At 39.5% G+C, this 144,179-nt stretch overlaps 1 protein-coding gene across 2 annotated transcripts; it reads right to left on the bottom strand.

Annotated features, from left to right (window-relative positions):
• Positions 1-25,170: 25,170 nt before the first annotated feature.
• Positions 25,171-136,382, bottom strand: FMR1 (fragile X messenger ribonucleoprotein 1). Of its 2 annotated transcripts, XM_053699148.1 has the most exons (16): positions 136,084-136,381; positions 132,573-132,625; positions 132,042-132,135; positions 131,893-131,925; positions 130,462-130,533; positions 128,923-129,071; positions 122,880-122,973; positions 120,570-120,686; positions 108,395-108,565; positions 108,240-108,318; positions 89,159-89,268; positions 66,163-66,249; positions 65,381-65,576; positions 55,531-55,710; positions 41,622-41,698; positions 25,171-27,115 (listed from the first exon to the last, which is right to left on the bottom strand). In XM_053699148.1, exons 1-16 carry the CDS (start codon positions 136,132-136,134, stop codon positions 26,951-26,953), a joined length of 1,728 nt encoding a protein of 575 aa, XP_053555123.1. In that variant the 5' UTR covers positions 136,135-136,381; the 3' UTR covers positions 25,171-26,950. The 2 variants fall into 2 exon arrangements, with proteins under 2 accessions (XP_053555123.1, XP_053555124.1); XM_053699149.1 differs by lacking the exon at positions 131,893-131,925 and having other exon boundaries at positions 136,084-136,382.
• Positions 136,383-144,179: the final 7,797 nt, after the last annotated feature.

Genomic DNA, 144,179 nt, shown 5'->3' with positions numbered 1-144,179 from the left:
TTTAGGATAATGCTCATATTGCGATCTGAGTGTGTATAATATTAGAGAGAGTTATTATTATTTTTTGTCATACACTTTTTCTCTATCATAATATCATGTGTTAAATTGATAAACAAGTATTAATTTGATATTCTGTGAGAAGGGTCCTACTACAAAGGCATTATGAATAATCTTGTCATACGCCAAAGGAAATAGATCTCTCATCACTTTCCCATGTGCACCACATCTGATGTTACTACAGCCATTCACATATGACCCTTGCCACACCCCCAGACTCCACATGCTTTCAATCACAGACACTGAAATCAGCTGTGTTAGTTTGTGAGTGGATGAATGATGTATCTGATTGGATATTATATTGTATAAAGTGTAGCAGTGTGTACATGATTTTATACAGCCTGATGAAACCGTGCTGTGACACGGAGAAACGCGTTGCTTTTAAAACTTCATTTTTATTAAACCTTTTATCTTTGTACCTGCTGCTACACTGTGCTCTCTTTTTATGCTATCTTTGGAAGAATATAGCACTATCCAATTTACTATAAACACTCACAGTGGCTCATTTTTTAACACCATTTCCTCAAGCTGAAAGGATATCCTTGGATATCATTTGCTGACTCCCCCTGGTGGGATTGAGCGCACTTTAGGTCACAACCAAGGAACTTGACCTCCTTACAATTATCCTATCCTGGACTCCCCCTGGTGGGACTTCTGGAACTTCGTGATTACCTTTGTGGGACTACCTTATCCTGTTCACTGCCAGAGTGTCTACCGGATGACTTAAGGTTCCGGTCTCCCTTATTGCACAATCTGTGCTTGATACCACGTGAGTAGCTATTTGGCTATTTTGTATTTATTGCATCTTGATCGCCTGATCTGCACCATGTGGCACCCTCTATGCTTTGTTTTTTTTTTCCATTTCCCTTATTAGCTTTGTGGCCCTTCTCTGAACTTTTTCTAGTTCTGCAATATCTTTTTTTTGCGATCGGTCCCCAGAACTGCACTCCATACTCAAGGAGAGGTCTTACCAGGGATTTATATTGTGACAGAATTATGCTTTCCTCCGTTGAATCAATGCCTCTTTTAATACATGTTAGTATTTTATTAGCCTTTGCCCTGCATTGTGCATCCATCTTTAGTTATCTATTACTACTCCCAAATCCCTTTCCTCCTCTGTTTGGCTAAGTCTTGCCCAATTTAAATAATACATTGCCTGCTTATTTTTACTTCCAAAATGTAGAACCTTGCATTTTTCCATATTAAATCTCATTGTCCATTTACCTGCCCATACTTTTAACCTTTGTCCAATTAATCATTTAATGATGGATCTAATGCATAAAAGGCAACTTTAATTTCATATTCCTTTTCACAATGGTAAACTGCGCATCCAAAACAAATGTTTAAATCAAAGAATTCTAAAGGTCTATCTCCAAAGACCTTAGCACCAGTAACGTAACATAATAAAATAGTAGATGAGGTTGGGGGAAAAAGACCGAACCCATTGATTATACAAATCTAATATTCTTACTAAAAAGCTCTAGTTGAGCTTAAATTAATCCCATTAAAAGGTGACCAATTTAACACAAGCAATCAAATCCGTGAATTCTGTTTCTATCCAGAAATGTATCCAACCCATTTTTAAATGTATCTAAGGTATTGGCATTCACTACCTCCTTTGGTAATGAGTTCCACAATTTTATTGCTCTTACAGTAAAAAATGTTTCTGTTGCAGGAGATTAAATCTCCTTTCCAACAGCCTTAAATTAAGATCCCTTGTAACAAACAATTTTCTTGGAATAAACAGAGCTTCTGCCATCTCTGTATATGGGCCTTGATCATGTCACCTCTCAAGCCCCTTTTTTCTTATAGCTTAAAGGGACCGTCAAGTCCAAAAAAACAATTTATGCTTACCTGATAAATTTATTTCTCTTGTAGTGTAGTCAGTCCACGGGTCATCCATTACTTATGGAATATATCTCTTCCTAACAGGAAGCTGCAAGAGGATCACCCAGCAGAGCTGCTACATAGCTCCTCCCCTCACATGTCATATTCAGTCATTCGACCAAAGCAGACGAGAAAGGAGAAACCATAGGGGGCAGTGGTGACTGGAGTTTAATTAAAATTTAGGTCTGCCTTAAAGACAGGGCGGGTCGTGGACTGACTACACTACAAGAGAAATAAATTTATCAGGTAAGCATAAATTATGTTTTCTCTTGTTAAGTGTAGTCAGTCCACGGGTCATCCATTACTTATGGAATACCAATACCAAAGCTAAAGTACACGGATGAAGGGAGGGACAAGGCAGGAACATTAAACAGAAGGAACCACTGCCTGAAGTACCTTTCTCCCAAAAATAGCCTCCGAAGAAGCAAAAGTGTCAAATTTGTAAAATTTTGAAAAGGTGTGAAGCGAAGACCAAGTCGCCACCTTGCAAATCTGTTCAACAGAGGCCTCATTTTTAAAGGCCCAGGTGGAAGCCACAGCTCTAGTAGAATGAGCTGTAATCCTTTCAGGAGGCTGCTGTCCAGCAGTCTCATATGCTAAACGTATTATGCTACGAAGCCAAAAAGAGAGAGAGGTAGCCAAAGCCTTTTGACCTCTTCTCTGTCCAGAGTAAACGACAAACAGGGAAGAAGTTTGACGAAAATCTTTAGTTGCCTGCAAATAGAACTTCAGGGCACGGACTACGTCCAAATTATGCAAAAGTCGTTCCTTCTTTGAAGAAGGGTTAGGACACATTGATGGAACAACAATCTCTTGATTGATATTCCTGTTAGTAACAACCTTAGGTAAGAACCCAGGTTTAGTACGCAGAACTACCTTGTCTGAATGAAAAATCAGATAAGGAGAATCACAATGTAAGGCAGATAACTCAGAGACTCTTCGAGCTGAGGAAATAGCCATCAAAAACAAAACCTTCCAGGATAACAGCTTGATATCAATGGAATGAAGGGGTTCAAATGGAACGCCTTGAAGAACATTAAGAACTAAGTTTAAGCTCCACGGCGGAGCAACAGTCTTAAACACAGGCTTAATCCTAGTTAAAGCCTGAACGTCTGGAACTTCAGCCAGACGTTTGTGTAGAAGAATAGACAGAGCAGAAATCTGTCCCTTTAACGAACTAGCAGATAAGCCCTTTTCTAAACCCTCTTGTAGAAAGGACAATATCCTAGGAATCCTAACCTTACTCCATGAGTAACTCTTGGATTCGCACCAATATAAATATTTACGCCATATCTTATGGTAAATTTTTCTGGTAACAGGCTTCCTAGCCTGTATTAAGGTATCAATAACCGACTCCGAGAAGCCACGCTTTGATAGAATCAAGCGTTCAATCTCCATGCAGTCAGCCTCAGAGAAATTAGATTTGGATGTTTGAAAGGACCCTGAATTAGAAGGTCCTGTCTCAGAGATAGAGACCACGGTGGACAGGACGACATGTCCACTAGGTCTGCATACCAGGTCCTGCGTGGCCACGCAGGCGCTATCAGGATCACCGAAGCTCTCTCCTGTTTGATCTTGGCAATCAAACGAGGAAGCATCGGGAATGGTGGAAACACATAAGCCATGTTGAAGACCCAAGGGGCTGTCAGAGCATCTATCAGCACCGCTCCCGGGTCCCTGGACCTAGATCCGTAACAAGGAAGCTTGGCGTTTTGGCGAGACGCCATGAGATCCAGATCTGGTTTGCCCCAACGAAGAATCAGTTGAGCAAAGACCTCCGGATGAAGTTCCCACTCCCCCGGATGAAAAGTCTGGCGACTTAGAAAATCCGCCTCCCAGTTCTCTACGCCTGGGATGTAAATCGCTGACAGGTGGCAAGAGTGAGACTCTGCCCAGCGAATTATCTTTGAGACTTCCAACATCGCTAGGGAACTTCTGGTTCCCCCTTGATGGTTGATGTAAGCCACAGTCGTGATGTTGTCCGACTGAAATCTGATGAACCTCAGAGTTGCTAACTGAGGCCAAGCTAGGAGAGCATTGAATATTGCTCTTAATTCCAGAATATTTATTGGGAGGAGTTTCTCCTCCTGAGTCCATAATCCCTGAGCTTTCAGGGAGTTCCAGACTGCGCCCCAGCCTAGAAGGCTGGCGTCTGTTGTTACAATCGTCCAATCTGGCCTGCGAAAGGTCATCCCCTTGGACAGATGTGGCCGAGAGAGCCACCATAGAAGAGAATCTCTGGTCTCTTGATCCAGACTTAGTAGGGGGGACAAATCTGAGTAATCCCCGTTCCACTGACTTAGCATGCACAATTGCAGCGGTCTGAGATGCAGGCGCGCAAATGGTACTATGTCCATTGCCGCTACCATTAAGCAGATTACTTCCATGCACTGAGCTACTGACGGGTGTGGAATGGAATGAAGGACACGGCAAGCATTTAGAAGTTTTGATAACCTGGCCTCTGTCAGGTAAATTTTCATCTCTACAGAATCTATAAGAGTCCCTAGAAAGGGAACTCTTGTAAGTGGTAATAGAGAACTCTTTTCCACGTTCACCTTCCACCCATGCGATCTCAGAAATGCCAGAACTATCTCTGTATGAGACTTGGCAGTTTGAAAACTTGACGCTTGTATCAGAATGTCGTCTAGGTACGGAGTCACCGCTATGCCTCGCGGTCTTAGTACCGCCAGAAGTGAGCCCAGAACTTTTGTAAAGATTCTTGGAGCCGTAGCTAATCCGAAGGGAAGAGCTACAAACTGGTAATGCCTGTCTAGGAAAGCAAATCTTAGGTACCGATAATGATCCTTGTGAATCGGTATGTGAAGGTAGGCATCCTTTAAATCCACTGTGGTCATGTACTGACCCTCTTGGATCATGGGAAGGATGGTTCGAATAGTTTCCATCTTGAATGATGGAACTCTTAGAAATTTGTTTAGGATTTTTAAGTCCAAGATTGGTCTGAAGGTTCCCTCTTTCTTGGGAACCACAAATATATTTGAATAGAATCCCTGCCCGTGTTCCGTCCGCGGAACTGGGTGGATCACCCCCATTAGTAAAAGGTATTGTACACAGCGTAGAAACGCCTCTTTCTTTATTTGGTTTGCTGATAACCTTGAAAGATGAAATCTCCCTCGTGGAGGAGAAGTTTTGAAGTCCAGGAGATATCCCTGAGATATGATCTCCAACGCCCAGGGATCCTGGACATCTCTTGCCCAAGCCTGGGCGAAGAGAGAAAGTCTGCCCCCCACTAGATCCGTTTCCGGATAGGGGGCCCTCTCTTCATGCTGTCTTGGGGGCAGCAGCGGGTTTCTTGGCCTGCTTGCCCTTGTTCCAGGACTGGTTAACTTTCCAGCCCTGCCTGTAACGAGCAACAGCTCCTTCCTGTTTTGGAGCGGAGGAAGTTGATGCTGCTCCAGCCTTGAAGTTACGAAAGGCACGAAAATTAGACTGTTTGGCCTTTGATTTGGCCCTGTCCTGAGGTAGAGCATGGCCCTTACCTCCCGTAATGTCAGCTATAATTTCTTTCAAGCCGGGCCCGAATAAGGTCTGCCCTTTGAAAGGAATATTAAGCAATTTAGATTTAGAAGTCACGTCAGCTGACCAGGATTTAAGCCATAGCGCTCTGCGCGCTTGGATGGCGAATCCGGAGTTCTTAGCCGTAAGTTTGGTTAAATGTACGACGGCATCAGAAACAAATGCATTAGCTAGCTTAAGTGCTTTAAGCTTGTTCATAATTTCATCCAATGGAGCTGTGCGAATGGCCTCTTCCAGAGACTCAAACCAGAATGCCGCCGCAGCAGTGACAGGCGCAATGCATGCAAGGGGCTGTAAGATAAAACCTTGTTGAACAAACATTTTCTTAAGGTAACCCTCTAATTTCTTATCCATTGGATCTGAAAAGGCACAACTATCCTCCACCGGGATAGTGGTACGCTTAGCTAAAGTAGAAACTGCTCCCTCCACCTTAGTCTGCCATAAGTCTCGTGTGGTGGCGTCTATAGGAAACATTTTTCTAAATATGGGAGGAGGGGAAAAGGGCACACCAGGTCTATCCCACTCCTTGCTAATAAACTCTGTAAGCCTTTTAGGTATAGGAAACACGTCAGTACACACCGGTACCGCATAGTATCTATCCAACCTACATAATTTTTCTGGAATTGCAACCGTGTTACAATCATTCAGAGCCGCTAATACCTCCCCTAGCAATATGCGGAGGTTCTCAAGCTTAAATTTAAAATTAGAAATCTCTGAATCCAGTCTCCCTTGATCAGATCCGTCACCCACAGAATGAAGCTCTCCGTCTTCACGTTCTGCAAACTGTGACGCAGTATCTGACATGGCTCTCACCTCATCCGCGCGCTCTGTCCTTAACCCAGAGCTATCGCGCTTGCCTCTTAATTCTGGCAATTTAGATAATACTTCTGTCATAACAGTAGCCATGTCTTGCAAAGTGATTTGTAAGGGCCTCCCTGATGTACTTGGCGCCACAAAATCACGCACCTCCTGAGCGGGAGACGAAGGTACTGACACGTGAGGAGAGTTAGTCGGCATAACTTCCCCCTCGTTGTCTGGTGATAATTTCTTTACATGTAAAGATTGACTTTTATTTAAAGTAGCATCAATGCAATTAGTACATAAATTTCTATTGGGCTTCACATTGGCCTTTAAACATAGTAAACAAAGAGATTCATCTGTGTCAGACATGTTTAAACAGACTAGCAATGAGACTAGCAAGCTTGGAAATAATTTTCTAAATAAATTTACAAGCAATATAAAAAAACGCTACTGTGCCTTTAAGAAGCACAAAAAGCTGTCACAGTTGAAATAACAATGAACCAAAATAGTTATAGCAACCAAATTTTCACAGTAAATGTATTAAGTTAGCAAAGGATTGCACCCACCAGCAAATGGATGATTAACCCCTTAATACCCAAAAACGGATTAACAATTTAATAATTAACGTTTTTTTTTCTCACAGTCAAAACACACTGTCACAGGTCTGCTGTGACTGATTACCTCCCTCAAAATGAATTTTGAAGACCCCTGAGCTCTCTAGAGACGATCTGGATCATGGAGGATGAAGTAGACAGATTGTGACTGAATTTTTACTGCGCAAAAAAGCGCTAAAATAGGCCCCTCCCACTCATATTACAACAGTGGGGAAGCTCAGAAAACTGTTTCTATGCAGAAAACAAAGATGGCCATGTGGTAAAAATCATGCCCCAATAAGTTTTATCACCAAGTACCTCACAAAAAACGATTAACATGCCAGTAAACGTTTTAAACATACATTTGAAAAGTTATGAATTGTTATTAATATGCCTGCTACCAGTCGCTTTTACTGCAGTTAAGGCTCATACATTATTTCAGTATTAACAGTATTTTCAGAGTCAATTCCATTCCTTAGAAAAATACATTCAGTGTACACACACTCATCAGCCTAATACCAGTCGCTATCACTGCATTTAAGGCTGAACTTACTTTACATTGGTATCAGCAGTATTTTCTCAGTTCCTCAGAAAAATAAGTACTGCACATACCTCATTTGCAGGGGGGCCCTGCATGCTATTCCCCTTCTCTGAAGTTACCTCACTCCTCAGATGAGAACAGCCAGTGGATCTTAGTTACGTCTGCTAAGATCATAGAAAACGCAGGCAGATTCTTCTTCTAATGCTGCCTGAGAATAAACAGCACACTCCGGTGCCATTTAAAATAACAAACTTTTGATTGTAGAAATAAACTAAGTTAAAAAACACCACAGACCTCTCACAGCGACCTATCTAGTTAGGCTGCAAGAGAATGACTGAATATGACATGTGAGGGGAGGAGCTATGTAGCAGCTCTGCTGGGTGATCCTCTTGCAGCTTCCTGTTAGGAAGAGATATATTCCATAAGTAATGGATGACCCGTGGACTGACTACACTTAACAAGAGAAAAATCTTTCATGATTCAAATAGGGCATGTCTTTTTAAACAACTTTCCAATGTACTTTTATCACCAATTTTGCTTTGTTCTCTTGGTATTCTTAGTTGAAAGCTAAACCTAGGAGGTTTATATGCTAATTTCTTAAGACCTTGAAGGCTGCCTCTAATCTTAATGCATTTTTCACCACTAGAGGGCATTAGTTCATGTGTTTCATATAGATAACATTGAGCTTATGCACATGAATTTACAGAGGAGTGAGCACTGATTGGCTAACATGCAAGTCTGTCAAAACAACTGAAATAAGGGGGCAGTCTGCAAAGGCTTAGATACAAGGTAATTACAGAGGTAAAACGTGTATTATTAAAACAGTTTTGGTTATGCAAAACTGGGGAATGCGTAATTAAGGGATTATCTATTTTTTTTTTTTTTTTTTTAAACAACAAAAATTCTGGCGTTCACTGTGCCTTTAAATTCTCCATTCCCTTTATTAGCTTTGTGGCCTTCTCTCAACTTTTTCAAGGTCTGCAATGTCTTTTTTTTTTTTTTTTTTTAAGATCGGTTCCCAGAACTGCACTCCATACTCAAGACAAGGTCTTACCAGGGATTTATATAGTGATATAATTAAGCTTTCCTTCCTTGCATAAATGCCTCTTTTAATACTTGTTGTTATCTTTTTTGCCTTAGAAGCCGCTGCCCTGCATCTGCAAAACTAGAGATGTTGCTATGTAATCCTTGCTCTAAGTCATTATAAAACATTTAAAAAGAACAGGGCCCATACAAACCAATGTTAATACCATGATGTTTGTCTAACCGATCTGTGAATTGTATCATCACTTTTATCACCAATAAAGCTTGTTTGAAAATTTAAAAAGAACAGGGCCCAGTACTGATTCCTGGAGGACTCCACTGATTACCTTTGTCCAATTGGAGTATGATCCATTTAGTACTACTCGTTGCTCCCTGTCTTTTTTCCAGTTATTTATCCATAAGCTAACATTTTCTGCTTTTCCCAGTCCCTTAATTTTGAACCGATTCACCTTTATCTAAATTTTTACTTACTTACTGATAGAATCTAATTAGATTAATTTGACATGATCTATTTCTCATAAAACCATGGTGATTTGAACTCATAATCTTGTTTACACAAATATACTCATCAATATAATCCCTTCAAGTAGGTTCTCCAATATTGATGTCAGACTAACTGGTCTATAGCTTCCTGGATCAGCCCTGCTTCCCCTTTTTGAAGAGTGGCACCACATAAGCTTTACACCAATCCTGGGGTACTATGCTTGATAAATGTATTTATTTCTAGACACGGTGAGTCCACAGAATCATCAATTACTGTTTATGAATATCACTCCTGGCCAGCAGGAGGTGGCAAAGAGCACCACAGCAAAGCTGTTAAGTATCACTTCCCTTTCCACAACCCCCAGTCATTCGACCAAAGGAAAAGGAGAGAAAGGAAATAACACAAGGTGTAGAGGTACCTGAGGTTTAGATAAAAAAAAAAAACTGTCTGAAAATAAGGGTGGGCCGTGGCTCACCGTGTCTAGAAATAAATAAATTTATCAGGTAAGCATAAATTTTGTTTTCTTTTTTAAGACACGGTGAGTCCACGGAATCATCAATTACTGTTGGGAATCAATACCCAAGCTAGAGGACACCAATGATTAGGGAGGGACAAGACAGGTAACCTAAACAGAAGGCACCACCGCTTGAAGCACCTTTCTCGCAAAAGAAGCCTTAGCTAAGGCAAAAGTATAAAATTTATACAATTTAAAAAAAGTGTGCAAAGAAGACCAATATATGCCAACCTGAAGTTCCAAGGAACTGCCAGAGCATCTATCAGAAAGGCCTGAGAATCGCTCAACCTTGAACCGTACTTTGGGAGCTTGATGTTCTGACGAGAAGCCATCAGGTCCAATTCCGGTAACCCCCAATTTGGTTGTTAACCTGGAGAACACTTTCGGATGGAGTTCCCACTACCCGGGATGGAAAGTCTGCTCAGGAAATACGCTTCCCAATTGTCCACTCCTGGGATGTGCATGGAAGATAGACAGCAATTGTGAGTCTCCGACATTGAATGATTTGCGCCATTGCCTTCATCGCTAAGGAACTCTGAGTTCCACCCCTGGTGGTTGATGTAAGCCACTGAGGTTATGTTGTCTGACTGGAACCTGATAAACCAGGCTAAAGCCAGTTAAGGCCAAGCCATCAAGGCATTGAAAATCGCTCTCAACTCCAATATGTTTATGGGGAGAGCAGATTCCTCCTGACACCAAAGTCCTTGCACCTTCAACGAGTCCCAGACTGTTCCCCAACCCATCAGGATGGCGTCCATTGTCACAGTTACCCATGAGGGTCTCTAAAAGCATGTCCCCTGGGACAGATGTTCTTGAGACAGCCACCATTGCAGAGAGTCTCTAGTTGATTGATCCAGCACTATCCTCTGAGTCAGGTCTGCTTAATCCCCGATCCATTGACCGAGCATGCATAGCTGTAGTGCTCTCAAATGGAATCAAGCAAAGGGAACTAGGTCTATGGATGCCACCATCAAACCAATTACCTGCATACATTTGGCCACTGATGGCCATACAGCAGATTGAAGAGATTGGCAAGAGGAAAGAATCTTGGCTCTTCTGACCTCCGTCAGAAATATTTTCATTGATAGGGAACCTATAATGGTTCCTAAGAAGACCACCCTTGTAGCCGGAATAAGAGAACTTTTCTACAAATTCACCTTCCATCCGTGGGAACGAAGAAAAGACAACAAGATCTCTGTGATGGCACCTGAACCAGAATGTCGTCCAGATAAGGTGCCACTGCAATTCCCTGGGTCCGAATTACTGCCAACAGAGCTCCCAGGACCTTTGAGAAAATTCTGGGAGCTGTGGCAAGGCCAAATAGAAGCACTACAAATTGAAAGTGTTTATCCAGATAGGAAAATCTCAGAAATTTGTGATGATCCCTGTGAATGGGAACATGCAGGTATGCATCCTTCAGGTCTATGGTCGTCATGAATTGACCTTGTTGAACCAGAGGAAGATTGGAACGGATAAGTCTCCATCTTCAATGACGGCACTCATTTGTTGAAAAACTTTAGATCTAGAATAGGCCTGAAAGTTCCCTCTTTTTTTGGACACCACAAACAGGTTGGAGTAGAACTCGAGACCCTATTCCTGTATTGGGACTGGAACTATCACTCCCAGGAGGGAAAGATCCTGTACACATTTCAAGAACGCCTCTATTTTTTTTATCTGGTCTACAGATAATCTTGAGAGGTGGAACCTGCCCCTGGGAGAAAAGGTCTTGAACTCTAAAAAAATACTCTGACGTCCTTTGATTTGTTCTTCTTGTCTTGAGGCAGAAAGGATCCTTTACCACCCGTGATATCGGAAATAATTTCTGCCAACCCTGGCCCAAACAAGGTCTTTCCCTTGTCAGGAATCGCCAAAAGCTTAGATTTGGAAGAAACATCTGCTGACAAAGATTTAAGACATAGCAAACTACACGCTAAATTTGCAAAACCGGATATTTTGGCTCCCAACTTAATGACTTGCAAAGAGGCGTCAGTGATCAAGGAATCGGCCAACTTGAGAGCCTTTATCCTATCCTGTATCTCCTCCAAAGGAGTCTCAGCTTGGAGGGACTCGGACAAAGTGTCAAAGCAATAGGCTGCCGCACTTGTTACTGTAGCAATACACACCGCTTGTTGCCATTGTAAACCCTGATAAATATACATCTTCTTTAAGAAATTCTCCAGCTTCTTATCCATAGGGTCCTGGAAAGAGCAACTATCCTCAATAGGAATAGTAGTCCTCTTGGCCAGTGTAGAAATTGCCCCTTCCACCTTGGGGACTGTCTGCCACGACCCCTTGATGGAGTCAGTCACCGGGAACATTTTCCTAAAGACTGGAGAGGGAGAAAAAGGGAATTTTGGTCTTTCCCATTCCCAGGCAATAATCTCCGTAGCACGGTCTGGCACTGGAAACACCTCCCCAAGGGAGGGAACATCAAAGTATCTATTTAATTTGCTAGATTTCTTAGGGTTGACAACGACAGGAGTATCGGAGTCGTCCAAAGTAGCCAAAAACTCCTTTAATAAAAACACGAAGGTGTTCTTCTGATGTTGAAGTGGTTTCCTTCAGATTTAAGCTTGAAGGAATTACACTATCCGAATCTGAGATTTTACCCTCAAAGGCTACCAAAGTATCATCCTCTTCTGACTTATGGAAAAGAGCAACTTGGTTAGCCTGTACAGGATCTGATACCTTACCATCTGATTCTCTAATTTTCCTCTTACGTCTCCCCTGCAGCATGGGGATATCAGTTAGCACCTCTGATACTGCCAAGGATACCTGGGCAGCAATTTCAGCCTTCAAATACACTCCATCAGGAGATAGAGATGAACTGCAGGGCACTGCATGTGACTTAAATACAGTTTGGGACACTTGAGGAAGAGGCTGTGGCATTGCCTGAACAGAGAGAATGGTGGCTCAGAAACAGTCTGACTTTTTGTAGTTCTTATATTGAAAGAACTCTAATGTACAAAGACAAAGGGGGTTCAACTTGGGTATTCAAACAAAGTTTGGACTCTATAGCAGGCATAGACTCTACGTCCATCTTGCAAATAAATATCACAAACTGTCCCTTTAAGACTGATAGATAAAAACGTTAACGGTAAAAGGACAGTCCTATACAATTAAGCATTAGGGATGTCGAAAATAATCGTCACCCCGATGCATCACAATGCAGCAGTGAACGATTCTGCATCGATGCAGTGAAGATCTGAATCGATTTTGGGTCAGTGACGTCATGGGCAGGGGATTTCAGTTAGTGCGGTTTTCCCTGGCTCCCAACAAAATAACTGGCTCCTCGGGTGGCTTCTGTATGTGAGGAAATGGAACACTCTGGTCTTGTACTGTCAGTTTCCTGTTTTATTCATTGCTCCATTTTTAAACTTGAGTGTTGTACTGGAGCCACAACATAAGCCTTTCCAAGCCGCCTCCTCCCCTGTATGTCAGTTTGTTTATTCTTTTATTGCAAGCAGCCATCCTTGGTGTCTTACATGACCTCCGCGGTATGTGAGGAAATGGAACACTCTGGTTTACTCATCGCTCCGTTTTTAGACTTGACTGTTGTTCTGGAGCCACAACATAAGCCTTTCCAAGCCGCCTCCTCCCCTGTATGTCTATCTATCTCTTGGGTACTTGTAAAGCGCAAACTAATCACCCGTGAGGGTCTCAAGGCGTATTGGGAGGGGGGGAGAGGGGGTCTAAGTGAAGACGATTCAGTCAAGGAGTCAGGTCTTGAGGTCCTTCCTGAAGTTTGTAAGGGAGGTGGATTGTCTGAGGTGCAGCGGGAGGGAGTTCCATGACCTTGCTGCCATATAGGAGAAGTATTTTCCTCCAGCAGTTTTTTTTCTTGATGCGGGAGATGACTGCGAGTGCTTGGTCGGCACAGCAGAGTTGTCTGGAGGGGGTGTAGAAATTGACACAGTGGTTGATGTATTCAGGACCGATTTTGTGGAGGGCCTTGAATGCATGGGTTAGGAGCTTGAAGGTGATTCTCTTGTTGATTGGGAGCCAGTGTAGGTTTCTTAGGTGTTCAGTGATGTGGTTTTGGCGAGGGATGTCGAGGATGAGTCTGGCCGAGGTGTTCTGGATGCATTGGAGTCGTTTCTGGAGCTTGATGGTGGACCCGGCCTAGAGTGCATTGTCGTAGTCCAGTCGACTACTGACAAGGGCGTGGTGGGGATACACTTGAAGATTTTTAGTAGTAGTTGGAGTATGTGAAATCAAATCATCGAAGAGATGGCGTTCACTTGGCGGTCCATGGAAAGTGATGAGTCGAGGATGACGCCTAGATTTCATGTGTGTTGGAGTTGGAGGGTGTCCGAGGGCTGTGGGGCACCAGGAGTCATCCCATGCAGATTTGGTGGGTCCAAGGAGGAGGATTTCGGTCTTGTCAGTGTTGAGTTTGAGACGGTCGTTGTTCATCCAGGTGGCGATTGCTGTATGTCCTTCGTGGACATTTTTCTTGGCGGTGGCAGGGTCTCGTGTGAGTGAGATGATAGGAGACAATGTTGAGGTTGTGTTGTCGGACGATGGCGGCGAGGGGGGCCTTGGGGTACGCCGCAGCTGATTCCTGTGGGATTGGAAAAGGGTGGGAGTCTGACTTTCTGGGTTCTGCCGCTGAGGAAGGAGGTGATCCATTCCAGGGCCTTGTTGCGGATGCCAGCATTGTGTAGGGGCGTCAGGAGGGTGCTGTGGGCTACAGTGTCGAATGCGGCTGAGAGGCCTAGAAGAATGAGTGCAGCAGTCTCTGTGGCAGCGAGGAGGGCGGTCTCGGTGCTGTGATTGCTCCTGAAACCGGATTGGGAGGGGTCCAAGATGTGGTTGGTCTCGAAGTGCATTGATTGCCTTCTCGATTAATTTGGCTGGAAAGGGGAGGAGAGATGGGGCGGTAGTTTTTAGGATCTATGGGGTCAGCTGTGGGTTTCTTTAGCAGGGGTTTCAGCTCTGCATGCTTCCAGTCTTCTGGGCATGTGCCAGTTTTGATGGAGCAGTTTATGGTGAGGCAGAGTTCGTGGGCAAGGGTAAAACCCGCTTTGTTGAATATGTGGAGCGGGCATGGGTCTGAGGGTGCTCCGGAGTGGATAGATTTCATGATTCTGAGTGTGTCCTCCGTGGTGAGGGGGCTCCAGGTAGTGCGTAGAAGGTGGCGGGTGGTGGGTTTGGGTGAGGTGGTGGTAGATGGGTCGGCGGTGAGTGGTGAGTTCTGGAGATCAAGGCTGTCATAGATGTTGATGATCTTGTGGTGGCAGTAAGTAGCGATGTTGTCGCATAGGTCCTGGGAGGGTGGGATGTCATTAGTATCACTGTTGGGTTTGGAGAATTCCTTGATGACTGTGAACAGCTCTTTGCTGTTGTGGGTTTTGGCATGGATTCTGTCTAGGATAGAGGTGGTGGTGGGTGGTGATGGCTTCTTTGTAGGCGGATTTGTCCTTGGGGGACTTGCTGGATCTCCATATTCTCTCTAATCGTCTGCAGTGGCGTTTGGAGTCCTGGAGGGTGGGGGTGAACCAGCTGGCCTTGTTGGTGGGCTGGCGGCAGGACGGTTTCTTGAGGGGGGCGGGGGTATTTGCGCAGTCTGTGATCCAGCGATGTAAGTGGCGGGCGGAGGAGTTGGAGTCAGTGGAGGTCACTGGGGGGGGGGGGACTTGATCAGGGTGGAGTGCAGTTGTTCTTGGGTGATGTTGTTCCAGTTTCTGCGGGGCGGGTGGTGATACCGGAGGTGCGTGGTGGGTGTGTTGAAGGAGAAGTGTATAGAGTGATGGTCAGTCCAGTGGAGTTTGGTTATATCAGTTTGTTTATTTTTTTTATCGCAAGTACTGTAAGCTTGCCCTCCCTTCACTGACTGCTGCTTTATTTAATACTATTGGTAGTACTAGCAGTCAATGCCTATCGCTGTTCTACGTTATCAGCAGCTACTTCAGAGGGATTATATGAATTCCTGTGACACTGGCTACCGAGAGCCTCTCTCTGACGTGCACAATATTGCATTACGTAGAACAGCGATAGGCATTGACTGCTAGTACTACCAATAGTATTAAATAAAGCAGCAGTCAGTGAAGGGAGGGCAAACTTACAGTACTTGCAATAAAAAAATAAACGAACTGACATACAGGGGAGGAGGCGGCTTGGAAAGGCTTATGTTGTGGCTCCAGAACAGTCAAGTTTAAAAACGGAGCAATGAATAAAACAGGAAACTGACAGTACAAGACCAGAGTGTTCCATTTCCTCACATACCGCGGGGGTCAGGTAAGACACCAAGGATGGCTGTTTTGGAGACTTAGCCACCACTCCCATGCTGAGTCCCAGCATATCTGTGGCTCCCTCCGCTACTCCTCTCCCACAGTTATCTACCTTTGAGGTTTTATAAAGTGTCTTGTTTTTCTATGGGGCAGACTGGCACTGTCTGCTATAAGTTCTCTTTTTATAAAGTGCAGTTTAGTTCACCTCTTCTCTGTCTTGGGTGCTCTGTACTGTAAATCAATCGCATACAGTTTTTTATATATATATATATATTATGGACTAGAACAAGTTCATGAAAATCATGGGCAGTAATCGTGATGCATCGCGGAATCGAATCGTTGACAGGATAATCATAATCGAATCGTGAGACCAGTGAAGATGCACACACCTATTAAGCATATGAATTATCCTCTTCCAGAGATACCCTTTTGGGCAATTTTTTCAGACCCCAACAAAAAGGTTTATAAATTTAGAAAATATTTCTTGCGCACTCTCTCCACCTCAGCGCTAAGCTGAGGTGCCTACCTGCTCCTCTCTGCAACAGAACGTTGAATAGTGATATTGAAGGAAAACGGAGCAGTTCCGCAATGAGGGAAAGGACCATAGAAGCTGTTACACAATCAATAAGAGAACGGTGCCAAAAGGAAAAGCGTGCGCTGCACCTGAAGAGAAGTGTCACACCTCCTAGTGACGTCAGACAACTCCGTATACAGACCGCAAAATCTATCCTGTATCTCAGGTGGAAACTGCCCGTTCTCCACAAAAACGGTACATATTGTGCCCCGACTGCATCTATAAGCAGTCTCTCTCTGAACACACTGCTTCTCTAAGACTTTGATGTCCTTTTACCGCCATATAGTGCCCTGAATACTGTCTAGGATATCCTCTCAGGAATAAAACAGTCCCATATATCATGCAGCCTACAAACTGCTGTAGTGCCAGGGCTTTCTATAAGAAATTAAAATGGCACTTACCTACACCATTGACTGTCCGGCAGGTGGACAGCTCACCTGGCATGAGAGGAAGCCACTCCCCACAGAGACCTGTGGATAAGAGAAGGAACAGAGTAAGCCTACTCTGGCATTCTATATGAGGGCAGCAATCTGTCAGGAAAACACAGTGAGGCCCACCCCACAAGTTCCTAACTGCTTGAAAGCTACCACAGCCATACTGAAGGGACTAAAGTAGACCCAGCTTGTCAGGGAAGATCAGAGCAAACCTGCTCAGGCTTTCAAAATAATAAAATCTTAATAGAATTCTTAGACACCTAGACATCACCTCCTCCTTGCACTGAAGGCAAAGAGAATGACTGGGGATTGTGGCCAGGAGTGATATTCCCAACAGTAATTGATTATTCCATGGACTCACTGTGTCTTAAGAAAGAAATTAAGAGTGGAGGTTTGTCTATAACAGTGCTAAGTTCCCGTAAAAACCTTGGGTGTATTCCATCTGGGCCTCGAGTTTTATGTATCTTAATATTATCCAGTTTTTTCCAGATATCCTCTAGACATAACACAGATAATGGTATGGGTTGGCATGTACTAGTTTGTTCCAAAGTATCCTCCATTGGTTCCTGTCTTGTGTATACTGAAGAAAAGAATTGGTTTAGTACTTCAGCCTTCTCCCTGTCACTGTTAATCATGCTACCCTCCACGCATTTAATGCGCCTATATTGTCCTTCTTAATTTTTTTTGCCATTTATGTACTTTAAAAAAACAACAAAAAATAGAATTTATGTTTACCTGATAAATTACTTTCTCCAACGGTGTGTCCGGTCCACGGCGTCATCCTTACTTGTGGGATATTCTCTTCCCCAACAGGAAATGGCAAAGAGCACAGCAAAGCTGGTCACATGATCCCTCCTAGGCTCCGCCTACCCCAGTCATTCGACCGACGTTAAGGAGGAATATTTGCATAGGAGAAACCATATGGTACCGTGGTGACTGTAGTTAAAGAAAATAAATTATCAGACCTGATTAAAAAAACCAGGGCGGGCCGTGGACCGGACACACCGTTGGAGAAAGTAATTTATTAGGTAAACATAAATTCTGTTTTCTCCAACATAGGTGTGTCCGGTCCACGGCGTCATCCTTACTTGTGGGAACCAATACCAAAGCTTTAGGACACGGATGAAGGGAGGGAGCAAATCAGGTCACCTAAATGGAAGGCACCACGGCTTGCAAAACCTTTCTCCCAAAAATAGCCTCAGAAGAAGCAAAAGTATCAAACTTGTAAAATTTGGTAAAAGTATGCAGTGAAGACCAAGTCGCTGCCCTACATATCTGATCAACAGAAGCCTCGTTCTTGAAGGCCCATGTGGAAGCCACAGCCCTAGTGGAATGAGCTGTGAAGCTTTCGGGAGGCTGCCGTCCGGCAGTCTCGTAAGCCAATCTGATGATGCTTTTAATCCAAAAAGAGAGAGAGGTAGAAGTTGCTTTTTGACCTCTCCTTTTACCGGAATAAACAACAAACAAGGAAGATGTTTGTCTAAAATCCTTTGTAGCATCTAAATAGAATTTTAGAGCGCGAACAACATCCAAATTGTGCAACAAACGTTCCTTCTTTGAAACTGGTTTCGGACACAGAGAAGGTACGATAATCTCCTGGTTAATGTTTTTGTTAGAAACAACTTTTGGAAGAAAACCAGGTTTAGTACGTAAAACCACCTTATCTGCATGGAACACCAGATAAGGAGGAGAACACTGCAGAGCAGATAATTCTGAAACTCTTCTAGCAGAAGAAATTGCAACTAAAAACAAAACTTTCCAAGATAATAACTTAATATCAACGGAATGTAAGGGTTCAAACGGAACCCCCTGAAGAACTGAAAGAACTAAATTGAGACTCCAAGGAGGAGTCAAAGGTTTGTAAACAGGCTTAATTCTAACCAGAGCCTGAACAAAGGCTTGAACATCTGGCACAGCTGCCAGCTTTTTGTGAAGTAACACAGACAAGGCAGAAATCTGTCCCTTCAGGGAACTTGCAGATAATCCTTTTTCCAATCCTTCTTGAAGGAAGGATAGAATCTTAGGAATCTTAACCTTGTCCCAAGGGAATCCTTTAGATTCACACCAACAGATATATTTTTTCCAAATTTTGTGGTAAATCTTTCTAGTTACAGGCTTTCTGGCCTGAACAAGAGTATCGATAACAGAATCTGAGAACCCTCGCTTCGATAAGATCAAGCGTTCAATCTCCAAGCAGTCAGCTGGAGTGAAACCAGATTCGGATGTTCGAACGGACCCTGAACAAGAAGGTCTCGTCTCAAAGGTAGCTTCCAAGGTGGAGCCGATGACATATTCACCAGATCTGCATACCAAGTCCTGCGTGGCCACGCAGGAGCTATCAAGATCACCGACGCCCTCTCCTGATTGATCCTGGCTACCAGCCTGGGGATGAGAGGAAACGGCGGGAACACATAAGCTAGTTTGAAGGTCCAAGGTGCTACTAGTGCATCCACTAGAGCCGCCTTGGGATCCCTGGATCTGGACCCGTAGCAAGGAACTTTGAAGTTCTGACGAGAGGCCATCAGATCCATGTCTGGAATGCCCCACAGCTGAGTGACTTGGGCAAAGATTTCCGGATGGAGTTCCCACTCCCCCGGATGCAATGTCTGACGACTCAGAAAATCCGCTTCCCAATTTTCCACTCCTGGGATGTGGATAGCAGACAGGTGGCAGGAGTGAGACTCCGCCCATAGAATGATTTTGGTCACTTCTTCCATCGCTAGGGAACTCCTTGTTCCCCCCTGATGGTTGATGTACGCAACAGTTGTCATGTTGTCTGATTGAAACCGTATGAACTTGGCCCTCGCTAGCTGAGGCCAAGCCTTGAGAGCATTGAATATCGCTCTCAGTTCCAGAATATTTATCGGTAGAAGAGATTCTTCCCGAGACCAAAGACCCTGAGCTTTCAGGGATCCCCAGACCGCGCCCCAGCCCATCAGACTGGCGTCGGTCGTGACAATGACCCACTCTGGTCTGCGGAATGTCATCCCTTGTGACAGGTTGTCCAGGGACAGCCACCAACGGAGTGAGTCTCTGGTCCTCTGATTTACTTGTATCTTCGGAGACAAGTCTGTATAATCCCCATTCCACTGACTGAGCATGCACAGTTGTAATGGTCTTAGATGAATGCGCGCAAAAGGAACTATGTCCATTGCCGCTACCATCAACCCGATCACTTCCATGCACTGAGCTATGGAAGGAAGAGGAACGGAATGAAGTATCCGACAAGAGTCTAGAAGTTTTGTTTTTCTGGCCTCTGTCAGAAATATCCTCATTTCTAAGGAGTCTATTATTGTTCCCAAGAAGGGAACTCTTGTTGACGGAGATAGAGAACTCTTTTCCACGTTCACTTTCCATCCGTGAGATCTGAGAAAGGCCAGGACAATGTCCGTGTGAGCCCTTGCTTGAGGAAGGGACGACGCTTGAATCAGAATGTCGTCCAAGTAAGGTACTACAGCAATGCCCCTTGGTCTTAGCACAGCTAGAAGGGACCCTAGTACCTTTGTGAAAATCCTTGGAGCAGTGGCTAATCCGAAAGGAAGCGCCACGAACTGGTAATGCTTGTCCAGGAATGCGAACCTTAGGAACCGATGATGTTCCTTGTGGATAGGAATATGTAGATACGCATCCTTTAAATCCACCGTGGTCATGAATTGACCTTCCTGGATGGAAGGAAGAATAGTTCGAATGGTTTCCATCTTGAACGATGGAACCTTGAGAAACTTGTTTAAGATCTTGAGATCTAAGATTGGTCTGAACGTTCCCTCTTTTTTGGGAACTATGAACAGATTGGAGTAGAACCCCATCCCTTGTTCTCTTAATGGAACAGGATGAATCACTCCCATTTTTGACAGGTCTTCTACACAATGTAAGAATGCCTGTCTTTTTATGTGGTCTGAAGACAACTGAGACCTGTGGAACCTCCCCCTTGGGGGAAGTCCCTTGAATTCCAGAAGATAACCTTGGGAGACTATTTCTAGCGCCCAAGGATCCAGAACATCTCTTGCCCAAGCCTGAGCGAAGAGAGAGTCTGCCCCCCACCAGATCCGGTCCCGGATCGGGGGCCAACATTTCATGCTGTCTTGGTAGCAGTGGCAGGTTTCTTGGCCTGCTTTCCCTTGTTCCAGCCTTGCATTGGTCTCCAAGCTGGCTTGGCTTGAGAAGTATTACCCTCTTGCTTAGAGGACGTAGCACTTTGGGCTGGTCCGTTTCTACGAAAGGGACGAAAATTAGGTTTATTTTTTGCCTTGAAAGGCCGATCCTGAGGAAGGGCGTGGCCCTTACCCCCAGTGATATCAGAGATAATCTCTTTCAAGTCAGGGCCAAACAGCGTTTTCCCCTTGAAAGGAATGTTAAGTAGCTTGTTCTTGGAAGACGCATCAGCCGACCAAGATTTCAACCAAAGCGCTCTGCGCGCCACAATAGCAAACCCAGAATTCTTAGCCGCTAACCTAGCCAATTGCCATTGATTCTGACCATAATCTCCTCATAAGGAGGAGAATCACTATCGACCGCCTTTATCAGCTCATCGAACCAGAAACATGCGGCTGTAGCGACAGGGACAATGCATGAAATTGGTTGTAGAAGGTAACCCTGCTGAACAAACATCTTTTTAAGCAAACCTTCTAATTTTTTATCCATAGGATCTTTGAAAGCACAACTATCCTCTATGGGTATAGTGGTGCGTTTGTTTAAAGTGGAAACCGCTCCCTCGACCTTGGGGACTGTCTGCCATAAGTCCTTTCTGGGGTCGACCATAGGAAACAATTTTTTAAATATGGGGGGAGGGACGAAAGGAATACCGGGCCTTTCCCATTCTTTATTAACAATGTCCGCCACCCGCTTGGGTATAGGAAAAGCTTCTGGGAGCCCCGGCACCTCTAGGAACTTGTCCATTTTACATAGTTTCTCTGGGATGACCAACTTGTCACAATCATCCAGAGTGGATAATACCTCCTTAAGCAGAATGCGGAGATGTTCCAACTTAAATTTAAATGTAATCACATCAGGTTCAGCTTGTTGAGAAATGTTCCCTGAATCAGTAATTTCTCCCTCAGACAAAACCTCCCTGGCCCCATCAGACTGGGTTAGGGGCCCTTCAGAAACATTATTATCAGCGTCGTCATGCTCTTCAGTATCTAAAACAGAGCAGTCGCGCTTACGCTGATAAGTGTTCATTTTGGCTAAAATGTTTTTGACAGAATTATCCATTACAGCCGTTAATTGTTGCATAGTAAGGAGTATTGGCGCGCTAGATGTACTAGGGGCCTCCTGAGTGGGCAAGACTCGTGTAGACGAAGGAGGGAATGATGCAGTACCATGCTTACTCCCCTCACTTGAGGAATCATCTTGGGCATCATTGTCATTGTCACATAAATCACATTTATTTAAATGAATAGGAATTCTGGCTTCCCCACATTCAGAACACAGTCTGGTAGTTCAGACATGTTAAACAGGCATAAACTTGATAACAAAGTACAAAAAACGTTTTAAAATAAAACCGTTACTGTCACTTTAAATTATAAACTGAACACACTTTATTACTGCAATTGCGAAAAAACATGAAGGAATTGTTCAAAATTCACCAAATTTTCACCACAGTGTCTTAAAGCCTTAAAAGTATTGCACACCAAATTTGGAAGCTTTAACCCTTAAAATAACGGAACCGGAGCCGTTTTGAACTTTAACCCCTTTACAGTCCCTGGTATCTGCTTTGCTGAGACCCAACCAAGCCCAAAGGGGAATACGATACCAAATGACGCCTTCAGAAAGTCTTTTCTAAGTATCAGAGCTCCTCTCACATGCGACTGCATGCCATGCCTCTCAAAAACAAGTGCGCAACACCGGCGCGAAAATGAGGCCCTGCCTATGCTTTGGGAAAGCCCCTAAAGAATAAGGTGTCTAAAACAGTGCCTGCCGATATTATTATATCAAAATACCCAGATAAAATGATTCCTCAAGGCTAAATATGTGTTAATAATGAATCGATTTAGCCCAGAAAAAGTCTACAGTCTAAATAAGCCCTTGTGAAGCCCTTATTTACGATCGTAATAAACATGGCTTACCGGATCCCATAGGGAAAATGACAGCTTCCAGCATTACATCGTCTTGTTAGAATGTGTCATACCTCAAGCAGCAAGAGACTGCTCACTGTTCCCCCAACTGAAGTTAATTGCTCTCAACAGTCCTGTGTGGAACAGCCATGGATTTTAGTGACGGTTGCTAAAATCATTTTCCTCATACAAACAGAAATCTTCATCTCTTTTCTGTTTCTGAGTAAATAGTACATACCAGCACTATTTCAAAATAACAAACTCTTGATTGAATAATAAAAACTACAGTTAAACACTAAAAAACTCTAAGCCATCTCCGTGGAGATGTTGCCTGTACAACGGCAAAGAGAATGACTGGGGTAGGCGGAGCCTAGGAGGGATCATGTGACCAGCTTTGCTGGGCTCTTTGCCATTTCCTGTTGGGGAAGAGAATATCCCACAAGTAAGGATGACGCCGTGGACCGGACACACCTATGTTGGAGAAACTTTTAGGATTTGACTTTGCAATTAATCTTTAAATTTTGACTAATTTGATGGCTTTTTTGCATGCTTTGTTACAATCATTATATAAATATGGTATGTTGAGCCATTTCTATTTTCTTTGAATAATTTAAATGCCCTACGTTTTCTCCTTATCTCTCAACACATTTATTTAGCCACAATGGCTTTGGATTATTTATTTTTTTTTTTTACTTTTATAACCATATGGTATGTGTTATGTTTTTATTTAACAAAGTTTTAAATGTTATCCATTTATCATCTGTACTTTTATTAGAGAATACTTTGTTCCAATTTATGTTATTTGAGGATGTCCTTAAATCATTGAATTTGCTTTCTTAAAATTAAAAGTCTTAGTTAAAACATTAAGACACTGCTTATGAAAAGTGTTTTCAAAATGTGACCATGTTATGATCACGGTTACCCAAATGTTCTTTGATTTCTGTGTTTCAACAGTTCACGTTATTGAAAAGTTTGTTACTTATGAGACTGTCAAGGTAGCCAGAGAAAAATTCAAAGAGAAGTTGTTGAAGGTTACAGTGAATTGCGGAAAAAAAAAATACCACAGAAGATATCCGCTCAACTTACAGCTGGAGCAATCTGGAGTGATGGTTTTAACCCATAACATACATTGCACAATAAACCAAGAAGGGCATTATGGGCCCCACTACTGAAAGAAAAACATAAAAAGAAACCACTCATTTTCTGGAAAAATGTTATACAGACAAATTAAATCAAAGCAGAACTCTCTGGCATGCCAACAAGCAGTTTGACTATAGGTGACAAAATGAAGCTTAAAAGGAAATTAACATCTTACCTCCAATTAATGATGGAGGATCTGCAGTCCCATAGAATGGAATTCTGTTCACTTAAAGGGACACTGAACCCAAACTTTTTCTTTTGCGATTCAGATAGAGCATGAAATTTTACGCAACTTTCTAATTTACTCCTATTATCAAATTTTCTTTATTCTCTTGGTATCTTTTTTGAAATGCAAGAATGTAAGTTTAGATGCCGGCCCATTTTTGGTGAACAACCTGGGTTGTCCTATATTGGTGGATACATTCAACCACCAATAATAAAGTGCTGTCCAGAGGGCTGAACCAAGAAAAAAAGCTTAGATGCCTTTTTCAAATAAAGATAGCAAGAGAACGAAGAAAAATTGATAATAGGAGTAAATTAGAAAGTTGCTAAAAATTGCATGCTCTATCTGAATCACGGAAGAAAAAAAAAATTGGGTTCAGTGTCCTTTTAACATACAGGTAAAGCTTATTAATTTATGAACCAAAATAGCAAGGGGGTATTTAATTGTGATCGTCACTATACTGAACTGTATAAAAAGGAATTTGTGTTGCATATTATATATAAATATATATTATTAAAAAAAGACAAGTTGTGAGATATAAAGAGGTTGGTAGATTACATTGGATTTTATCTGTTTGTACAAACTGAAAGAAAAATATAAAATTTTATAAAATGGTTTCAGTAAGGGGGAAAAAAAATCCCAGGCGCAGACCCTCAAGTGAAAGGCTGGGCAAATCAGGGGGAAAAAAACCCAAAACATTTTATGTTTATTATAAAATGCCCATGTAATTAAAAACTGAATCACTTATATCAAGGGGATGTACAAATGCAATAACTCACAAATGTATTAAATGCAATAAAGCTTGGGCACCAGGTATGCTCCTGTGATGTTTCTGAGCAGGACATGAATGGTGATTGGTGGATAAATATGTATTAAGATCATAATTGGCTATATGGCCTGCAGTCTGCGGTTTATTTGATAGTCTTTGTTTTTAAAAAAAAAATTTGAATGAATCTTTTTTTTTTGTGTTTTTAAAAACCATTTATCATAATATAAGTAATGGGCATCTCACAAATAAAATGAAATCTATTCTTTTAGAGAACAATTATAAAACTCAGTTATTTTAAGAATTTTATTGATATCCCACATCAGTTAGCAGAGGAAGATCAAACTTTATTGAAACTGCTTGCATACAAAATATATTGCACTATAACCAAACAAAATGTCAACGTAAAATCCAATCTGTCGTAGCTAATATGTACAGAGGATATTTTCGAAAGAGCATTACAAGGTTAGTCTACCTTGGTTAAAGTATCTACAGTATTTTAAATCAAAACAGCGTACAGATGATGTGTACAGAGTATCATCAATGTTTGTTTTCCAAATACTATACATTCCCAAAATAAATAAATAACTAGAAATCAACATTAGTGTTTGGCAATACTTTTAAGACATTTTAAATTCATTAATCTGTGTGCAGTTTGTTGCAATTTTATATTTTCATTTGTATGCAACAGCAGAGGGAGGATAAAACAATTAGGTATGAAGCAAAGAAAAATAATTTCACCACGTATGATACGGCGACTCTTTTGTACGGTAATGTACAGCTCAACGATGCCTCTAAGTATAGAGGCTTACATGGAGAGCAAGAGTAGAAGATGGCAAAATTATTTCTGCAGTAAGTAAAATTAATATTTAGAATGAAAACTAGTTTGATTCATAACACCTTCCTCTTTATGTACCACATGAAAATGATCAGACAACAGCTACAGTGTACATGTGTTGTGTAATAAGACTATGTACCTGAAGACATTCTCTTGAATATAACAGAGCCCAGCCTATGCCTGCATGGTGAATGGGCTTGATTTACCTCTGATATTTGAGCTCTCTATTTCTACATTGTTGAGAACTAAACAGAAATTGAGAGGTTAAAATAAAAAATTAGTTTATTTAAAAAAAAGGGAACAGTTGAGGCCAAATATATAAGACTAATTTTATCATCAGTAACATATCAGACAAAATACTCTAATCTCTTGCAAGTGAGAGAAAAAAAAAATCTTCACTAATCATGTCAATGAAGACAACGTGTGTCCATGCCAGGACTATTCATTGTTCAGTGCAAATCCAGAGTTCTACATTTTTCCCTCCTGCAGCTGAGGTTGATGTTTATGTATTTAAAATATTATGAAAGCATGCATTAAAAGTTCTAATTCCAGACAAGATTTGCTACATATTATTTTACATTTAGGATTTTCAACTCTGCCCCAGATTAGTTTTTTTCTAATAATATCCCCTACCTGCCAAGATATAAAAAAGGCACAGATCATACAACTTTTTTGTTTCATTTTTTTTTTTTTTGCCAAAGAAAATGACAGTTTATTACATTACACACATCTTAGGTCACACTAAGATACTGCAAAAAGGGCCAAAATGATTAAAGGACATGAGTCATTTAAGCATTAGATTAAGACAACCTAAAGCCTGGCTGGAATCATTTAGTATTTATATTCTGTAGTCTGAAGTTGAGCAATGACTATGTTAAATCAGCTGCCTGAAAATGGTACAACTGAACACAAGTATACCAAAAACACAAAGCATAGTATTTTTTTTCATTTATTTCCTTTTAAACAAAAAATACTTTTTTTTTTTTTTTTTAAATCAAGTGCAATATGTACTTGAAAGCCTCATACGTTTTGATATTTAAATGCAAATGTTTCCACTGTCTGCCTTTTGAAAACTGCTTAGAGCCAATACTAACAAAATAGGGCTAAACAGGAACTTTTTTGTTTCATGCCCTGTATCATCCTGCCTATTTGTCTTTGGCCTAACAGACTTCTTGAATGTGAAATAAGATTTATTATATTTAGGCTGTGTAAGATTTGTTTTAGAAATGTAAGGTTACGGTACTCCATTAACCACCACTTGTTGCTGGCCATCCACTATATCCAGCTTTTCTTTCTTTTGAACACGGTCCTTTACCGAGCGTAGTCTGTTTCCCTCTCCAGGTGTATTCTGCATGGTTTTATTATGTACACTCCTTTCATTATTGCAGTCAATTCGGATCTACAAATAAAGAAGTAAATCAAGTAAAAAAACATCTGAAAACTAGAGAGATAGGCAATGGAAAAAATTGGCTTCAGACAATTTTCTTTTCGGTAAATTTTACATTTTTGTTTTAGGACATTTACAAACATAGTTGCATTTGTTAGAAAATAATTTAGTTTGAAATGTTCATTTTGAGCAACAGTGCAGATTCTGGCCATTTTTCTTTATCTGAAGCTATTATCAGCTTTCATTTAGTCATTCTATATCATTCATTCTAAAAGAGACAGGAAACCCCAAAAATGTAAATCATGATTAGGATAGAACATTACATTTTAAACAACTTTGAAATGTACTTTTATTATCACATATGCTTCATGCTCGTTATTCTTTGCTGAAGGAACAGCACTGCACTACTGGCAGCTAGATGAACACATCTTAGCCAATCACAAGAGACAAAATGTATGCAGGCACCAATCACCAGCTAGCTTCTACTAGTGTAGGATATATGCATGTTCATCAATGGAAACCAAGATTGATTGCTCTGATTCTTGCAAGTTTTATTTTGACTTTCCTATTCCTTTAAACTTATTATTTAAATTTATACATCTAATTTTTGTGCACTGCATTTTACTATACTGAAAGTGTCTGTTTAAAAAGGGGCATGAAACACTTTTTTTGTCATTCGTGATTCAGATACAACATGCAAATTTAATAACTTTCCAATTTAATTATTTGATTTAATTTGCTTATTTTTCTTGGTACCCTTTGTTGAAAAACATAATTTATGTAAGAACTTACCTGATAAATTCATTTCTTTCATATTAGCAAGAGTCCATGAGCTAGTGATGTATGGGATATACATTCCTACCAGGAGGGGCAAAGTTTCCCAAACCTCAAAATGCCTATAAATACACCCCTCACCACACCCACAAATCAGTTTAACGAATAGCCAAGAAGTGGGGTGATAAAGGAGCAAAAGCATCAACAAGGAATTGGAATAATTGTGCTTTATACAAAAAAAATCATAACCACCACAAAAAGGGTGGGCCTCATGGACTCTTGCCAATATGAAAGAAATGAATTTATCAGGTAAGTTCTTACATAAATTATGTTTTCTTTCATGTAATTGGCAAGAGTCCATGAGCTAGTGACATATGGAATAGCAAATACCCAAGATGTGGAACTCCACGCAAGAGTCACTAGAGAGGGAGGGATAAAAATAAAGACAGCCAATTCCGCTGAAAAAAGAATCCACAACCCAAATCAAAAAGTTTTAATCTTATAATGAAAAAAACCCTGAAATATAAGCAGTAGAATCAAACTGAAACAGCTGCCTGAAGTACTATTCTACCAAAAACTGCTTCTGAAGAAGAGAAAACTTCAAAATCATAGAATTTAGTAAAAGTATGCAAAGAAGACAAAGTTGCTGCTTTGCAAATCTGATCAACAGAAGCTTCATTCTTAAAAGCCCAGGAAGTAGAAACTGACCTGGTAGAATGAGCCGTAATCCTCTGAGGCGGGGAATTACCCGAATCCAAATAAGCATGATGAATCAAAAGCTTTAACCAAGAAGCCAAAGAAATGGCAGAAGCTTTCTGACCTTTCCTAGAACCAGAAAAGATAACAAATAGACTAGAAGTCATTTTGAAATCTTTAGTAGCTTCAATATAATATTTCAAAGTTCTTACCACATCCAAAGAATGCAAAGATCTTTCCAAAGAATTCTTAGGATTAGGACACAACGAAGGGACAACAATTTCTCTACTAATGTTGTTGGAATTCACAACCTTAGGTAAAAATTTAAATGAAGTCCGCAAAACAGCCTTATCCTGATGAAAAATCAGAAAAGGAGACTCACAAGAAAGAGCAGATAATTCAGAAAACCTTCTAGCAGAAGAGATAGCCAAAAGAAACAATACTTTCCAAGAAAGTAATTTAATGTCCAGAGAATGCATAGGCTCAAACGGAGGAGCCTGTAAAGCTCTCAAAACCAAATTAAGACTCCAAGGAGGAGAGATTGACTTAATGACAGGCTTGATACGAACCAAAGCCTGTACAAAACAACGAATGTCAGGAAGATTAGCAATTTTTCTGTGAAACAGAACAGAAAGAGCAGAGATTTGTCCTTTCAAGGAACTTGCAGACAAGCCCTTATCCAAACCAACCTGAAGAAACTGTAAAATTCTAGGAATTCTAAAAGAATACCAAGAGAACTTATGAGAAGAACACCATGAAATGTAAGTCTTCCAAACTCGGCATAGTATTGATCGCCGAGTCAGAGAAACCTCTATGACTAAGCATTCAATCTCCATACCTTCAAATTTAATGATTTGAGATCCTGATGGAAAAACGGGCCTTGAGATAAAAAGGTCTGGCCTTAACGGAAGTGGCCAAGGTTGGCAACTGGACATCCGAACAAGATCCGCATACCAAAACCTGTGTGGCCATGCTGGAGCCACCAGCAGTACAAACAAACGCTCCATTATGATTTTGGAAATCACTCTTGGAAGAAGAACTAGAGGCGGAAAGATATAAGCAGGATGATAATCCCAAGTAAGTGACAACGCATCCACTGCTTCCGCCTGAGGATCCCTGGACCTGGACAGGTACCTGGGAAGTTTCCTGTTTAAATGAGAAGCCATCAGATCTATTTCTGGAAGCCCACATATCTGAACAATCTGAAGAAACACATCTGGGTGACGAGACCATTCTCCTGGATGTAAAGTCTAGCGACTGAGATAATCTGCTTCCCAATTGTCTATACCTGGGATATGGACCGCAGAGATTAGACAGGAGCTGGATTCCGCCCATGCAAGTATCCAAGATACTTCTTTCATAGCTTGAGGACTGAGAGTCCTACCTTGATGATTGACACCACCACATCAGAGATAGTCGAGTATTGGGATTTAAGGATATCAATTGTGATATCTTTGTATAATCCCTGCACCATTGGTTCAGCATACAAAGCTGAAGAGGTCTCATGTGAAAACGAGCAAAGGGGATAGCGTCCGATGCTGCAGTCATGAGACCTAAAACCTCCATGCACATAGCTACTGAAGGGAATGACAGACTGAAGGTTCCGACAAGCTGAAACCAATTTCAGACGTCTTTTGTCTGTTAGAGACAAAGTCATGGATACTGAATCTATTTGGAATCCTAAAAAGATTACCCTTGTCTGAGGAATCAAGGAACTTTTTGGTAAATTGATCCTCCAACCATGTTTCTGAAGAAACAACACAAGTTGATTCGTGTGAGATTCTGCAGAATGTAAAGACTGAGCAAGTACCAAGATATCGTCCAAATAAGGAAACATCGCAATACCCCGCTCTCTGATTACAGAGAGAACGGCACCGAAAACCTTTGAGAAGATCCTTGGAGCTGTTGCTTGGCCAAAAGGAACAAATTGGTAATGCTTGTCTAGAAAAGAGAATATCAGGAACTGATAGTGATCTGGATGAATTGGAATATGAAGATAAGCATCCTGTAATATAATGCCCTTGCAGAACAAAAGGCAGAATAGTCCTTATAGTCACCATTTTGAATGTTGGTATTCTTACATAAACGATTCAAAATTTTTAGATCCAGAACTGGTCTGAAAGAATTCTTTCTTTGATACAATGAACAGATTTGAATAAAACCCCAGACCCCGTTCCAGATATGAAACTGGCACAATTACCCCAGATGACTCCAGGTCTGAAACACACTTCAGGAAAGCCTGAGCCTTTACTGGGTTCACTGGAATGCGTGAGAGAAGAACCTTCTCACAGGCGGTCTTACCTTGAAACCTATTCTGTACCCATGAGAAACAATGTTCTGAATCAAATGATTTTGAATTGAATTGATCCAAACATCTTTGAAAAATCGTAGTCTGTCCCCTACCAGCTGTGCTGGAATGAGGGTCGCACCTTCATGTGGACTTGGGGGCTGGTTTTGATTTTCTTAAAGGCTTGGATTTATTCCAGACTGGAGAAGGCTTCCAATTGGAAACCGTTCCTTTAGGGGAAGGGTCAGGCTTCTGTTCCTTATTCTGACGAAAGGAACGAAAACGGTTAGCAGCCCTAAATTTACCCTTAGATTTTTTATCCTGAGGCAAAAAAGCTCCCTTCCCCCCAGTGACAGTTGAAATTATAGAATCCAACTGAGAACCAAACAATTTATTACCTTGGAAAGAAAGAGATAGCAACGTTGACTTAGAAGTCATATCCACATTCCAAGATTTAAGCCATAAAGCTCTTCTAGCTAAAATAGCTAAAGACATATACCGGACATCAATTCTAATGATATAAAAAATGGCATCACAAATGAAATTATTAGCATGTTGAAGTAGTTTAACAATGCTATACACATTATGATCTGGTACTTGTTGCGCTAAAGTATCCAACCAAAAAGTTGAAGCCGCAGCAACATCAGCCAAAGAAATAGCAGGCCTAAGAAGATGACCTGAACATAAATAAGCCTTCCTTAGATAAGATTCAAGCTTCCTATCTAAAGGATCTTTAAAAGAAGTACTATCTGCCGTAGGAATAGTAGTACGTTTAGCAAGAGTAGAGATAGCCCCATCAACTTTGGGGATTTTTTCTCAAAACTCCAATCTATCAGACGGCAAAGGGTACAGTCTCTTAAACCTTAAAGAAGGAGTAGATGAAGTACCCAAACTATTCCATTCCCTAGAAATTACATCTGAAATAGCATCAGGAACTGGAAAACCTCTGGAATAACTACATGAGGTTTAAAAACCTAATTTAAACGTTTACTGGTTTTAATATCAAGAGGACTAGTCTCCTCCATATCTAATGCAATCAACACCTCTTTTAATAAAGAACGAATAAACTCCATTTTAAATAAATATGAAGATTTGTCACTGCCAATATCTGAGGCAGAATCTTCTGAACCAGATAGATCCTCATCAGAGATAGATGAATTTTTAAATGACCTCCAGCATTCTGATTTATCTAATTTATGAGAAGTTTTAAAAGACTTTTACGTTTATTAGAAGGAGGTATAACAGACAGGGCCTTCTGAATAGAATTAGAAACAAATTCTCACATTAACAGGAATATCCTGAACATTAGATGTTGAAGGAACAACAACAGGTAATGGACTACTACTAATGGAAATATTGTCTGCTTTTGAAAGTTTATCATGACAACTAACACAAACTACAGCTGGAGGAACAATTACCACAAGTTTACAACAAATGCACTTAGCTTTGGTAGAACCGACATCAGGCAGCAGCATTCCAGAAGTAGATTCTGATACAGGGTCAGACAGACATCTTGCAATATGTAATAGAAAAAACAACATAAAGCAAAATTATCAAATTCCTTAAATGACAGTTTCAGGAATGGGAAAAAATGCAAACAGAATAAGCCTCTGGAAACCAGAAGCAAAAAGAAACAAAGACTTAAATAATGTCAAAAAAACTGGCGCCAAGTATGACACCCACAATTGACCAATTTTTTGGCGCCAAAAACGTCTGCAACAAACACGTGCGTCATACATGACGCAACTACGTGAAAACTCTTGGCGCCAACTAAGACGCCGGAAATGACGACATTACGTCAACAAACGTAATTCTCACACCAAAAAAGTCTCGCGCCAAGAATGACGCAATAAATTATAGCAATTTTTGCTCCCGCAAGCCTAACAGCCCACAATTTAGAAAGAAAAGTCAATTGAAAAAAATTTCAGGAAAGAAATTTTTTTATTCCTATGCATTTCCCAAAATGAAACTGGCAGTCTGTAAGAATGAAATATGCTGATTAACCTGAATCATGGCAAATAGAAGTATAAAACATAATTAGAACTTTACATATAAAGTGCCAAACCATAGCTGAGAGTGTCATAAATAAAATAAGACATACTTACCAAAAGACACTCATCTACATATAGCAGATAGCCAAACCAGTACTGAAACGAGAATCAGCAGAGGTAATGGGATATAAGAGTATATCGTCGATCTGAAAAGGGAGGTAGGAGATGAATCTCTACGACCGATAACAGAGAACCTATGAAATAGATCCCCGATAGGATGACCATTGCATTCAATAGGCAATACTCCCTTCACATCCCTCTGTCATTCACTGCACTCTGAGAGGAAACCGGGCTTCAGCATGCTGAGAAGCGCATATCAACGTAGAAATCTAGCACAAACTTACTTCACCACCTCCATAGGAGTCAAAGTTTGTAAAACTGAATTGTGGGTGTGGTGGGGGGTGTATTTATAGGCATTTTGAGGTTTGGGAAACTTTGCCCCTCCTGGTATATCCCATACATCACTAGCTCATGGACTCTTGCCAATTACATGAAAGAAAGCATGCCTAAACGTAGGCCAAGGCTAGGCTCAGAAGCAGGAAGGGCGCTATTGGATGATTGGTGGCTGCATATATATGCCTCTTCTCATTGGCTTAACAATGTGTTCAGCTTTCAAGTAGTGCATCGCTGCACCTTCAGAGAATGAAGCAAAAATGTATCCTCTCCTCTGATTGCATTTCTCATGGCCTTCTCCGCCAGGATGGTCATGTTTTTGATAAATTACTTTCTATTTAGGTTACAAATGATTAAAACAAAAGAACAAATGCAACAGTACACAGTCCTATACATACATAATTACACAAATTTTCCATACCATACATACTTGTGTCAATCATTTTACTGTGTCCACACAATCCCATTATACAACAAATACTTTCCTTTGTGTCATCTAGGACAATGTGTTTTTACTCTTGCAGTGTCAGTAACACCATTGTATTGCGTTAACATACATCCATTTTTATTCACCGCACACACACTCACATTCCCACTTTAATTTTAAAAATTAACCCTTTTGTTGCATAGCTTATTGTACTTTTCCAGTTGTTTATTGAGTCTGTTTGTTCTAAAGCTGCACTCTTTTTTTTGTAATAGTTTTATTATTTAAAAAAAAAAATTCAGAGAAATAATCCCACCAAAAAGGGCCATGCCCCCTCAAAGCTGCAGACCCTTTCCTTACCTAGCTACCACAGGAGACACAACATCAGTGGCTGGCAGTCTGTTAAGATTGTGTAAGCGTTACACAATTAGGTGTGACTGACCCACTTAAAAAAAAAAAAAAAGTTGCAGTACCACCAGCTTTGCTATGATTCTGTGACAAAACCATTAGAAATAATATTTATTTTACTTTTTTCAGTAAAGCAAAGAATAATGAAAATGCCACTTTCGTTTTTTTTTTATTCTTGCGAAAATGAATGCAAATTTCTACCGAATACCTTTAAGAGTGACAGTTGTTGAAAGGTACAGTAATGTTCAAATTAAACATTTATGATTCAGAGTATGAAATTTTAAACAACTTTAGAATTTTCTTTTATTATCGAATATACTTAATTTTCTTGGTATCCTTTGTTGAAATGCATACCTAAATAGGCTCACGAGCAGCAATGCACTACTGGGGGGAGCCAACTACAGATTTGTGGATGCACATATATGCCTCTTATTGTCTCACCTGGTGTCTTCAGCTAGCGCCCAGTAATGCATTCCTGCTCCTTAAAAAAGGATACCAAGAGAATGAAGCAGATTTAATAATAAAAATAAATTGGAAAGATGTTTAAAATTGTATGGTCTATCACAATCATGAAAGAAAAATGTTGGTTTCCATGTCCCTTGTCCTCTAACAGCTTTTAGATTTTCCAATTCTAGGCCGTTCCAGTAGATTTAATAACCTTGAAATAACCTACTTTTAAGAGCTGTTCAAATGCATTTGAAGTAGAATAAGCCCCCCCCCCCCAATACCTTTGCATTTAACACTGTTACGCTAGCTAGAAAATAACATTAGAATGTTCTTATGAGTGCAATAAAGATATAGGACATTTAAATTTACAAAAAAAAAAAAAAAAAAATTACATGAAAACATAATTTATGTAAGAACTTACCTGATAAATTCATTTCTTTCATATTAGCAAGAGTCCATGAGCTAGTGACGTATGGGATATACATTCCTACCAGGAGGGGCAAAGTTTCCCAAACCTTAAAATGCCTATAAATACACCCCTCACCACACCCACAAATCAGTTTAACGAATAGCCAAGAAGTGGGGTGATAAGAAAAAAGTGCGAAAGCATAAAAAATAAGGAATTGGAATAATTGTGCTTTATACAAAAAAATCATAACCACCAAAAAAAGGGTGGGCCTCATGGACTCTTGCTAATATGAAAGAAATGAATTTATCAGGTAAGTTCTTACATAAATTATGTTTTCTTTCATGTAATTAGCAAGAGTCCATGAGCTAGTGACGTATGGGATAATGACTACCCAAGATGTGGATCTTTCCACGCAAGAGTCACTAGAGAGGGAGGGATAAAATAAAGACAGCCAATTCCTGCTGAAAATAATCCACACCCAAAATAAAGTTTAATGAAAACATAAGCAGAAGATTCAAACTGAAACCACTGTCTGAAGTACTTTTCTACCAAAAACTGCTTCAGAAGAAGAAAACACATCAAAAATGGTAGAATTTTAGTAAAAGTATGCAAAGAGGACCAAGTTGCTGCTTTGCAAATCTGATCAACCGAAGCTTCATTCCTAAACGCCCAGGAAGTAGAAACTGACCTAGTAGAATGAGCTGTAATCCTTCGAGGCAGAGTTTTACCCGACTCGACATGATGAAATAAAGATTTCAACCAAGATGCCAAAGAAATGGCAGAAGCTTTCTGGCCTTTTCTAGAACCGGAAAAAATAACAAATAGACTAGAAGTCTTTCGGAAAGACTTAGTAGTTTCAACATAATAATAAAAAGCTCTAACAGCATCCAAAGAATGCAATGATTTCTCCTTAGAATTCATAGGATTAGGACATAATGAAGGAACCACAATTTCTCTACTAATGTTGTTAGAATTCACAACCTTAGGTAAAAAATTCAAAAGAAGTTTGCAGCACCGCCTTATCCTGATGAAAAATCAGAAAAGGAGACTCACAAGAAAGAGCAGATAATTCAGAGACTCTTCTGGCAGAAGAGATGGCCAAAAGAAACAAAACTTTCCAAGAAAGTAATTAAATGACCAAAGAATACATGGGTTCAAAAGGAGGAGCTTGAATAGCCCCCAGAACCAAATTCAAACTCCAAGGAGGAGAAATTGACTGAATGACAGGTTTTATACGAACCAAAGCTTGTACAAAACAATGAATATCAGGAAGATTAGCAATCTTTCTGTGAAAAAGAACAGAAAGAGCAGAGATTTGTCAAGGAACTTGCGGACAAACCTTTATCTAAACCATCCTGAAGAAACTGTAAAATTCTCGTTATTCAAAAAGAATGCCAAGAAAAATGATGAGACAGACACTAAGTAATATAAGTCTTCCAGACTCTATAATATATCTCTCTAGATACAGATTTACAAGCCTGTCACATAGTATCAATCACAGAGTCAGAGAAACCTCTTTGACCAAGAATCAAGCGTTCAAACTCCATACCTTAAAATTTAAGGATTTGAGATCCTAATGGAAGAAAGGACCTTGCGACAGAAAGTCTGGTCTTAACGGAAGAGTCCACAGCTGGCAAGAGGCCATCCGGACAAGATCCGCATACCAAAACCTGTGAGGCCATGCTGGAGCTACCAGCAGGACAAACGAGCATTCCTTTAGAATCTTGGAGAATACTCTTGAAAGAAGAACTAGAGGCGGAAAGATATAGGCAGGATGATACTTCCAAAGAAGTGATAATGCATCCACTGCCTCCGCCCGAGGATCCCGGGATCTGGACAGATACCAGGGAAGTTTCTTGTTTAGATGAGAAGCCATCAGATCTATTTCTGGGAGTTCCCACATTTGAACAATCTGAAGAAATACCTCTGGGTGAAGAGACCATTCGCCCGGATGCAACGTTTGGCGACTGAGATAATCCGCTTCCCAATTGTCTATACCTGGGATATGAACCGCAGAGAGTAGACAGGAGCTGGATTCCGCCCAAACCAAAATTCAAGATACTTCTTTCATAGCCAGAGGACTGTGAGTCCCTCCTTGATGATTGATGTATGCCACAGTTGTGACATTGTCTATCTGAAAACAAATGAACAACTCTCTCTTCAGAAGAGGCCAAGACTGAAGAGCTCTGAAAATTGCACGGAGTTCCAAAATATTGATCGGTAATCTCACCTCCTGAGATTCCCAAACCCCTTGTGCCGTCAGAGACCCCCACACAGCTCCCCAACCTGTAAGACTTGCATCTGTTGAGATTATAGTCCAGGTCGGAAGAACATAGAAGCCCCCTGAACTAAACGATGGTGATCTGTCCACCACGTCAGAGAGTGTCGTATAATCGGTTTAAAGATATTAATTGAAATATCTTTGTGTAATCCCTGCACCATTGGTTCAGCATACAGAGCTGAAGAGGTCGCATGTGAAAACGAGCAAACGAGATCGCATCCGATGCGGCAGTCCTAAGACCTAAAATTTCCATGCATAAGGCTACCAAAGGGAATGATTGTGACTGAAGGTTTTGACAAGCTGATATCAATGTTAAACTTCTCTTGTCTGACAAGGACAGAGTCATAGACACAATCTATCTGGAAACCTAAAAAGGTTACCCTTGTCTGAGGAATCAATGAACTTTTTGGTATATTGATCTTCCAACCATGATCTTGAAGAAACAACACAAGTCGATTCGTATGAGATTCTGCGAAAATGTGAAGACTGAGCAAGTACCAAGATATCGTCCAAATAAGGAAATACCAAAACCCTGTTCTCTGATTACAGACAGAAGAGCACCGAGAACCTTTGAAAAAATTCTTGGAGCTGATGCTAGGCCAAACGGTAGAGCCACAAAACTGGTAATGCTTGTCTAAAAAGAGAATCTCAGAAACTAAAAGTGATCTGGATGAATCGGAATATGCAGATATGCATCCTGTAAATCTATTGTAGACATATAATGCCCTTGCTAAACAAAAGGCAGGATAGTCCTACAGTTACCATCTTGAATGTTGGTATACTTACATAACGATTCAATATTGATAGATCCGGAACTGGTCTGAAGGAATTGACCTTCTTTGGTACAATGAAGAGATAGAATAAAACCCCAGCCCCTGTTCCAGAACTGGAACTGGCATAATTACTCCAGCCAACTCTAGATCTGAAACACATTTCAGAAATGCTGAGCCTTTGCTGTGTTTACTGGGACACGGGAAAGAAAAAAATCTCTTTGCAGGAGGCCTTAACTTGAAGCCAATTCTGTACCTTTCTGAAACAATGTTCTGAAACCAGAGATTGTGAACGGAATTGATCCAAATTTCTTTTAAGAAAACGTAATCTGCCCCATACCAGCTGAGCTGGAATGAGGGCCGCACCTTCATGGGTACTTAGGAGCTGGCTTTAGGTTTCTATAAGGCTTGGATATATTCCAAACTGGAAATGGTTTCCAAACTGATACCGCTCCTGAGGATGAAGGATCAGGCTTTTGTTCCTTGTTGTGAGGAAAGGAACGAAAACGATTATTAGACCTAAATTTACCTTAGATTTTTTATCCTTTGGTAAAAAAGTTCCCTTCCCTCCAGTAACAGTTGAGATAATAGAATCCAACTGAGAACCGAATAATTTATTACCCTGGAAAGAAAGGGAAAGCAAAGTTGACTTAGAAGACATATCAGCATTCCAAGTTTTAAGCCATAAAGCTTTTCTAGCTAAAATAGCTAGAGACATATACCTGACATCAACTAATGATATCAAAAGATGGTATCACAAATAAAATTATTAGCATGTTATAGAATAATAATAATGCTATAAAATTATGATCAGTTACTTGTTGCACTAAAGCTTCTAACCAAAAAGTTGAAGCTGCAGCTGTCGTATACATACCTCTCTAATCTAAGGGCTGTCACTAAATGAGTGTTTAGCAACAGATGTATATGTATGATTCTCGCAAAAGAGGATAAAACTTAGATGCTTGTAAGAATTATTCTTATATGACTTTATATGCCTTCGTTAGACAAAACCCTAACTATAGACAAATATTTAATCTGGGTTATCTAACAGATTAAATTAATAATCATATTTATCAAATATTAGATTTATTCTAATCATGATTTTATAACTCCACAGCAGCAACATCCGCTAAAAATATAGCAGGTCTAAGAAGATTACCTGAACATAAGTAAGCTTTTCTTAGAAAGGATTCAATTTTCCTATCTAAAGGATCCTTAAATGAAGTACTATCTGCCGTAGGAATAGTAGTACGTTTAGCAGGAGTTAGAGACAGCCCCATTAACCTTAGGGATTTTGTCCCAAAATTCTAATCTGTCAGATGGCACAGGATATAATTGCTTAAAACGTTTTAGAAGGAGTAAATGAATTACCCAAATTATTCCATTCCCTGGAAATTACTTCAGAAATAGCATCAGGGAGAGAAAACACTTCTGGAATAACTACAGGAGATTTAAAAACCTTATTTAAACGTTTAGATTTAGTATCAAGAGGACCAGAATCCTCTATTTCTAATGCAATTAATACTTCTTTAAGTAAAGAACGAATAAATTCCATCTTGAACAAATACAAAGATTTATCAGCATCAACCTCTGAGACAGAAACCTCTGAACCAGAAGAACCATTATCAATATCAGAATGATGATGTTCATTTAAAAATTCATCTGAAAAAAGAGAAGTTTTAAAAGACTTTTATGTATACTAGAAGGAGAAATAACAGACATAGCCTTCTTAATGGATTTAAAAATAAAATCTCTTATGTTATCAGGAACACTCTGAAAATTAGATGTTGACGGAACAGCAACAGGTAATGTAACAGTACTAAAGGAAATTTTATCTGCATTAATAAGTTTGTCATGACATGCAATACAAACAACAGCTGGAGAAACAGATACCAAAAGTTTATAGCAGATACACTTAGCTTGGTAGCTCCAGCACCGGGCAGCGATTTTCCTGAAGTATCTTCTGACTCAGTTGCAACGTGGAACATCTTGCAATATGTAATAGAAAAAACAACATATAAAGCAAAATTGATCATGTTTCAGGAATGGGAAAAAAATGCCAGTGAACAAGCTTCTAGCAACCAGAAGCAATAAATAATGAGACTTAAAAAATGTGGAGACAAAAATGACGCCCATATTTTTTAGCGCCAAAATGACGCCACATCCGGAACGCCGACACTTGACGCAAAAAAACGTCAAAAAATGACGCAACTTCCGGCGACACGTATGACGCCGGAAACAGAAAAAAAAATTTGCGCCAAAAAAGTCAGCGCCAAGAATGACGCAATAAAATGAAGCATTTTCAGCCCCCGCGAGCCTAACAGCCCACAGGGAAAAAGTCAAATTTTTTAAGGTAAGAAAAAATGATTGATTCAAATGCATTATCCCAAGTATGAAACTGACTGTCTGAAAATAAGGAATGTTGAACATCCTGAGTCAAGGCAAATAAATTTAGAACTTTATAAAAAAAGTGCCTAACCATAGCTTAGAGTGTCACAGAAAATAAGCTTACTTACTTACCCCAGGACACTCATCTACATGTTGTAGAAAGCCAAACCAGTACTGAAACGAAAATCAGCAGAGGTAATGGTATATATATATATATATAAGAGTATATCGTCGATCTGAAAAGGGAGGTAAGAGATGAATCTCTACGACCGATAACAGAGAACCTATGAAATAGACCCCGTAGAAGGAGATCATTGCATTCAAATCGGCAATACTCTCCTCACATCCCTCTGACATTCACTGCACGCTGAGAGGAAAACCGGGCTCCAACCTGCTGCGGAGCGCATATCAACGTAGAATCTAGCACAAACTTACTTCACCACCTCCATAGGAGGCAAAGTTTGTAAAACTGATTTGTGGGTGTGGTGAGGGGTGTATTTATAGGCATTTTAAGGTTTGGGAAACTTTGCCCCTCCTGGTAGGAATGTATATCCCATACGTCACTAGCTCATGGACTCTTGCTAATTACATGAAAGAAATAGTAAATTGTACAAATCATCAATACTTAGGTGAGATATTAGCCTTGAATTGATTAGCCATTATGGCTTTTGCCTCCATGATGGTATATGAAAATAACAGAAAACCACTCGTAAAAAGCCTCCAAGTATACCCATTTCTAAAAGTTTGTTTTGTTTTTTTTTGTATACAACTAGACTTCCTTCAATAACATTTACTAATTTGATTTTGGTCATATTTTTTATTTTTTTTGTAATGGACTGCGATAGCTTAGAAAAAGAATCCAGAAAAATCGTCAAGCTGCTAAAGCTGCCAAACCTTATCAAATGATATATCTTAAATAGACTAATGATGAATTTTGAAGGAAGAAAACAAAACATTAAATGCTTTACTGATTATAAACACACCTGATTTTTTCACACAGGAATTCTAAATAGACTGGACATAATTAGAAAAAAAAATAGTATTCAGTGCGAATTTTGAGCACTCCTGAGTACAGGAAATGCACTAACATTTTTTAATTATGCTAATTTGGATCACAAGTCCTCAAATATAAATTTAGTCATATTCATTTGTCCTTTTTAAAATAATGATACATGGTAAAGCTTATTAACCTGCAGAGAGCTGTCCGCAGACCTCGCTTTAGTTTCTCTTGAATTGCGCTGTCTGTTGTCTATGCGGTCATCATTTGCTGAAAGAAATTGAAAGATGTTCAATAAATGCAAGAAAATTCTGTTCTTTTTAGGCTATAGATAGGCTGGTGCGTGATCTGATCAGATTTCACATTTAAACTATAGACATTCATGAAAAATAAATTATACTATACAGAGGACATGCATGTGGCTGTAATACAAAAAAAACCGAGATTTGCGGATAAACTGTTCATCATCTATACTATAAATCGCGTCTGTAACGCATCCGTCGCTGTCGCCAGTTGCGCACGCATCCTCAAAGGAATGTTGGCTGCGCATGCAGCGAAAAGAATCCACTTGGATGCATCGTAGGCAAACCTGAAGCCTTAAAAAAAAAAAACACACACAAAAAAAAAACATGCAACCGCCCGCAAGAAATAAAAACACGTTACCCCCCGAACGAAGTATAACAAAAAAAATAACCTCCCGCACATTAAACCTAAACCGCCAACCCCCACGTCGCCAAACAATAAAGTAATTAACCCCTAATCCGCATATAACATAATTAAAAAATTAACCCTTAAACCGCAAAACCCCCACATCACAATAAACCTAATTGACCTATTAACCCCTAAACCACCAAACACCCACATCGCAATCAACCTAATTAACCTATTAACCTCTAAACCACGAAACCCCCACAACACAAATAACTAAATTTAATTACTAAGCCCCTTTACCTAACACACCCTAAATTATCCCAAATTACAAAAGATAAAAAAAAGTATAACATTACAGAAAAAATAAACAAAATTATCAAAAATAAAAAAAAAAGGATACCTAATCCCTATGGGGGGGGGAAAAAAAAACAAAAAAAAAAAACACCCCCTAATCTAAACTACCAATAGCCCTTAAAAGGGCCTTTTGTAGGGCATTGCCACAAGTTTAACAGCTTTTACCTCTAAAAATACTAAGTCCCCCCCTAACAGCAAACCCTCCCACCACACACCCCAAAATAAAAAAAATAAAAAACACTAAAAAAAACCCTAAACTATTCATTGCCCCTAAAGGGCACTATGTATGGGTATTGTCCTTAAAAGGGCATTCAGCTCTTTTACTCTTTTTTTAAAGCCCAGTAAAGCCCTAATCTAAAAAAAAAAAAACAACCAAAAAATTTAAATAAAAAAGCATAAACCTAAGCCCCAAATAGGTACTCACTGTTCCTGAAGTCTGGCGGAGAAGGTCTTCCAGGTGGCTCCACCATCTTCTATCTTCATCCGGCGGAGCGGAGCTGTCTTCCCGATGCCTGGATCCTAAGCAGCGGTCCTCAACGGCGTGGAGGCTCCTCTTCATGCGATCGTCCAAACACACTGAAGATTGAATGCAAGGTACCCCCATATTTATTGGGGTACCTTGCATTCCTATTGGCTGAAATTTTGAAATCAGCCAATAGGATGAGAGCTACTGAAATCTTATTGGCCGATTTGAACAGCCAATAGGATTACAGTAGCTCTAATCCTATTGGCCGATTTAAAAAATTCAGCCAATAGGAATGCAAGGTACCCCAAATTGATTACGGTACCTTGCATTCAATCTTTAGTGTACGACTGACATCGAATGAAGAGGAGCCTTCATGCCGCTGAGGATCCACGCGTCGGGGCTCCGCACCTCCACTCCAGATGAAGATAGAAGATGATGGAGCCGTCTGGAATGGTGAGTACCTAATTGGGGCTTAGTGTTTAAAAAAAAAAAAAAAAAAAAAAAAAAAATCTTAAGATTATGTATTTAATGGGCTAGAAAAAAGAGCTGATTGCCCTTTTTTTATTTTGGGAGGGATTTTTTATTTTTTATAGGGGTATTAGTTTAGGTTTACATTTTTTATTTTGAATAGCTTTGTTTATTTTTTTCTGTATTTTATTTTTTTTTAATTTTAGCTTTGGGGGTTGTAGTTTTTTTTTTTTTAAATAAATAGACTGCCCTCTGGGCAGGCTTATTACTTAGTAACATATGAAGTAGCATGTTTAGTTGTATATGCTGTATAGGTTCAAATCAGATATCCTGCATCAGGAATTAAAATAATTTTCCCTTAAAAGTGATGCAGTATAGCTGTAAAAAAAGTCGACTAGAAAATATCACCTGAACATCTCTATATAAAAAAGAAAGATATTTTACCTCAAAAGTTTCTCAGTAGCCACATCCCATTGTAAAGGACTTCTAAGCAACAAACCAGTATGTCTGTCCCGGGACAGCGGAAGGAGCGAGCTTTCGTGCACACTCATCTTATTTCCCTATTCAGTGTAAGGAAGTTTACAATGAAATCTCATGAGTTAAGTAAGAGTTCATGACCTCAGCACTGTTGACGACGATTGGCTGCTGTTCATTTTTTTTTTTTTTTACCTGCAGCTGGGTATAACTTTTTACAAAGAACTTACTCTGCTGAGCTGAGGAAATTGTGAGGTAAAATATCTTTCTTGTTTACATAGAGATGCTCAGGTGATATTTTCCTGTCAGCTTTTTACAGTTATGCTGCATCAGTTTCAAGTGATTAAGCATATGAGTATTATGTCCCTTTAAGCAAGTACCCGACACTTACTCTGGTACTAGATTGGCGGCACCTTACCAATTTCCAATCCAATGCCATAAACCAAGTAAATATCAAGTGCACTAATACAGATTAAGCACGACAAAGGAGTCAATATTAAAAAAAAGGTACTTACAACTAAAAAGGCATACATTTTATAAGAAATTTAAGTCCATTTAAAGGACTTTAAACAATAATAAAATGCTCTAATGTTCTAGAGCATTTTATTATTGATCTATTGCTTGAACTAAATGAACTAAACATCGCTGCTTGGTGGATACGCATATTTGCCATCCTGGATTGGCTCTGCAGCTCCAGACCAGTAGTATATTGCTGGTCCAGAGATTACTTTATTATTTATTTAAAGGGACAGTCTACAAAAAAATTGTTATTGTTTAAAAAAATAGAGAATGCGTTTACTACACATTCCAGAGATTTGCACAACCAACATTGTTAGATTAATATACTTTGAAACAAGAAGACATTTAGAGGTTTAAATGTTATAAAGGCTCTATTGACAGCCTCTTAATCACATGCTTTTGTATTTGCTTTTCACAACAGGGAGACTGCTAGTTTATCTGGGCCATATAGATAACAATGTGTTCACACCCAGGAAGCTATTTAAAAATTAGCACAACACAGTACTAAAGGCAAGTCAATAGATTACAAAGTTATGTTATCAGGGGGCTGTCAGAAGATGCTTAGATACAAGGTAATCACAGAGGTAAAAAGTATATTAAAAGGGACAGTCTAGTATAAATTAAACTTTAACTATTCAGATAGGACTTGTAATTTTAACCCCTTAAGGACCAGCGACGTACCCTGTATGTCACTGGCCTTTTTTTGGGACTTGATTGTTTTATTGCACAGTCTTGCCACCAGCGTTGAGACTGCTCTATTCCACAAAGCCTGCTGGAGGGAGGGCATTAATAGCGTGTTCTTGCTAGACTTGTGCTATTATGTCCTGAAAAAACCCTTAACGACCAGTGACATACAGGGTACATTGTGGTCATTAAGGGGTTAATCAACTTTCCAATTTACTTTTATCATCAAATTTGCTTTCTTCTCTTGGTATTCTTAGTTGAAACTAAACCTAGGCAGACTCATATGCCAATTTCTAAGCCCTTGAGGGCTGCCTCTTATCAGATGCTTTTTAAATTGCTTTTCAACACAAAGGTACTGAAAGTACACGTGGGGCATATAGATAACACTGTGTTCAGGCATAGAAAGTTACTTAATATTTAGCACAACACAATGCTAAATGCAAGTCAATAGATAATAAACAGTCAGTCATGTGATCAGGGGGCTGGAAGAAGGTTCTTAGATGTAAGGTCATCACAGAGGTAAAAAAAGTATATTAATATAACTGCTGGTTATGCAAAACTGGGGAATGGGTAATAAAGAGATTGATTATCTATTAAAACCATAACAATTCTAATGTAGACTGTCCCTTTAAATGTTCAAATTGTGCGGCCGGCAGGTCTTATTTAATTTTCGCAGCTATTTTTTTTAATTACACAGCTAAATAGCAAGTCACCGCTAGATGTCGCTATTTAGCTGTGAAACGCAAAAGCAGCAAAGTCGGAATATATCTGACATTTGAGCGCATGCGCTAAAACCCTTGGTCGGATATATTTCGACATAGGACCGCAAAAGGGTTAATATAACTGGGTTGGTTGTGCAAAACTGGGGAATGGGTAATAAAAGGATTATCTATCTTTTAAAACAATAATAATTCTATTGTATGACTGTACCTTTAAAGTCATTTTTTTTTTTTAAATGTATGCACCAGATATTAGTCTATGTATTGTGAAAGGTTTGCACACGAAATAATAATTTCAAAAGCATTTAGAAATGTCATTTTGTTAAAAAAAAAAAAATATATATATTTATGCTTACCTGATAAATTTCTCTCTTGTGGTGTATCCACGGGTTCATCCATTACTTGTGGGATATTCTCCTTCCCAACAGGAAGTTGCAAGAGGACACCCACAGCAGAGCTGTCTATATAGCTCCTCCCCTAACTGCCACCCCCAGTCATTCGACCGAAGACAAGCAAGAAAAAGGAGAAACTATAGGGTGCAGTGGTGACTGTAGTTTAAAAATAAAAAACACCTGCCTTAAAGTGACAGGGCGGGCCGTGGACTGGATACACCACAAGAGACAGAAATTTATCAGGTAAGCATAAAACATAATGTATGCTTACCTGATAAATTTATTTCTCTTGTAGTGTATCCAGTCCACGGATCATCCATTACTTATGGGATATTCTCCTTCCCAACAGGAAGTTGCAAGAGGATCACCCACAGCAGAGCTACTATATAGCTCCTCCCCCAACTGCCATATCCAGTCATTCGACCGAAACAAACAGAGAAAGGAGAAACCATAGGGTGCAGTGGTGACTGTAGTTTAATTAAATTTTAGACCTGCCTTAAAATGACAGGGCGGGCCGTGGACTGGATACACTACAAGAGAAATAAATTTATCAGGTAAGCATAAATTATGTTTTCTCTTGTTAAGTGTATCCAGTCCACGGATCATCCATTACTTATGGGATACCAATACCAAAGCTAAAGTACACGGATGATGGGAGGGACAAGGCAGGGATTAAGCGGAAGGAACCACTGCCTGAAGAACCTTTCTCCCAAAAACAGCCTCCGAAGAAGCAAAAGTATCAAATTTGTAAAATTTTGAAAAAGTGTGAAGCGAATACCAAGTTGCGGCCTTGCAAATCTGTTCAACAGAGGCCTCATTTTTAAAGGCCCAGGTGGAAGCCACAGCTCTAGTAGAATGAGCTGTAATTCTTTCAGGGGGCTGCTGTCCAGCAGTCTCATAGGCTAGGCGTATAATACTCCGAAGCCAAAAGGAGAGAGAGGTTGCCGAAGCTTTTTGACCTCTCCTCTGTCCAGAATAAACGACAAACAGGGAAGATGTTTGACGAAAATCTTTAGTAGCTTGTAAGTAAAACTTCAAGGCACGGACTACGTCCAGATTATATAAAAACGTTCCTTCTTTGAAGAAGGATTAGGATACAATGATGGAACAACAATCTCTTGATTGATATTCTTGTTAGAAACCACCTTAGGTAAAAACCCAGGTTTGGTACGCAGAACTACCTTATCTGCATGAAAAATCAGATAAGGAGAATCACATTGTAAGGCAGATAGCTCAGAGACTCTCCAAGCCGAGGAAATAGCCATCAAAAACAGAACTTTCCAAGATAAAAGCTTAATATCCATGGAATGAAGGGGTTCAAACGGAACTCCTTGAAGAACTTTAAGAACCAAGTTTAAGCTCCATGGGGGAGCAACAGGTTTAAACACAGGCTTAATTCTAACCAAAGCCTGACAAAATGCCTGGACGTCTGGAACTTCTGCCAGACGCTTGTGCAAAAGAATAGACAGAGCAGAAATCTGTCCCTTTAAGTAATTAGCTGATAATCCTTTGTCCAAACCCTCTTGGAGAAAGGACAATATCCTAGATATCCTAACCTTACTCCATGAGTAATTCTTGGATTCACACCAGTAAAGATATGTACGCCATATCTTGTGATAGATTTTCCTGGTAACAGGCTTTCGTGCCTGTATTAAGGTATCAATGACTGACTCAGAGAAGCCACGCTTTGATAGAATCAAGCGTTCAATCTCCATGCAATCAGTCTCAGAGAAATTAGATTTGGATGATTGAAAGGACCTTGTATTAGAAGGTCCTGTCTTAGAGGCAGAGTCCATGGTGGAAAGGATGACATGTCCACTAGGTCTGCATACCAGGTCCTGCGTGGCCACGCAGGCGCTATTAGAATCACCAATGCTCTCTCCTGTTTGATTTTGGCAATCAGTCGAGGGAGCAGAGGAAACGGTGGAAACACATAAGCCAGGTTGAAGAACCAAGGCGCTGCTAGAGCATCAATCAGCGTCGCTCCTGGGTCCCTGGACCTGGATCCGTAACAAGGAAGCTTGGCGTTCTGGCGAGACGCCATGAGATCCAACTCTGGTTTGCCCCAACGATGAATCAATTGAGCAAACACCTCCGGATGGAGTTCCCACTCCCCCGGGTGAAAAGTCTGACGACTTAGAAAATCCGCCTCCCAGTTCTCCACGCCTGGGATATGGATTGCTGGCAGGTGGCAAGAGTGAGTCTCTGCCCAGCGAATTATTTTTGAGACTTCTAACATCGCTAGGGAACTCCTGGTTCCCCCTTGATGGTTGATGTAAGCCAGTGTCGTGATATTGTCCGACTGAAATCTGATGAACCTCAGTGTTGCTAACTGAGGCCAAGCCAGAAGAGCATTGAATATTGCTCTTAACTCCAGAATATTTATCGGAAGGAGTTTCTCCTCCTGAGTCCACGATCCCTGTGCCTTCAGGGAGTTCCAGACTGCACCCCAACCTAGAAGGCTGGCATCTGTTGTTACAATTGTCCAATCTGCCTGCGAAAGGTCATACCCTCGGACAGGTGGACCCGAGACAACCACCAGAGAATCTCTGGTCTCTTGATCCAGATTTAGCAGAGGGGACAAATCTGTATAATCCCCATTCCACTGACTTAGCATGCATAATTGCAGCGGTCTGAGATGTAGGCGCGCAAATGGCACTATGTCCATTGCCGCTACCATTAAGCCGATCACCTCCATACACTGAGCCACCGAAGGGCGCGGAATGGAATGAAGAATACGGCAAGCATTTAGAAGCTTTGATAACCTGGACTCCGTCAGGTAACTTTTCATCTCTACAGAATCTATAAGAGTCCCTAAGAAGGAGACTCTTGTGAGTGGGGATAGATAACTCTTTCCTCATTCACTTTCCACCCGTGCAATCTCAGAAATGCCAGAACTATCTCTGTATGAGACTTGGCAATTTGAAAGCTTGACGCCTGTATCAGGATGTCGTCTAGATACGGAGCCACCGCTATGCCTCGCGGTTTTAGAACCGCCAGAAGTGAGCCCAGAACCTTCGTAAAGATTCTCGGGGCTGTAGCCAACCCGAAGGGAAGAGCTACAAATTGGTAATGCCTGTCTAGAAAGGCAAACCTTAGGAACCGATGATGATCTTTGTGAATCGGTATGTGAAGGTAGGCATCCTTTAAGTCCACTGTGGTCATGTACTGACCCTCTTGGATCATGGGTAGGATGGTCCGAATAGTTTCCATTTTGAAAGATGGAACTCTGAGGAATTTGTTTAAGATCTTTAGATCCAAAATTGGTCTGAAGGTTCCCTCTTTTTTTGGGAACCACAAACAGATTTGAATAAAAACCCTGTCCTTGTTCCGTCCGCGGAACTGGATGGATCACTCCCATTACTAGGAGGTCTTGCACACAGCGTAGGAATGCCTCTTTCTTTATCTGATTTGCAGATAACCTTGAAAGATGAAATCTCCCTTGTGGAGGGGAAGCTTTGAAGTCCAGAAGATATCCCTGAGATATGATCTCCAACACCCAGGGATCCTGAACATCTCTTGCCCACGCCTGGGCGAAGAGAAAAAGTCTGCCCCCTACTAGATCCGTTGCCGGATAGGGGGCCGTTCCTTCATGCTGTCTTAGAGGCAGCAGCAGGCTTTCTGGCCTGCTTGCCTTTGTTCCAGGCCTGCTTAGATTGAGCAAAAGTTCCCTCTTGTCTTGAAGCGAAGGAAGTTGATGCTGCACATGCCTTGGAATTTCGAAAGGCACAAAAATTAGACTGTTTGGCCTTTGATTTGGCCCTGTCCTGAGGAAGGGTATGACCCTTACCTCCAGTAATGTCAGCAATAATTTCTTTCAAACCAGTCCCGAATAAGGTCTGCCCCTTGAAAGGAATGTTGAGTAATTTAGACTTTGAAGTCACATCAGCTGACCAGGATTTGAGCCATAGCGCCCTACGCGCCTGGATGGCGAATCCGGAATTCTTATCCATTAGTTTAGTCAAATGAACAATGGCATCAGAAACAAATGAGTTAGCTAGCTTAAGAGTTCTAAGCTTGTCAACAATTTCAGTCAATGGAGCTGTATGGATGGCCTCTTCCAGGGCCTCAAACCAGAATGCCGCCGCAGCAGTGACAGGCGCAATGCATGCAAGGGGCTGTAAAATAAAACCTTGTTGAATAAACATTTTCTTAAGGTAACCCTCTAATTTTTTATCCATTGGATCTGAAAAAGCACAACTGTCCTCAACCGGGATAGTGGTACGCTTTGCTAAAGTAGAAACTGCTCCCTCCACCTTAGGGACAGTCTGCCGTAAGTCCTGTGTAGTGGCATCTATTGGAAACATTTTTCTAAATATAGGAGGTGGGGAAAAGGGCACACTGGGCCTATCCCACTCCTTACTAATAATTTCTGTAAGCCTTTTAGGTATTGGAAAAACATCAGTACTCACCGGCACTGCATAGTATTTATCCAGCCTACACAATTTCTCTGGCACTGCAATTGTGTCACAGTCATTCAGAGCAGCTAATACCTCCCCAAGCAATACACGGAGGTTCTCAAGCTTAAATTTAAAATTAGAAATCTCTGAATCAGGTCTCCCCGAATCAGAGACATCACCCACAGACTGAAGCTCTCCGTCCTCCGGTTCTGCATATTGTGACGCAGTATCAGACATGGCTCTTAAAGCATATACGCGCTCTGTATCTCGTCTAACCCCAGAGCTATCGCGCTTGCCTCTCAATTCAGGCAATCTGGATAATACCTCTGACAGGGTATTATTCATGATTGCAATCATGTCCTGCAAAGTAATCGCTATGGGCGTCCCTGATGTACTTGGCGCCATATTAGCGTGCGTCCCTTGAGCGGGAGGCGACGGGTCCGACACGTGGGGAGAGTTAGTCGGCATAACTTCCCCCTCAACAGACCCCTCTGGTGACAATTCTTTTATAGATAAAGACTGATCTTTACTGTTTAAGGTGAAATCAATACATTTAGTACACATTCTCCTATGGGGCTCCACCATGGCTTTTAAACATAATGAACAAGTATCCTCTGTTTCAGACATGTTTGTACAGACTAGCAATGAGACTAGCAAGCTTGGAAAACACTTTAAAGCAAGTTAACAAGCAATATAAAAAACGTTACTGTGCCTTTAAGAGAAACAAATTTTGACAAAATTTGAAATAACAGTGAAAAAAGGCAGTTACACTAACAGTGCATGTAACAAGTCAGCAGAGCATTGCACCCACTTGCAAATGGATGATTAACCCCTTAATAACAAAAACAGAATAATAAATGACAAAAACGTTTTTTAAACACAGTCACAACAACTGCCATAGTCTACTGTGATTGTTACCCTCCTCAAACACGACTTTGAAGCCTTTTGAGCCCTTCAGAGATGTCCTGTATCATGCAGAGGGAAGCTGAATGTCTGTCAGTATTTTTAGCTGCACAGAAAAGCACTAAAATAGGCCCTTCCCACTCATATTGCAACAGTGGAAAGCTTCAGGAAACTGTCTCTAGGCAGAAATCAAACCAGCCATGTGGAAAAAAACTAGGCCCCAATAAGTTTTGTCACCAAACATATATAAAAACGAATAACATGCCAGCAAACGTTTTATATTACATTTTTATAAGAGTATGCATCTCTATTAATAAGCCTGATACCAGTAGCTATCACTGCATTTAAGCCTTTACTTACATTAATCCGGTATAAGCAGCATTTTCTAGCAAATTCCATCCCTAGAAAAATATTAACTGCACATACCTTATTGCAGTAAAACCTGCACGCCATTCCCTCTCTGAAGTTACCTCACTCCTCAGAATATGTGAGAACAGCAATGGATCTTAGTTACTTCTGCTAAGATCATAGAAAATGCAGGCAGATTCTTCTTCTAAATACTGCCTGAGATAAACAGTACACTCCTGCACCATTTAAAAATAACAAACTTTTGATTGAAGAATAAACTAAGTATAAAACACCACACTCCTCTTACGACCTCCATCTTGGTTGAGGCTTGCAAGAGAATGACTGGATATGGCAGTTGGGGGAGGAGCTATATAGCAGCTCTGCTGTGGGTGATCCTCTTGCAACTTCCTGTTGGGAAGGAGAATATCCCATAAGTAATGGATGATCCGTGGACTGGATACACTTAACAAGAGAAATGTTGTTCTCTCTTGTTAGGTGTATCCAGTCCACGGGTTCATCCATTACTTGTGGGATACCAATACCAAAGCTTTAGGACACGGATGAAGGGAGGGGCAAGGCAGGAACTTAAACGGAAGGCACCACTGCCTGCAAGACCTTTCTCCCAAAAATAGCCTACGAGTAAGCAAAATTATCAAATTTGTAGAATTTAGAAAAAGTATGAAGCGAAGACCAAGTCGTCGCCTTACAAATCTGTTCAACAGAGGCCTCATTTTTAAAAGCCCATGTGGAAGCTACCGCTCTAGTGGAATTAGCTGTAATTCTTTCAGGAGGCTGCTGGCCAGCAGTCTCATAAGCTAAACGGATTATGCTTCTCAGCCAAAAAGAAAGAGAAGATGCCGAAGCCTTTTGGCCTCTCCTCTGTCCAGAGTAGACAACAGACAATGCAGATGTTTGACGAAAATCCTTAGTAGCTTGTAAATAAAACTTTAAAGCACAAACCACGTTAAAATTGTGTAATAGACGTTCCTTCTTTGAAGAAGGATTAGGACACAGTGACGGTCACGGAACAACAATCTCCTGATTGATATTCTTATTAGATACCACCTTAGGAAGAAACCCAGGTTTGGTACGCAAAAGATCAGATAAGGGGAATCACACTGTAAGTCAGATAACTGAAACTCTACGAGCCGAAGAGATAGCTACCAAAAACAGAACTTTCCAAGATAAAAGCTTGATATCTATGGAAAGCAGAGGTTCAAACGGAACCCCTTGAAGAACTTTAAGAACTAAATTTAAACTCCATGGTGGAGCAACAGGTTTAAACACAGGCTTGATTCTAACCAAAGCCTGACAAAACGCCTGGAACATCTGCCAGACACTTGTGTAGAAGAATAGACAGAGCAGAAATCTGTCTCTTTAAGGAACTAGCTGACAATCCCTTCTCCAATCCTTCTTGGAGAAAGGATAATATCCTAGGAATCCTGACTTTACTCCATGAGTAACCCTTGGATTCACACCAATGAAGATATTTACACAATATCTTATGATAGATTTTCCTGGTGACAGGCTTTCGAGCCTGAATTAAGGTATCAATGACCGACTCTGAGAAACCACGTTTTGACAAAATCAAGCGTTCAATCTCCAAGCAGTCAGCCACAGAGAAATTAGATTTGGATGTTTGAATGAACCTTGGAGTAGAAGGTCCTGCCTCAGCGGCAGAGACCATGGTGGAAGGGATGACATGTCCACCAGATCTGCATACCAAGTCCTGCGTGGCCACGCAGGTGCTATCAAAATCACCGAAGCTCTCTCCTGCTTGATCTTGGCAATCAGACGAGGGAGGAGAGGAAATGGTGGGAACACATAAGCCAGGCTGATGGACCAGGGCGCTGCTAGAGCATCTATCAGCGTTGCCTGGGGATTCCTTGACCTGGGCCCGTAACAAGGAAGCTTGGCGTTCTGACGAGACGCCATCAGATCCAGTTCTGGTTTGCCCCATAGTTGAATCAGCTGGGCAAATACCTCCGGATGGAGCTCCCACTCCCCCGGATGAAAAGTCTGCCGACTTAGAAAAAAATCCGCCTCCCAGTTCTCTACTCCTGGGATATGGATAGCTGAGAGATGGCAAGAGTGAACCTCTGCCCATAGAATTATCTTTGAAACCTCCAACATTGCCAGGGGCTTCTTGTTCCCCCATGATGGTTAATATAGGCTACAGTCGTGATATTGTCCGACTGAAATCTGATGAACCTGACCGCAGCTAGTTGAGGCCAAGCCTAAAGAGCATTGAATATCGCTCTCAGTTCCAGAATGTTTATCGGAAGGAGGACTTCCTCCTGAGTCCATGAACCCTGAGCCTTCAGGGAGTTCCAGACCGCGCCCCAGCCCAGAAGGCTGGCATCTGTCGTCACTATAGTCCACTCTGGCCTGCGGAAACTCATTCCCCTGGACAGATGGACCCAAGATAACCACCAGAGAAGAGAATCCCTGGTCTCTTGATCCAGATTTAGCAGAGGGGACAAATCTGTGTAGTCCCCATTCCACTGATTGAGCATGCAAAGTTGCAGTGGTCTGAGATGTAGGCGGGCAAACGGAACTATGTCCATTGCCGCTACCATTAGGCCGATTACTTCCATACACTGAGCCACTGACGGCCGAGAAGTGGAATGAAGAGCACGGCAGGAAGTTAGAAACTTTGATAACCTGACCTCTGTCAGAATTTTTTTTCATTTCTACTGAATCTATCAGTGTTCCTAGGAAGGAAACTCTTGTGAGAGGGGAGAGAGAACTCTTTTCTTCGTTCACCTTCCACCCGTGAGACCTCAGAAAGGCCAGAACAATATCCGTATGGGACTTGGCGATTTGAAAAGTCGACGCCTGTATCAGAATGTCGTCTAGGTAAGGAGCCACTGCTATGCCCCGTGGTCTTATTAACATGAGTATTACCCTGTTTTGTAAGCATGATCCCAGTCGCTGTTAAATCACTGCATCAGGCTTACCTCAAATACACAAGGCTCTGTCAGCATTTTCTAGAACTTATTCATCTCTGTAGAAATAAAAATACTGAACATACCTCAGGTAATCTGCAGACCGTTCCCCCAACTGACGTTTTCCCATATTCTTCAGTTATGTGTGAGAACAGCAATGGACCTTAGTTACAAACCGCTAAGATCATCAAACCTCCAGGCAGAATTCTTCTTCTAATTTCTGCCTGAGAGTAAAACGCCGGTACCGTTTAAAAATAAACTCTTGATTGAAGGTAAAACTACACTAAGTCACCCCATATCTATTGATACTTCCTTTCTTGTCGAGAGTTGCAAGAGAATGACTGGGGGTGGCAGTTAGGGGAGGAGCTATATAGACAGCTCTGCTGTGGGTGTCCTCTTGCAACTCCCTTTTGGAGAAGAATATCCCACAAGTAATGGATGAACCCGTGGACTGGATACACCTTACAAGAGAAATGTGCATTGTTCTGCAGTCATCTTTGTTATTTTGATTAACACTAGCTCGGTTTACATTTGTTAATTTCTTTAACATCAGTTATTTAAGAATTTTCTTGGCATACCATAATATAATTATCACGCACATCAATTTTTCACAACGCAACAAAAATAAAAACGGAGTGTACTGCATGAGTAGGTATACAGAAATTGATCTGCATTTAAGACTACTTTTTATGTTTATTTACACTTCTTTAGAAAGATGTGCGTCTAAGCGAACTTTACTAATCAGTTAAAAATATATTTAAAGAAAAAAAAATTACCTTTGAATCCCCCTCGTCCCCTTAGCCCTTGTCCTCGTGGTCCTCCTCCACGTCTCCGCCCATCTCCTCTTCTAGGGTAATTATCTCGATCCTCTTCTGCTGGAGCCAAGGACCAGTCACTTAGTTCATCTCTGTGGTCAGACTCAGTTTCAGACGCATTTGATGCTTCTGAATTTGTGCCTATCAGATATAGATAAAGGGACATTGTACACTGAAAAAATAAAATTTCCAATATATTGTATTTACAACTTAAGTGTATAAACTGTGTCAAACCTCTTAACAGCTTGTATTATTTTTTTATTGAAAAGTAAAGTATCCGATTTCAAATGCACTTTCACCTTCATTGCTGTATGTATACATTCGTAAGCTTTCAATTTACAGCCCTGCTTGCTCCCTTTGTGACTTGTATAAGTGACGTAAGCGCTATTGTAGAAACGCTTGTTCATGTACAGCATTGGCAGAAAATTTTTAGAGTAGTGCCAGCTGTGGATCGTCTGGTTAGAAGCCTTTACAGCCAGCCACTTATATATATATATATATATATATATATATATATATAACACACATGTATACACACACAATATCAATAATAAAAAAAAATATATATATATATATATATATATATACACACACACACACATTGGCAGATCTATATGCACAGCCCCCTAGGGGCTGTTTATAAGAAGTGCCAGGTAAAGTCTGATATACATATGTACTTGCACTGTTATATAAAGTATATGGAAAGCAGTCCTAACACAGCTGGTTATAGAGTAAGGCTGAGTGCAGAAAGCACTGCCCCACATCAGCTTTTCACCGACACAGAAGAGATGATTGGCCAGCAAGTGGCAGGGGTAGCTTATGGGGGGACAGGTTATAACCATACCGTCATTTTGATCAGCACAGATAACATGGCAGACCGTGAGCCCCCACACACGCACACACACACACATATATTCACTCTGCCTTCCTTTAAGGGTGTGTCACTATTGTGTCCTACAGCACAACACGGAGAATACATTTTTTAGGTACACTATTTTATTGATCAAAAACATAATTTATGCCCTTTAAGGAGTGACAACGACAGGGGTAGTAGCTAAAACCTCCTTTAATACTACATAAAGGTGCTCAGGCTTAAATCTGAAGGATACCACCCCAGTCTCAGAAGAAGGAATTATACTGTTCGAATCTGAGATTTCACCCTCAGAAAGTCCCGATGTATCTTTCTCATCAGACTTATGAGAAAGGGCAACTTGGGAAGCAGAACTGAGGACAGGCACCTTACTTTCTGAATTTCTAGATTTCCTCTTGCGTTTTCCCTGTAATCTGGGAATGGCAGCTAATGCCGCAGATACCGCTGCCAATGCCGCAGATACCGCTGAAGATACCTGGGCAGCAATTTCTGCTTTTAATTAAACTCCACTAGGAGGAACCGCAGGGCACCGCATGTGACGCCATTGAGGCTTGGGACGTAGCAGGAGAAAGCCGAGGTATTATTTTAAAAGCATCATCCTTAGACACAGGCTTAAAAATGTTACCTTTATTTTGCAAGGTTTTCTTGACACATGAAGAACAAAATTGCATAGGAGCTGCAATTTGTGCATCTAAACATAATAAGCATGTAATCATGAGAGCAGGCTCTTGCTCCATATTAGACATGTTGTGAAACGGTAAATAAACTTGTACAGATAAGTTTCAAAGATTTTAATATTCAATTAAAATAAGCCAAGGAAAAAATACACTTTAAAATTTTATCCCAAATTAGGATTGATCCCCAGCTAAAATTATGTGAGAAAAGTTAAGAAAAAACATTTAATAAACATCAAATAAACTTCTAAAATACCCCACAGGCAACCCCACACCTCAATTACTGAGGTGCCTTACCGCTACCAATTAAGACCGGATCACCTAGAAATGGAGAAAAACATAGGCAAACCACATTCCATTATTTGAGCATATGATTTTTTTAAACAATGGTGCTTTGATTTAGGGACATAAATGCTTCAATGGTCTGATGATATAAAGAATTTAACTATTGACTTGAAAAACAAAAATACTAAAGATAATGAACTAGTTGGGGAATGGCTTAAATCTCTTAAAAATCTTTAAAAAAATCCAGAAAAAACAAAATCGAGAGGCAATGGAATATAGGCATGTATAACTTCTACACTGACAAAAATATAATACCTAGAGGCCTACGCCTTAAAGGGACACTGAACCCAAATTTTTTATTTCATGATCCAGATAGAGCATGCAATTTTAAGCAACTTTCTAATTTACTCCTATTATCAAATTTTCTTTGTTCTCTTGCTATCTTTACTTGAAAAAAGGCATCTAAGCTAAGAAGCCAGCAAATTTTTGGTTCAGAACCATGGATAGCATTTGTTTATTGGTGCTGTCTAATCAGCAAGGACAACCCAGATTGTTCACCAAAAATGGGCCGGCATCTAAAAACTTACATTCTTGCTTTTCAAATAAACATTCCAAGAGAATGAAGAAAATTTGATAAAAGGATTAAATTAGAAAGCGGCTTAAAATTGCATGCTCTATCTGAATCACGAAAGAAAAAAAAATTGAGTTCAGTGTCCCTTTAAGTTATTTCCATCCTTCCAAGACTTGAAACCTGAATTAAAAACCAAGTGGGAAGGGGCCCTCTCTGATTGTTCCTTTAAACTCATTGGATATCTTATAGAGCATGAAATGGATAAACTTAAAGTGAATGTAAATTTTGATGCTAAAGTGCCCGGTTTTTAAAACTTTGATTAAAAACAGTGGCACTTTAATTCATAAAAATTTTCATTTCACTCCTGTTGTGAAAAAAAAACTTACCTTTTAATCTTCACAGCAGCTCCAGCTTCCTCCACCTGTTTCAAAGCCTCTTCCTGGGTCTAAAATGAGGCATCGGCTTCCTCCAATCACAGCAGTGAATCAGACACTGAATCCCCCGGGGGGGAAGCTGTGATTGGAGAATGACCTATCAATCATTTCTGACATCAGAAATGGCTTGTGAGACCGGAGAAAGCTGGAGCTGCTGTGAAGTTTAAAAGGTAAGTTTTTTGTCACAACAGGAGTGAAATGTAAATTTTTATGAATTAAAGTGCCCCTGTTTTTAATCAAAGTTTTAAAAACCGGGCACTTTAGAATCAAAATTTACATTCACTTTAATGAAATAACTGATGAAATTACAAAGATCAGTGGGGAATTAAAACAATATGAGTTAAAGGAAGAATTCCAAAAATCCTATATTAAAATCAAAGGAGAAGTAGAGAGGTTTGCTAAGTTTTTTTTCGGATAAAAAAAGAAAAGAGACAGAGATTTAACTGATTATGCTAACAAATCAGTCTATATGTGGAATCTAAAGACAGCAGGCATTGACTGACTTTTCAGACAAAGACTGTGAGACCACAGACGCAGACAACTAAGACGATGACCTGAGACCTAAACCCATTCTAAGAAATAGGATTACACCCCATGGTAATAACGGAAATGTCCCTTTAGGCGGAGAACCCGGAGGGGTAGGGGGAAAACAGGCCCAGAACAGGAAAACAGGTCAAATTCAATCAGAAATCCCTAACCAAAAAGAAACAAGTCACAAAGAATTAAATATAATTAATTTATCAGACAGGATACTCAGACATACAAATTTCTGTCCTGAAAGAAGGTCTCCCTTTTGTACCAACACCTACTCTTGAAAAGGTTCGAGACCATTAAAGATGTCCATCTATTTGCACGCAAAGTACTGCTTAAGAAATATTTTTCCTCTAATACAGAGACTTAAGGTTCCTTCCTAGATCTTGTATGTAAAGATATACTTGCCTTATCTAAAGACAAAGATAAAACCTATGAAAATATGTCTAGTGAAGAAAAACTTGCACTAAAAATTCTGACACAATGGACAGACATTCAGATCAAACAAAGTGATAAGGGGGCAATTTTGTACTATGGCCTACATACATGTATGTGGAAGAAGCTAAAAAAACAGCTTAGCAATCAGAAGAATTATAAAAGTCTCTTTAGTAATCCCACTGATACTTTACTTAAACAAAACATTTTAATTAATTCTGCATTTTCTGAAAGCATTATTGATAAGAAAGAATTCAAATTCCTAGAAGTTAAGCAACCAAAAGTGGCAACTCTGTATTTGCTACCAAAAATCCATAAAAATCAAGATTGCCCACCAGGCAGATTGTCTCGAGCATTGGGTCCCTGACGGAAAAGGCGAGCACATATGTTGATGCTAGACTTCGCTACATTGCAGACTCTTTGCCTTTCCACACTAGAGATACTATGCATGTTTTAAAAAAAGATAGATAAACTTACTTTAACCACAAATTCAATATTAGTCACATGTGACGTTGAGTCCCTATATACCAGCATTGAAAGATGAATCTATGTCCATTGAAACTAAAGAATTTTTTTACTAACTTGTTGAAATTTGAGCTTGGACATGCTACAAAGCATGTAGCAGTAACGATCCCGGAATGGGGGTGTGCCTTTACACTTCACTTTGGATTAGTCACAAATCGATCCCTCTAGCCAATGCCACTTCCTCACTCCTCACCTCAGAGCTTCCACTGGCTTTGGACCGTGATGTCATAGAAAAGGTGTGTCTGCTGCTTCGCACAGCTTGCCTGCAATTGGCCAGACACAGATCTCAACAGCCTGAACCACAATAGAGCCCGTCCTTGCTCCGATATCCAAATTGTGGTATACCACAAGCGGCAGTACTAACTGACAGGCTGGAAATCCCAAACATTCAGATCCGCTTATGTGAAAGTGCACAGTCCAGCATAGGTTAACTTGGCGGGGCAAGCTGATCCCACAACAACAGGTGATCACTCGAGATCCATAAAAGTACCTCCCACCAGTATTCAAGGCTGTACAAACTTTAAACCATCACATATATGTCCCAAATATAATCTCATGCGAACACAAGACTCCAAGAGAGTGTCCACAGAGAGGGTAAATGTATAGTGTCCATTAAAAACACACTTAGTGCACTAAGTGTGTTTTTAATGGACACTATACAGTTACCCTCTCTGTGGACACTCTCTTGGAGTCCAAAGCCTTCATCCGATCGGGGCAGAAGAGGTCCTCCAGACGGCAGAAGGCTTCATCCAGGCTGCATCTTCTATCTTCATCCTTCCGGAGCGGGTCCATCTTCAATCCAGCCGACGCGGAGCATCCTCTTCAAAACGAAGTCCTAACGAAGGATGAAGGTTCCTTTAAATGACGTCATCCAAGATGGCATCCCTTGAATTCCGATTGGCTGATAGAATCCCATCAGCCAATCGGAATTAAGGTAGGAAAAATCCTATTGGCTGAGGTAATCAGTCAATAGGATTGACCTCGCATTCTATTGGCTGTTCCAATCAGCCAATAGAATGCAAGGTCAATCCTATTGGCTGATAGCATCAGCCAATAGGATTTTTCCTACCTTAATTCCGATTGGCTGATAGGATTCTATCAGCCAATCGGAATTCAAGGGACGCCGTCTTGGATGACGTCATTTAAAGGAATCTTCATTCTTCGTTAGGACTTCATTTGAAGAGGATGCTCCGCGTCGGCTGGATTGAAGATGGACCCGCTCCGCAAGGATGAAGATAGAAGATGCAGCCTGGATGAAGTCTTCCGCCCCGATCGGATGAAGACTTCAGACCCTCTGGAGGACCACTTGTGTCCGACTGGGTGAAGACAGCTCAAGGTAGGGTGATCTTCAGAGGGTTAGTGTTAGGTTTTTTTAAGGGGGGATTGGGTGGGTTTTAGAGTAGGGGTGTGTGGGTGGTGGTATTGTATTTTTATTTTACAGGTAAAAGAGCTGATTACTTTGGGGCAATGCCCTGCAAAAGGCCCTTTTAAGGTCTATTTGTAATTTAGTATAGGGTAGGGAAATTTTATTATTTTGGGGGGCTTAGATTAGGTGTAATTAGTTTAAAATTCTTGTAATTCTTTTTTTATTTTCTGTAATTTAGTGGGGGGGTTTTCTCGTAATTTAGTATATTTAATTGTAATTAATTGTAGGTAGTTTAGGTAATTAGTTTAATGATAGTGTAGTGTTAGGTGTAATTGTAACTTAGGTTAGGGTTTATTTTACAGGTAGTTTTGTACTTATTTTAGCCAAGTAGTTATTAAATAGTTATTAACTATTTAGTAACTATTCTACCTAGTTAAAATAAATACAAAGTTGCCTGTAAAATAAATATAAATCCTAAAATAGCTACAATGTAACTGTTATATTGTAGGTATCTTATGGTTTATTTTATCGGTAAGTATTTAGTTTTAAATAGGATTAATTTATTTAATTATGTTAAATTAATTTCGTTTAATTTAAATTATATTTAAGTTAGGGGGGTGTTAGGGTTAGACTTAGGTTTAGGGGTTAATAACTTTATTATAGTGGCGGCGACAGATTAGGAGTTAATAAATATAATTTAGGTGTCAGCGATGTTGGGGGCAGCAGATTAGGGGTTCATAAGTATAATGTAGGTGGCGGCGGAGTCCGGAGCAGCAGATTAGGGGTTAATAGTATAATGCAGGTGGCGACTATGCCGGGGTGGCAGATTAGGGGTTAATAAGTGTAAGATTAGGGGTGTTAAGACTCTGGGTTCATGTTAGGGTGTTAGGTGCAGACATAACTTTTGTTTCCCCATAGGAAACAATGGGGCTGCGTTAGGAGCTGAACGCTGCTTTTTTGCAGGTGTTAGGTTTTTTTTCACCCAGCTCAGCCCCATTGTTTCCTATGGGGAAATTGTGCATGAGCACGTTTTGACAGTTTACCGCTACCGTAAGCAACGCTGGTAGAGGTGAGATGTGGAGCTAAATTTTGCTCAACGCTCACTTTTCTGAGGCTAACGCCGGCTTAAAGAAAACTCATAATACCAGCGATGGCTTAAGGGAGCGGTAAGAAAAAAAAAAAAGAAGCGTTAGCCCCGCAAGCCTTACCGACAAAAACTCGTGATCTAGCCGTTTGTCTTTTTAGCCTGTGTTTTAAAATATAATCTGAAAATTCCATTAAATTGGTCAGTATTGCATCAGACTTGAAAAAAAGGAAGACACTCTTCCGAAAGCTTGTCTTTTTATAAAATGTATAGTTAGTCCAATAAAAAAAAACAAAGAACAAAATTACATTTAAAAAAAAAAAAAAAAAAAAAAGAAGTAATGTAAACAGGATTTTGCAAAATTATTTAAAATGTTTCAAAAATTTAGAAGGCAGACTTTTTTTTTTAAAAAACACATTTTTAGTATGTGTGCATGTGTATATTATTTATTATACAGTGGATATAAAAAGTCTACACACCCCTGTTAAAATGGCAGGTTTCTGTGATGTAAAAAAACGAGACAAAGATAAATCATTTCAGAACTTCTTTCCACCTTTAATGTGACCTATAAACTATGCAACTCAATTGAAAAACAAACAAATCTTTTAGGTGAAGGGAAGTAAAAATAAAATATGGTTGCAAATACTTTTTTGAAGCAACTTTAGATTTTATTACAGCACTCAGTCTTTTGGGGTATGAGTCTATCAACATGGCACATCTTGACTTGGCAAGATTTGCCCACTCTTCTTTGCAAAAACACTCCAAATCTGTCAGATTGCGAGGGCATATCCTGTGCACAGCCCTCTTCAGATCACCCCACAGATTTCCAATCTGATTCAGTTCTGGGCTCTGGCTGGGCCATTCCAAAACAATAATCTTCTTCTGGTGAAGCCATTCCTTTGTTAATTTGGATGTATTCTTTGGGTCGTTGTCATGCTGAAAGATGAAAGTTCCTCTTCATGTTCAGCTTTCTAGCAGAAGCCTGAAGGTTTTGTGCCAATATTGACTGGTATTTGGAACTGTATGTAAAAATACGATGGTATTTGGAACTGTTCATAATTCCCTCTACCTTGAATAAGGCCCCAAGTTCCAGCTGGAGAAAAACAGCCCCAAAGCATGATGCTGCTATCACCATGTTTCACTGTGGGTATGGTGTTCTTTTGGTGATATGCAGTGTTTTTGCGTCAAACATCTTTTGGAATTATTGCCAAAAAGTTCAACCTTGGTTTCAACACAAGCTTTTGGGATACTTCAGATGTGTCTCTGCTAAATTAAGCTGGGCTTGGATGTTTTTCTTCGTAAGAAAAGGCTTCCGTCTTGCCGTCTACCCCAAAGCCCAAACATATGAAGAATACAGGAGATTGTGGTCACATGTACCACACAGCCAGTACTTGCCAGATATTCCTGCAGCTCCTTTAATGTTGCTGTAGGCCTCTTGATAGCCTCCCAGACCAGTTTTCTTCTCGTCTTTTCATCAATTTTGGAGGGATATCCAGTTATTGGTAATGTCATTGTTGTGCCATATGTTCTCCACTTGATGATGACTGTTTTCACTGTGTTCCATGGTATATCTAATGCCTTGGAAATTCTGTTGTACCCTTCTCCTGACGGATACCTTTTAACAACGAGATCCCTCTGATGCTTTGGAAGCTCCCTGCGGACCATGGCTTTTGTGTAGGACGCGACTAAGAAAATGTCAGGAAAGACGTACTAGAACAGCTGAACTTTATTCGGGATTAATCTGAGGCACTTTAAAATATGACAGGTGTGTGATGGCTCTTATTTAACATGGTTTTGAATGTGATTGTTTAATTCTGAACACAGCTACAGCTCCAGTTATAAGAGGGTGTGCACACTTATGCAACCACATTATTTTAGTTTTTTTTGGGGGGGGGTTTGTTTACTTCCCTCCACCTTAAAGATTTCAGTTTGTTTTTCAATTGAGTTGTGTAGTTTATAGGTCACATTAAAGGTGGAAAAAGTTCTGAAATGATTTATCTTTGTCTAATTTTTTTTCATCACAGAAACCTGACATTTTAACAGGGGTGTGTATACTTTTTATATCCACTGTATATCTAAACTGAGGGGGGGGGTTCACTCAATCATGAAAAAACTTGCAATTCCTAGGCTTCAAATTTATATTGGAGTTCAGAAAACCTGGAATTTCCTTTATTATATTGTTTTAACATATAAGACAGAACATTTCCAAAGGTTTTGTACCATCCAGACAAGAAACATACTGAGAGTGCTTTAACACTTTAAGGGACATTAAACTACCTCTTGCTTTTGCATTTACATTGCTTTTTGGCCTCACTAGAGAGGAGTGTGGGAAGAACAAATTCTGTAACCCAACTTCCTTCAAAATGCAGAAAATTGTCTAAAACAAGTCTTGATTTTCTGCATTTTGAATGAAACCTAGGTTAAATCATTTTATTTTTCCAAATCGCTTCGGTACAGGGACAATATTACATAGGTACAGGACCTAGGAACTATCTATCCTGAAATATCAGATCGGTATAAACTGCCAAAATCTCCATAAAAGTTCAAAAATGTGATTGTGCATGTTATCTCAAAAAGGCTTTAAAAAATGCTTAGATTGTAGTGACTGGGACATAGTTAAAGTCAGCTGCCTAATTCCTTAATTTATATATATATATATATATATATATATATATATATATATATATATATATATATATATATATATATATATATATATATACACATACATATATACACACACATATACACACTTATTTACAAATCTCATTTATCGCATGACAAACTAAGTCAATTTAAAGGGATATGAAGGTGCAAAAATTAAATTCTCAAATATGCGAAAGCATTTTATTATTCAACTATTGCTGTGCATATAACTGTCTATGTGCTTAACCTTTTTGCAGAGGTTAAAGTCAGCTCTTGAGCAGCAATACACTACTGGGAGCTAGCTGAACATGTCTAGTGAGCCATAGGCATATGTATGTATGTATGTATGTATGTATGTATCCCAGCATTTCTCTAGCCAATAAACTCACCAGAAGCGTATCCTGTGCCCCGTCGGCTACGTCCTCGGTTGTTGTAAGGCCTACTTCCTCGCCCTAGACCACTGCAATCTTCACTGGAATATCCCTTCTCCTTATCTGAACGATTTGGAGGAGGTCTTGAACTGGCACCTATCTGCCGAAGTTGCTCATCAATTTGCAACCTTTCCAAGCGTAATTGGTCCACTTCCTACACAAGGAAAAAAAAAAATTAAAAAAAAAAAAAAAAAAAAAAAAAAAAAGGTGGTGCCTCATAAAACCTAGCAAAAGCAATTATCTATGAAGCACTACAGATCAACACTTAAAATGTTGTTTAGGATCAATGAATTGGGGAAAAAAACAAAAACAACAGTATTAACAAAATGAAAGAAATAAGTATTAATAACGGTATACACTATAATGATCAACATTGCAATATGTGCATTTATACCTTTCAAAGCAGATATTGGTAGGTAAATATGATTCCTCTTGAGCATCTCCCCCACCATTCTAGCTGTTAAGGCAAACATTTAGTGTATGCCCATTATGTCTTCTCCAGTATCCAAGTTTGAAGCAGACATAGAAAGGGGCTACCAATCTGAATGAAAATGTCTGCTTTGTAAGGTAACATTTCTAACACAAATACATTGTAAGAATGTTTATTATGATGTATACATTTGTTTCTCTAGTTTACTGGTGTTGTCCTTTTAAAAAAGGTACTATTGGATAAGCCATTGTTTAAACTTCTACTAAGCAGACTTGCTACATACTACTGTATAATATTTATAAAACTTTACCTTTAAGTAGTTAAGATGATAATCCAGAAGAACAGTAGCATTAGTGATGCTATCCTTTGTTCCCACAAAAACAAATGGAACCATTCCCTGGAAACACAAAAACTTAAGTAATCATCTTGAAAGTTGTAGATTTAAGAATTATGATACGTGTACATGTTTACTTATAACTTTCATGTTTAACCCCTTAAGTACTGGACATTTCTGACTAAGACTTCCCCAAAAGACCAGAACATTTTTAGCATTTTTTCCAATCATTACATTTAAACAGAAATAGAGCCGCATTTTTTTTTTTTTAATTTACCTATCAAAACAATATTTTTTTTTTTTAGTAGACAACCCAAAGTATTGATATAGGCCTATTTTGGTATATTTCATGCCACCATTTCACCGCCAAATGCGATCAAACAATAAAAAAATAGTTTTCAGAAACTTTGGGTTTCTCACTGAAATTATTTATATACTACTTGTGCAATCATGGCACAAATGGTTATAAAAACTTCTCTGGAATCCACTTTGTTCAGAATTAGCAGACATATATGGCTTTGCCATTGCTTTTTGGTATTAGAAGGCCGCTAATTGCAGCTGCATGCCACACTTCTATTATTCCCGGCAGTGAAGAGGTTAATCAGGTATCTTAAAAGGTTAATTTTAGCTTTAGTGTAGAGATTAGCCTCCTGCCTGTCACTTCCCACCCCCTGATCCCTCTCAAACAGCTCTCTTCCCTCCCCCTTTGGTCACCCCCATCTTAAAGGGACACTAAACCCAAATTTTCTCTTTCGTGATTCAGAGAGAGCATGCAATTTTAAGCAACTTTCTAATTTACTCCTATTATCAAATTTTCTTCATTCTCTTGGAATGCAAGAATTACATTCTTGAATTTAAAATTCAAGAATGTAAGTTTAGATGCCGGACCATTTTTGGTGAACAACCTGGGTTGTTTTTGCAGATTGGTGGATAAATTCATCCACCAATAAAAAAGTGCTGTCCAGAGTTCGGAACCAAAAAAGTTCTTTGATGCCTTTTTCAAATAAAGATATCAAGTGAACGAAGAAAAAATGATAATAGGCGTAAATTAGAAAGTTGCTTAAATTTGCATGCTCTATCTGAATCAAGAGTTTTTATATACACAGGTCACTTTTAATCCCCACTATAGGCGATTTTTCCAGTGAGAAACCCACATATTATATATTTATTTTTTTCAGCAGACCCAACAGATTCAAACTATGTTATTTTATGAATATATCTTGAGGTCAAAACTGTGCAACAAAAAGGGTAAAAAAAAAAAAAAAAAAAATTGTATTTTTTAATTAAAAAAAAATGTTTTTTTTCTAAACTCTATATAGTCAAAAAAGGAAGAAGGGGTTACACTCATTCAAATAAGGGCATTTCAGTATAGTTACGTAACTTTGATTTGCATATAGGGGCTTCAATGAGCCTATATGCAAATAAATGGACATTTATTCACACACCAGGTGGTCACTAGTACCACTGTGATCACCTGGCTATCAAAACTTATATAATGGCTTTATTTTAAAGAGGGGATTCTGGGCCTTTTTGATGCGCTGTTATAATTGCCTAGAGATCCCCTCATTATACAGGTTTATTTCATTTGAATTTATTTTGCTTGTAATTTACACCCCTAGACACAAACTGTTTGAAAGAGCAGGCAATTACCTTTCAAATGGTGGGTCTTGGGGTCTCTAGGACTTAAAGGGACAGTCTACTGAAAATTAAACTTTCATGATTCAAATAGGGAATGTTATTTTAAACAACTTTTTAAATTTACCTTTATCTTCAAAATTGCTTTGATCTCTTGGTATTCTTTGTTGAAAGCTAAACCTAGGAAGGCTCATATGCTAATTTCTAAGCCATTGAAGGCCCCCTTTTATCTCAGTGCATTTTGACAGTTTTTCAGCTATACAGTGCTAGTTCATGTTTGCCACAGATACAATTGTGCTTACTCCTATGGAGTTACCTAAGTGTAAGCACTGATTGGCTAAAATGAATGTCTGTCAAAAGAACTGAAATAAGGGGCCAGTCTGCAGAGGCTTAGATACAAGTTAATCACAGAGGTAAAACATATTAAAATAACGTGAAAAAAAGCAAACCGAGGATAAAACCTTTATCATATCTAACTGGTTACTAAAGTAAAAATAATGTAGAGCTATGCTCACCTCTCGCTACTTAATAATATAACTTGTGATGTTACAATTTCTTTGTCTTTCTTTTTTCTTTTCACCATTACCACCAGTATTGTTATAATATGATGTCACAAGTTTGTGATACATTTGTGATACATTTAATAGCTGCTCTAACAGAATTGATTAAAAGGATTAAAGGGCTCACAATGTATCAAGCAAGGACTTAACAGTATGAGTATCATTCTTATATATGTATTAATCATCCGCTTAGCCTAAAAGGTGGTAAACCAAACTAACAGACCTAAGATTAAAATATTTCTATGATATTTCTAACTATATAACATAGTATATTGTTAAGTTGTACTATCAATCTATATAATTAGATTTAGATTGCTGCTACAGAGTGCCAACTTTCTTCGTTTAACCCCTTAACGACCGACGACGTATGCCATACGTCCTCAAAAAAAAAGCACTTAACGACCGAGGACGTATGGCATACGTCGTCTGTTTAACAGAGCACTGGAAGCGATCGGAATCGCTTCCAGCTGCTCTAACAGTATTGCAGGCTTGCCTTGAGGTCTAGGCATCCTGCAATACTGTTCCCGAGTGCCGGGACCGGATTGATCACTCCCCCACGAGTGATCACTTCCGGTTTCGCTCCACGTGGAGCCCGGCAGTGTTTCAGAGCATCGGAAGCGATCGGACACGCTTCCGATGCTCTGATTGTGTGCTAAGTGCCTCGGTGGGTCGAGGCACTTAGTTAGTTATAAAATAAAAGTAATAATAAAAAAAAAAAAAAACGTATATTAAAAAAAAAGCCCTAAATAGCCCCCCCCCTCCCCCTTCACTAGGCATCCAAGATGGCGATGCCCAGTGCATCATGGGGCCTCTGGGGGTGTCCCTAGCCTGCCTCATCATAGGGGCAAGCTAGGGTCACCCAATCTGAGCCTCCCACCCTAAAAAAAATAATAATAATAATAAAATACCCCATTTGTCTGATCATGTCAATATTTGTAAATATTGACTATGATCAGTGTGGATCTCCCTCCCTCTCCTCACTTGCCATTTTGTTGGAGAGAGAGAGAGAGAGAGACCTGTATTTAGCAGAGAGAGAGATTTATTTCTTTTATTTGTTAAAAAATATAGAACCAAAGGCTCTTTTCAGAGCCATTAACCCCTAGCTTGCCAGTGATCACTATATATCACTGGCAGTAACATAGGTGCACTTTTTTTTGCTGCATTTTGCTGTCTGTGCATTTTTTTAGGGGTTAATTTTGTTGTTATAATTTTTTAAAAACCCAAAGGCTCTTTTCAGAAACATTTAGTTAATTTAATTTAATTTTCAGAGCCATTAACCCCTAGCTTGCCAGTGATCACTATATATCACTGGCAGTAGCATAGGTGCACTTTTTTTTTGCTGCATTTTGCTGTCTGTGCATTTTTTTAGGGGTTAATTTTGTTGTTGTAATTTTTTAAAAACCCAAAGGCTCTTTTCAGAAACATTTAGTTAATTTAATTTTCAGAGCCATTAACCCCTAGCTTGCCAGTGATCGCTATAAATCACTGGCAGTTGCATAGCTGTACTTTTTTGCTGTCTGTGCATTTTTTTTAGGGGTTAATTTTGTTGTTGTAATTTTTTAAAAACCCAAAGGCTCTTTTCAGAAACATTTAGTTAATTTAATTTAATTTTCAGAGCCATTAACCCCTAGCTTGCCAGTGATCGCTATAAATCACTGGCAGTAGCATAGCTGTACTTTTTTGCTAGTTAATTTAGTTAATTAATTTAATTTAATTTTCAGAGCCATTAACCCCTAGCTTGCCAGTGATCGCTATAAATCACTGGCAGTTGCATAGCTGTACTTTTTTGCTGTCTGTGCATTTTTTTAGGGGTTAATTTTGTTGTCATTTTTTAAAAACCCAAAGGCTCTTTTCAGAAACATTTAGTTAATTTAATTTAATTTTCAGAGCCATTAACCTCTAGCTTGCCAGTGATCGCTATAAATCACTGGCAGTAGCATAGCTGTACATTTTTGCTAGTTAATTTAGTTAATTAATTTAGTTAATTTAATTTTTTTTAGTAATTGTTTTCTGTGACAGATACAAAAATGTCACAGAAAAGATATAGTGCTGAGGAGGCGTATGCCATCCTTGCGTCAGAGTCAGATGCCTCTATTTCTGACTCAGACCCCAATTTTGACCCTGCCATGTGCTCAGATACATCACTAGATGCAGTCTCAACTGATAGTGATGTATCTGTGGCTGCTAGCCCCCCTGCCAGCCCCCCTGCTAGCCCCCCTGCCAGAAGGAGGCGTGTTGCTGCCATTGCTGCTGAAGAGTGGGTAACGCCTCATCTCCAGAGGCCAGATATCCCACCCTTCACAGCAAATGCTGGCATAAATATAGATGTGGCAGGTTTTAGCCCCCAGCAGTTTCTGGAAGTGTTTCTGGGCGATGATATATTGGGGAACATTGTCGCCCAAACTAATTTATATGCCCATCAGTTCCGTGCTGCAAAGCCTGGAACATATTTGGCAAAGCAGCAATGGGCCCCCATCAATGTGCCAGAATTCAAAAAATTCTGGGCATTGACTATGCTGATGGGCATCATAAAGAAACCCTCCATTCGCTCCTACTGGAGTACTAGCCCCATCTGCTCTACCCCCATTTTCTCCCAGACTATGTCGAGGAAGAGGTATGAAATGATTCTGCATTTCATGCACTTCAGCGACAACAGCCTGTGCCCCCCTAGGGAGCATCCCCAATTTGACAGGCTGTATAAAATCCGCCCCCTGATAACCCACTTTTCTGCCAGGTTTGCAGAGGCTTATACACCTGGAAGGAATATATGCGTTGATGAATCCCTAATGAAGTATAAGGGAAGGCTGGGATTCAAGCAGTATATTCCTTCCAAACGCTCCAGATATGGGGCAAAGGTGTATAAGCTCTGTGACAGCGAGACTGGGTATACTCAGGCCTTCCGGGTGTATGAGGGAAAGGATAGCCACCTTGACCCTCCAGGTTGCCCAGAACATATGGGAACCCCTGGCAAGATTGTCTGGGACCTGATATTACCCCTAATGAACAAAGGGTATCACTTGTACTTAGACAATTTTTATACAAGTGTCCTTTTGTTCAAGCTACTGTATTGCTTTGATACAGTAGCTTGCGGTACAATTAAAAAGAACCGCGCAGGTTTCCCAGGACAGCTTGTACGCACCCGGCTACGAAGGGGGGAGACCTCAGCTCTGCGCCAAGAGGAGCTGTTGGCACTGAAGTACAGAGACAAGAAGGATGTATACCTTCTTACCACCATCCACACAGAGAGGACGGTGGCGGTTTCTGTACGTGGCAGAGCTGAGATCATAAGGAAGCCAGTGTGCATCAAGTCTTATAACCGGCATATGGGTGGGGTTGATCTGGCTGATCAGCTGCTGCAGCCCTACTTAATTATGCGGAAGACAAGGGCCTGGTACAAAAAGGTTGCAATTTACCTAATGCAGATTGCAACCCACAACGCTTTTTTGTTGTTCAAAAAAAGCAAACCCCAGAGTTAAAAAGACTTTTTTACAGTTTCAGCTCCAGATTATTACGGGGATTTTGTACCATGATGCACCTGCTCCCCGGGCGGTGATGGGAGAGAGCAGAGTTGGGGCTACCCATTTTATTTTTAAAATCCCCCCTACTGCCACAAAGCAGAAACCACAAAAAAAATGCAGAGTCTGTACCAAGAGGGGGAAGAGAAGGGACACCATATATTACTGTCCTGATTGCCCTGGACAGCCTGCACTCTGCATTGGGGACTGCTTCAAGCGGTACCATACAATGGTCAATTTTTAAAAAAATAAATACATTTGCTGTTACATATATATATATATATTTTTTGGTTATGTTTACAGTTAGATGTTTTTTTGTTTTTTTTACTTTTACTGTGCCAGATTTTTACATTTCACTACTCTATTTTTTTCTAAAATTGGGCCTGTTTTTTTTTTTAACCAAAACCCCTGTCAAACCTATGCATGGGAGACATAGGTGTTCTCAGGGTGCCTTGCAGAAAACAACCTGAAGTATGTTTTTGTAATAACTTACAACAGTCTCTCCTAAATTATAGTCAAAAAGCAATGTGTCTGTAAAAATGAAAATTGAAAAATTACCACCATACACTTTCTCCAATTTTTTGGGCTAAAACGGTTGCTTCAAAGGCATCAAAGCACACCATATACAATACCTTGGGGTGTCAACATTTAAAAAATATACACTTTGAATGCAATAAATAAAAGTGGGGTATGCGATAGGCCCCAAACTAAAGATAGGCCTATCAGAAGAAATACTCTCATTTTTAATAACTAAAATCACAAGTCATAAAATTGTAACATAACCTTCCCAAAATCCTGGCAAACCTATGCATGGGGGGCATAGGTGTACTCAGGGTGCCTTGCAGAAAACAACCTGAAGTATTCTTTTGCAATAACTTACAACAGTCTCTCCTAAATCATAGTAAAAAAGCAATGTGTCTGTAACAATGAAAATTGAAAAATTACCACCATATACTTTCTCCAATTTTTTGGGCTAAAACGGTTGCATCAAAGTCATCAAACCACTCCATGTATAATACCTTGGGGGGTCAACTTTTTAAATATAATCACATTTATGGAAAACAAATAAATTGGGGTATGTTAAAAGACCCCCAAAAAAGACAATAGGCAAATAAAATATGTTAAATGTGAAAAAAAATCACAAACACATGTCAGACATTTGGCATTGCACCGCCCAAACAAGCCACCAAACCTATGCATAGGTGGTATCACTGAACTCAGGAGATGTTGGTGACCACATATTGGTGTCTTCTTTGGTAGTAACACATAAAAGGAGCTGTGAATCCATGTCTAAAGTACAATGTATGTGAAAAATAACAAAGAAATGAATGCCCAATAGTTTGACAAAGACTAGTGGTTGAATTAGTGTATGGAAAGTGTTAAAACACCTGCATTTGAAATACCCTAGGATGTCTACTTTTCAAAAATATATGGTTTTATGGGGGTAAATTACATTGGCCGGCTTCAGAAATGTCTTAAATAGAACATGGGTGCATGGGATGTGAAAAGGGGAAGTGTAAAAAATGGAATGCGCTTCCTAAAAATAAGGCCTTCTAGCCCCCAGAGAACCCAACACACCTATACATGGGTGGTATCACTGTGCTCAGGAGATGTTGTTGAACACATATTGAGGTGTTTTTTGGCAGTAACACATAACAGGAACTGGGAATCCATGCCTAAAGTACAATGTGTTTGAAAAATAACACAAAAAAATGACTACCCAAAAGTTTGACAAAGACTGGTGGTTAAATAAGTTCATGGAAAGTGTGAAAATACCAGCATTTCAAATACCCTAGGGGGTCTACTTCTCAAAAATATATGGTTTGATGGGGGTAAATTCCATTGACCAGCTTCAGAAATGTCCCAAATAGGACATGGGTGCATGATGACCGATGTGAAAATTCCAAGTTGAAAAACTGGAATGCGCTACCTAAAAATAAGGCCATTTAGCCCCCAGAGAACCCGACACACCTATACACACACCTATACATGGGTGGTATCACTGTACTCAGGAGATGTTGTTGAACACATATTGAGGTTTTTTTTGGTAGTAACACATAACAGGAACTGAGAATCCATGCCTAAAGTACAATGTGTTTGAAAAATAACACAAAATAATGACTACCCAAAAGTTTGACAAAGACTGGTGGTTGAATTAGTGCATGGAAAGTGTTAAAATGCAAGCATTTGAAATACCCTAGGGTGTCTACTTTTCAAAAATATATGGTTTGATGGGGGTAAATTCCATTGACCAGCTTCAGAAATGTCCCAAAAACGACATGGGTGCATGATGACCGATGTGAAAATTCCAAGTTGAAAAACTGGAATGCGCTTCCTAAAATTAAGGCCTTTTAGCCCCCCGAGAACCCGACACACCTATATATGGGTGGTATCACTGTACTCAGGAGATGCTGCTGAAGACATATGAGGGTGTTATTTGGCAGTAACCCTTAATATTATCAGTAAATGTATTCTTAAATTGCTATTTTGTCAAAAAATCAAATTATTTTTTTTCCCCCCCCAAACTTTGGCATAGATTGGTGGTAAAATGGTTGCATGAAAAAAGTCAAAATACCCCAAGTTTAATACCTTAGGATGTCTTCTTTTAAAAAATAACAGAATTTATGCTTACCTGATAAATTACTTTCTCCAACGGTGTGTCCGGTCCACGGCGTCATCCTTACTTGTGGGATATTCTCTTCCCCAACAGGAAATGGCAAAGAGCCCAGCAAAGCTGGTCACATGATCCCTCCTAGGCTCCGCCTTCCCCAGTCATTCGACCGACGTAAAGGAGGAATATGCATAGGAGAAATCAAATGATACCGTGGTGACTGTAGTTAGAGAAAATAATTCATCAGACCTGATTAAAAAAACCAGGGCGGGCCGTGGACCGGACACACCGTTGGAGAAAGGTCCACGGCGTCATCCTTACTTGTGGGAACCAATACCAAAGCTTTAGGACACGGATGATGGGAGGGAGCAAATCAGGTCACCTAGATGGAAGGCACCACGGCTTGCAAAACCTTTCTCCCAAAAATAGCCTCAGAAGAAGCAAAAGTATCAAATTTGTAAAATTTGGTAAAAGTGTGCAGTGAAGACCAAGTCGCTGCCTTACATATCTGATCAACAGAAGCCTCGTTCTTGAAGGCCCATGTGGAAGCCACGGCCCTAGTGGAATGAGCTGTGATTCTTTCAGGAGGCTGCCGTCCGGCAGTCTCATAAGCCAATCTGATAATGCTTTTAAGCCAAAAAGAGAGAGAGGTAGAAGTTGCCTTTTGACCTCTCCTTTTACCAGAATAAACAACAAACAAGGAAGATGTTTGTCTGAAATCCTTTGTAGCCTCTAAATAGAATTTTAGAGCACGAACTACATCCAAATTGTGTAACAAACGTTCCTTCTTTGAAACTGGATTCGGACACAAAGAAGGCACGACTATCTCCTGGTTAATATTTTTGTTAGAAACAACTTTCGGAAGAAAACCAGGTTTAGTACGCAAAACCACCTTATCTGCATGGAACACCAGATAAGGAGGAGAACACTGCAGAGCAGATAACTCTGAAACTCTTCTAGCAGAAGAAATTGCAACCAAAAACAAAACTTTCCAAGATAATAACTTGATATCAACGGAATGTAGGGGTTCAAACGGAACCCCCTGAAGAACTGAAAGAACTAAATTGAGACTCCAAGGAGGAGTCAAAGGTTTGTAAACAGGCTTGATTCTAACCAGAGCCTGAACAAAAGCTTGAACATCTGGCACAGCCGCCAGCTTTTTGTGAAGTAAAACAGATAAAGCAGAGATCTGTCCCTTCAGAGAACTTGCAGATAATCCTTTCTCCAAACCTTCTTGTAGAAAGGATAGAATCTTAGGAATTTTTATCTTGTTCCATGGGAATCCTTTAGATTCACACCAACAGATATATTTTTTCCATATTTTAAGGTAGATTTTTCTAGTTACAGGCTTTCTAGCCTGAACAAGAGTATCAATGACAGAATCTGAGAACCCTCGCTTTGATAAAATCAAGCGTTCAATCTCCAAGCAGTCAGTTGGAGTGAGGCCAGATTCGGATGTTCGAACGGACCTTGAACAAGAAGGTCCTGTCTCAAAGGTAGCTTCCATGGTGGAGCCGATGACATATTCACCAGATCTGCATACCAAGTCCTGCGTGGCCACGCAGGAGCTATCAAGATCACCGATACCCTCTCCTGTTTGATCCTGGCTACCAGCCTGGGAATGAGAGGAAACGGTGGGAACACATAAGCTAGGTTGAAGCTCCAAGGTGCTACTATAGTGCATCCACTAGAGTCGCCTTGGGATCCCTGGATCTGGACCCGTAGCAAGGAACCTTGAAGTTCTGACGAGACGCCATCAGATCCATGTCTGGAATGCCCCACAATTGAATTATTTGGGCAAAGATTTCCGGATGGAGTTCCCACTCCCCCGGATGAAATGTCTGACGACTCAGAAAATCCGCTTCCCAATTTTCCACTCCTGGGATGTGGATTGCAGACAAGTGGCAGGAGTGAGTCTCCACCCATTGAATTATTTTGGTCACTTCTTCCATCGCCAGGGAACTCCTTGTTCCCCCCTGATGGTTGATATACGCAACAGTCGTCATGTTGTCTGATTGAAACCGTATGAATTTGGCCTTTGCTAGCTGAGGCCAAGCCTTGAGAGCATTGAATATCGCTCTCAGTTCCAGAACATTTATCGGGAGAAGAGATTCTTCCCGAGACCAAAGACCCTGAGCTTTCAGGGGTTCCCAGACCGCGCCCCAGCCCACCAGACTGGCGTCGGTCGTGACAATGACCCACTCTGGTCTGCGGAAGCTCATCCCTTGTGACAGGTTGTCCAGGGACAGCCACCAACGGAGTGAATCTCTGGTCCTCTGATCTACTTGTATCGTCGGAGACAAGTCTGTATAATCCCCATTCCACTGACTGAGCATGCACAGTTGTAATGGTCTTAGATGAATTTGCGCAAAAGGAACTATGTCCATTGCCGCGACCATCAAACCTATTACTTCCATGCACTGCGCTATGGAAGGAAGAAGAACAGAATGAAGTACTTGACAAGAGCTTAGAAGTTTTGATTTTCTGGCCTCTGTCAGAAAAATCCTCATTTCTAAGGAGTCTATTATTGTTCCCAAGAAGGGAACTCTTGTTGACGGAGATAGAGAACTTTTTTCTACGTTCACTTTCCACCCGTGAGATCTGAGAAAGGCCAGGACAATGTCCGTATGAGCCTTTGCTTGTGGTAGAGACGACGCTTGAATCAGTATGTCGTCCAAGTAAGGTACTACTGCAATGCCCCTTGGTCTTAGCACCGCTAGAAGGGACCCTAGTACCTTTGTGAAAATTCTTGGAGCAGTGGCTAATCCGAATGGAAGTGCCACAAACTGGTAATGCTTGTCCAGAAAGGCGAACCTTAGGAACCGATGATGTTCCTTGTGGATAGGAATATGTAGATACGCATCCTTTAAATCCACCGTGGTCATGAATTGACCTTCCTGGATGGTAGGAAGAATTGTCCGAATGGTTTCCATTTTGAACGATGGAACCTTGAGAAATTTGTTTAGGATCTTGAGATCTAAGATTGGTCTGAATGTTCCCTCTTTTTTGGGAACTATGAACAGATTGGAGTAGAATCCCATCCCTTGTTCTCCTAATGGAACAGGATGAATCACTCCCATTTTTAACAGGTCTTCTACACAATGTAAGAATGCCTGTCTTTTTATGTGGTCTGAAGACAATTGAGACCTGTGGAACCTTCCCCTTGGGGGTAGCTCCTTGAATTCCAGGAGATAACCTTGGGAGACTATTTCTAGCACCCAAGGATCCAGAACATCTCTTGCCCAAGCCTGAGCGAAGAGAGAAAGTCTGCCCCCCACCAGATCCGGTCCCGGATCGGGGGCCAACATCTCATGCTGTCTTGGTAGCAGTGGCAGGTTTCTTGGCCTGCTTACCTTTGTTCCAGCCTTGCATTGGCCTCCAGGCTGGCTTGGTTTGAGAAGTATTACCCTCTTGCTTAGAGGATGTAGAACTTGGGGCTGGTCCGTTTCTGCGAAAGGGACGAAAATTTGGTTTATTTTTAGCCTTAAAAGACCTATCCTGAGGAAGGGCGTGGCCCTTACCCCCAGTGATATCTGAAATAATCTCTTTCAAGTCAGGGCCAAACAGCGTTTTCCCCTTGAAAGGTGTGTTAAGCAATTTGTTCTTGGAGGACGCATCCGCTGACCAAGACTTTAGCCAAAGCGCTCTGCGCGCCACAATAGCAAACCCTGAATTTTTCGCCGCTAATCTAGCTAATTGCAAAGTGGCGTCTAAGGTAAAAGAGTTAGCCAACTTAAGTGCTTGAACTCTGCCCATAACCTCCTCATAAGAGAATGCTTGATTGAGCGACTTTTCTAGTTCCTCGAACCAGAAACACGCTGCTGTAGTGACAGGAACAATGCATGAAATTGGTTGTAGAAGGTAACCTTGCTGAACAAACATCTTTTTAAGCAAACCCTCTAATTTTTTGTCCATAGGATCTTTAAAAGCACAACTATCTTCTATAGGGATAGTGGTGCGTTTGTTTAGAGTAGAAACCGCCCCCTCGACCTTGGGGACTGTCTGCCATAAGTCCTTCCTGGGGTCGACCATAGGAAATAATTTCTTAAATATAGGGGGAGGGACAAAAGGTATGCCGGGCCTTTCCCATTCTTTATTTACAATGTCCGCCACCCGCTTGGGTATAGGAAAAGCTTCGGGGGGCACCGGGACCTCTAGGAACCTGTCCATTTTACATAATTTCTCTGGAATGACCAAATTGTCACAATCATCCAGAGTAGATAACACCTCCTTAAGCAGAGCGCGGAGATGTTCCAATTTAAATTTAAATGTAATAACATCAGGTTCAGCTTGTTGAGAAATTTTTCCTGAATCTGAAATTTCTCCCTCAGACAAAACCTCCCTAGCCCCTTCAGACTGGTGTAAGGGCATGTCAGAACCATTATCATCAGCGTCCTCATGCTCTTCAGTATCTAAAACAGAGCTGTCGCGCTTTCGCTGATAAGTGGGCATTTTGGCTAAAATGTTTTTAATAGAATTATCCATTACAGCCGTTAATTGTTGCATAGTAAGGAGGATTGGGGCACTAGATGTACTAGGGGCCTCCTGAGTGGGCAAGACTGGTGTAGACATAGAAGGGGATGATGCAGTACCATGCTTACTCCCCTCACTTAAGGAATCGTTTTGGGCAACATTATTATCAGTGGTATCATTGTCCCTACTTTGTTTGTCACATTTATCACATATATTTAAATGGATAGGAACCTTGGCTTCCGAACATACAGAACATTGTCTATCTGATAGTTCAGACATGTTAATAGACATAAACTTGGTAACAAAGCACAAAAAACGTTTTAAAATAAAACCGTTACTGTCTCTTTAAATTTTAAACTGAACACACTTTTTTACTGAATATACGCAAAAGTATGAAGGAAATGTTCAAAATTCACCAAAATTTCACCACAGTGTCATAAAGCCTTAAAAGTATTGCACACCAAATTTGAAAGCTTTAACTCTAAAAATAACGGAACCGGAGCCGTTTTTACATTTAACCCCTATACAGTCCCTGGTATCTGCTTTGCTGAGACCCAACCAAGCCCAGAGGGGAATACGATACCAAATGACGCCTTCAATAAGCTTTTTCAGTGGATCTGAGCTCCTCACACATGCATCTGCATGCCTTGCTTCTCAAAAACAACTGCGCATTACTGGCGCGAAAATGAGGCTCTGCCTATGACTAGAAAAGGCCCCCAGTGAAAAAGGTGTCCAATACAGTGCCTGTCCGTTTTTTTAACAATTTGCCAAGATTTAAATAACTCTCCTAAGTTATAAACCATTAAACATGCTTATATAGTAATCGTTTTGGCCCAGAAAAATGTCTACCAGTCTTTAAAGCCCTTGTGAAGCCCTTGTATTCTTATATTGAAAATTAAGAAAATGGCTTACCGGATCCCATAGGGAAAATGACAGCTTCCAGCATTACCAAGTCTTGTTAGAAATGTGTCATATCTCAAGCAGCCAAAGTCTGCTCACTGTTTCCCCCAACTGAAGTTAATTCCTCTCAACAGTCCTGTGTGGAAACAGCCATCGATTTTAGTAACGGTTGCTAAAATCATTTTCCTCTTACAAACAGAAATCTTCATCTCTTTTCTGTTTCAGAGTAAATAGTACATACCAGCACTATTTTAAAATAACAAACTCTTGATAGAAGAATAAAAACTACATTTAAACACCAAAAAACTCTGAGCCATCTCCGTGGAGATGTTGCCTGTGCAACGGCAAAGAGAATGACTGGGGAAGGCGGAGCCTATGAGGGATCATGTGACCAGCTTTGCTGGGCTCTTTGCCATTTCCTGTTGGGGAAGAGAATATCCCACAAGTAAGGATGACGCCGTGGACCGGACACACCTATGTTGGAGAAATATACATTTGAAGGGTTATTCAGGGATTCATGACAGATATTGGTGTTACAATGTAACTATCGCCAATTTTGAAAAAACATGGTTTTGAAATAGCAAAGTGCTACTTGTACTTATTGCCCTATAACTTGCAAAAAAAGCAAAGAACATGTAAACATTGGGTATTTATAAACTCAGGACAAAATTTAGAAACTGTTTAGCATTGGTATTTTATGGTGGTTGTAGATGTGTAAGAAATTTTGGGGCTCAAAGTTAGAAAAAGTGCATTTTTTTTCATTTTTTCCTCATATTTTATATTTTTTTTTATAGTAAATTATAAGATATGATGAAAATAATCATATCTTTAGAAAATCCATTTAATGGCGAGAAAAACAGTATATAATATGTGTGGGTACAGTAAATGAGTAAGAGGAAAATTACAGTTAAACACAAACATCGCAGAAATGCAAAAATAGCCTTGGTCCCAGATGGTCAACAAATTGAAAAGTGGTCTGGTCACTAAGGGGTTAAAGGGACACTGTACCCAAATTTTTTCTTTCACGATTCAGATAGAGCATGCAATTTTAAGCAACTTTCTAATTTACTCCTATTATCACATTTTCTTCATTCTCTCTGTATCTTTATTTGAAAATTGCATGCTCTATATGAATCACAAAAGAAAAAATATAATTTATGTAAGAACTTACCTGATAAATTCATTTCTTTCATATTAGCAAGAGTCCATGAGCTAGTGACGTATGGGATATACATTCCTACCAGGAGGGGCAAAGTTTCCCAAACCTCAAAATGCCTATAAATACACCCCTCACCACACCCACAATTCAGTTTAACGAATAGCCAAGAAGTGGGGTGATAAGAAAAAAGTGCGAAAGCATATAAAATAAGGAATTGGAATAATTGTGCTTTATACAAAAATCATAACCACCCCAAAAAAAGGGCGGGCCTCATGGACTCTTGCTAATATGAAAGAAATGAATTTATCAGGTAAGTTCTTACATAAATTATGTTTTCTTTCATGTAATTAGCAAGAGTCCATGAGCTAGTGACGTATGGGATAATAATTACCCAAGATGTGGATCTTTCCACGCAAGAGTCACTAGAGAGGGAGGGATAAAATAAAGACAGCCAATTCCTGCTGAAAATAATCCACACCCAGAATAAAATGTTAATGAAAAAACATAAGCAGAAGATTCAAACTGAAACCACTGCCTGAAATACGTTTCTACCAAAAACTGCTTCAGAAGAAGAAAACACATCAAAATGGTAGAATTTAGTAAAAGTATGCAAAGAGGACCAAGTTGCTGCTTTGCAAATCTGATCAACCGAAGCTTCATTCCTAAACGCCCAGGAAGTAGAAACTGACCTAGTAGAATGAGCTGTAATCCTTTGAGGCGGAGTGTTACCCGACTCAACATAGGCATGATGAAATAAAGATTTCAACCAAGATGCCAAAGAAATGGCAGAAGCTTTCTGGCCTTTTCTAGAACTGGAAAAGATGACAAATAGACTAGAAGTCTTTCGGAAAGACTTAGTAGCTTCAACATAATATTACAAAGCTCTAACAGCATCCAAAGAAAACAATGATTTCTCCTTAGAATTCATAGGATTAGGACATAATGAAGGAACCACAATTTCTCTACTAATGTTGTTAGAATTCACAACCTTAGGTAAAAAATTCAAAAGAAGTTCGCAGCACCGCCTTATCCTGATGCAAAATCAGAAAAGGAGACTCACAAAAAAGAGTAGATAATTCAGAGACTCTTCTGGCAGATGGCCAAAGAAACAAAACTGAATTGTGGGTGTGGTGAGGGGTGTATTTATAGGCATTTTAAGGTTTGGGAAACTTTGCCCCTCCTGGTAGGAATGTATATCCCATACGTCACTAGCTCATGGACTCTTGCTAATTACATGAAAGAAATATAGGAGAAACCATATAGTACCGTGGTGACTGTAGTTAGAGAAAATAATTCATCAGACCTGATTAAAAAACCAGGGCGGGCCGTGGACCGGACACACCGTTGGAGAAAGTAATTTATCAGGTAAGCATAAATTCTGTTTTCTCCAACATTGGTGTGTCCGGTCCACGGCGTCATCCTTACTTGTGGGAACCAAAGCTTTAGGACACGGATGAAGGGAGGGAGCAGGCTACCTAAATGGAAGGCACCACGGCTTGCAAAACCTTTCTCCCAAAAATAGCCTCCGAAGAAGCAAAAGTATCAAATTTGTAAAATTTGGCAAAAGTGTGCAGTGAAGACCAAGTCGCTGCCTTACATATCTGATCAACAGAAGCCTCGTTCTTGAAGGCCCATGAGGAAGCCACAGCCCTAGTGGAGTGAGCTGTGATTCTTTCAGGAGGCTGCCGTCCGGCAGTCTCATAAGCCAATCGGATGATGCTTTTAAGCCAAAAGGAAAGAGAGGTAGAAGTTGCTTTTTGACCTCTCCTTTTACCAGAATAGACGACAAACAAAGAAGATGTTTGTCTGAATTCTTTTGTAGCTTCTAAGTAGAACTTTAGAGCACGGACTACATCTAAATTGTGTAGCAAACGTTCCTTCTTTGAAACTGGTTTCGGACACAAAGAAGGTACAACTATCTCCTGGTTAATATTCTTGTTGGAAACGACCTTAGGAAGAAAACCAGGCTTAGTACGCAAAACAACCTTATCTGAATGGAACACCAGATAGGGCGGAGTACACTGCAGAGCAGATAACTCTGAAACTCTTCTAGCAGAAGAAATAGCAACCAAAAACAAAACTTTCCAAGATAATAACTTAATATCTATGGAATGTAGAGGTTCAAACGGAACCCCTTGAAGAACTGTAAGAACTAGATTTAGACTCCAGGGAGGAGTCAAAGGTCTGTAAACAGGCTTGATCCTAACCAGAGCCTGAACAAATGCTTGAACATCTGGCACAGCTGCCAGTCGTTTGTGTAGTAAGACAGATAAAGCAGAAATCTGTCCCTTTAGAGAACTCGCAGATAATCCTTTATCCAAACCTTCTTGCAGAAAGGAAAGAATCTTAGGAATTTTTATCTTATTCCATGGGAATCCCTTGGATTCACACCAACAGATGTATCTTTTCCATATTTTATGGTAAATCTTTCTAGTTACCGGTTTTCTGGCCTGAACCAGAGTATCTATCACAGAATCTGAAAACCCACGCTTTGATAGAATCAAGCGTTCAATCTCCAAGCTGTCAGCTGGAGGGAGACCAGATTTGGATGTTCGAATGGACCCTGAACAAGAAGGTCCTGTCTCAAAAGGTATCTTCCATGGTGGAACCGATGACATATTCACCAGGTCTGCATACCAAGTCCTGCGTGGCCACGCAGGAGCTATCAAGATCACTGAGGCCCTCTCCTGTTTGATCCTGGCTACCAGCCTGGGAATGAGAGGAAACGGTGGGAACACATAAGCTAGGTTGAAGGTCCAAGGTGCTACTAGTGCATCCACTAGAGTCTCCTTGGGATCCCTGGATCTGGACCCGTAGCAAGGAACCTTGATGTTCTGACGAGACGCCATCAGATCCATGTCTGGAATGCCCCATAATTGAGTCAACTGGGCAAAGCTCTCCGGGTGGAGTTCCCACTCCCCCGGATGGAAAGTCTGACGACTCAGATAATACGCTTCCCAGTTTTCCACAAAACTGAGTGATCCTCCGCCCATTGTATTATTTTGGTCACTTCTTTCATCGCTAGGGAACTCCTTGTTCCCCCCTGATGATTGATATACGTAACAGTCGTCATGTTGTCTGATTGGAATCTTATGAATCTGGCCTTTGCAAGCTGAGGCCAAGCCCTGAGAGCAGTGAATATCGCTGTTAGTTCCAGAATGTTTATCGGGAGAAGAGACTCTTCCCGAGACCATAGTCCCTGAGGTTTCAGGGATTCCCAGACCGCGCCCCAGCCCACTAGACTGGCGTCGGTCGTGACAATGACCCACTCTGGTCTGCGGAAGCTCATTCCCTGGGATAGATGGTCCAGGGTCAGCCACCAACGGAGTGACTCTCTGGTCTTCTGATCTACTTGAATCACTGGAGACAAGTCTGTATAGTCCCCATTCCACTGTTTGAGCATGCACAGTTGTAATGGTCTTAGATGAATTTGTGCAAAAGGAACTATGTCCATTGCTGCAACCATCAACCCTACTACTTCCATGCACTGAGCTATGGAAGGACGTGGAACAGAGTGAAGAACTTGACAAGTGCTTAGAAGTTTTGATTTTCTGACATCTGTCAGAAAAATCCTCATTTCTAAGGAATCTATTATTGTTCCCAAGAAGGGAACTCTTGTTGACGGAGACAGAGAACTCTTTTCTATGTTCACCTTCCATCCGTGAGATCTGAGAAAAGCCAGACCGATGTCTGTATGAGCCTTTGCTTTTGAAAGGGACAACGCTTGTATTAGAATGTCGTCCAAGTACGGTACTACTGCAATGCCCCTCGGTCTTAGAACCGCTAGAAGGGACCCGAGTACCTTTGTGAAAATCCTTGGAGCAGTGGCTAACCCGAATGGGAGGGCCACAAACTGGTAATGTTTGTCCAGAAAGGCGAACCTTAGGAACTGATGATGTTCTTTGTGGATAGGAATATGTAGGTACGCATCCTTTAGATCCACGGTAGTCATAAATTGACCTTCCTGGATAGTGGGTAGAATCGTTCGAATGGTTTCCATTTTGAATGATGGTACCCTGAGAAATTTGTTTAGGATCTTTAAATCCAGAATTGGTCTGAAGGTTCCCTCTTTTTTGGGACCTACGAACAGATTTGAGTAAAATCCCATTCCTTGTTCCGTCATTGGAACAGGGTGTATCACTCCCATCTTTAACAGGTCTTCTACACAATGTAAGAACGCCTGTCTCTTTATTTGGTTTAAGGATAAGTGAAACATGTGGAACCTTCCCCTTGGGGGTAGTTCCTTGAATTCCAGAAGATAACCCTGAGAAACTATTTCTAGTGCCCAGGGATCCTGAACATCTCTTGCCCAAGCCTGAGCAAAGAGAGAGAGTCTGCCCCCTACTAGATCCGGTCCCGGATCGGGGGCTACTCCTTCATGCTGTTTTGTTAGCAGCAGCAGGCTTCTTGGCCTGCTTACCCTTGTTCCAGCCTTGCATAGGTTTCCAGGCTGGTTTGGGCTGTGAGGCATTACCCTCTTGCTTAGAGGATGCAGAATTAGAGGCCGGTCCGTTCCTGAAATTGCGAAAGGAACGAAAATTAGACTTATTCTTGGCCTTGAAAGGCCTATCTTGTGGAAGGGCGTGGCCCTTTCCCCCAGTGATGTCTGAGATAATCTCTTTCAATTCTGGCCCAAAGAGAGTTTTACCTTTGAAAGGGATGTTAAGCAATTTTGTCTTGGATGATACATCCGCTGACCAAGACTTTAGCCAAAGCGCTCTGCGCGCCACAATTGCAAACCCTGAATTTTTCGCCGCTAATCTAGCTAATTGCAAAGCGGCATCTAAAATAAAAGAGTTAGCCAACTTAAGTGCGTGAACTCTGTCCATAACCTCCTCATACGAAGTCTCTACTGAGCGACTTTTCTAGTTCCTCGAACCAGAACCATGCTGCTGTAGTGACAGGAACAATGCACGAAATGGGTTGTAGAAGGTAACCCTGCTGTACAAAAATCTTTTTAAGCAAACCTTCCAATTTTTTATCCATAGGATCTTTGAAAGCACAACTATCCTCGATAGGGATAGTAGTTCGCTTGTTTAGAGTAGAAACTGCCCCCTCGACCTTAGGGACTGTCTGCCATAAGTCCTTTCTGGGGTCGACCATAGGAAATAATTTCTTAAATATAGGTGGGGGAACAAAAGGTATGCCGGGCTTCTCCCACTCCATATTCACTATGTCCGCCACCCGCTTGGGTATAGGAAAAGCGTCGGGGTGCACCGGAACCTCTAGAAACTTGTCCATCTTGCATAATTTCTCTGGAATGACCAAGTTGTCACAATCATCCAGAGTAGATAACACCTCCTTAAGCAGTGCGCGGAGATGTTCTAATTTAAATTTAAATGTCACAACATCAGGTTCAGCTTGTTGAGAAATTTTTCCTGAATCTGAAATTTCCCCATCTGACAAAACCTCCCTCATGGCCACTTCAGATTGGTGTGAGGGTATGACAGAACAATTATCATCAGCGCCCTCCTGCTCTTCAGTGTTTAAAACAGAGCAATCGCGCTTTCTCTGATATGCAGGCATTTTGGATAAAATATTTGCTATGGAGTTATCCATTACAGCCGTCAATTGTTGCATGGTAATAAGCATTGGCGCGCTAGATGTACTAGGGGCCTCCTGCGTGGGCAAAACTGGTGTAGACACAGTAGGGGATGATGTAGTATCATGTCTACTCCCGTCATCTGAGGAATCATCTTGGGCAATTTCATTATCTGTGGCAGTACTGTCCTTACTTTGTTTGGACGCTATGGCACAATTATCACACAATTTTCAGTGGGGAGACACATTGGCTTTCACACATATAGAACATAGCTTATCCGAAGGCACAGACATCTTAAACAGGCTTAAACTTGTCAATAAAGCACAAAAAACGTTTTAGCACAAAAAACGTTTTAAAACAAAACCGTTACTGTCTCTTTAAATTTTAAACAGAGCACACTTTATTACTGAATATGTGAAAAAGTATGAAGGAATTGTTCAAAATTTACCAAAATTTCACCACAGTGTCTTAAAGCCTTAAGAGTATTGCATACCAATTTTCAGAGCTTTAACCCTTAAAATAACGGAACCGGAGCCGTTTACAAATTTAACCCCTATACAGTCCCAGCTACAGCCTTTGCTGTGACTTTACCAAGCCCAGAGGGGAATAGGATACCAAATGACGCCTTCTAGAAACTTTTCCAACTACTTTCTGGTCCTCACACATGCATCTGCATGTCTTGCTCTCAAAAACAACTGCGCAGTAATGGCGCGAAAATGAGGCTCAGCCTACAACTGGGAAGGCCCTCCCTGACTGGAAAAGGTGTCTAACACAGTGCCTGCCGTTAAAAAACGTTCCCCAAGTTTATAAGTGTGAATTATCAGCATAAACATGTATAAAATGTCCAAATAAAGCAATCGATTTAGCCCATAAAAGTGTCTACCAGCTTTATAGCCCATATTAAGCCTGTTATTCTGTTTGAAACTAAGAAAATGGCTTACCGGTCCCCATGAGGGGAAATGACAGCCTTCCAGCATTACACAGTCTTGTTAGAAATATGGCTAGTCATACCTTAAGCAGAAAAGTCTGCTAACTGTTTCCCCCAACTGAAGTTACTTCATCTCAACAGTCCTATGTGGAAACAGCAATCGATTTTAGTTACTGTCTGCTAAAATCATCTTCCTCTCACAAACAGAAATCTTCATCCTTTTCTGTTTCAGAGTAAATAGTACATACCAGCACTATTTTAAAATAACAAACTCTTGATAGTAGAATAAAAAAAAACTACAACTAAACACCACATACTCTTAACCATCTCCGTGGAGATGTTGCCTGTGCAACGGCAAAGAGAATGACTGGGGTGGGCGGAGCCTAGGAGGGACTATATGGCCAGCTTTGCTGGGACTCTTTGCCATTTCCTGTTGGGGAAGAGATATTTCCCACAAGTAAGGATGACGCCGTGGACCGGACACACCAATGTTGGAGAAATTAAGTCATATTATTCTCTTAAACCAATATTTCTCTGGAAAAAAAAAAAAACTTCAAGCATCATAACCGCAAGAAAAAGAGCAAAATCTTCATAAGCAAATTTAAAAAAAAAAAAAAAAAAAAAAAAAAAAAAAAAAAAGCCCTGCACCCAGAACAAAATGCTAAATTACATGCAGATACTGAGCACTACCACTACCGTTAAAATAAGATAACATTTATTTTTAGGATTGCGAAGCGCTACTGTACTTTGTAAAAAAACAAAAAAAAAAAAAACACCAACCTAAACCAGAAAGAATTAAATGAAAGAACTGGGCATTACTTCTAGAAGCAATGTCTCTAACTTAGCCCAATGCTTGCCAGGAACCAGAGAACAAATAATGATTTTAATCTGCAGAGAAACATATAAGGGAAACAGCAAAGTCAAAATTAAACTCCTGATTCAGATAGAGCAATGCAATTTGAAAAAGAAAAAAAAAGTTCTAATTTACTTCAATGATCTAATTTGTTTCTTTTTCTTGGTATCCTTTGTTGAAAAGTACACCTAGGTGTGTTTAGAAGCAGAAATGCACTACCGGAAGGTAGCTGCCGATTGGTGGTTGCACATATATGCTTCTTGTCATTTGCTCGCTATTCAGAGAGCTCCCAGTAGTGCATTGCTGGTCCTTCATCAAAAGAATACCAAGAGACTAAAGCAAATTTGATAACAGAAGTAAATTACAAAGTTGTTTAAAATGTGAGCCACTACTGACTGTGACTCAGGCCAGGATAAAGACAGCCCTGTCACTATCAATAGCAGCCACCACACTCAAACTACACAAAAGTTGAGCAGATAAAGTGGCAGCTCCAAAAAGTAACATAGTGACAATTAGGTATGCGATTTTTTCTAGATTTGTGCAGACATTTGTGTGTTGCACATTTAATCTAATAAATCTGGTTCTGAAATTAGCCGAATGCCGCAGACTGCAGCCATTTTCAGCATGTTTCACTATTGAATGTCAATTTAAAAAACAAAAAAACAACCACATTCCTAGTGATAATAGAGTAGCAATTATCTTCCCATCTGACCACGGATTTGTCACTGTTTAAACGACTAGGACTAATGTACCAACAACCTAGCAAAGATTGATTTAGAAATAAATAAGATGATACCTCTTCTTGGGAAATACTCTTATCATTTTCGGCTTCAATTCTTACTCGGACAACACCGGATTTATCCACTATTTCCTGAATGAGCTTTCCATTCTTCCCAATTACTTTTCCTATGAGAAACAAAACAAAAAAAAAAGTGTATGACAAATTACTTTTAAAGCAAGCCTAACAATCAAAGTTACACACCCACACAAAATAAATTGTTCCACAAAAACAAGATGATTTTTTGTTATTACAACTTACAATTTAGACATTGTAAAAGAAATATGGAATATGATTGGTAGTATGTACTCACTGTATCCCACACTAACTTAAATTTTTTTTTTTTAATCTATAATCAAATATATCTGAGAATCTGGACACTAAATAACAGCAATAAGGTGTACACATCTATAATTCCATATAGGGCACAGATGAAGTATTATTTGTATTTTATGAGGCAAGCAAGAGGCAGAATCATACAATAATAAAATCATGAGTTGTAGTATACAAGGGTATGGATAATTGTTGGACTGGGATGCACTAGGCACCCCATCTAAATTCTTCAAATAAGTGAATTAAAGAGGCAATTGTTCATATTCCAGAACAATAGAGCATTTCAAAAAGATTTGGCATTTAAAGAATGGATGACAAAGTGCAAAATATCCTCACATTTTATGTCAAGCGATTCTGCTTTTGCAGTTTAGCAGGATGACACTCCCATTGTCTTCCCTTAAACACCACATATGCAGTCAGTCTGCTCAGGCAATGTAGACAGCACACTCATGAGAGAATTTTTAAAATAAATATATACTGCTCTCACAGCATCAGGCCACACCAAACTACTTGATACAAGGCACACAGTGTAATATTTCTAAAGCAGAGAATGATTATAGAAGCAAAGGTTGTTCATCAACCTATGGCAAAGTCAGAAACATAAAGATAGAGAGATATACACACACATACACAGTATCCCACAAAAGTGAGTATACCCCTCACATTTTTGTAAATATTTTATATCTTTTTATGTGACAACACTGAAGAAATGACACTTTGCTACAATGTAAAGTACCGAGTGTACAGCCTGTATAACAGTGCAAATTTGCTGTGCTCTCAAAATAACTCAACACACAGCCATTAGTGTCTAAACCGTTGGCAACAAAAGTGAGTACACCCCTAAGTGGAAATGTCTAAATTGGGCCCAAAATGTCAATATTTTGTGAAGCCACCATTATTTCCAGCACTGCCTTAACCCTCTTGGGTATGGAGTTTACCATAGCTTCACAGGTTGCCACTGGATTCCTCTTCCATTCCTCCATGACGATATCATGGAGCTGGTGGATGTTATGGACCTTGCTCTCCCCCACCTTCCGTTTGAGGATGACCCACAGATGCTCAATAGGGTTTAGGTTTGGAGAACTGCTTGGCCAGTCCATCACCTTTATCCTCAGCTTCTTTAGCAAGGCAGTGGTCGTCTTGGATGTGTGTTTGGGGTCGTTATCATGTTGGAATACTGCCCTGCAGCTCAGTCTGAAGGGAGGGGATCATGCTCTGCTTCAGTATGTCACAGTACATGTAGTAATTCATGGTTCCCTCAATGAACTGTACCTTTCCTGTGCCGGCAGCACTCATGCAGGCCCAGACCATGACACTCCCACCACCATGCTTGACTGTAGGCGAGACACACCATCTGAACCAAATAAGTTTATCCTGGTCTCATCGGATCACAGGACATGGTTCCAGTAATTCATGTCCTTAGTCTGCTTGTCTTCAGCAAACTATTTGCAGGCTTTTGTGTGCATCATCTTTAGAAGAGGCTTTCTTCTGGGACAGCCATGCAGACCAATTTGATGCAGTGTACGGTCTGAGCACTGTCAGGCTGACCCCCCCCCCCCCTTCAACCTCTGCAGCAATGCTGGCAGCACTAATACATCTATTTCCTAAAGACAACCTCTGGATATGACGCTGGGCACGTGCACGCAATTTTTTTGGTCGACCATGGCGAGAGGCCTGTTCTGAGTGGAACCTGTCCTGTGAAACCACTGTATGGTCTTGCCCACCGTGCTACAGCTCAGTTTTAGGGTCTTGGCAATCTTCTTATAGCCTAGGTCATCTTTATGTAGAGCAAAAATTATTTTTTTCAGATCCTCAGGGAGTTCTTTGCCATGAGGTGCCATGTTGAACTTCCAGTGACCAGTATGAGAGAGTGTGAGCGATAACACCAAATTTAACACACCTGCTCCCTATTCACACCTGAGACCTTGTAACACTAACAAGTCACATGACATCCCCTTATATTATACAAGGTAGAATTCATATTATATGGTAAATTGTTGGGCCAAGATGAAACTCAGGGGGATATATGGCTAGTCCAAATTTTGTGTCTTTTTTGCTAACTAACTTTTATTTTGCCTTTCTGTTTTAAATGTGGGTATATGTGTTTTGGGGTATATAGATTTGAATGTCCTGTTTTTTCTAACGGGTGGTTGGTATTGGAGCTAAGGAATTAGCACTGGTTAAGCAAGTTTAACATAAATATTTCTTAAACAGGGACCAAGCTGACTTTATAAGGAAAGTGTATAATCCTCTGTGTGTGATATACTATTGTGAAAAAGTTGTGTCTAATGGCAATATTAGCAGGTAATATATACTGGTTATAGAGTCAGTACTGGCTTTTACTCACTAGTAACACGACTAAAAGTACACAACTTAAGTTTGTTTTACACCAAGGTTTTGTAATAAAAACTCACAAAAAAAAAAAAAAAAAAAAAAAAGAAGAAAAGGGAGAACACATAGGTTCTAATTGCTGTTCACGACGTATGGTTTTCTTTGCTTTTGCAGGTCTATACCTGACAATGTACACTTGATTTATTCTCTTTGCACTTTCCTTAATGGAAAAATTTATCACTCAGGTGAAATCTAATTCACCCAAAATGCCTGTAAAAGTAAAAGATAAAAAAAGTAAAACGATGGATACCAGTACAGATAGTGTAATAGAACCTAATAAAATGCAGTTCGACCCACAAGTATTGATTACGCAGTTTACAGATATTTTCTCCACAATTTGAAGTGATAAAGAAAGAGCTAGGGACTATATCTACTGAATTAGCTACGCTTTCCTCTGAAGTAAGGCAGTTTTCGGCCAGACTAACAGAGGCAGAAACTAGAATCTCTGATGTAGAGGATATAACCCATATACAAGAAGATTTAATAAAGAAACAAGATACTAAAATTAAAAGTATGCAGATACGCCTGGAGGATCTTGAGGATCGCTCCAGGCGTAATAATATTAGGATAGTGGGCTTGCCAGAAATTCCAGAGTATGATGATCTAATGAAATTTACCTCAATTACATTACCACAAGCATTAGGGATGTCCCCCAGTTACCATTGGCAGTAGAGAGAGCCCATAGGGTAGGTCCAAAGAATTCTTCCCGAGATGGAGCCCTAAAGAACAGAATCTGTGTTTTCAAACTACTAAAATTCCAAGATAAGATTGAAATATTGAAATTATTTAAAAAAAATGACCCTCCTATCTTTGGAAAGGGTAGGATTCTGTTATTCCAGGACTTCTCCTTTGAGACTTCCTCAAAGAGAAAATTAATGGCCCCGTACTGTACGCAATTGATAAATAAGGGGATAAAAGCTCGCCTGGTCTTTCCGGCACGTATAATTGTAGATGATAAAGGTGCCAGATATGTCTTTGATAAGGCAGAAGAAGTTAAAATATATATAGAGACTGGGTAATCTCTAGAATATACATAAAGAAAAGGGATCTATTGTTAGTAGTCTGGTCTAAATAATTATTACCTTATGATAAATAGAAATAGTGAAGTTGTTATTTCTCGTATTTTATGTGTTTTTAATTGTGTATTTTGTATTTTTTTTTTATATATATATATATATATATATATATATATATATATTTTTTTTTTTCTCTCTCTTCCCTTCCCCCGCTCTCCCTTCTCCCCCTCTTGTCCTAGCCGCCCCCTGGTGGGTGTCCCTTACCATCCTCCCCCTGGGGTGTACTATATTATTTTTATTAGATGAGTGAAGGACTTAAAATTCTATCTTGGAATGTGGGGGGGATAACTTCCCCCATTAAGCGCAAATTAGTCATTAAAACATTAGCTAGTTATAAACCGGATGTGGTTCTCCTGCAGGAGACTCATCTTAATGAGCAAGCAGCAGCAAAATTAAAAATAAAATGGGTGGGAGAAGTTATCTCCACATCCAGGTTATATAGAAAATGTGGGGTCGCTGTCCTCCTTCATAAAGAATTAGATTATAAAGTAATCAAGGTAGAAATAGATCCGGCAGCCAGATTTATTCTTCTCCAGATACAACTGAAAAATATGAAAATGGCTATATGTAATATATATGCTCCAAATGAGTTTGATTGTTTTTTGGGAAGGAATGAAACTGAAGTTATTCCCTTTGGCTTCTGAGAATCTGATACTAGGAGGGGACTTTAACGCAACTCTGTCCAGAGTTAGATAGATTTAAAAAAAAAAAAAAAAATGCGACATAATAGAAATGCTAAATTTTTAAGACAATTCTGTTCAAAGTTGAAATTAGTGGATGTATGGCAGTTTAAAAATCCTGATACAGTTGTGTTTTCATGTGAATCAAAAACACATTGTACTTTCTCTAGAATAGATTTTTTTTTAATTTCGGAAACTTTAGTCTTGCAGGATCTAGAGAGTGCAATGGGAGATATCTGTGTCTCAGATCATGCTATTATCTCGTTAATATTTCCCTCAGGGAATAAAGAAAAGTTTAAAATACCGCGATTTGTTTTTCCTCGCCATCTATATACTAACTCGAAATTTGTTAATTTTTAAAAAAATGTGTGGCAACGGTATTATAATGAGAATGTAAATTATCTTTGTAAACCGGAAATTTTTTGGGAAGCCTTTAAAGCGGTTCTGCGGGGAGAGATTCAGTCATACGTAAGTATAAGAAAGAAAAAGAATAGAGCGCGAGAAATTCAAATCATGAATCAAGTTAAGAATTCCTATAGGAAATACTATATAAATCCGACAGTGGCTAATTGGGGAAAATATAGAGACAATAGAAAGGAAAGAGATCTTTTTCTAAAACAAAAATTAGTTGAAGAAGAAACAAAGATTAACCTTTACTTTAGAGGCGTGCATGGTTGCTCCGCAAAATATCTGGCCAGACTGACTAAAGCAGGGAAAAAAAAAAAACCTTATTCTAGCTGTTCAGACAGATAAAGGTAGAATTACTGAGACTAAGGGAATAGTAGAAACTTTTCATACTTATCAGCAGCTCTATACCAGAATAGAAATAGATAATGAGAAGCAAGATTTGTTTTGGAATCTGATAAAGGTACCTAAAATATCCTGTGATGATCTAATTACAATTAACGCCCCAATTTCTATGGAAGAAATTAGTAAAGCAATTGATAATTTAAAGCTGAACAAAGCAGCAGGTCCGGATGGATTCCCTGCGGAGTTTTATAGATGCTTAAATAGTAATATACTCTCGATATTAGAAAAACTTTTTAATTCCTACTTCTGTACACAGAGCTCTATCTCAAGCTATTTCTCCGCAGCAAACATTTCTCTTATCCTAAAGAAGGATAAAAATGCGGAAGATCCAGCCTCATATAGGCCAATTTCAGTCTTAAATATAGACTATAAAATATTAATGTCTATTATTGCATCTAGATTATCTACCTGTCTGCATAAAATTATACACCCAGATCAAACTGGATTTATGGCGGATAGGAATCCATCCAAAAATATCCGTAAATTAGTCAATATTTTAGATTATGCTTGGAATATAGATAAGGATAAACAGGAACCTCTATGGCAGGATGTGGCCATCCTCTCATTGGACGCCGTCAAAGCGTTTGACTCGATTGTGTTGGAGTATCTATTTAGAGCATTAGACCAATTTGGATTCGAAGGGGAAGTTGTACAATTTATTAGTAGATTATATCATAACCCTATATCTTTTGTCCTGGTTAATGGGATGATATCCCCTAAAATAACATTGCAAAGAGGGACTAGACAGGGGTGTCCCCTATCCCCGTTACTGTTTAATATTGCGTTAGAACCCCTTGCAATTCGTTTTAGAGAAGCTCTATCTGGAGTCCCAGTTGGCACACAGTCCCTTAAAACATTACTATATGCAGATGACGTGTTAGTTTTTCTGGCTAATATACAGGACTCTATACCAACGGTCCTTCAAATTCTGAAAATCTTTAGTTCATTCTCAGGGTATAGGATAAATTTAGAAAAGAGCGAATTAATGTATTTAAATAATACTCAGACAGTAGTACCTAATATTCCATTTAAGCAAGTGGACGCGATTAAATACTTAGGGTTGGTTTTGCATAAGGACCCCAGTTTTTGGTATAAAGCTAACTATGAGCCACTATTTCGAAAAATCAGTTCAGACCTACATCTCTGGGCAGTATTCCCATTGTCTCTGACAGCACGGGTTAATTTAATCAAATCTATTATTTTTCCTCGCCTGCTGTACCCACTGCAGAATCTCCCTTTATTTATTCTAAATAAGGACCTGAAATTAATTAATGCTTTATTTTATCTGGAATAATAAAAAATCTAGAATTGCTATAGGAAAATTAATGCAAAAGGTGGATGTAGCAGGACTAGCATTGCCCAACCTCAAACTTTATAATTTAGCCGCGTTGGTTAAAATAGCGATAGATTGGCTCGCAGGATCTAGTATAGTATCTTCTGAAGAGATTGAAACCTTTCTAACTGCTCCATTCTCCTTAAAGGCTATTTTACACTCTTCAATACAGAAGTTGCCGCAGAATATTAGCTGCCTCATTTCTATTAAAAATATTGTACTTGCGGAGGGCGGAGCCTGACCACGCTGGAAGATGGTCACACACTAGAAAGGCTCCTGCTTCTTGTACTGATAAAACTGCTTAAAATAGCTCAAATGCACTTTATAGAAACTTTACTTCTAGGTGACTGACCCAGCTTAACAAGAAGCCTCTATCCCCGACTACTTTTAGCCCCGGGAACTATTGGGCTATTATATCTACTACACCGCTCATCTGCCTGTCTCTAAATGGCGCCAACCCAGATGACTACCCTTCTAAGCCATCCCCTGCTCTCATAAACACTCACCGGACCTCTTTTGCGCCATAGACAGACTACCAGTGGACCCATCGCACAGCCTTGGGTCCACATACACCAGCACAGACCCTTAAGCTTTCACCGGCAATTCCGCTCTGGCCTGGCTGATGTACTGACGCAGCTACGCCATACTGGCCACAGGACACGCAGAGACGGCTCCGGGAGCTCAGGCCTCCGGATCTATATCCTCAACAGGATCTCCGGAAAAGTGTGAACACAGCGGAGGCTCCAGAGTAACTGTCACCGCAACCGACCTGCTGATCCAAAAGACCCCCGGTGGGGGAACCGCAATTGGTAAGCCACACACCGGCCTTGATTAGGCGCGCTACAGGGACACACATAAACGCCACCAATCCTGTGATAAGATAGAGCGTGGCCTAGGCAGGACTTATAAGAGGGGATTTTGTCGTTATCACAGCTTGCACCTCAATAAGAGATACCCTCCCCTCTGTTCCCTTAGCGTAAGTTGGGTAACACAGTACTGAATGGCCTAACATAGGAGTAACAGAGGGCGCAATATAATTAAAGACCTCAGTTGGGCGCACACAGCAAAAGAATTAAACAACAGCAGGATACTCACATATCAGCCCTTTTCAGAACCCTTGAGAGTCTTATTAAATTATCCAAGGATATAAATAGATGCTAGCTGCTTGAATAACTGGTTACTTAACAAGGCCTGAACATTAGTGCTGCTAGAGAAAACTTACTTTAAGGCATTACCTAACTAACCACTTATCTGAAGGGGTATGCCTATCAAAAAGAACAAAGCTGATAAGATAGCTGTTTCTAAATCTATGAGCCACTACCTCAGGCCCCTGGACCCTACAAAGGAGGCTCTTGACACCAACATGGATAACCCTCAGGACTCCCCTGCACCCTCCATTCCACAACACACTGACTCTCACCCCCAATTTGTTACTAAGGATGACATTAACCACTTGTCTTCTAAAGAGGATATTCAGGGGGTAATGAAAGAAATGAGGAGCCTTTTTGGGGACCTTAGAAAAGACTTTTCTGCACTAGAGTCTAGGGTCCTGAAGATCGAAAAAACCTCACAAGATAATGCAAAAATAGGGACGCAACATGCTGCAGACCTACAAAACCACGCTGACAATCTACAATTTTTGAATGATAAACTAGAAGACCTAGATAACCGGGGACGCAGGAACAACCTGCGGTTTCGTGGGATATCTGAATCAGTTCATCCACAGAATATTGAAGGTTATCTACAAGCCTTATTTCGCATTATTAAAGACTCACCTTCCTCACCTGAGATCCCCATAGAGAGGGCTCATAGGGCCCTCAGGCCCAAACCACCAAGTAAAGCGCACCCGCGGGACATAATAGTCAGATTTTTGAGTTATAAAGACAAGGAAGACCTTCTTCAGGGGGCCCGTAAGAAATCGTCTATCACGCACGTTGGAGAGGAAATCCAGGTTTTTTCCGATCTGTCCCCTGTGACTTTACAGAAAAGAAGGGACCTGAACCATATTACATCTGTTCTACGTAATCACAGAATTCCTTACAGATGGGGCTTCCCGGTCTCAATTATCGCCACCGGCAATAACAAAACTTTCATCTTCAGGCCAGGAATGGATCACATGGAGTTTTACGAGAACTTGGCCATCCAGGCTCCTCTCCCCGGCGGATCTCAACCAGGAAGACCGCCTCAGCTCACCCGCCCTTCAACTGACCGTCCCGAGAGCGAACCATGAGGGTAATGTACTGCTGGACAATTTTGAGATCAGGTTCAATCTGCACTGCCTCCTTACAAATATCTTTTTAGAACTCATGAAAGTGACGCTATCCTTAATATGTCTTCGTAACTGATGAATATGTTCATATGTTCTTTATTAATGTTAAGTTGCATGCTTCACCTTATTTCTCAAGTTTGAATATGTACCTTCTAAGTGATGTGTCTGCCCCTTAAAGTTATAAACCAAAGACTCCTGCCACTGAACTGTTACCAAACACCCTATATATGGCCCGATAAGGCAGACACCGTTAATTATACTGTTCTAAATAATGTAGACTGCAGTTATTTGTTCCCCACGTTATCTCCCTATCCTATTTTTAATGTATATGCTCCCCCTCATGGTGAAATGTCTGCATTTAAGAATCTCTCATAACTGATTGTATTGTCTCTGAATTATATGCTTAATTCTCATAGGAATGTCTTGGAAATTCTTTGCCCTTTAACATAGGTGGGCTACTTCCGCACACAGAGGGGACCATAACTTATACTTGCTGACTTAACGACGCACATAAAGACTAAACAAGGGGCTGCCTCTTGGGATCATTGTGCTAACACTTTTCTTTAACCAGAATATAGTTTGAATAACTAATTACTAACAGTCTCTAAAACCAATGTACGCTAATATAGGACCTACCCGCTAGCAGGTATGCACATACTAACAACGCGCTTTTCTATAGAGGCAACCTAGATACATTTACTACCAACTACACAGCATGCAGAGAGGTTAGTGGGTCATAGGCCTGTACAGTCCCATTTTAAACTGCTCCACAGAATAAACATATGCACGTTTGCCTGAACCCTTCTGGACGTGATTAACAGCTAGATAATAAGGCTCCCCGCTTGTAGTCTCATCTTTATCACACACACTAAAAAATGGTCCTGAATTGTATAGCTCTTCTGCGACCATGACCTTTTCCTTCATATGTGGGGGTTTCCTAGCTTGACAAGCATAACGTTTGACTTAGCAAAACAGGCACACTGTCTAGAGCATCTGAGTTCACTATTTGACATTTCTCATTACTCTATTTCAGCTGGACAGCCCTTACATAATGATATGCTATAAGTATACTTCTGTTTTATTATAACTTACATCAGTAAAGGGGCTTTTCCCCTAATTTAGGTTTGTTATAAAGTTTTTGTATATAGAATTAATCTTAGGAGTGACCCACTCTCTGTGTTTACTCCGTTCTCTAATACTACGCTCCTCCCTTTACATTTACTCTCTAACCCCCACTAACTTTCCCTTACCCTTCTTACTTGAAACCTTCCCTCTATAATCTCTCCCCTATCCTAACCACCTCCACTCTCTTCCTTCCCCCCCCCCTTTTTTTGTTTTTTTTTTGTTTGTTTTTGTTTGTCATGGCTGTGCGCCAAAAATCCAAAAGGTTTTTTGAACACTCAATTAATCTCACTACCATAAATGCAAAAGGCCTGAACAATCCAGGCAAACGCTCTATAGCGTTCAGAGAACTGAACAAAATACAGAGCCACATAATCCTGCTACAGGAAACACATTTTAAAAAGGGTAGAGAACCCAAATGGCACAACTCCCAATTTCCACTAGCTTACTTCGCCTCTGGTCAGACTAAAAAAGGGGGAGTAGGTATTGTTTTTCATAAAACTGTCCCATTCAAAATGACACATATTGAGAAAGACCCAAATGGCAGATACCTTATCCTTGTAGGCACACTATTCGGTCACCATATCACCTTAGCCTCAATCTACTCTCCCAATCACGGTCAAGACACATTTCTCAAACAGACCTCAGACCTCCTCATGGAACTTTCCAGGGGTATCACCTACCTAGGTATCGTTGCTGACCCGCAGTTGACACATCACGGGGGGTTTCTTGCACTCCCACTTCTACAATCAAACAGGTAAACGATGCACTTAAAAAGCTAACACTACATGACATCTGGCGAACCCTGCACCCAACCTCCAGGGATTACTCCTTCTACTCTGCCCCACACAACAGTTACTCAAGGATTGATTATATATACACAGACTCCTGTGGACTCTCGATCACCCACCACTCTACTATTGATCATATTGCCTGGTCAGATCATGCCCCAGTCTCTTGCTCAATACTATGGCCGGATATACCAATCACACAAAAAACATGGAGAATGGACGACTATCCTAGACAACCCTATAATTTATAATGATATACATAAAATTATGACAGAATATTTTGAGATTAACAGTCACCCTCCTTCATCACACGCCATTATCTGGGAGGCTCACAAAAGCGTCATTAGAGGTGCTATGATTAAACATAAGGTTTTCCTTAACAAGCAATACAGAACCAAATATACTGACCTACAAACAAAAATTAGTGCCCTAGAAATTAAACACAAAGCAGACCCCTCTTGCCTCACTACTAGCACTCTCTTAAAAGAAACAAGAATTGCATTTCATAAACACTTAACAGAATCACATAAAAAAATAGCACTCCATCTGAAACAGCATTATTATGAAGGGGGAAACAAACCGGGTCGCATCCTAGCCAGAACCCTTAAAAAAAAAAAAGACAGCTTAGCTCTTATATTCACTCCGTAAAATCCACAGGCGGCCACCAGGTGCATAGCAGCGAGCAGATAGCATCAGAATTCCGCAGATATTATCACTCCCTATATAATATACATAACCAACCCTCAGATCCCAACATGAAACTTTTATAAACTCCTACTTAAACAAAATAGACCTCCCTTCTCTATCTGCAGAGGACGCTAAATTCCTGGACTCTCCAATAACCACTGAAGAACTTTTCTCAGCTATTAAAAATTGCCCAAAAGGTAAAAGCCCTGGCCCAGACGGATTTTCGTCAGCCTATTATAAAAAATTTAAGGAGATCTTGGAAGGCCCACTCCTAGAATTACTCAATGATCTTCGAGAGGACCCCTATTTATCCCGTGTCCTTTTAGAGGCACACATAACGGTCATACCCAAACCGGGAAAGACCCCAGACCGCCCCGGACATTTTCGGCCAATTTCACTCATTAATTCAGACATGAAGCTTTTCGCAAAGATTCTAGCGACCAGACTAAATAAATACTTACCTGACCTGATAGGCAATGATCAAGTTGGTTTTGTCCCCGGACGTGAAGCTAGGGACAACACTATCAAAATCACGCAACTAATCAATCACGCTAAGGTTTCGGGTCTTCCTCTAGTGCTCTTTTCCACAGACGCAGAGAAGGCCTTTGATAGGGTGAGTTGGGCCTTCCTACGTCAGGTAATGGAACGAATGGGGTTCGGAAGAACCTTTATAAATTTAGTTTTTGCCCTTTACTCTAACCCCAACGCTAAAATGAGGATTAACGGCACGCTGTCAGAATCTTTTGACATTAGAAACGGAACCAGACAAGGCTGCCCCTTATCCCCACTGCTATTTGCCCTTTTGATAGAAGTGCTAGCCAATATCGTAAGGGCCTCCCATCACATCAAAGGTATAAAAGTAGGAGACACGGAATATAAACAAGCGCTTTATGCCGATGATGTTCTTTACACACTAACAAATGCCTCTGAATCCCTTCCCGCACTCTTAGACGTCCTTAAGGAATATGGTAGAGCCTCCAGCTTCTCCCTGAACCTGCATAAATCAGAACTACTGAACATTAACACTTGTCCCAAAATTATACAAACCTTCCAGCAGGCACACCAAATCCCCAAAGCTGCATCTAAATTGAAATACCTAGGTATTTTCTTAACCTCTGACCCATCCGACCTATTTAAGTATAATTATATCTCCCTTAGGAATGTGATTTCAGCGGACCTCTCCTCTTGGAAAAGCAAATACACATCCTGGCTTGGCAGAATAGGGGTTATTAAAATGAATGTCCTACCCCGAATCCTCTATCTCCTCCAGACCCTTCCCATCACTCTTCCAAAGGGCTATATATCTCAGTTGCAAAAAATCATAGAACAATACATATGGGCTGATACCAAGCCTAGAATCCCTAGACGTACTATGTACTTACCAAGAGACAAAGGGGGGCTCGGGCTACCAGACATGTCCCTCTATAAAAGGGTGATTGGCCTTCAGAAGATAGTGGAATGGGCACAAAACGAAAAGCATAAAGCCTGGATAGAGTTAGACAGGCAAATCCTTAAAATAAATAATGTGAGCACCTTGGCGTGGCTTCCGCCTTCTCAGCGACCTAGCATAATTAAGAATTATCATCTTTTGACAGAAACATTTAACACCTGGGACTCAACCGTTGCAACCTCCACTCATTTCCTCAAGACATTCCCCCTTAACACCAATACTTGAAAATCCCGAAATTCCCTATCACAAAATAGGATACTTTAGACTTGCATCATATAAACTCAAAGAAGGCACAGTCTGCGGAGTAGTTGAAAATGGAAAGATTATCCCACAAGCTACACTTAGGGACACCCACCCCAGGGTCTTCTCTTCTTGGCTGCACTACAACCAGCTAGTACATTTTATATCCGGCCATAGACAAAAACAAAATCTGGGTAGGGCACTTACCCCATTTGAGAAACTTTGCACGGGGAAATCCCTACCAAGACACCTAATCTCTCCTTTACAAACTAGTCGCTTCCCCGGGCACAGACACATTCCCGACTTATGTTACACAGTGGAATACAGAATTAGGGATAGATAATGATGAACACTCATGGTTAAAAGCTTTTAGCTTGATTAAAAAATAGTCTGTCTCGTCAACCATCCAGGAACTCCACTTTAAGCTCATAGGTAGATGGTACCTGACCCCAGTTAGACTTCATAGGATATTCCCTACAGTTAGCCACATGTGTTGGAGAGGATGCGGAGGCAATGGTTCCTTGCTTCATATATGGTGGTCTTGCCCACTTATAATGCCCTTCTGGACAGAAGTCTTTGATAAAATGACTGAAATCCTCAATGTCCCTCTTCCAAAAACACCCGAGACTTTATTATTTTTAGCGCTTCCCAGAACACAAAGCCAAACACACCTCTCCTTGTTGCTAATTATGCTCACTAGCGCGAAAAAACTGATCCCTAAAAAGTGGAAGAAACAAAATCCTCCCACGATAGGAGAATGGCATTAGCAAGTTGAGGAAATCCTACTACTGGAAAGATACTTTTACCTTAAAAATCATAAATTAGAAGAATATGAGCTCCTGCAAGCACTATGGCAAGGAACAATATAATCAATTAATCAGCTATATGCGCATGTTGGCTACAAAAAACCTGATTATTATTATTTATTTATTTTTTTTAATTTTTTTTTTTCCTCCCCCAAATCATCTCCTCTACCCACCCCCCCTTCCCTCCTGACCTTGGACTTCCCTCTGATGCCCCTCTCCATCCTCTTTCTCTCTCTCTATTCTGACCCCACTAAACTTTTAAATGACTAACCTATGAAAAATGGAAAAGTTTATATCTGTTTCCTCTTGCTCCTGCTACATGCTACGGAGCAAGAGTTCTGTATCATTTTGAAGTGTACGATCTCTATGCACATAGAAACACAGTGTACAGTTTCCTCTTTGTTTTTTATACTGTGCAGATTTGTTATTACATCCAATTATGTTATTGTAATCTTTACACTTCAATAAAGCTTGTTTAAAAAAAAAAAAAAAAAATTGTACTTGCTTGGCATAAATTCTGTATAGCGTTAGACCTAGATTTTTCCTTTTCTGAATTTCTACCTATCCTAGGTAATCCAAGTTTTCTTCCAGGGTTACACCAAAAAATATTTAAAGATTGGGCTGGAAAAGGCCTGCAATTTGTAAACCAAATACTGGATGAAAATTACCAAATATTATCAGTAGAAGATATTTTTAGTAAATATGGGATTCCTAGGTCTGGTTTATTTGCTTATTTCCAAATCCGACACTATATTACAGCTCAGAAATGGCGTGCCCCTATCGTAACGGCGTGGCCGGATATTAAGCTATGTATACAAAAATTTATTGCAGGAGATGCGTCAATTTCTCTGTTGTATGATATTATGCTTAATAAGCAGAGTCAGCTTATTAAGGATAACTTATGTAAAACTTGGGCTCCCTTAGTGGAACACGAAACAATTAATCAGAGCTTTAGGTCCTTGTCCAAGTGTAAAGTACCAATTTCTTGGAAAGAATCTCATATGAAATTGATTAATAACTTATCTTTCACCATGGAAAATATCTAAGTTTTATCCTTCTGTGGCTAATCTATGCCCGCGATGTACACATGGTAGGGCGAACTTACTTCATATGTTCTGGACATGCCCTAAAGTTAGACAACTCTGGTTGAAAATCATCTTCTGGTTTAATAAATTATATAAAGTAACAATAAGTTTATCGGCGGTTGATATTATTTTTCTCTGCCCTCCGAATGAGGCTGTTAATTATAATACCATAAATAGTTTAAATACAATTATATTAGCAGTTAGACATTGTATTCTGAAAAATTGGAAAACTAAGAATAGCTGTGGGCTAGCTATGGTGTTTAAAATATTGCAAGATCAAATAGTATTTGAATCGTATCACTTATACGATGCTGCAGAGAAAAGAATTCAGAAATTTTTGTGGAGGTGGTCTCCTGTTATATTATCTTATCCCACTTCGTCGCAAAAATTGATTCTTGCCCCCTTCTTATCATCAGTGAGTTTTGCGGAATTGACTCTATTAAATGTCTTCCCATACAGTTGGCTGGAGAGGCCTGGTGGGGAGTGACGGGTGGGATACCACAGTGGGGGGGAGGAGAATTTCCCCTTTTTTTTTTTTTTTTTTCTCCTTATGGATTAAGGATTTATGGGCCTCAGCTGAGGTACGTTTTTAGGTTGAAAAGGAGGAGCAGGAGTTGTGTCTCCCGGTTGCAGATGTTGTAGGGGTTGTGTCCCTTGTTAAAAGTTTCTTTTTTCTGCGATATTGAAACCTTGTTTTTTTTTGTTTTGTTTTTTGCTTCGACCCAGGATGGAAAAATCTATTATGTATTTTTGTTATTATTGATGTTATAGGAGCTGCGTCTCCAACAAGATTGTGTGCAATTTCCATATCTCTTTTTTCTTTTTTTGTATGTGGAAAAAATTGATAAATAAAAGATTTAAAAAAAAAACAAGTCACATGACACCAGGGAGGGAAAATGGCCAATTGGGCCCAATTTGGACATTTCCACTTAGGTGTGTACTCCCTTTTGTTGCCAACGGTTAGACATTAATGGCTGTGTATTGAATTATTTTGAGGGGACAGCACATTTACACTGTTATACAGGCTGTACACTCTCTACTTTACATTGCAGCAAAGTGTCATTTGTCAGTGTTGTCACATGAAAAGATATAAAATATTTACAAAAATGTTAGGGGTGTACTCACTTTTGTGAGCTAGTATGTATGTATATGTGTGCGTATATATATATATATATATATATATATATATATATATATATATATATATATATATATATATATATATATATATGTGTGTGTGTGTGTGTGTGTGTACACACACACACACACACAACGTGAAACTGTTCAGGCTGAGTGAAATAGAAAATACGTGTTTTTAGGTTTGCGAGGTATATTATTCTCTCAGATGTCCTGACATTTTAGCGTGCATGGCAACTTCTTTTGCATTTCATCTTTCCAGTTTGATTCCCGACACTGTGCCAGTGTCTCACTTGAAGTGTAGAGTCTAGTGGAATTAAAGCTCAATTTTTTAATTTACTTTTAGCAGTTTGATTTGAAGTTATAATTTTTTTAATAGCCTTTCATTCTTAGCTTCAATTATTTTTACTTAGGTTTATGAACTTGCAGTGAAATACCAGGCAATCTAAACCTAAAGTCTGAAAATAAGTTCTCCAAACTCCAAAGCACTTTAACCTGTTCAAGAAGAAGCCTAATAAAAATGTTTTATAATTGGTTCCTAAGCCATAAAGCTCTTCTAAATGATACAGAAGGATTTTCTCAACAGTTGTTGGCATTCATCTGTAAGTTCTGTTCAGTATCACAAATCTAAAGGCTTCTATATACCAATCACACAAGCAGGAACAAAACAAAACAGCTCTATATGAGGTTCCAGTATTGGGGGGGGGGGGGGTGATTAAAATTAAATCTAATCTTAAAACCAAAAACCCACACAAAATGTTAGCAAAAGCTGGGTTCAGTTAACCCCTTAGTGACCAGATCATTTTTCAATGTTCTTACCATTAAGGACCAGTGCTATTTTTACATTTCTGCTGTGTTTTTATTTAGCTCTAATTTTCCTCTTACTCATTTACTGTACCCACACATATACCATTTTCTCGCCATTAAATGGACTTTCTAAAGATACCATAATTTTCATCAAATCTTATAATTTACTATTACAATTTTTATAAAATATGATTAAAAAAAAATAAAAAAACACACACTTTTTCTGACTTTGATCTCCAAAATCAGTTACACATCTACAACCACCAAAAAACACCCATGCTAAATAGTTACTAAATTTTGTTCTGAGTCTACATGTTATTTGCTTTGTTTAGCAACATATAAAGCAATAAGTACAAGTAGCACTTTCCAAACCATTTTTATTTTTCAAAATTAGTGATAGTTACGTTGTAACACTGATATCTGTCAGGAATCCCTGAATAACCCTTCACATGTATATATTTGTTTTTAGTAGACAACCCAAAGTATTGATCTAGGCCCATTTTGGTATATTTCATGCCACCATTTCACTGCCAAATGCGATCAAATAAAAAAAAAAAAAAAAAAAAAAAAGTTAACTTTTTCACAAACTTTAGGTTTCTCACTGAAACCTAATATTTTGTAGTGTAGCTGCCCCCCCTCACACTAAGGCCAGGTAAGAAAAAGGATCCGGAACTCCCTCCAGCTATAGGCTGCCCACCTGCCTCCCTGCTATGACTCCCACCCACCAACGATCAGCACCATCGCTGGCCGATGCAGAGAGGGCAACAGAGTGGCTCTCTGCATCGGTGGGTTAAAAAAAAAAAAAAAAAAAGTATTGCAAGATGCCTCAATATTGAAAACACTGAGGACGTACAGGGTACGTCCTTGGTCATTAAACGTTTTTTGTAGGACGTACCCTGCATGACCTTGGTCGTTAAGGGGTTAAAGGGACAGCCAAGTCCAAAACCATGATTAAAATAGGGCATGCAATTTTAAACAACTTTTCAATTTACTTTTATCACCAATTTTGCTTTGTTCTCTTGGTATTCTTAGTTGAAGGCTAAACCTAGGAGGTTCATATGCTAATTTCTTAGACCTTGAAGGCCGCCTCTAAACTGAAAGCATTTTGACAGTTTTTCACCACTAGAGGCATTAGTTCATGTGTTTCATATAGATAACATTGAGCTCATGCACGTGAATTTACAGAGGAGTTAGCAATGATAGGCTAAAATGCAAGTCTGTCAAAAGAACTGAAATAAGGGGCAGTCTGCAGAGGCTTAGATACAAGGTACTAACAGAGGTAAACGTGTATTATTATAACTGTGTTGGTTATGCAAAACTAGGGAATGGGTAATTAAGGGATTATCTATCTTTTAAAACAACAAAAATTCTGGTGTTGACTGTTCCTTTAAGTATGGCTACCACAGAACCAATTCACTTAAAGGGACAAGAAACCGAATTTTCATGATTTAGGTAGAACATACAATTTTATACAACTTTCCAATTTACTTTGATTATCAAATTTGCTTGCTTCTCTTGTTATCATTTGTTGAAGGAGCAGAAGTGCACTAAAGGTTTCTAAATGGAAAAAATAAATATATATATATATATATATATATATATATATCTCGATTGTCGATATTAGATTATAAAATGACCAATTATAGAGGTTTTATGAAAAAAAAAAATTTTTTTATTGCATATCACATTTTCTTCATTCTCTTGGAATCTTTTATTAAAAAAGCAGGGACTTACTCTTAGGAGCTTGCACATGTGTGGATCACTATAAGGCAGTAGTTTTGCAAGTGTAGTATCCCTATGCTAGAGCACTAGATAGCAGCACTATTTGCTGCAACATAGTATCTTTACAACAAAGAATAACATAGGAACAAAGCAAATTTGATAATAGGAGTAAATTGTAAACTTTTTAAAACTTTATGCTGTGTCTGAATCAGAAAGGTTTGGGGTTTTATATCCCTTTAATTGATATATTAAATAAAAAATAATTATATAAAGACTTTATATAAACAATACAATTGGGCAATATTGTTAGTGCAGTTGATGTTAATGCTTAAATTAAATTATTTTAAAAATAATACATACCTACTAAGTTTCGGGGTACTTGTATCACATCTTCAGCAAATTCCAGATACGTTCTGGCTTTCTTTACAGCATCTTGGTCCTAAAATGTAAATGTTTATGAAATGAAAATATGTATTTAGCCTCCAATGCTTATTTTCCAATATTGCATTTCTTACCTCTCCATATATATGAAATGTGCAAGTGTCTTCATCCAAATCAATTGCAGTTACACCAGGAACTTTTCTGGCTTGCTGAATGTTAGCACCATGGGTGCCAATGGCAAGGCCCATCAAATCCTCTCGTACAATAAACTGCTCATGAAATCTGGATGCCAGCTGCCTTGAGCTCTATAGACAAATAAAACAAAAACAAAAAAAATAAAATGCGTTTTTCTTAATATACACTCACAGGCCACTTTATTAGTTATACCTGTTTAATTGCTAGGCAACAATTGCTTGGTAACACAAAATGCTAATCAGCTATTTACATGGCAGAACTCAATGCATTTAGGCATCTAGACGTGGTGAAGACGACTTGCTATAGTTCAAACCAAGCATGAGAATGGGGAAGAAACATAATTTATGCTTACCTGATAAATTTATTTCTCTTTTAGTGTATCCAGTCCACGGATCATCCATTACTTGTGGGATATTCTCCTTCCCAACAGGAAGTTGCAAGAGGATCACCCACAGCAGAGCTGCTATATAGCTCCTCCCCTCACTGCCATATCCAGTCATTCGACCGAAACAAGACGAGAAAGGAGAAACCATAGGGTGCAGTGGTGACTGTAGTTTAATTAAAATTTAGACCTGCCTTAAAAAGGACAGGGGGGGCCGTGGACTGGATACACTACAAGAGAAATAAATTTATCAGGTAAGCATAAATTATGTTTTCTCTTGTTAAGTGTATCCAGTCCACGGATCATCCATTACTTGTGGGATACCAATACCAAAGCTAAAGTACACAGATGATGGGAGGGACAAGGCAGGAACTTAAACGGAAGGAACCACTGCCTGTAGAACCTTTCTCCCAAAAACAGCCTCCGAAGAAGCAAAAGTGTCAAATTTGTAAAATTTTGTAAAGGTGTGAAGCAAAGACCAAGTCACAGCCTTGCAAATCTGTTCAACAGAGGCCTCATTTTTAAAGGCCCAGGTGGAAGCCACAGATCTAGTAGAATGAGCTGTAATCCTTTCAGGGGGCTGCTGTCCAGCAGTCTCCTAGGCTAAGCGTATTATGCTCAGAAGCCAAAAGGAGAGAGAGGTTGCCAAAGCTTTTTGACCTCTCCTATGTCCAGAGTAAACGACAAACAGGGCAGATGTTTGACGAAAATCTTTAGTAGCCTGTAAGTAAAACTTCAAGGCACGGACTACGTCCAGATTATGCAAAAGACGTTCCTTCTTTGAAGAAGGATTAGGACACAATGATGGAACAACAATCTCTTGATTGATATTCCTGTTAGAAACCACCTTAGGTAAAAACCCAGGTTTGGTACGCAGAACTACCTTGTCTGAATGAAAAATCAGATAAGGAGAATCACAATGTAAGGCAGATAACTCAGAGACTCTTCGAGCCGAGGAAATAGCCATCAAAAACAGAACTTTCCAAGATAAAAGTTTAATATCAATGGAATGAAGGGGTTCAAACGGAACTCCCTGAAGAACTTTAAGAACCAAGTTTAAGCTCCACGGGGGAGCAACAGTTTTAAACACAGGCTTAATCCTAACCAAAGCCTGACAAAATGCCTGGACGTCTGGAACTTCTGCCAGACGCTTGTGCAAAAGAATAGACAGAGCAGAGATCTGTCCTTTTAAAGAACTAGCTGATAAGCCTTTGTCCAAACCCTCTTGGAGAAAGGACAATATCCTAGGAATCCTAACCTTACTCCATGAGTAACTCTTGGATTCACACCAATAAAGATATTTACGCCATATCTTATGGTAGATTTTCCTGGTGACAGGCTTCCGAGCCTGTATTAAGGTATCAATGACTGACTCGGAGAAGCCACGCCTTGATAGAATCAAGCGTTCAATCTCCATGCAGTCAGTCTCAGAGAAAGTAGATTTGGATGATTGAAAGGACCTTGTATTAGAAGGTCCTGCCTCAGAGGCAGAGTCCATGGTGGAAGAGATGACATGTCCACTAGGTCTGCATACCAGGTCCTGCGTGGCCACGCAGGCGCTATCAGAATCACAGATGCTCTCTCCTGTTTGATTTTGGCAATCAGTCGAGGGAGCAGAGGAAACGGTGGAAACACATAGGCCAGGTTGAAGAACCAAGGAGCTGCTAGAGCATCTATCAGCGTTGCTCCCGGGTCCCTGGACCTGGATCCGTAACAAGGAAGCTTGGCGTTCTGGCGAGACGCCATGAGATCCAGTTCTGGTTTGCCCCAACGATGGACCAGTTGAGCAAACACCTCCGGATGGAGTTCCCACTCCCCCGGATGAGAAGTCTGACGACTTAGAAAATCCGCCTCCCAGTTCTCTACACCTGGGATATGGATCGCTGACAGGTGGCAAGAGTGAGTCTCTGCCCAGCGAATTATCTTGGAGACTTCTGACATCGCTAGGGAACGCCTGGTTCCCCCTTGATGGTTGATGTAAGCCACAGTCGTGATGTTGTCCGACTGAAATCTGATGAACCTCAGTGTTGCTAGCTGAGGCCAAGCCAGAAGAGCATTGAATATTGCTCTTAACTCCAGAATATTCATTGGGAGGAGTTTCTCCTCCTGAGTCCATGAACCCTGAGCCTTCAGGGAGTTCCAGACTGCACCCCAACCTAGAAGGCTGGCATCTGTTACAATTGTCCAATCTGGTCTGCGAAAGGTCATACCCTTGGACAGATGGGCCCGAGATAACCACCAGAGAAGAGAATCTCTTGTTTCCTGATCCAGATTTAGTAGAGGGGACAAATCTGTGTAATCCCCATTCCACTGACTGAGCATGCATAATTGCAGCGGTCTGAGATGCAGGCGAGCGAATGGCACTATGTCCATCGCCGCTACCATTAAGCCGATTACTTCCATGCACTGAGCCACCGTGGGGCGCGGAATGGAGTGAAGAACACGGCAAGCATTTAGAAGTTTTGATAACCTGGACTCCGTCAGGTAAATTTTAATTTCTACAGAATCTATTAAAGTCCCTAGGAAAGAAACCCTCGTGAGAGGAGATAGAGAACTCTTTTCTTCGTTCACTTTCCACCCATGCGACCTCAGGAATGCCAGAACTATCTCTGTATGAGATTTGGCAATTTGAAAGCTTGACGCCTGTATCAGGATATCGTCCAGGTAAGGAGCCACCGCTATGCCTCGCGGTCTTAGGACCGCCAGAAGTGAGCCCAGAACCTTTGTAAAAATTCTTGGGGCTGTAGCCAACCCGAATGGAAGAGCTACAAATTGGTAATGCCTGTTTAGAAAGGCAAACCTCAGGAACTGATGATGATTCTTGTGAATCGGAATGTGAAGGTAGGCATCCTTTAAGTCCACTGTGGTCATGTACTGACCCTCTTGGATCATGGGTAAAATGGTTCGAATAGTTTCCATCTTGAATGACGGAACTCTGAGGAATTTGTTTAGGATCTTTAAATCCAAAATTGGTCTGAAGGTTCCCTCTTTTTTTGGGAACCACAAACAGATTTGAATAAAACCCCTGTCCTTGTTCCGTCCGCGGAACTGGATGGATCACTCCCATTACAAGGAGATCTTGTACGCAGCTTAGGAATGCCTCTTTCTTTATCTGGTTTGCAGATAATCTTGAAAGGTGAAATCTCCCTTGTGGAGGAGAAGCTTTGAAGTCCAGAAGATATCCCTGAGATATGATGAGAGAGATAGAGAGAGAGATAGAGAGAGAGATAGAGAGAGAGATAGAGAGAGAGATAGAGAGAGAGATAGAGAGAGAGATAGAGAGAGAGATAGAGAGAGAGATAGAGAGAGAGATAGAGAGAGAGATAGAGAGAGAGATAGAGAGAGAGATAGAGAGAGAGATAGAGAGAGAGATAGAGAGAGAGATAGAGAGAGAGATAGAGAGAGAGATAGAGAGAGAGATAGAGAGAGAGATAGAGAGAGAGATAGAGAGAGAGATAGAGAGAGAGATAGAGAGAGAGATAGAGAGAGAGATAGAGAGAGAGATAGAGAGAGAGATAGAGAGAGAGATAGAGAGAGATAGAGAGAGAGATAGAGAGAGATAGAGATAGAGAGAGAGAGATAGAGAGAGATAGAGAGAGATAGAGAGAGATAGAGAGAGATAGAGAGAGATAGAGAGAGATAGAGAGAGAGAGAGATAGAGAGAGAGAGAGAGAGAGAGATAGAGAGATAGAGAGATAGAGAGATAGAGAGATAGAGAGAGAGAGAGAGAGAGAGAGAGAGAGAGAGAGAGTAGCCCCCTACTAGATCCGTTCCCAGATAGGGGGCCGCTCCTTCATGCTGTCCTAGAGGCAGCAGCAGGCTTTCTGGCCTGCTTGCCCTTGTTCCAGGACTGGTTAGGTTTCCAGGCCTGCTTGGATTGAGCAAAAGTTCCCTCTTGTTTTGAAGCAGAGGAAGTTGATGCTGCACCTGCCTTGAAATTTCGAAAGACACGAAAATTAGACTGTTTGGCCTTTGATTTGGCCCTGTCCTGAGGAAGGGTATGACCCTTACCTCCAGTAATGTCAGCAATAATTTCTTTCAAACCAGGCCCGAATAAGGTCTGCCCCTTGAAAGGAATGTTGAGTAATTTAGACTTTGAAGTCACATCAGCTGACCAGGATTTGAGCCATAGCGCCCTACGTGCCTGGATGGCGAATCCGGAATTCTTAGCCGTTAGTCAAATGAACAATGGCATCAGAAACAAATGAGTTAGCTAGCTTAAGAGTTCTAAGCTTGTCAACAATTTCAGTCAATGGAGCTGTATGGATGGCCTCTTCCAGGGCCTCAAACCAGAATGCCGCCGCAGCAGTGACAGGCGCAATGCATGCAAGGGGCTGTAAAATAAAACTTTGTTGAATAAACATTTTCTTAAGGTAACCCTCTAATTTGGATTGGATCTGAAAAAGCACAACTGTCCTCAACCGGGATAGTGGTACGCTTTGCTAAAGTAGACACTGCTCCCTCCACCTTAGGGACAGTCTGCCATAAGTCCCGTGTAGTGGCATCTATTGGAAACATTTTTCTAAATATAGGAGGTGGGGAAAAGGGCACACCGGGCCTTATCCCACTCCTTACTAATAATTTCTGTAAGCCTTTTAGGTATTGGAAAAACATCAGTACTCACCGGCACTGCATAGTATTTATCCAGCCTACACAATTTCTCTGGCACTGCAATTGTGTCACAGTCATTCAGAGCAGCTAATACCTCCCCAAGCAATACACGGAGGTTCTCAAGCTTAAATTTAAAATTAGAAATCTCTGAATCAGGTCTCCCCGATTCAGAGACGTCACCCACAGACTGAAGCTCTCCGTCCTCCGGTTCTGCATATTGTGACGCAGTATCAGACATGGCTCTTACAGCATCTACGCGCTCTGTATCTCGTCTAACCCCAGAGCTATCGCGCTTGCCTCTCAATTCAGGCAATCTGGATAATACCTCTGACAAGGTATTATTCATGATTGCAGCCATGTCCTGCAAAGTAATCGCTATGGGCGTCCCTGATGTACTTGGCGCCATATTAGCGTGCGTCCCTTGAGCGGGAGGCGAAGGGTCCGACACGTGGGGAGAGTTAGTCGGCATAACTTTCCCCTCGACAGACCCCTCTGGTGACAATTCTTTTATAGATAAAGACTGATCTTTACTGTTTAAGGTGAAATCAATAAATTTAGTACACATTCTCCTATGGGGCTCCACCATGGCTTTTAAACATAATGAACAAGTATCCTCTGTTTCAGACATGTTTGTACATACTAGCAATGAGACTAGCAAGCTTGGAAAACACTTTAAAGCAAGTTAACAAGCAATATAAAAAAACGTTACTGTGCCTTTAAGAGAAACAAATTTTGGCAAAATTTGAAATAACAGCGAAAAAAGGCAGTTACACTAACAGTGTATGTAACAAGTCAGCAGAGCATTGCACCCACTTGCAAATGGATGATTAACCCCTTAATAACAAAAACAGAACAATAAATGACAAAAACGTTTTTTTAAACACAGTCACAACAACTGCCACAGTCTACTGTGATTGTTACCCTCCTCAAACACGACTTTGAAGCCTTTTGAGCCCTTCAGAGATGTCCTGTATCATGCAGAGGGAAGCTGAATGTCTGTCAGTATTTTTAGCTGCACAGAAAAGCACTAAAATAGGCCCTTCCCACTCATATTGCAACAGTGGAAAGCCTGTTACTAGGCAAAAATCAAGCCAGCCATGTGGGAAAAAAACTAGGCCCCAATAAGTTTTGTAACCAAACATATATAAAAACGATTAACATGCTAGCAAATGTTTTATATTACACTTTTATAAGAGTATGTATCTCTATTAATAAGCCTGATACCAGTCGCTATCACTGCATTTAAGGCTTAACTTACATTAATCCGGTATCAGCAGCATTTTTCTAGCAAATTCCATCCCTAGAAATATGTTAACTGCACATACCTTATTGCAGTAAAACCTGCACGCCATTCCCCCTCTGAAGTTACCTCACTCCTCAGAATATGTGAGAACGGCAGTGGATCTTAGTTACTTCTGCCAAGATCATAGAAATCACAGGCAGATTCTTCTTCTAATGCTGCCTGAGATGAAATAGTACACTCCGGTACCATTTAAAAATAACAAACTTTTGATTGAAGTGAAAAAACTAACTATAATACACCACTCTCCTCTTACTACGTCCATCTTTGTTGAGAGTTGCAAGAGAATGACTGGATATGGCAGTGAGGGGAGGAGCTATATAGCAGCTCTGCTGTGGGTGATCCTCTTGCAACTTCCTGTTGGGAAGGAGAATATCCCACAAGTAATGGATGATCCGTGGACTGGATACACTTAACAAGATAAAAGGGGATTTAAGTTACTTTCAACGTGGCATGGTTGTTGGTGCCAGAAGGGCTGGTCTGAGTATTTTAAAAAACTGCTGATCTACTGGGATTTTCACGCACAAACATCTCTAGGGTTTACAGAGAATGGTCCGAAAGAGAAAATATCCAGTGAGCGGCAGTTGTGTGGACGAAAATGCCTTGTTGATGTCGGAGGAGAATGGGCAGGCTGGTTCGAGATGATAGAAAGGCAACAGTAACTCAAATAATCACTCGTTACAACCAAGGTATCCAGAATACCATCTCTGAATGCACAATACATTGAACCTAGAAGCAGATGGGCTACAGCAGCAGAAGACCACACCGGGTTCCACTCATGTCAGCTAAGAACAGGAAACTGACACTACAATTTGCACAGGCTCACCAAAATTGGACAATAGAAGATTACCTGGTCTAATGAGTCTCGGTTTCAGCTGCAACACTCAGATGGTAGGGTCAGAATTTGGCGTAAACAACATGAAAGCATGGATCCATCCTGCCTTGTATCAACTGTTCTGGCTGGTGGTGTAATGGTGTGGGGGATATTTTCTTGCCACACTTTGGGCCCCTTAGTACCAAATGAGCATTGTTTCAATACCATGGCCTACCTGAGTATTGCTGCTGACCATGTCCATCCCTTTATGACTACAGTGTACCCATCTTCTGATGGCTACTTCCAGCAGGATAATGCACCATGTCACAAAGCTCAAATCATCTCAAACTGGTTTCTTAAACATGACAATGAGTTCACTGTACTCTAATGGCATCCACAGGTCTCAATCCAATAGAGCACCTTTGGGATGTGGTAAACGGGAGATTTGCATTCATGGATGTGCAGCCAACAAATCTGCAGCAACTGCGTGATGCTATCATGTCAATATGGACCAAAATGTCTGAGGAATGTTTCCAACACCTTGTTAAATCTATGACATGAAGAATTAAGGTAGTTCTGAAGGCAAAAGGGTGTCCAACCCGGTACTAGCAAGGTGTACCTAATAAAGTGGCCAGTCAGCGTATATTTCTGCCCTAACTGTATAGGAAGCACACACAAAACAGAATTTATGCTTACCTGATAAATTACTTTCTCCAACGGTGTGTCCGGTCCACGGCGTCATCCTTACTTGTGGGAATATCTCTTCCCCAACAGGAAATGGCAAAGAGTCCCAGCAAAGCTGGCCATATAGTCCCTCCTAGGCTCCGCCCACCCCAGTCATTCGACCGACGGACAGGAAGAAAAATATAGGAGAAACCATATGGTACCGTGGTGACTGTAGTAAGAGAAAATAATTCATCAGACCTGATTAAAAAACCAGGGCGGGCCGTGGACCGGACACACCGTTTGAGAAAGTAATTTATCAGGTAAGCATAAATTCTGTTTTCTCCAACATTGGTGTGTCCGGTCCACGGCGTCATCCTTACTTGTGGGAACCAATACCAAAGCTTTAGGACACGGATGAAGGGAGGGAGCAAATCAGGTCACCTAAACAGAAGGCACCACGGCTTGCAAAACCTTTCTCCCAAAAATAGCCTCCGAAGAAGCAAAAGTATCAAATTTGAAAAATTTGGCAAAAGTGTGCAGTGAAGACCAAGTCGCTGCCTTACATATCTGATCAACAGAAGCCTCGTTCTTGAAGGCCCATGTGGAAGCCACAGCCCTAGTGGAGTGAGCTGTGATTCTTTCAGGAGGCTGCCGTCCGGCAGTCTCGTAAGCCAATCGGATGATGCTTTTAAGCCAAAAGGAAAGAGAGGTAGAAGTCGCTTTTTGACCTCTCCTTTTACCAGAATAGACGACAAACAGAGAAGATGTTTGTCTGAACTCTTTTGTAGCTGCCAAGTAGAATTTTAGAGCACGGACTACATCTAAATTGTGTAGCAAACGTTCCTTCTTTGAAACTGGATTCGGACACAAAGAAGGTACAACTATCTCCTGGTTAATATTCTTGTTGGTAACAACCTTTGGAAGAAAACCAGGCTTAGTACGCAAAACAACCTTATCTGAATGGAACACCAGATAGGGCGGAGTACACTGCAGAGCAGATAACTCTGAAACTCTTCTAGCAGAAGAAATAGCAACCAAAAACAAGACTTTCCAAAATAATAACTTAATATCTATGGAATGTAGAGGTTCAAACGGAACCCCTTGAAGAACTGAAAGAACTAGATTTAGACTCCAGGGAGGAGTCAAAGGTATGTAAACAGGCTTGATTCTAACCAGAGCCTGAACAAATGCTTGAACATCTGGCACAGCTGCCAGTCGTTTGTGTAGTAACACAGATAAAGCAGAAATCTGTCCTTTTAGAGAACTCGCAGATAATCCTTTATCCAAACCTTCCTGCAGAAAGGAAAGAATCTTAGGAATTTTTATCTTATTCCATGGGAATCCCTTGGATTCACACCAACAGATATATCTTTTCCATATTTTATGGTAAATTTTTCTAGTCACTGGTTTTCTGGCCTGAACCAGAGTATCTATCACAGAATCTGAAAACCCACGCTTTGAGAGAATCAAGCGTTCAATCTCCAAGCCGTCAGCTGGAGGGAGACCAGATTTGGATGTTCGAATGGACCCTGAACAAGAAGGTCCTGTCTCAAAAGGTAGCTTCCATGGTGGAACCGATGACATATTCACCAGGTCTGCATACTAAGTCCTGCGTGGCCACGCAGGAGCTATCAAGATCAGAGGCCCTCTCCTGTTTGATCCTGGCTACCAGCCTGGGAATGAGAGGAAACGGTGGAAACACATAAGCTAGGTTGAAGGTCCAAGGTGCTACTAGTGCATCCACTAGAGTCGCCTTGGGATCCCTGGATCTGGACCCGTAGCAAGGAACCTTGAAGTTCTGACGAGACGCCATCAGATCCATGTCTGGAATGCCCCATAATTGAGTCAACTGGGCAAAGATCTCCGGGTGGAGTTCCCACTCCCCCGGATGGAATGTCTGACGACTCAGATAATCCGCTTCCCAGTTTTCTACACCTGGGATGTGGATCGCAGATAGATGGCAGGAGTGATCCTCCGCCCATTGTATTATTTTGATCACTTCTTTCATCGCTAAGGAACTCCTTGTTCCCCCCTGATGATTGATATACGTAACAGTCGTCATGTTGTCTGATTGGAATCTTATGAATCTGGCCTTTGCAAGCTGAGGCCAAGCCCTGAGAGCATTGAATATCGCTCTTAGTTCCAGAATGTTTATCGGGAGAAGAGACTCTTCCCGAGACCATAGTCCCTGAACTTTCAGGGGATCCCAGACCGCGCCCCAGCCCACTAGGCTGGCGTCGGTCGTGACAATGACCCACTCTGGTCTGCGGAAGCTCATTCCCTGGGATAGATGGTCCAGGGTCAGCCACCAACGGAGTGAATCTCTGGTCTTCTGATCTACTTGAATCACTGGAGACAAGTCTGTATAGTCCCCATTCCACTGTTTGAGCATGCACAGTTGTAATGGTCTTAGATGAATTTGCGCAAAAGGAACTATGTCCATTGCTGCAACCATCAACCCTACTACTTCCATGCACTGAGCTACGGAAGGACGTGGAACAGAGTGAAGAACTTGACAAGTGCTTAGAAGTTTTGACATTCTGACATCTGTCAGAAAAATCCTCATTTCTAAGGAATCTATTATTGTTCCCAAGAAGGGAACTCTTGTTGACGGAGACAGAGAACTTTTTTCTATGTTCACCTTCCATCCGTGAGATCTGAGAAAGGCCAGAACGATGTCTGTATGAGCCTTTGCTTTTGAAAGGGACGACGCTTGTATTAGAATGTCGTCCAAGTACGGTACTACTGCAATGCCCCTCGGTCTTAGAACCGCTAGAAGGGACCCAAGTACCTTTGTGAAAATCCTTGGAGCAGTGGCTAACCCGAATGGGAGGGCCACAAACTGGTAATGTTTGTCCAGAAAGGCGAACCTTAGGAACTGATGATGTTCTTTGTGGATAGGAATATGTAGGTACGCATCCTTTAGATCCACGGTAGTCATAAATTGACCTTCCTGGATAGTGGGTAGAATCGTTCGAATGGTTTCCATTTTGAACGATGGTACTCTGAGAAATTTGTTTAGGATCTTTAAATCCAGAATTGGTCTGAAGGTTCCCTCTTTTTTGGGAACTACGAACAGATTTGAGTAAAATCCCATTCCTTGTTCCGTCCTTGGAACAGGGTGTATTACTCCCATCTTTAACAGGTCTTCTACACAATGTAAGAACGCCTGTCTCTTTATTTGGTTTAAGGATAAGTGAGACATGTGGAACCTTCCCCTTGGGGGTAGTTCCCTGAATTCCAGAAGATAACCCTGAGAAACTATTTCTAGTGCCCAGGGATCCTGAACATCTCCTGCCCAAGCCTGAGCAAAGAGAGAGAGTCTGCCCCCTACTAGATCCGGTCCCGGATCGGGGGCTACTCCTTCATGTCATCTTTTTCTGTTTCATAGTAAATAGTACATACCAGCACTATTTTAAAATAACAAACTCTTGAATAGTAGAATAAAAAAACTAAATTTAAACACCACATGTTGGAGATGTTGCCTGTGCAACGGCAAAGAGAATGACTGGGGTGGGCGGAGCCTAGGAGGGACTATATGGCCAGCTTTGCTGGGACTCTTTGCCATTTCCTGTTGGGGAAGAGATATTCCCACAAGTAAGGATGACGCCGTGGACCTGACACACCAATGTTGGAGAAATATAATTTACTCTAGTAATGTCAGTGATGCTTTCAGTTAGGATATCATGGAAATCTTCCAAGGGGGGTGTTTAAAAAAAAAAAGGAAATTCATAACTTAAAGTTTGATAGAAAATATGCTACATATACATACTGACAACCATGCACATTTAAATTGACAGTATACACCAATTTTAATATAACTGCATGTAATAGACACTTCTATAAAGAATAATATGCACAGATATTGATATGAAAAACCTTTTAAAAACATACTTAGAAGCTCCATATTTAGAACCGTTGCTGAGGTTAGGCTGGGATACCCACTTAAATGGGCTTTGAAGGCAGGAAGAGCAACAGTCCCCCCTCCCCCCACATATGAAAAGACCCATTCGACAAACAGGAGTAAGCTTTAATTTGTAGACATCAGTATACATCTAAAACTGGGACTTGGTTAGGAGTCTGAAATTCAGTATGTTATTAGAAAATAAGCAAAACTATGCATTTTAACAAAAAAACACCCCCAGATGGGCTATATAAATGGATCAACTACAAAACATTTAGGCAAAGAAAAATCTAGTGTACAATGTCCCTTGGTAGCTTGTACCACCCATCTGTAAATATTTCATTATTTATTTTGCCACCTTTCCCAGTAATTTAACTTTGAATGGAACTGCTGGTCTTCATACCCTTTACTTTCTGGGAGTTAGCCAATTCACTTACTTCAAGCTGTTTACTAGCTTCTTCATTTCTCAACATCAAAGATAATTTAGTACGCAGACTTCGGAAATGCATGTCGCTAAGCATGTTTGCCCGCTTTATGGTGACTTCATTGACTGACTGTATAATAAAGGAAATAGAAAACAAAAGAATTTCAAAAGTAAAATCTTCAAAAATGAAAGTGTCAAAGCCTTCCATTAAGACTGAATTATAAATACAACAGTATAGCTATTTATGTAGTGCAAGATGGTACAGTTTATTTTACAGGAACTGAAGAATGCTTCCTATCTTCATGTTTCTTTTGCCACATCTTGTCTCTATAACAAACTATATTACCAATTTACTCCTTTCCCTGCATCACCTAAAACATGCAATGGCACAGCACTTCTACCCTCAGCTTGCTTCTGGCTCTGTTAAGCTCCACACATACCTAAACTTTGTCCTCCCTGCACCACATTTAAAAGACATTCTCAATACTAAATACTCATTGTATGTCACACTCTCTCACACTATTGTTAGCTGCCAGTGATGTCACCTAATCTTGCCCCCCTACAAATCTCTAATACCATCCATCTGAATATGTCCTATCAACCTTCAAGAAACCAGTACTCTGGTAACCAGACTTTAATTCCTTGTATACCTAAAGTCAACACCCCTTCAATTCTGCACTCTGGAATTCTAGCTCTGTATGTAACAAGCTCACTTCTATCTATGATCTCTTTATTACCCACTCCTTCAACCTTCTGGCTCTCAGGGTAAACTGGCTTGCTCCCTAAATCACAGCCTTCCCTAGCCCTGAAAACAGATAAGGAGGTAATGTAGGTATCTTAATTTTCTCTCTCTGCACCTTTCAACAATTATACATAATTTCTTCCCTTACATCTTCCTTCAAAACAAACCGGAATCAACAATTCTTCCCCAACTCTCTACATGCTGCGGCTATACATTCCCCACCTGACTCAATTTAATTTATTGATCATTTTGCCGCCTGGCTATCCTTTTCCTCTACTAAGACATTCCTGTCCTCATTCTTGTTAATTTCAACCTCCCTATTCATAATCCAATTTCCCCTAGCCCAGAAAATCTTCTCCAACTCACATCCTCTTATATTGTCACAATGGACCAACATTCCCCACCTACAAAGATGGATAATCCCTTGATCTGATTTTCCCCTATCAATGCACTCTCAGACTTACATTACCTTTTACTCTTTCTGACCATTATCTACACATTTGCAGAATCACTCTCACTATTCTGCCAACAACTAACCCCCCCCCATCAAATTCCATAGAAGCATAAAGTCCTTAGAACTCTCAGATCTCTCAAACCTCCACTCTCTTCCGTCTCCTTTTCCTGCCTTGACCAGTCAGTCACTATAACTCCTTTCTCACATCAGTCCTATACAATTTGGCCCCTTCTAATTTAGCTTGGAAATCGCACTCATCCTCAGCCCTGGCATGATTCCTATGCAATAGACATGTGCATTCGGATCATTTGATGATCCAAAGGTGGCGGCCGCTTGCAGCATTCGGGTATTTTCTGAGCCGGATTTCTTCTTGTGAAAGTGCAACACTCTAAGATATGGATTTGCACAGATCTTAGTTTGTTGCACTTTAAGAAGAATTCCAGCTCAGAAAAGAGCAGAATGCAGCAAGCAGTCACCTTTGGATCATCACGATTGATCTAAATGCACATACCTACTATGCAGATGTTTCTGCACTGCTAAGCAACACTGTAGAAAGTCTTTCAGTTCATCTAACCTTCACTACGTCGTCATCTTGCTTGCTTAATACTCTTCCCTTAACCAGGATTACTCTTCGACTCATATCTCTACTCTACCTTCTTCAGCACCAAAATGTATATTCTCCGCTTTCCAATTCCTTTTTCCACCCACACTACCATCTCTCTCAGTTCAAGATTTTGCCACCCACTTTAACAACAAAATAAACTGCATCAGAAATTAAATAATCTCTCATCACACAAGCATTCTCGACCCCCAACAGTGTAGATCTCACTACCTGTCCTATTGATCCCATCCTCCTCACAACTTACTGACCTCCCTTTAACCTACTCTGACTCCTATCCTTACACATATGTTTAATCTCTCCCTCAGTACTGGTATATTTCTATCATCCCTTAAACATGCACTAGTCACACCTATTCTCAAACCTTCTCTGGATTCAACCTCCTCTAGCTACCACCCTTTTCCCTACTACCCCTTGCTTGAAAACTTCTAGATAGGCTAATATATACAATGAAGCAACATATTTTTTCATGTGTACTTACTTTCAGTATCCTTAACACAAAACTCACCAGAATAACAAGCTGGCAGCTTTCTGAATCATAGGTTACTGAAAATGCTCCAACTGCTTTTTTGAAATCTTTGTGAGCAGACTCCTTAGCACACCTAAGAAAAAACAAACAAAACATTTTTTAAACTATAAAAGATTAAATACACTATAAATATATTAATACATGGATACATAAATAGCTTAAAGTGATTGTAAAGTTTCCAAATTGTATAATCAGATCTGGAATGGAAACAATATTTTAGACGGACTTTATTTATTCTAAAGAAGATATGATATAACTTACTTTCTAATATATATTTTTTTTGTAAGCTGACGGCTTTGAGTGTTCTCCAATCTGCACTCTAGACACAAAATAAAATTGTGTAAGTGGCATATGGCTAGAGCGCCGGTAGTTCATTGCTATATTAAAAAGTAAAGTGTATCTTAAAATATTGTTTCCATTCCAGATCCGGTTAAACAGATACGCTACTTACTTTTAGTATAGCAATGAACTATTGGAGAACAGTCAAAACCGTTAGCTTACAATATATATATATATATATATATATATATATATATATATATATATATATATATATATATATATATATATATATATATATATATATATATATATATATATATTAGAAAGTAAGTTATAGCATATCTTCTTTAGAATAGATAAAGTCCATCTAACATATTGTTTCGGAAATAGGATTTGTAATGCTTGAGGAAAAATATATCTAAAAGATAGTTTCAAATATAATCCACAGCTTAGCAGAAATAAAGAGATAGCATGAGGCTGTATATTTTGTCTGTAATGTTTATTTATTTATTTGTTAAATTAATTCCATTAATCCATTCACAATGTCATGCTCTCATAGAGGTTTCTGAATGATTATTGTTGTCATTTCATTAATAAGATATCACATATTCCCTGTTTTGTAGTTCTCAAAACTAAATTGTGCTTGCAGAAATAGCAAAATGTTATAAAACAAACATTTATTTTCCGATTCAGATACAACATACAATATTAAGCAACTTTCAGATGTACTTCTATTATCATATATGCTTCATTCTCTTGGTAAAGGAGCAGCAATGCACGACTAAGAATTGGCTAAACACATTGAGTGAGCAAGTGGCATATATGTGCAGCCATCAATCAGCAGCTAGCTCCCAGCAGTGCATTGCTGCTAGTGAGCCTACCTAGGTATGCTTTTCAACAAAAGGATAGTAGAAAACAAAGCAAATTAGATAATAGAAAGACATTAAAAGTTGTTTAGAATTGCATATTCTATACTGTTCCTTTAATCCCATTATTCCCATGCAATTCTATGTATACACCGAATAAAGCCCTTAAAGAAATAGTCTAGTCAAAATTAAAAACTCATGTAGGGCTGCAACTAACTTATTTTAATAACCGATTAATCGGCCGATTATTTTTTCGATTAATCGGATAAAAAAATAAACACTTTTTTTCACCTATATTTAAAATAAAATCCACATACTGAGTGTTATAAATATAAACTTCCGACTAAAACTTTGCATTAAAACAACTGTTGGTCCAATTTTTTAAGCAGCAGAACAAATTGTTATAATTAAGCAAAACAAAACCACAAACTGTTTGAAAAGAGGTAGAACTACGAATAGGTAAACTACCATTGTTTATAACATTCTGTTATTCACTCTTTCAGAAACTTTGCATTGAAATGCAAAAATATCAACATGTCCACATGCTCCTGGCTGAGCGGGCTCTCTTTTTTGCAAGCTATTTTGCCTGCAGCAGAGAAGAGGTACTCAGATGGTGTTGAGGTGCCTGAGATGCATAAATAGGGTTTTGCCAATTTCACCAAGGTGGGCTATTTATCTTTGTTAGTTCCACCAATGCAAGGGAACTCTCGAAGTAAACCTGGACGTCAGTTTAACATAAAAATATCTTTAATATCTATATGCAGTGCCCCAAGGCAGAACATAGTGATCTGAGATGTCATCGCAGAAAATGCAGCATGTCTGCAGAAAGACTAGGACACAAACAGGAACTGTTAGTGATTTAGTGCTGCTCCACATTAGGCTGTTCACTTCAAACAGAGCTGTTCTCTGACTGCACTGTGTAAGTTTTCCTTTTTACAGTTCCTCCAGAGCAACATGCTGTTTGAAGTGAACAGTCAAATATGCAGTAGCGCTGCAAAGTAGTAGTGCATTAATTGACTGGCTCTCAGAGATCGTTTCAAGCCCGTCCCCTAGCCCTTCAGTCTGCAAAGCTGTTTTTTTCTGAATGTAAAACGTTAGTATAAGGAATGCACCTTTTTTTAGAGTCTGCAGCTAATTTGCAATGCATTTTTTAACTACTGCACTATATTATAAAATTTTAAATAATGCTTTATTCTACAGTTAACTAACACATTACAGTTGAACTGGTGCTTTAGTGTAACTGCCTAATTTAAAATTGAATTTTATTTAAAAATGACCTGCAGAAATGTTTTCACTAAAAAAAAATCTCATCGCAGAAAGTAAAAAAAAGTTCTGCCTCTGGGAGTGGTAAATAACCATCTATAAGGTTAGGGGGAAAATATCTAGTACACTCTTAAAATAGCAGATATATATGCTTACAGAGGTTGAATTTGGTACATATTCCAATTAATTAAAAATAGAAAAAAAAAAAAAAAAAAAGGGGAAAAGGGATAAAGACTATATATCCGTAAAAGGACACAGCCTTACACATTTATCTATAGAGTACATATAATCAGCAATAGCAAGCGATCCGCTAAAAATTGTGCAAACAGGTAATAATGGCATTAATTCATATAACAAATGCCATCAATCTAGGGCTAGGTGTAAATAACAAGCTCAGCACTATATCATACAAAGCATAGTCACAAATCACCTGATTATATATAAACAATCCAAATTGCAAACCAACTAATCGATTATGAGATTCGTTGACAACTATTTTCATAATCGATTATGCCGATTCGTTGTTGCAGCTCTACTTTCACGATTCAGATAGAGCATGCAATTTTAAGCCACTTTCTAATTTACTCCTGTTATCAATTTTAATTTGTTCTCTTGGTATCTTTATTTGAATGTAAGCATAGGAGCCGGCCCATTTTGGGTTCAGCACCTGAGTAGTGCTTTCTGATTGGGGTCTAGCTGTAGCCACCAATCAGCAAGCTTACAGTCAAATAACGATACCAAGAGAATAAAGAAAAAAATGTTAATAGGAGTAAATTAGAAAGTTGCTAAAAAAAAAAAAAAATTGCCTGCGCTATCTGAATCATGAAAGTTTAATCTTGACAAGACTATTCCTTTAAGGGTTTTATTCTGCGTACATAGAATTGCATGGGAACAATGGGATTAAAGGAACATTATAAAATATATAGACTAGACTATTCCTTTAAATTTCAAGGAGATCAATGAATAGAAGATTGTTTGGAGAGGAATAGACTTGCACAAGGAGGAGCAAGGAGTAAAATTAAATTGAAACATTGTTCTTGTTTTAGTTAAATAAAACCATTTTAATGGTTAGTGAGGCAATGATTATTTGTTTCCCATTCTAATAATGCACAGCTGAAAAGATTATCACATATGAATGATTATTAAACTGAAGATAGTGAATTATCAAATTATTGAGGAGGTAACCTATGTATTTCTAATAGTATATAACTAAATAAGGAAGTATTTTATATAACTGGAAAAATTATCTGAAAAGTTATTTTAAAAAAAATGAAACCTAAAAAAAAAGAAAAAAAAAAGAAAAAGAATAAGTAAAATGTTAGCGTCTATAAAACAATAGAAGCTGCCATATTGTAACTTATGTTACTTTCTCTGCTGTGGCCAATTGGGCACAGTTACAAATAGGTAACTAGGGTGTGCAGCCAATGGCTGTGTGGAATATAAAAATGTTCTACACTTCTAACAGGAACAGAAAAGCTCAGCATTTCGGAATGGAATTACAGGAAAAGGGTAACAAAATAATGGATAGTATATTGCAGTTTTTTTTTTAATATATACTATTCATCATTTTATATTACCATGTCAAGTGTTTCATGTCACTTTAAGTAGAAAACAATCATTTTATTTGAGTCTTACTGTCTAAAATAAATTTGTATATCTGGATACTTTGCATGAATATTTGCTCACAAAATCAGCTTACATATCAGAAACCAGCTTAGTCCCCCCCCCCCAAAAAAAAAGGGGAGATACATCTAAATCTGTTTTGTGCCAGTGCAAATTATCAATTTTAACAGAACACCAGTTATTCAACAGTCTATCTAAAGCAAAGACTATCTAATTAATTACTTGTATTTGAGATCATTTATCTTTTTCACTTCTTTATTCCTATTTCCTCCTTTAATGAACCAGATTTTCAGTGCAACGGTAATATAATAAAAAAATAAAACAGTCAAAAGTAAAACTAAGCTAAAAAGAGAAATATGATTTATAGCTTGTACTACCGGGAGTTAGCTGAACATATCTGGTGATCCAATGGCAAGAGACAAGTATGTGTAGCCACTAATCACCAGATAGCTCCCAGCAGTGCATTGTTGCTACTGAAGAAGAGTACATATGTATTACAAGAAAGGATACTAAAGGAACAAAGTAAATTATAATGGAAGTCAAAATGAAACCTGCAGAGATTCACAAAGCATGGCATTTTAAGACCCCTTTAATTTTACTTCTATGTGCCTTTAAAGTATTTGTGACTTGACAAACCCAGATGAGGGGGGCGCAAATAGAACCTTAAAGGTATGCTCTAACGCCCATGTTTAGAGTACACTAGAGATCCCATGTGTGCCTCCACTTCCCTTGCTGGCCTCCAAAAGTCACACCTTAAATTTAGCTTGGGACGCTGCATCCTTTCTAGGTCTTGCTACTGTGAAATACAAATCTAACTTTTATTGTGTTATTATATAGTGTATGTGTGTATCATTTTTTTTTCATATATATATATATATATATATATATATATATATATATATATATATATATATATATATATATATATATATATATATATATATATATATATATATATATATATATATATAATTTATATTTATTATCATCATTGTGAATATATTAAAGGGGAGAATATTCTGCAATACAATGTCCATTTAGCAAAGCTTGGTTTTGCCAAATTAGATTATTTTATTTTTTCCTTACAGGATTTCATTGTCCCCATTCATGTCAACATAGTCCTGTACATTTACATGGTATGAAGGTGCATTGTTTACAAGTATGCAGTAACAAATTAGTCCTTATTTATTAGAGGGTAGAGATATACTGTAAATACAGGGTAGCCTATAAGCCTACCTAGGTATAGCCTTTATCAAAAAATATCAAGAGAAAAAAGCAAATTGGAAAGTTGATTAAAATTACATGCCCTATCTGGATCATGAAAGTTTAATTTGGACTTTTACACGTTTTTATTTTTTTATTTTACATACATTTGAAATTTTGTCTATTTGCTGCCCCCCGCGTTATGCGACAGCAATGAGCAAATCAGAGACTTATATACTAGAAGTAATAGGAGACAGTGCATCAGAATGTGCATATAAAAAGATTGTGCACAATTTGATAATATCACTTAATTAGAAAGTTGTTTTTCTTTTTAAATTGTGTGCTCTATCTGAATTAAGAAAACTATGGACTTTAGGGTCTCTAACATTTCTGTGGAAACAGGTTTCTCAGTACATTGTCTTTCATAAAACTGGTACGATTCTATAACAGTATCTAAAGTTTCTAGCAAAATGATACATGTGTATTATGCAGTGTAGCCACCAAAAGTTCTACTGTTCATCTGTTACTCATATTGATATAGGTTTTTCTCAGATCCTCAACTATGCGGACCATAATAAGCAAGTTGCTTTGTGCATAATGAACCAAAGTCACACTTCAAAATGCTAAACAAAATAAAAGAAGTACACATTGACAACATTTAATTTCATAACAGCTGTGTATGTAATTGCACAAATGTTTAAAAATGTACTAACACATCTATATAGAAGCAGTGGCTATGGCACCCTATATAAGCTACTATAAAATAAAATAGTTTATGCACTTACATTTGCCGTAAATCTTCGGGTACATCTAACTTGATCTTATGGAAAGTGTTTTCTGTTGCAGGCTTATTGGGATTCACCGAACGTAGTCGTTCAATAGTGACAATCTCATTATATGTAGCATCACAAGCTGCGTATTCTATAACATAAAACTGACAAACATAATTCATGTAGAAAATAAGTCAATGTGCTTTGCTTATCATAAGAAAAACTAGCAGGGGAATTAGTGTGTATGTATATATATATATATATATATATATATATATATATATATATATATATATATATATATATATATATATATATGATTTAAAAGGGACATCATGATTCAGATAGAGCATGCAATTTTAAGCAACTTTCTAATTTACTACTATTATCAATTTTTCTTTGTTCTCTTGCTATCTTTATTTAAAATTCAGCAATGTAATGCATAGGAGCCGGCTCATTTTTGGTTGAGAACCTGGGTTATGCTTGCTTTTTGGTTGGCTAAATGTCAGCCACAAATAAGCAAGCACTATCCATGGTGCTGAACCCAAAAAGATAGCAAGAGAAAAAATAAAAATTAATAGAAGTAAATTAGAAAGTTGCTTAAAATTTAATGCTCTATCTGAATCATGAAAGAAAAAAAAAATGTGGATTTAGTATCCCTTTAAGGAAGCTAAATTTTGTAAAACAAAATTGCTGAACAATCTAAGATGCTGTTAACAGAAAACTAACAAGAACAATCAGTCAGCAAAGATGCATAGTGATCTTCAGTCAAGATATAATACAATGATCGTCCAACATTTGAAAGAGAAGCACAAATTGATATTGATATGTTCATTCCCTTTCTATGTTGGCGCAGTGCTGATATATGTATTAGCTGTTTATTGGTGCTATTAAGTCTATATACTTATTTTTTCTTTGATTTAGGTGTATAAACCCATTGTAGTGGTCCATACAACGGAGAGATAGAGGGGCACAAAAAAGTAAAATTTAAAAAAAAAAATTGAAGAAAAAAAAAAAAATACACAAGTTTTTTGTTTTTTTGTTTCTGGTGTTCCTAGGTTAAGGATACATAATTCTAGGTTTACTAACCCTTAACATTTTGAGTTTGTCTATAAATTAAAACCACTAAAAGATTTCAAAATGAAAAGTAACTGCATGTTTCTGCACAACTCCTCCAAAGGGACAGATTGCTTCCTGGCTGATAACAACTACACATCCCACAAGCATAAACACAAAACAAATTATTTTTCAGCAAGGGAAATGTGTTTTGATGCAACAAAATATAACTTGAAATTTCCACTTGAGTGACCACACTATTTCCTAAAAAAGATATACTAAAAAAAAAAAAAAAAAACACACACACACAAAACTAAAACCTCCTCAGCAATGTATTTATGTTTTGTTTCTCATTCCCATCCACCTCCAAATTTTTACAATTAGGTACTTTAAATGTTTTTTGTTGTTTTTTACAATTGTTCTTTATTAGTTTCAAAATATATCAAAACACACACACATATATAACATAAAACACGATTAAAATAGACATATTCCTACCTCACCCTTTATCATTCGGACTTTGGCAAGCCACCAGCAACATGGTTCTTTTTCATTTGCTCTTGAGTAAACCTGAAAGCATTAAGAAAATAAAATGGTGTTTGTGTTTTGGTTTTGTTTGTAACCCCCCCCCCCCCAATCCAGCAGATTTCATCAAAAGGTAATAAAAAAAAATTGTGCTTGTTTGGAACTGCAGCCCTGGTTCAAACAGATGAGCTGTTCCACTTACAAAGTGATAACTCACTACATACCTACAAAATGTCCATACATACACTTAATGTACATATTTTACTGGAAACAAATGCACAGACATAAACAAAGATCCCACTACTGCACATTATGGAATGCATGCAAATAGGCACTCCTGCAGTTACACTAGCAGTATTAAAAAAACTCTTATTTACGGTCATCCTTAGTATAGTATACAACCAACTGTTGCCTAATAATTTGATGGAATGGTATAATAATAAATAATTACTTCAGTAATATTCTCTCTCTCTAGTGGGGACTAGTAACCTTTCTCCCCGACTAGTAAGCTGCAGGTATGTATATGTATATGTATATATATATATATATATATATATATATATATATATATATATATATACACACACACACACACATATACATACATACACACACACACATCATTTACTCTCCAGACAAAAGAACAATGAAACTTAAATAAGTACAAAATTCTAAATCTAAGCAAGCGTGCCAAAAGATCAGGTATGAACAAAAACCATACAGTAAATGTTGGAATTATCAATAATGTAATAATATTTTGGTTCATTTGAAAATGTTGAAGTAAATCAGATCCAAAAAGTGTTTTGGTATTTCTAGAGTTAAAGCAAAATCCAAAATAGAATTGCTTAAAAACAACCAAGGATCATTAAAGAGACTTAAAGTAAACTTATCTATGGTGTTTGTCAGCACTTCACAAAATTTGCATACAAAGTTTATGTTTAAGGAAATAGAATGCACTACAACCTCTCTTGAAAAAGTGGAATCAACAAAAAATTTAAGTTATTTTACAACAAAAGCAAGCCAAATAAATTATTTGAAATGCAGTTTTATTTTCTGTCATATGGTATGCACAAGTAAAATTTGGAGTCTAATATCACTTTAAGATCTTTCAGGACAAAATAACCTATACGGTTTAAATATCTTACTAACCAAACCTGCAGCTTTCACTTACACCCTGATAAAGGAACAGATAGATATCCATTAGCCTCATCATGCAGGGTTGCAAGTAAGAGTGGCAGTTTAGCCCAACTACACATTAAAAATGCTGGTATGATGATGATTATGTAGAAGACAGAAACAAAAAAACAAACAAAACAAAAAGAGTGGTTTGTAAAAATATCACAAGATTTATCTTCAAACATTTTTTTTTATTTTTTATAAAAGCTAGCATTCCTCACAACCTACCATGAAATCATCTTCGCCTTTGACCCTCAAAAACTAAAAGAATAAATGGAAAAGACAATTCATTATCTGTGTATAGTGTTAGTACATTATAGGTACAGTGGGACACACCGCTCTATATACCAATTCATCAAATTTAATTAGCTACTTACCTCTACGTCATCACTTTCATTTATGTCCTTATTATAACCTGAAGGAGGCGGAAATCTTACATCATGGAATGGAATCTGTCTCTCTGGCTGCCAGCTGCAAACACAAGCCAATCACAGAATTGTCCAGTGTATTTCATTGCAACAGCTACCAGCTTACGAACAATACATAGACTGAGTTTAACATACACCACCTAAAGACTAGATGCAAAAGTCTAAAAAGACTGTCACTACAATATATTGAACAAACAAATGGTGCCAAACATATTCCTTACACCAGGGTTTGACCAATTTATTTTAAATTTAAGATCCAGAAAAAATATTGGAGAAGCAGCCAAATTATACATTTGCATATACAGTAAAGGAATAATGCATTTTTTTAATTAACTAAACAAATATACTATTTATACACAAACCCATATTGTGTAACCAATCAAAAAAATTAAATAAAAAGTTAGGGCATTTTTTTTACTGTTTCAGTGTCACATTATCCTAGTACTTCTGGCTTCATCTGTTCTGAAACCAGGTACTTACTTATTTTCGAAAGCAACAGTTATGGAATCTTCATGTACATCTTTTACAAATGCCTACAAAAGATGGAAATATTTTTTATTATTACAAAAGAATAGAATATGTATATATTGTTGACATTAGTAACTGCCCCTCCACCACAAAAAAATAAATGCTAATTTAACATTCAAGCTCAAATTATTTTAAAATTAATTTCCCCTCAAATAATGGCCAAGACATTCATGATTTGTCAAAAATTCAGCCAGCAAATAATCAAAATATATTATCTACTTTGCTAGAATGTACTATGTACACCAGTATTATACAAGCAGCAAAGATACAAAAGAAATAAAAACATTGCTGAATAACATAACACATATAAGTGAATATAGCTAAAAAAAAGCACCTTCTAAAATATATCATAAAATGACAGACAGCATTAAAGGAATGGTTTAATCAAAATTAAAAACTGTCATTATACAGATAGAACATGCAATTTTAAGCAACTTTATAGTTTACTCCTATTATCAATTTTTCTTCGTTCGCTTGTTATTCTTATTTTAACGTAAGGTTATGAGCCGGCCCAATTTTGATTCAGCACCTGGGTAGCGATTGCCGATTGTTGGCTACATTAAGACACCAATCAGAAAGTGATACCCAGGTGCTGGACCAAAAATAGACCAGCTCAAATGCTTACATTCTTGCTTTTTCAAATAAAGATACCAAGAGAACAAAGAAAAATTGATAATAGGAGTAAATTAGAAAGTTGCTTAAAGGGACATGAAACCCAAAAAATGTATTTCTTGATTCAGATAGAGAATACAATTTTAAACAACTTTCTTATTTACTTCTATTATTTAATTTGTTTTATTCTCTTGGTATCATTTATTGAAGGAGCAGCAATGCACTACATGGGTGAGCCAATGACAATCGGTATAATATATATATATATATATATATATATATATATATATATATATATATATATATATATATATATACATACATACATACATACATACATACACACACATGCAGCGACCAATCAGCAGCTAGAACCTAGTTTCTCTGCTGCTCCTGAGCTTTCATAGATAAACCTTTTAGCAAAGAATAACATGAGAATGAAGCAAATTAAATAGAAGTAATTTAGAAAGCTGTTTAAAATTGTATTCTCTATCTGAATCATGAAAGAAAAATTTTGGGTTGCATGTCCCTTTAAAATTGCATGCGCTATCTGAATCATAAAAATGTAATTTTGACTAGACTTTAAAGGATGTGCAAGGCAGGGAGCTTCCGATGAGGCAAGATATTTAATTTAAGGATGTGGAAGAGAGACAAGAAAATGCTGTAACTGTATTGAGCTGTGGGTGGTAGAAGCTATACAGGACATAGCAAGGATGTAGAGGATATAGTTGCACAACAAACACTTTAGGGAGGATGGTGCTCATGAACATGCATGCTCAAGAGACTGCATAATGCATTTGTGAACTTGCAATGCTAGAAAATAAAGGACCCAAAACTCTTAAAAAAAAAAAGAAAGAAAAGAAAAGTAGAGCATGCAAGACATAGCAGGTTTAGAGGTAGAGCTTGAGAATTTGGAAATGTCTAAATGCTGCAGTTAGTATGGGGTTCTTAAGAAAAGATGCTGGCAGAACTGGGATGCTGTATAAGAGTAACTTTTACTATCCCTGCAGGCAAACCGGTTTGCAAGTAGTGAACCTGTCTGCCTGCAATCACCACTTGCAACGGTTTATTGCAGGGCGAAATTTATCATTGCACAAGAGGATTCTTGTGCTATGCCGTCCCCTGTTCCAGCGCAACCAATTGCACAAGAGCGGGGAATGTCCATCACCCCAAACAAGCGAGTGTCGATGGTGATTGATCTTGTCACTTCTGAGGTGGCAGAGAGGAAAAAAGAAGCAGTTTTTGATTTTTAAACCAGTGGAAGCAACCTGCTCCACACATAGCTGGAAAAGCGAACACAGCTTGATAAATTTACTGCGAAGAGCGAGTTACAATTGTGTTAATGGTTTGGGAGTTCTAATGATGCCTCTATACTGCATTTAAAGGCCCACAAATGTGTAAAACAAAAAATACTCTGAGATGTATGCAAGAAATAGTGCAATACTACAATGATTTATGTGTTTAAAGCAGGGGTCGGCAAATCTGCTTAAAATTTTGGAGCCAGAATGAATATTTATTAGCCAAACAGTGGTATCTATATATAGATTTATAGAGAAGAACCCAAAAAGTTAGGAGCCAGTGGTTTAAAGTCAAGCCCTGGTTTAAAGGGATATGTAACACAAAAAAAATATTTTGTGATTCAGACAGAGCATACAATGTTTAAAAAAAAGTTTCAATTGTAATTCTATTATCAAATTTGCTTCTTCCCATGGTATTTTTTGTTTTTAGAGATACCTGAGTAGGTGTCTGGAGCACTACATGGCAATAAATAGTTCTGCCATCTAGTGCTCTTACAAATGCATTACATTCTTGCAAAACTGCTGTCATATAGCGCTCAGGACATTTGTACACTCCTGAGCTTACGTCCCTGTCTTTCCATAAAAGATACTAATAGAACAAAGAAAATGTAATACATGAGAATTAGAAAGTTGTTTAAAAGTGTATGCGCTATATGATCATGAAAGAAAAATATGGGGTTGAAGACAAAAGTTAAATTCAAAGAATTAGCCATAGACAAGACACGTGTATCCGCCAATCAACAGCTAGTTCCCAGTAGTACATTGCTGCTCCTTAGCCTACCTAGGTATGCTTGTAAACAAAGGATACAATAACTATTTAAATGCCTTTTAAAATGGTACGCTCTATTTAAAACATTAACGTTTAATTTAGACGGTCATAACAATATATGATTAATAAACAAATGGTAGAATTGCAGTAGATGTGGGGACTATATGAAGGCTACTGGTACTTAAATAATGAAGTTTCCTAGGTATGAAGTTTCCTAGGTATGGTAGATGCATTGAAAAATGCTAGAAGATGCAGATAGAAGGAGCAAAAGTAGTGTTTTAGGAACAATCAGACAGGGGGTTATGGAGTTTAAGTTGGATGCTTTATGCTGAGATGCAGGAGGTATCAAAATATTTGAATAAACCAGTGATGCTAGAATAACCAGAGCATGCTGTAGGTATTAACAGATGTAAAATTATGGCGGCATCCTGAGATGGTTTAAGGGTGTGCATGTACGGTCTGATTTATAGGCACATTTAAGGATGCTATATCAATGGTCAGTCTGCGGATGCTGAGGCTGTGTAAAGAGAAAGGATAAGGAGATGCTGCGGATACAGGAGATGACCGTGAGTTGGGATTGGAGCGAAAGTAGTACACAACCTGCAGCAGGTGGAAAATGGCAGTGCCGCTATTGACTGGGAATCGTGCTATGAATGGAGGGAGGGCAGTATGTATGCAAGTCATTATCCGCGGCATGGCTCAGAGACACAGACACAGGCCCGACCACGCAATCAGGAACCCCACCGCAGCCTGGTCAAAATCTTGCAAGTGGCATAGGCCTCACCTTGTAGAATGCTCCATTGGAGCCCCGCACCTCCACCGCCAGCTCCTCCATATTGATCGTCACGATCCCTGGTTCACGGTTAGGGCGCTCCCCGCAGGCCTCTTTCTCCCTTGTCAGCACTCGTAGCCCAGCATGAGGCCCGCCGGGAGCTCCTCCCCCTTCCCCGGGAAATGAAACCGAAACGGGCCCCCCACCTGGCAAAGGATTCCCCTTCGCCCGCCTCGAATGTAAACATTAAAACCCGGTCACGTGACGGAGGCCGCGGCTTCGAGCACGCCCATTCACAAACACTAGGCGCAACCTAACTTGACAGGGCTGTAACGTCATCCAGGATTGCCAACAGGGATAGCCAATAAAATGTAGAGGGACTATGGCGACTTCCAATCGCGTGCTTGCATTTTTTTATTTCTATCTGGTGTGCCATCGGGTTTTGCGAGCTGACGTCAAGCACCAGGGGAGGTGGGGCTTGGGTTGCCATGGAGGTGTAGGAGCAGACAGGGGTGTGGCTGAAGAGCGGGTACAGTCAGTGGCGGCAGAGGAGCGCGAGGGTGGGAGAATGTCTTGTCTTTTCTTCGTTCAGGGATGGGATTATTGAAATTTTGTGTTTCATCAAAGAAAACGTTTCCACTTTATTGTAGCGCGAACCGCAATTACGAAAAAATTCTCGTTACTGTAACCGCCGTATCAGACGGTGGGGCTAATGAGGGCTCTAAACACTGGGTGACCTTTAGTGCCCTTTCTATTTCTATATGCAACTAAGCGCGCCAGTGAGAGAGTCTGATAATGTGGAATATGCTTATGGGAAAGCAGTTTTTTTCTAATATTCACATTTGAAAGAATACGGAATACATTCATATATAAAAACCTAAGCAATGTTTAACTAAACATTTACCCACCATTGTGTAATAATTTACAATGTGTTGAAACTTTCTTCATGAAAAAGTTATTTGAATTTAATTCGAGACAGGTTTTATCTTGGGCATATAAATGCAAAAACATATTAGAGAATTTTGTTATTGCAGTATTAAAACAACTTTGTTTAATCTAACCCATTTATTAAATTACTCGGGGACATACTAAACTGCATATTGGGATGACTGGCTGCAATGCTTAACACTATCAATAGGTGTCAGTATACTTTTTACACACATTCATGGTAATGACTGCTGTCACTCAAAATGATATTTTCTGCAGTGCTTGATACTAGGTTGCATAAAGTACTGTAGTTGCACATGTTTAACTATTCACTTGCTTATATATATAGATATACATACACAGTTGTATAATGGAATCGTAAATTATATAGAAATAGAAAAATTACACAATACTTTTGAAGGACTACATTACTGATTTAATATAGCACATGTATGTAAAAAGCACCTGTTTTGATAGGAATCTGGGAATAGATGTTTTAAACATGGGGATTATGGGTTACATATGCTAATGAAAATATTTGTTTTATTTCTGATAGGAATATGGTTATAATTTATTTTTAGACATTGGGATTATGAGTGCAATATCATGGTTACACTTGCAGAGGAACACATTTGACCTGTTTCTGATAGGAATATGGTTATAATTTATTTTTAGATGGGGGTTATGAGTGCAATATCATGGTTACACATGCAGAGGAACACATTTGACCTGTTTCTGTTAGGAATATGGTTATAATTATTTTTATACATGGGAATTATGAGTGCAATATCATGGTTACACATGCAGTGGAACACATTTTACCTGTTTCTGATAGGAATATGGTTTATAAATATTTTTATACATGGGGATTATAGGTGCAACTGCAATATTATGATTACACTTGCAGAGGAACACATTTGACCTGTTTCTGATACAAATATGGGTATAATTATTTTTCTACATAAGGATTATAGGTGAAATATCCTGGTTACACATGCCAATGAACATATCCTGTTTCTGATAAGAATATGGGTACAATTATTTTGGGTGGAATAGCATAATTAAACATGCCAAGGAACATATTTTACCTTTTCCTGATGTAAGCATGGGTATCTATTTTTATAAATGGGAATATGGTTGGAATAGCATGGTTACACATGCCAAGTAACATATTGGACCTGTTTCTGATAGAAAATGTGTATAAAATATTTTTCTATATAGGGCTTATAGGTGCAATTACATATGCAAAGTAACATATTGGACCTGTTTCTGATAAGAACATGTGTATAATTTTTCTACATAGGGATTATGGGTGGAATATCATGGTTACACATGCCAAGGAACATATTTGACCTTTTCCTGATGTGAACTTGGTTATAATTATTTTTATACATGGGGATTATAGGTGGAATAGCATGGTTGCACATACCAAGTAACACATTTGTCATTTTTGTGATAGGAAGATGGATATCTTTTATTTATGGGAATCTTGGATGGACTAGCAAGGTTTCATATGGGGAGAGCAAGATCAATTAAGTATCGTTTCCTTCATTTTGGGACATTGATTGCACTCAAGTTTGGAGATATATATATATATATATATATATATATATATATATATATATATACTTTTATAGTTTTCTTTTATCTAGAATATATATGTATTGCTGATCTATCATTCTTTCCTTGTTAACCTCTTAATGACCACAGCACTTTTCCATTTTCTGACCGTTTGGGACCAAGACTATTTTTACATTTCTGCAGTGTTTGTGTTTAGCTGTAATTTTCCTCTTACTCATTTACTGTACCCACACATATTATATACCGTTTTTCTCGCCATTAAATGGACTTTCTAAAGATACCATTATTTTCATCATATCTTATAATTTACTATAAAAAAATATAAAATATGAGGAAAAAATGGAAAAAAACACACTTTTTCTAACTTTGACCCCCAAAATCTGTTACACATCTACAACCACCAAAAACACCCATGCTAAATAGTTTCCAAATTTTGTCCTGAGTTTAGAAATACCCAATTTTTACATGTTCTTTGCTTTTTTTGCAAGTTATAGGGCAATAAATACAAGTAGCACTTTGCTATTTCCAAACCACTTTTTTTCAAACTTGGCGCTAGTTACATTGGAACACTGATATCTTCCAGGAATCCCTGAATATCCCTTGACATGTATATATATTTTTTTTAGAAGACATCCCAAAGTATTTGTATTAAATATATATTTGATCCAATCAAAATATTCATATGTATGACAGTTCACCTAATACCACAAGACAATTATTTTTCAAAAACAATATAGTTTCCGCTGGATTCTGTGATCTTGCCATATTGTCATTCATATAGAATATGTAATGAATCACATCAATAGATTCATATATATGACATTTCACCCAATACAGCAGAATACTTTTATATCCAAAAACTTTTAGGAAGTCTACAGCAGGCAATACAATTCTGCACGCAAACTCTTGCCACCCAATGCATCTGATCAAGTCAATTCCGAAAAGTCAACTTCTGAGGTTAAAGAGGAATACTAATTCTGAATTATGTTTTGAAGTGCAAGCTGGCAAGTTGATTAATAGACTCAAACATAGGGGCTATGAAGAAACGAAAATGTTACAGTATTTTCAGGAAATTAAAAAAATGGATTCCAGAACTAAGAGTAGGAATAAAGAAAGAAATTGGAATTTGGGGGGAGTTAAACAACCAATTGTTTTCTCCACTGAATATTCAATTCAGTTTAGACAAGTCTGTGATATTATTAAAAAGAATCTAGAGGTTTTAAAAAGTGATGACATTCTATCACCTTTAATAGAAAACATTAGATTTGTCTCAAAAAAACCACCAACCTTGGCAAGTAAATTGTCTCCAAGTTTGGTATATCGTAAAGGTAATCGTACTGGAACTAACTGGTTAAATAAAAAAGGCACTTTCAAGTGTGGAGTCAGTAATTGTGGTACGTGTGAACATATTGTGAAAGGTGAATCCTTCAAAAGTACCACAGCAGGGAAAGAATATAAAGTTAACCATTATGGAAATTGTAGCACGGAGTACGTTGTGTATCTCTTGGAGTGCACAATTTGCCATGAACAATACGTTGGTCAAACGACTCGTAGTCTGAGAAGTAGAATTGGAGAACATAAAAGAGATATTAAGAACTATAATAAGGACTCTGGAGTGGCTAGACACTTTAATTGCTTTCATTTTTTGAACAAACCTGAAATTGGAGTTAAGATAATAGATTTAGCCAAACTGCCACCTAGGGGTGGAAACAGGAACAAGATTTTACAGAAAAAAGAGCTTTATTGGATATTTATGTTGAGAACAAAAATGCCATTCGGCATGAATAAAGAATGGGATATGAGTTATTATGTGGATTGAAGATGTGTTTTAAATGTATACCCTCAAATACTCTTGCATTTATATCCTGTATGTATTTTGGACTTCAGGGTTCTTGCTTATCATTCTCTCGTCTTTTCTCTTTTTTGTATCTCTCTATATCTTTTCTTAGGTTTCAAAGGATAATTGAGAATTATTCGATCTAGCATTTCCTGTTTTTGGATATAAAAGTATTCTGCTGTATTGGGTGAAATGTCATATATATGAATCTATTGATGTGATTCATTACATATTCTATATGAATGACAATATGGCAAGATCACAGAATCCAGCGGAAACTATATTGTTTTTGAAAAATAATTGTCTTGTGGTATTAGGTGAACTGTCATACATATGAATATTTTGATTGGATCAAATATATATTTAATACAAATAACAATGTGACATATACATTGATTATAAGATATTTACATGACATTCACAGAATTCAGCAAGATAAAACTTCATCTCATATATGAGATGGAGACATACAAATTTCTATAACTTTGTAATTTCTTCTATAACGTTTTACTTGGGGTTAATAATATTTGTATAATGTATGTTTATTCCCTGGTCTAATTTTGGCAGGTTTTGTATAAAGGGATACATTCATTTACTTATGTGTGTTTTTTAACCCCAAGTTCACATCTTAGTAATTTTGATTTCTTCAGTGCAATGTAATTGTAACAGTGTTTTTAATATGCAACATGAGTGACACTGCTCCATCCCTTTAAGAATACATTATGGCTAATGGTGCTCAGCTGATTGCTTTGGGCGTTTAGCGTATAAAGGTGTGGAGCAGTAGACACTCAGATTATCCTATGACTAAGTGCCAGTTGGGCACGAAACGCGTAAGGATGTCTTGTGTTTACCCCCATTGTTGGATTGTGTTATTTTAAAGGACCTTAATAAAGAGACTTTATCTTTCCTTAAAGAGTGCTGCTTTAATGTGGTTTTTCTGGAGTTGGTATTACGGCTTGCTCAGCCGTCAAGCGTGCACCACATCACAACATTCAGCTCACGCCCCAAACAATTGCAGCACGCTACTCTGTTAGTGGAGGAGACTGTCGGCTCTAGCCTTGGAGCAGCGTAGAGGATCTGTTTAATCCCAAAGTATTGATCTAGGCCAATTTTGGTATATTTCATGCCACCATTTCACCACCAAATGCGATCAAATAAAAAAAATTGTTCACTTTTTCACACATTTTGTTACAAACTTTAGGTTTCTCACTGAATTTATTTACAAACAGCTTGTGCAATTATGGCACAAATGGTTGTAAATGCTTCTCTGTGATCCCCTTTTTTCATAAATAGCAGACATATATGGATTTGGTGTTGCTTGTTGGTAATTAGAAGGCCGCTAAATGCCACTGCGCACCACACGTGTATTATGCCCAGCAATGAAGGGGTTAATTAGGGAGCATGTAGGGAGCTTGTAGGGTTAATTTTAGCTTTATTGTAGTGTAGTAGACATCCCAAAGTATTGATCTAGGCCCATTTTGGTATATTTCATGCCACCATTTCACCGCCAAATGCGAATAATTAAAAAAAAAAGTTAAATTTTTCACAATTTTAGGTTTCTCACGGAAATCATTTACAAACAGCTTGTGCAATTATGGCACAAATGGTTGTAAATGCTTCTCTGGGATCCCCTTTCTTCAGAAATAGCAGACTTATATGGCTTTGGCGTTGCTTTTTGGTAATTAGAAGGCTGCTAAATGCCGCTGCGCATCACACGTGTATTATGGCTAGCAGTGAAGGGGTTAATTAGGCAGCATGTAGGGAGCTTGCAGGGTTAATTAGCTTTAGTGTAGAGATCAGCCTCCCACCTGACACATTACACCCCCTGATCCCTCCCAAACAGCTCTCTTCCCTCCCCCACCCCACAATTGTCCCTGCCATGTTAAGTACTGGCAGAAAGTCTGCCAGTACTAAAAAAAAAAGCTATCCTTGATAAAAAAAATTTTTTTAAAAGGCATATTTACATATGCTGCTCTGAAGGATCCCCCCTTAGCCCCCAACCTCCCTGATACCCCCCAGACAGCTCTTTAACCATCCCCTCTAACTTATTAGTAGCCATCTTTGGTACTGGCAGCTGTCTGCCAGTACCCAGTTTATAGTAAAATATTTGTTTTTTTTTATTTTTATAAATATTGTTCTGTAGTGTAGCTTGCCCCCCCAAAAGACCAACCCCCCCACCCCACCCCCAGATCTCTTAGATCGAAAATACTTTCGATCTTTTTGCCCCTCACTGCAACTTTTTTCACATACTTTTTCTGTAGTGTAGCGGTTCCTGCCCGCGCCCGCGCACCCCCCCCCCCCCGTGCATGCGCGCGCACCCGGCGTTCCCGCCCCCCTCCACATCATACGGCCCATCGATGGCCGCCTCCCAGACTGGCTCCCACCCACCAACGAAACCGGCCATCGATGTCCGGTGCAGAGAGGGCCACAGAGTGGCTCTCTGCATCGGATGGCCAAGGGGGGTTATTGCAGGATGCCTCCATGTTGAGGCATCACTGCAATAACCGGAAAGCAGCTGGAAGCGAGCAGGATCGCTTCCAGCTGCTTTCCAGACCGAGGACGTACGCCATACGTCCTCAGGCGTTAAGTGTATTTTTTTTTTAGGACGTATGGCGTACGTCCTTGGTCGTTAAGGGGTTAAAGGGACAGTCTAGGCCAAAATAAACTTTCATGATTAAGATAGAGCATGTAATTTTAAACAATTTTCCAATTTACTTTTATCACCAATTTTGCTTTGTTCTCTTGGTATTCTTAGTTGAAAGCTTAACCTAGGAGGTTCATATGCTAATTTCTTAGACCTTGAAGCCCACCTCTTTCCGATTGCATTTTAACAGTTTTTCACCACTAGAGGGTGTTAGTTCACATATTTCATATAGATAACACTGTGCTCGTGCACGTGAAGTAAACTGGGAGCTGGCACTGATTGGCTAGACTACAAGTCTGTCAAAAGAACTGGAAAAAGGGGCAGTTTGCAGAGGCTTAAATACAAGATAATCACAGAGGTTAAAAGTATATTATTATAACTGTTGGTTATGCAAAACTGGGAAATGGGTAATAAAGGGATTATCTATATTTTAAAACAATACAAATTCTGGTGTAGACTGTCCCTTTAAGACTGAGTATTGCTTCAAGGGATATACAGAAACCTGATGGGCCCCATGTTAAGCCGTGTTAACTGAGCAGTTACGGCTCATGAGTGAGCGTTTTTATCACTCACTTCACAGACCGTTTTCTTTTTCTAATATATTTCTCTGTGATGTTTTCATATTTTGTTTTCTATGCATAAAACTGGCCATTGCACCATCACTCCTAAGGAAGATTGTTTGTTCTCCTGATTATTAGGGTAAATATATAGTGTGCAGGTGGGGGCTAACGGACCATTTGCTCCCCTTTCTTTACTTACCTAGTCATGAAGAAATAATTGTCAATGATGTATTTTTATATGGTCAACAGCGTCACTTTGGAAAAGTTCATGTTATTTACTTCTCCAAGTAGTTTCATTTTGTAAGGAAGATTTTTTTTTTTTTGCTGTGTACTTATTATAAGAGCATGAAAAGCAAATATAAATTGTAGAAATACAATTTTTAAAAACAAAACTATCATGAACATCAAAATGGCATTTATTGAAACACAACCTATTACTGAATTATATAGATCAAAAATCCTTTGGCGTCTATGGAAGCGCGGTCTCGTGAGCACAATGCTTCCGTGCAGTGCAAAGTGTATTAAAGAAACTTTTAAGTGAACGGTTCATTTTAAAAGT

Source organism: Bombina bombina, chromosome 1 (genome assembly GCF_027579735.1).
Source record: "Bombina bombina isolate aBomBom1 chromosome 1, aBomBom1.pri, whole genome shotgun sequence".
NCBI classification, from domain to species: Eukaryota; Metazoa; Chordata; class Amphibia; order Anura; family Bombinatoridae; genus Bombina; species Bombina bombina.
This window is presented reverse-complemented; position numbering and strand designations above follow the sequence as displayed.

Excerpts from the sequence above, each read along its gene's own strand:
- FMR1 (XM_053699148.1), bottom strand. The coding sequence starts at position 136,134 with ATGGAGGAGCTGGCGGTGGAGGTGCGGGGCTCCAATGGAGCATTCTAC. Across the intron at positions 132,626-136,083 it reads CCAATGGAGCATTCTACAAG|GCATTTGTAAAAGATGTACA; the intron begins GTGAGGCCTATG and ends CATCTTTTGTAG. Across the intron at positions 108,566-120,569 it reads AAGCTAGTAAACAGCTTGAA|AGCTCAAGGCAGCTGGCATC; the intron begins GTAAGTGAATTG and ends ATTTGTCTATAG.